The 131,760-nt window shown below is 46.4% G+C and overlaps 1 protein-coding gene across 5 annotated transcripts; it reads right to left on the minus strand.

The window, feature by feature from the left end:
* Nucleotides 1–5,908: 5,908 nt before the first annotated feature.
* CCDC57 (coiled-coil domain containing 57) lies at nucleotides 5,909–93,928 on the minus strand. 5 transcript variants are annotated; one of them, XM_044300025.1, is made up of 20 exons: nucleotides 93,794–93,928; nucleotides 90,088–90,498; nucleotides 82,814–82,922; nucleotides 66,892–66,993; nucleotides 65,759–65,916; nucleotides 62,887–62,961; nucleotides 50,038–50,238; nucleotides 45,254–45,412; nucleotides 37,650–37,812; nucleotides 32,464–32,583; nucleotides 29,157–29,346; nucleotides 28,895–29,077; nucleotides 23,816–23,916; nucleotides 22,230–22,430; nucleotides 19,934–19,990; nucleotides 19,500–19,710; nucleotides 18,149–18,267; nucleotides 15,634–15,750; nucleotides 14,256–14,442; nucleotides 5,909–6,946 (listed from the first exon to the last, which is right to left on the minus strand). In XM_044300025.1, exons 2-20 carry the CDS (start codon nucleotides 90,486–90,488, stop codon nucleotides 6,783–6,785), a joined length of 3,018 nt encoding a protein of 1,005 aa, XP_044155960.1. In that variant the 5' UTR covers nucleotides 90,489–90,498; nucleotides 93,794–93,928; the 3' UTR covers nucleotides 5,909–6,782. The 5 variants fall into 5 exon arrangements, with proteins under 5 accessions (XP_044155960.1, XP_044155959.1, XP_044155958.1 ...); XM_044300024.1 differs by having other exon boundaries at nucleotides 93,770–93,851; XM_044300023.1 differs by lacking the exon at nucleotides 93,794–93,928 and adding an exon at nucleotides 93,620–93,718.
* Between the last annotated feature and the right edge of the window lie 37,832 nt (nucleotides 93,929–131,760).

The following is a 131,760-nucleotide window of genomic DNA, read 5'->3' on the forward strand; positions in this document are numbered from 1 at the left end:
CACGCGCTGCCGTCTGTCCACATTGTCTGCCTGGGTGCGATGGCCACCTCACCCCTATTCTACAGAGTTGGGACCAGCAGTCACGGTTGCTTGTAAGCGGATTTCTGCTCTGGCAGATGGAGGCGTCCCCCCCCCCCCCCCCCCCCCCCCCCCTTCTATGATGCCCAGATGCACTGTTGTGTAGATAGCCCCTTTCATTTTGGGCAGTCACAGAACTTTTTAGACACGGGTCAAATATATTTTGGGCTGTCAACATTATAGAGACTCATGCGACAGCCCTGAGATAGCGTAAGATGGAAAGCGTATCCAATATGCCATGAGTTGCGCCAAATGTCTTACGCAGAGTGTGTCATTAAGATATGCAGCAAGCCACTGAGGAGCCAGTGCAGAGGATGGGAGTGGTAGTTGCCCTTATGAGATGTTGTGTAACAGGTTTCTCCCTCAGGCCATCGCTCCCTGGGGTTTGGGGCAGTAAAACTGTAGAATGAAGAATCAGGCCAAACGTAAACCTATAAGGGCTCATTCACATGAACGTGTGCCAGCCGGGCCTGTGCTGTGGACTGCAAATTGCGGTCCGCAATGCACGGGCACCGACCGTTGGGCCACCGCATGCGGATCGCTGACCCATTCATCTGAATGGGGTCCGCACCGCTAAAAAGTAGTGCATGCACGACCTTCCGGATTGCGGACACATTCAAGTGAATGGGTCTGCATCAGTGATGCGGGGTGCACACGGCCGGTGCCAGTGTATTGCGGACCCCCACGGCCGTGTGCATGAACCCTAACAGTCTCTTACTCTTTACTTAATATAATGTATGGCTCGTCCAGCAGCAACAAATACAAAGTGCAGTTTCTCGGGCACCAGATGAGGAGGTACGGTTGCTGGTTGGATGGCAAAAGTTTGGCACAAGCAAGCACTTGTGGATTTAGGTAGGTGTCCACTGTAATACAGGCTAGGCTTGTTTCACATGGTCAGTATTTTGCGCATCAGTATTTGTAAACCAAAACCAGAAGTGGAACCTACAGATAAAGTCTTATGCACACGGCCTTTGCCCAGCTGTGCCCTTATTGTGGCCCGTAAACAGCGGGCCCGCAATATGTGGGCACTGGCCGTGTGCTCACTGCATCACGGATGCAGACTCATTCACTTGAGTGGGTTAGCAATCTGGAAGGTGCTGTGCGGAACGGAGGCACAGAAGCACCACGAAGTCAAGTTGAATGGGTCTGGATCCATCGCAGCGGCCACTCGCATAGTGCAATATGTGCATGAAGCTTTACAGGTAGAATAGAAATATTTGTGCTTCTTCTGTGTTTTGGACCCACTCCTGGTTTTGGCTTACAAATACTGACCGTGTGAAAGAGGCCTCAATGTGAGTCTGGCCTAGCAATGCTTAGGTAAGGCTACTTTCACATCTATGTTTTCAACGGGTCAGTTTTGTCCCCATTCATTGTCAGTGGGGGCAAAACAGATCAGGATGCATAAGTATGGATCCGTTCTGTTTTTTTTGCATTTTGGTGCCGGACACCAAAACGCTGCGAGCTGCGGTTTTGAGTCTGGTTTACAAAATGGAACAAACTGGATCAGACATGAAAATCAATGTAAGTCAATGGTGCGGATGATTTTTTTTTTATCGAAAAAAAAACCGGATACAGAGCCCATTGACTTACAATGACTTTCATACCGGATCCGGTTTGTTTAGTTTTGATATAATACAACCGGATCCTGACTAAACCGATGCATCCCGATGTATTAAATGGCAGACAGATGTGAAAGTAGCCTAAGTGGTGGTGTCTGAGCTGTTGTCCCTCACCTTGCAGCAGTGTCTGTAAAGATGTATTTCTCTGATCACTCTGCTGTCATGTCTCTCAAGTGGTTTCTTGAGGCAGGATTAAGTTGTTCTCACAGAAGAATAAGATTGGTTCCCGAGTTTCCCTCCCAGGGAAATAAGATACGGTTCCTGGGAGTGGGAGCTCTGACATGTGCTTCCTCCCTCCCCTCTATCAGAACAGGAACTCTCTCCTCATCTCTCCTTTCTCTGTCTGCATAGGAACTCTTGGCAGGAAGGACCAGCGCACTCCCACCAAGAGGCGAGGTACAGGGTGGTTAGCCCTGTTCCTTTCAACCATTACCACCTCTTCTCAAATAAAGGGCATAGCATCCCATTACATTACATATAAAACATGAAGCAACTGCAGATACCCCCAAGTTCTGGGGTACTTCAGATGAATTTTTCCATTTTATGTCATTTTTGCAACATTGATAATGTGATTCACCAGAAATACAAGATCTTTCTTCAGGCTGGGCATGAGAGGGTCACCCTAGGCACAGGACTGGATTTGTCTTACCGATAGATGAAAAGCAGCCAGTGTAGGCAGACCATGATGCCCCCACCGAAACACTGAAATATAGGACCCTCTTTGAGACTGGCATTTACAGTCCATGGGAACACAGAGCGACCTTGGCAGCATTCCCAGATGTCTTCCAGAAGAGAATTACATGCCCGGTGATGCCAACCAGGGAACCATGTCTGTGGTCTTGTTCTCAGATACAACGTCCCTCATATTACAAGTCTGTCTTTCACGAATACAGTAGCTATGTTATACAGTATGAACTCCACTGCTGGAGGTGATCACCAGCAGCACAATGACCGGTATGGGAAAAGAGGGCTCATCATGTAGACTAATTGTAAGCTCTTCTGCACATTGCGCTACTTTTTGTATATAGAGGAGCTATAATAAACTGCACAAGAATCCATCTTAGCAGAGCATCTCTGAGGTTCCTTAAAGGGGTTGCAGGAGAGTAGCAAAAAAAAAGTCTGAGAAATAGCGCCACACCAGTGTATGGACTGACGTGGTATTGCAGTTCAGCTCATATCACGAAATAGGGCTGAGCTGAATACCAGACACAACCCATGAAAAACTGTGTAGTAATTTATCAATTTGTTCAGTATGCACGCCAGTGTAAGGGCTCTTTCACACGAGCGGATGCCGTGCGGGTAATCTGCTGCGTGAAAGGGAGCCAAGCCCCGTTCCGGACAGCAGGGACCAAGGAACATTAACATGACTGATAATGCTCCATGCCTCTCTGTGATCTTTTTACTACAAAATCACAGTGAGATAAAGATGTCACTGTGATTTTGTAGTAAAAAGATCACAGTCAATCATGTTACTGCTCAGTGTCTCTGCTGTCCGGAGCGGGGCTTGGCTCCCTTTCACGCAGCGGATTACCTGCATCCACTCGCGTGAAAGAGCCCTGAGTGTGCCTATGTAATCAGAACCAGGGCAATGTCTATGACACACAGCCGCAGCCGTACCTCGACCGCCGAGATCAGAGGAACCTCTGATCTCCACTGTTTAACCCGCCGACTGATGAGGGATTCAATGTAATCACAACACAGGGAATCTTTGTGAGGGGATCCAGGGCCCATATCTGGTATGGGTAGACAGACCAGGGTATTAAAAGGACCCAAAGGGTTTTCTATGTTTCCTGGTGTTCCTTAGGTATCCAATATTAGTACACTGTCATACAGTATGTCAGTACACGGTCATAAAAATTATTATTTTTATATATACCGTATATGCCGGCGTATAAGACGACCCCCAACTTTTACACTGAAAATATAGAGTTTGGGATATACTCGCCGTATAAAAGACTACCCCTTTTTCAACACACAGCAGTACATTACTGCATCCCACCACCATCCCTGGGTAGCTCTGCCATCCCTGAATCCCACCACCATCCCTGGGTACCACTGCCATCCCTGCATCCCACCACCATCCCTGCATCCCACCACCATCCCTAGATACCACTGCCATCCCTAGGTACCACCGCCATCCTATGGTATCACCACCATCCCTGCATCCCACCACCTTCCTTGTCCTCCCTCCCTGCCTCCCAGACCCTAAACATGTGCCACCTATACCCTGAACATGTTTTTGTTATGTTATTCTTCATATTCACATATGCACATCTGCGCCGCACTTAGATACGCCGCACGGAGATCTCGCACATGCGCAGGAGCGAGATGCGAGCGGCCGTGAGGATCCCGTGTATCTACGCTCGCCGCATGAAATCTCGCACATGGGTAGGAGCGAGATGCGAGCGGCCGGATGGCGGTACAAGGAGCATACAAGGTACAGAGCAGGGGGGAGGCATACAAGGTACAGAGCAGGGGGCGCATATGCCGTGGGTTACATCGCAGCTCTCAGCTGCTGGGGATACAAGGCAATAGCCCGGGCTCTCTCTGTTGATAATTCGGGCGTCCCGGCACTGCAGCGCCCGCCATACCCGGCGTATAAGACGACCCCCGACTTTTGAGAAGATTTTCATGTGTTAAAAAGTAGTCTATATATATATATATATATATATATATATATATCTATACACACACATTTCTCCTACAGGAATAAAAAATTTTTTTTTAAAAAATTAAGATTTTTAATAAATAAAAGTTTATTAAAAACAAAATCACAAACATTGACAAATCAACAAATATTGACAGGCGCTCCTCCACCCAGACACCGCACGCAATCTCTAATAAAATATAAATAGCAGTCGTATAACATTTGGATTGTAAACCCTCCCAGCAGGGCCCTTGCTGAATATAAATATAAAAATATATCAATAAAAAAACATTAATATATATGTAAATCCACAGTCCACAAGTCACTCAGCATGTGTCGGGGAAATGACCAAATAGAAGGTTTACTTCTTAACTGGTTGCCTCAATAATGTTGCCAATATGTATCCTCAATATTTCCTTCTGTCTGATAGGTGCGAGTCCCACCTCTGGTAACCGCACCTACACCGAAAGCAAAGCAGGGAGAGTGGTGGCTGGAGAACCCCACCTTTCCTGGGTTACGGCCACCGCCAAGCGTTCTCCCCATACAAGTGAATAGGAGCGCACTGCGCTTCAGCGGCCACCGCTCCCATTCATTTCTGTGGGCCCGACGGAAATAGCTGAGCCAGCGCTCGGCTATTTTCGGCGGCCCCATAGAAATTAATGGAGGGCCTGCTCTTATTCCTTAAACGGGTTGTGTCACGTCAGACAATAGGGTTTATCATGTAGAGAAAGTGATTATAAAGCCATTTCCTAATGTATTGTCATTGTCCATATTGCTTCCTTTGCTGGCTGGATTCATTTTTCCATCACATTATACACTGGTCGTTTCCATGGTTACAGACAACCCTGCAATCCATCAGCAGTGGCCATGCTTGCACACTATAGGAAAAAAGCACCAGCCTGTGCGTTACCACCGTCCCAGCCACCAGGGAGGCCGGCACTTTTTCCTATAGTATGCAAGCACGACCACCACTGATGGATTGCAGGGTGGTCGTAACCCCTGGAAACGAGCAGTGTATAATGTGATGGAAAAATGAATCCAGCCAGCAAAGGAAGCAATATGGATAATAACAATACATTAGTAAGTGGCTTGTATTCACTTTCTCTACATAATAAATGTCATTTGCTGAAGTAAGACAACCCCTTTAAGTCTTCACTTTAGTGACATCTGTGACTTGCCTGGTTGCTATAGACAACTGCTCCACTTTTCCTTTGCACGAGTTATCTCTAAGGCCTCTTTCACATGAGCGAGTTTTTTCCATGCGGGAGCAATGTGTGACGTGAACGCACCGAATCCTGACCCATTCATTTCAATGGGTCTGTGTACAGGAGCGTTTGTTTTTTTCACGCATCAGTTCTGCGTTGAGTGAAAAACGTGGCACGTTCTATATTCTGCATTTCTCACGCAGCCCTGGCCCCATAGAAGTGAATGGAGCTACAGTGAAAAACGCATTAAATCTGCAAGCAAGTGCGGATACAATGAGTTTTTCACTGATGGTTGCTAGGAGATGTTGTTTGTAAACCTTCCGTTTTTTATCACGCGCTTGAAAAACGCATCAAAACGCATTGCACCCGCACGGAAAAAACTGAACAGACAAAACAGACTGAACTTGCTTGCAAAATGGTGCGCGTTTCACTGAACGCACCCGGAGCCAATCCGTCACGCTCGTGTGAAAGAGGCTTAAGAGGGCGTTCACACGGCAGCCACCAGAATTTTATATGGACCCTGCGCCAAAATTCTGGTGGTGGCCACATGGTGTCTGTATCTCGTTTTCAATGGCAGTCAGCGCTGTTTAGCTCCATTCAATGACAGCATCAAAAATGTAAATGTACCCTTTTGGTATGCCTCCATAAGAGGTCAAAGTACAGTATGGCCACATAGACATCTATGGGCGTCGTATTAGGGTTCCATACAGCAATGAGCTTGTACGGAATTGTAAGGCGGCCATCAAAATCAACGTAAGTAACCAAGGATGCCAGTACACATAGTCGTTTGTGTCATAGAGGTCATCACAAATTGCAGTATGCGGCAGTGTGGCAAGTACGTGGTAAGCACATGGAAATCAGTAGTAAAACGGTTACCAGTTTTGGCAATGTGGCAAAAGCAGCCGAGTGTATCGGCGCATCATGGCTCACAACAGGAAGCACAATGCTCCGTCAGGCGAGTTGTAAAGCAGATACCAGCACCTGATGTGACCACAATGACTTTCAGTGGAGTCTGTTGGGATGTCCTTGGTTTAAGAGCAAGAACAGAAACATTAATCCTATGGTCAAATATGATGCAACTGCCAACAGAAGGTCCAAACCAAATGCTCCAAGCTCCAGTGGAGATCACCATAGTCACCCATCTGCAGAAAGGCTGGTTCATGTATAATGGATGGGCACCACCACTTTTACACCCAGCAATTCTCAAGGTGAAAAGAGATGGTGAGAACTTAATCAGTCTTGTATGTTGTAGTTCCGAATTTTGGGGGTGTTGTGCAATCCTCTGCCTTTTGTCTTTCTGGTATTCAACGGCTGGGCGGGCTTCTCAGAACGATTCCTCAAAGAAGATGGTTTTGTATTTTGATTCCCCGATCCTGGATGACTTCTTGTGGTGGTCACTACAAGTAGAACACAAAGTTATTAGTAAGAGAAACCTCATTATGGTCATCTCCGGGCACAATAAATGCTAGCAGATTACGAATAGACGTATATGCACAGTAAAGGCATCATTTTACGGTTTACATAAAGAGTTATATCGTATTTTTCGGACTATAAGATGCATTTTTTTCCCTAAAAATGGGGGAAAGTGGCACTGCGTCTTAGTGTCCAAATGCTAATGACCTCTTTCCATTATGGAAGCGTTCATTAGCATACGGGAGGCACGGGGAGGTGAGGGCAGTGCCACGCTGGCTGTTCCTCACCTTCCCTGGTCTTCTTCTGGATCCCGCTGTGCACTGTCTCCTGACAATACACAGCCTCAAGACGTAGTGCACACAGGCACGCACTATTACCCGACGCTGTGCGCGATCAGGTCACAGTACACAGCGGGACCCAGAGGAAGCGACGGAGGGGTGTGTCCTGGATCTGCAGCGCCATCCGGACCAGGCGATGTAAGTTTTTGTTTGTTTTTTTGTAATGCCTGATCTGAGGTCTCATGGGAGCTGGGGGTTTGATCTGAGGCCGATAGGTTCTGATTTTGGGGGGGGGGGTCTGATCTGAGGCTGATGGAGGTTGGCGGGGTCTGATCTGAGGCTGATTGAGCTTGGGGGTCTGATGTGGATCTGATCTGAGGTCTGATTAAGAATGGGGATCTGATTTGGGGACCTGCTCTTAGGTCTGATGGAAAATAATTTTTTGCATCTTATAGTCCGAAAAAGATGGTACTTTATAAATATTGTGACAACTCGGGGTCACTTAACTCTCCAGGATCGCCATCTTCTCCACTTATACGGTTGGCATACCTCAAGAAGCCACTCCAACACTGCAGATTTTGGTGCAAACTGGCTACGTCCAGCTTTATTGTCACTTTTACAGCAGTCCAAACAAATCAAACATAAATCCTCGGCCGTCTGGCCACTGACTACACAGTATTTCTCCCTCTGTATTGGGATCTGGGTTTACCACCCAGCTCCCCAAAACACAACACGGTGCTTACCCCAGACAGGGTTAGAGGGTCCCACAGGCCTTGCCGCAGCCTGCTCCTTCCCCAGACAGGGAGCCCTGATTGAGGAGCCAAGCCCACCTTTACCTGAGCTCCTTAGCTGGCTATTTTCCCAGCCTTCCTCTTCTCCCCCAGGTTCCTCTGGGTGAGATACACCATTTCAATGGCCCTCATTTAGCCCTCTGGCAGCTCCACTGCCACGATATATTATATCGTATTGATCTTTACTATAGTCCAGAGCTGTATTCGCAATTCTGTTGGAAACAGTCATCAATGATTAATACAAAATAAGCATTGCAATGCATTTACATGATCTACCCCATGGTGAGCAACTTTGTGAATTGTAAAGTCCTGTTGAAAGTACAGTGACCACTTAAGATGCAGAAGGGATGTGGAGCTGATGCACCGACTGCGCATGTGTCGGTATTATAGCCTACGGCTTGGATGGGATTAGACCCAAGATTGCCGGCCACTTTGCAGTTCCAGATATGTCCAGCAGACACTTCTCCATTCATTTACATATGGGCAGGAGAAGTTAAAACTTCCCTTTCTGCTTAAGCTGTACTATTGGTGTATGTTTAGAAAGATCTCTCTATTACCTCTATGGGATTTGGACTTGTTGACAGTTTCCCTTTCAGTCAACACTCAAATCAGCTTTGTGCATTACATACATAGTTATATCTATGGGTTTTCTAGCCTCTACCTGGTTTTCTTTGAGTTACCCAAGTGATAAATATAACCCTGTAAAGCTGTAATTCCAAATGACGGGTTGTTCTCTTCAGACTCGGGAGAGGATCACACTGGTGAATGATTTACTAACACTCTGCAATGTGTGGCATTTCACCCAGACGGATAGTTCATAATAGCCCAATAGCCTGATGTGAACACTGTTGACATTGTGTCTGATGGGGAAGTGGTGCGATAACCCACTGACAGCTCCAAACCCTATGAGGCAATTATATTGCAGGGCAACGAAACCCAAAGCCTCTGCAATGCTGCTGGGTAGTTACAAAACACCGTCAGCAAGACGAGGTCAGATACCGAGAGTGGGCTCGGATCAGTAGGTTCATGCCACACAAAAGTCACTGTACGCAGGTCTTCTACCTGTTGGCCAGGACTAGAATCCATAGTGTTCCTCTGGACTACTAATACAACGATCTGCACATGACATAAAAGCACTGATGGCACTGGGGGTAATACAGTATAATCTTGCTGGAGGTCCTGCTCTAAAGGAGGTAACTTTTAGTAATGGACACAAAAAACACGCTTCATTCTAAACAAGGTTCCTTGGGTTTTAATGTGACCTGAAATGTGACCTCTGAGCAGAAGAAAGAATAAAGTTATGGGCAATTTCCACAACTTTAGGGTCACTGTAATCACTGTGGCTCTGGACTGCGACAAATAATCCCCATGCACATCTATGGAAGACGTGTATGACCTGAGAGTGGTATGTGGCCTAAAGGCTATGTCCACCTTTGACCCCTTCAGGTCCTCCGCCGTACATTTATGGTCTTTAAACATGACGCCCGCTCGCACGTGCAGCGGGCGGCATGGCCTCCGGGTTTCTGCTGTTTAAAATAGCAGAGACCTGTGGCACATGTATGTGATCAGCTATAAGGCTGATCACATACATTTCTCCCTGCAGATGCCGTGGTCAAATGTGACCATGGCATCTGAGCAGTTCAGAGGCCGCGTGCTCCAGCTCCGGTAACAGCGTTCCCCGGCTGAGATCGGGGAACCTGTTACACTGATCTAATAGCCCGAAGCCTCAAGCAGGCTTCGGAGTCTATTAGAGGAATATACCAATACAGGCCACTAAGTGGCAGCACTGTATAGTTATAGTGAAAATGGAGTGTTTAATGATGACTATATAGCCATCAATGAACACAATGGGCAATCTAATGATTGCCAGTTATAGTCACTTAGGGTGACTTAAATATTTTTTCAAAAGTTTTTCAATTTTTAAAAAAAATATATAAATAAAAAAAATATAAAAAGTTCAAATCACCCCCCCCCCCCTTCATTAAAATAAAAATAAATAAAAATACTTAACCAATAGAAAAATAAACATCTTGGGCATCACCGCATGCGAAAAATGCCCATACAATTAAAATAGAAAAAATTAAAACTGTAAATTTGCCATTGGCTGCCCCCCCACGACACCGGATGTTTTCGTCTGGGCCGGGGGAGAAGCAGTAACGGCGGTGTGGGGACCAGGAGTGGCGCCGGGAGCGGAGTAAGTATATTCAGCATGGGGGGCTTTTTATAGGATTGGATAACCCCTTTAAAGATTAGGCTACTTTCACACTAGCGTTTTTGCTGGATCCAGCAGGGCTAAGCAAAAACACTTCCGTTACTGATAATACAACCATCTGCATCAGTTATAAACGGATCCGGTTGTATTATCTTTAACATGGCCAAGACGGATCAGTTTTCTATTGTGTCAGATTATGTCAGAGTTAAACAGATCTGTCCCCATTGACTTGCATTGTGGGTCATGACGGATCCGTTTTGCTCCGCATTCCATTAAGGAAAGAAAACCACAGCATGCTGCTCTCCGTTATGAGAACGCAACCAAGCGGAACAGAATGCATTTTGCTGCATTCCGTTCTGTTCAGTTACGTTTTGTCCCCATTGACAATGAAGGCGGACAAAATGGAAAAGTTTTTTTTTCTGGTATTGAGACTCTATGACTAGAGATGAGCGAATTTCATATTTTGACATTTGTTCACACATCGTTTGGTGATAAAAGGTGAATTGCGTTATGGATTCCGTTACCACGGACCAAAACGAAGTGTGAAAGAATTTCATAAGCGGAACTTCGCTCATCTCTACCTATGACGGATCTCAATACCGTAAAATACAAACGCTAGTGTGAAAGTAACCTTAGACCATACAGCGCTACTTTTTCATTTTAGATGCACTGGCACAAGAAAAACATAATTTTATAAAGTCTCCAACTACAGCAAGACAATTATTGGGAGGAATACATCATTAGGGTATGAAAAAAGTGTCAAAATTTGTCACAAGTGCCGTTTTGAGCAAAAATTGCGGCTTTTTGCCGTTTTATGCCACACCCTTGCAACGTTTCAAAAAATTGGGTGGGAAAGTGGTTGTAGTTAACTTCTATGTTAATTGGCTTCATGACAGACAGACAGACAGGACAGGGGTATTTCTAGACAAAAGGGTTTATAGGTTTAAAGATGGCCAAATTACTCAAACCACATGCAATATCTGATAAATTTGGCGCAAAGTATGCCAACTTCAAATCTTATCCTCATAATAAAACATCACCGTGGTCAATACTGTGCGACCAAAGTTGCTGTCCAGCCTTCGCCATATACTTGCTTAAAGGGGTTATGCCATGATTTATATAAAAAATGAAAATCAGACATTATATAGGACATGACAACCACTTTCTAACCAAGCTAGAACCAGCCCTGTACCTCACATGGATCCAGAGATCTCCCCATTCATTGTTACAATTGCTCTGCTAGATTATCTTGACCCTGTCAGCTCCGGGGGAGTCTCCTTTCTGCTGCAGCTCTCTTCCTGTAACGGCCACAGCTTCTAACAATACATATGGCTGGTAGCAGATGAAGATTTAAACTGAGCATGTGCGACCAGCTCAGTGAGATGGACAAAAAAAAAAGTAAAAGACCAAACAGCAGGTGGCGCTACACAGATACATTTTATTGAAAAGCTCACGAGTTAAACTAAATTTTTTAATTACCTGCAATTACAAAAGTATTCAGATCCAGAAGTTGGTTTGAAAAATGTAGAATATGTTTCTTGACATACATACATGCCTGTATACTGGACGTCACTGATATGGAGAGCAGTTGGTGCAAATCTGACGCCAGTATGTGGTGGTCAAACAGGGGGACCCTGTGCAAGCCTGGCAACACCTCAATATAATTTGGTCCTTCAAAGTGAGCCCAGTTTTTGCAGTCATGAAAATTAAGTGTCACCAATGTGCGGCCTAACAATGCCCTATTAACACATGTCCATTTAAAGGGATATCCTAAGGTTTAAACACAGGATTGATGGGGGTCTAACCAATAGGCTCCCCACTGATCACGAGGATGGAAGTCCTCCCCGAGTGAAAGGAGTGCACCGACGCTCCAACCAATTCTATGGGACCGATGGAGATAGCAGGGCGCTGTACCCAGCTTCTCTTCAGCAGTAGTGTTGAGCGTGAATATTCAAATCGCTAATTTTAATCGCGAATATCGCCGCTTCGAGAATTCGTGAATATTTAGAATATAGTGCTATGTATTCATGTTCGCTAAATAGTGTTGAATATTCTAATCGCGAGTTTATCTCGAATATATTACATTGCGGATTTTCGCAATCAAGTAAACAATGACTGGAGATCACAAATTCTCGAATTTATGGCGAATATTTGGCCAAAAATTCACAAATCCGAATATTGCCTATGCCGCTCATCACCATAGGGATAAATGAAGCAGCAGTATGCATCCTTGCCCAGCGTCGGATTAAAGTCCCTTGGGACCACCAGAGGAAATGATTCTGAGGCCCACCTTCTTCATTATTGTCAAAGCTTGGGCCCACAGGAGGACCCTCTGGTGAGCCAGTCTGACCCTCTCCTCACCCCTGTTCTTGTAATGAGTGGATGTCCCCCCAGTCAGACACTTGTCACCTCTCCTGTGGATGGGTGACAAGTTTAAATCCTGGGACAGCCCCTTGTGCACTTTCATCTCACATATTACAGAGGACTGGAGCTCAGGACACAGCACTTGGCATCTCCCTTCAGCCTGGACTTGTGTAATACTGAGCCCACACACTACACAACGAGCGCAGCACGTGAACTGCAGGTAATGACCGGCAGTAATGCCTCTGCCCCCGTCAGGGTTATCTGCGGTCACAGCACGGGATCATTTACTAGTCATCAGTATCTGATTGGTGGGTGTCTGACTGCTGGCACCCCTGCCGATCCACAAAGCCGCTGCAGCCTGTAGCGTCGCGTCCTTTGGTCACATGGCCTTCATGCAGCTCAGTCCCATTAAAGTGAAAGGGATTGAGCTGCAGTAACAGGTACGGCCAGTATACAATGAGAGGCGCTGTGCTCGCTATACAATAGTATGAAGAGGCTGCGGCGCTTGTCCTGCAGGGGTGCTGACCACACCATAAGCATAAGCCATCAATACTTAACACCTGGAAAATCCAAGATTTTTTATTTCTTGGGCTACTGTTTCTAATCCCTTTTATTCAGAGTAAAAAAAAAAATCTGTTTAATTTATGGGCAAAGTGTACAAAAAGTAATAAAAATGATAACCCAAAGTATTAGAAAGGGTTCCCTACTGTGTTTCCATACCCTTTATGTGTAGTCTCAGGTGAACCAGGCAGATATGCTGGTGTTTTCCCTTTTATTTTTATTTTACTTCTGCATGTATATAAGTTTTAACATAATATGTCACCAAAAAGACTATCTTATTTTTTTTTTTCATTTTTCACTTGCACCGTTACTGAGACATCTACAGCAGCCCCCATGACAGGGAACGCCAGCCCCTGTGGCACCATTAGTAATCGGCAGGGTTTGGGTTTACTCTGTCATGCTGGATGGGCACAGAGGACACTGGGTCTAGTAAAGGCAGCGACACTACCAGTGATCATAGCATTGGGTGCACTTCAAAAGAGAAGACAGAAGCAATTCTAAGCCGCTTCTATCACCAGCCGGGCACCCGATCTGCTCCTGTTAGATTGCAGCAAACTGAGGACCTGCGCCGCCCGTTATCAAAAGACAGTGGGCAGTCGTTAAGGAGTAAAAACGGTTCACGTATGTTTGCCTTTAATTTCCAGCAAGTGGGATATGTCCCAGCTATCCATTACAAGTATACATTGAGAGATCCTGGCTTCCTTCTAAGGGCTCATTCAGATAACAGTATCCCCTTTTTGTGGTCTGCAAATTGTGGATCCCCAAAACATGGATACTGGCCGTGTGCGTTCCGCATTTTTCAGAACAGCGCGGCCAGCCCTATGACAGATATGCCTACTGTTGTGCACAATTGTGGACAAGAATAGGACATTTTCTATCTTTTTTGTGGGGCCACGGAACGAAAGTCGGGCTGCGGCCTCAAAATGAATGGATCTTCATCCGTTCCACAAAATTACAGAATGGATGTGCACTCAAATATATGGTCGTGTGAATGGACCCTTAGGCCTCCGACGTAGGCTCAAAACGAGAGGTGACTGCAGCCTTACAGAGACAGAAATGCACAAGTTTTGTAACGTCTCATCCTCACCTTGTGGTGCCCCTTCTTGGGAGCTCATCAGTGACGGACTTGACCCCATATCTAGGATTTTCCAGACCTCCTGTATAGATGAATCCCCATCAACCCAAGACGCCCCTGACTGATTGGACCTAGAGCTGAGATGTCCACGTGGTGATGGAGAGACGTTCTCTTTCCGTGTAGGTTCAGAAGTCGAAGGCTGCGTAATATAACAAACAGGATGCACATCAATAATATCATATACAACACAAATGGATCCAAAAACAGGTCTGATCTTTTTGTCCCACTCTTGTCCATGGGCTGCACCTGGTACTGACCTCATCCCTGTTTAACTGAAAGGGGCAATATCAGACACAGGCCACGGACAAAATGGAACTCTTTCTGGAAAAGGAAAAAGACTATGGGGCACATTTACTAAGACTGGCGGTGTAGACGCTGGTCTTAATAAGCCCCTGCACTGGCGGTGGATTTCTGAAGTTATGTCGAGGTGTCGGCCTCTACATAACTTCAGCGTATCCACCGGTGATTCAAAATGCAAGACAGCTTCCTTGCTGTAATGCAGACAAGAACAGCCCTTTGTAAATGGGAGTGAGGGAGTGAGAGAAAACCAAAGTGCATATACTGTAGAAGGTATCTGTATTTTGCGGACTGAAATATCTACGCGGCCGTGGGGATTCACACATCTGTGTCTGTATTTCAGCTGGGATAATGTCTGTGTTGCGACCCTTTTTGTTCCCCATGTATGTTCTTTAGCCTCCAATTTTCAATTTCATTCCGATTGCTTCCATGGGCAGTTCAGGGTTTTCATGAAAGGTGCAGCAGCCATATCACAATTCAGCAAGTAAGATGAAGAAACTGCCTGGACGGACTCCAGAAACAATAAAGCGTTATGGGGCAAAGTGGAGGAGTCACAAGAGTCATGCACAGCAGTTTAGCCAATGTTTTTAGATGCTGGATGTGTAGTCACCAGATGGGTGCAGAGGTAGCAGTCGCTACGGGGCCCAGGAGCCTGAGGGGCCCAAAGACCCTTGTGCTGGATAAGACGACACCGGTATTATAGAAAGTGCATACTGGTCAAGTTACACTTCTGTCTGGAGGGAAGGGGTTAGGTCAAGAATTTGGCATTGGGGGGGGGGGGGGGTGGGTAAATTGTAGGTGCACCCCTGCCCCTGGCCACAAAAGCACTGAGGGAAGGGGGCCCAAGCTGAACCCTTGCACCAGGCCCCTTGAGCTTTTAGCTACACCCATGGTAGTCACCTTCTACATATATCCCATGCCAAGGAGAAGATCAAGCATTAATCTGGCTGTAATTTGAAATAGAGAACTACCAAGACAGGACTATCCCCAGGAGCACATATCTTCTCACCACCCCTTCATATGACCGACCTACCTGCATTGCAGCTAAAGCCTCAGACCCGTCACGGTGCCCTTTGCTTTTGGCTTCTGTAGTGATGCGATCCTTGGCAGGAGGACTGGGCGTTTTCTGGTATTGAGCGAATTGTAGCTCCTTGAGAAGATAAAAAAAAAAAAGAAGTATGGTGAGATGTCAAAAGAGATGTGCGCGCACGCAGCTCTTCTTCCTGACCCTCCTCTACACAAGCATGCTCAGCGCGGTCAAGTGTGTATGTGATCTCAATGGAGAGAGCCTGTGAGAACAAAGGATCAGGCAAGCTGAAATCCAGTATGCCCAATCCTCCTTTCCTCAGACGTCTGCTATTAGAGGACAGTCGGCACACCCTATACACATAAGATAGTAGGCTGCTCCAGCCGAAAACAGTGAGTTCAGTTTACTTTGCTCTCCTGTGTATGGCCACCTGAACGGTAGTTACGCCTGCAAACAGTCAGTGAACAGCTATATTCACAAGAGATCAACCTTTGCAAACACTAAAGGCGATGAGGGATCATCCTGATCTTCCTGGTTTATGAACACAACTGAGTGACAAGCGACACAGGAGGAAGGTTGAAGAAAAGAGAGGGAATGGCCATCAGCTGTAGAATATACCTTAATTAATATAAAAAATAAAAATCAGATATGACTGTCTCTTTCTGACAAACCAGCCCTGTACCTCACATGGGTCCAGAGATCCCCCTATTCATTGCTCCAATACACCTACTCAGGGGCGTTGCTAGGGTCTCAAAAGATCCGGGGCACAAGCCCCAATGCATATGGCCCAATTCTCTAAGTCGACCAACTGCCCCCCGCGCACACTAGCACTGAAGACATTTACTATCCTGAAGAAAATGGAGTGCCATAAAGATAATTTTCTCCATAGTAATACTGCCTCTCGTAGTCCCACAAATAGCAATTCCCTTCTAGAATGCCCTCATTAGTAATACTGCCCCCTACAGTGATAGTGCTCCCCAAGAGTGCCCTCATTAGTAGAAGAGCCCTTCAGTATTAATAATGCCCTCAGAGCCCGCAGTAGAAATAAGGCCCCACTATTGTTCCCCCAGTGGTAATTAAGCTCTCTACAGACCCCTCAGTAGTAATAAGGCCCCCATAGTGCTCTTAGTAGAAATAATGCGGATCTATAAGTCTCTCCTTTAGAGCCCCCAGTAGTAATAAGAATGCCTATAATGTCCCCTGGATTTAAAATGCCCCACACTGCCCCCAGTATTTCTAATGCCCCCTATTGTTATAATGCTCACACTGAAGTGCCCCCAGTATTTATATCGCCCCCTACTGTTATAATGCCCCCACAGTGCCCCCAGTATTTATATTGCCCCCTACTGTCATAATGCTTGCCCTAAAGTGCCCCCAGTATTTATAATGCCCCCTGTAGTTATATTCCTCCGTTTACTGTCCTCAGAAATTATAATTCCTCAGCCCCTCCACCATACAGTCCCATGTAAATAACATTATTTCCCTCCTCTGCCATAGAGTCCCATGTAAATACCATCACACCATCTCTCCAGCCCCCTCCAATATACAGTCCCATGTAAATAACATCACCCCCTCGATATTCAGTCCCATGTAAAAAACATCACTCCATCCCCCAGACACCTTCAACATACAGTCCCATGTAAATAAAATCACCCCCTCCCCAGGCACCTCCAACATGCAGCCCCATGTAAATAACATTACCCCCTCAACATACAGTCCCATGTAAATAACATCACTCCATCTCCCAGACACCTTCAACATACAGTCCCATGTAAATAAAATCACTGCCTCCCCAGGCACCTCCAACATTCAGTCCCATGTAAATAACATCACCTTGCCTCAGCCACCTCCAACATGCATTCCCATGTAAATAACATCACTGCACCCCACTGTCCCATGTAAATAACTTCGCTCCCTTCAGCCCAAACATACAGTCCCAGTTCAATAACCATAACTCCCAGCATTGCTCTGCCTCTCCCTTCACTAACCTCTTCTCATATAGCAGACCTCACCACACTGGTCACATGATGGTGACATCATCCCAGGTCCTTTTCAGCTACTGCATTTAGAACTGATCACATGGACTGTGATGTCATCACAGGTCCATGAGATCTTGTAGGGCATTAGGACGGCAATACAGTTATAGCTAATAGGCAGGCAGGACATTCGGGGCCTGGGACAAAACATCAGGGGCCCAGGCCCCGAATGTCTTAACCTGCACCTAATACATTGATTTCAAGCTGACAGCTCAGGCATTTGTGGAGGACAGCCTATTGATCCATTCATTCCTATGGGGCCATGCACACATCCCTATTTTTTGTGGATCAATGTAGCCGTTATACATGCAAATTACAGAACATGAACACACACGGAGGATATCTTTTTTGGGGGGGACCAAATTACAGACTTGGCCGTGTACATGAGCCACTATAGAGAGGACAATACCGGTACTTAATTATACTAGATAAATGTAATTTTTTTTCGTTTCTGCTAATATTCTAGCAGAAGGCTTATGGCCTACCTGAGAGGTGAGCTGGTACTGTAGACCCTCCAGCGCTGACAGGCGATTCTGCATTTCTGCTGCCTGAAGTTTAGAAGGAGTCTGGACAACAGGAGGAACAGAAGCCTTTGAAGTGTTTCCTGCAGAAAGGAGCATTTAATAAATATACACAGTCTACGTTGACAATATATCTATATGAAAAGTGACCAAGATTACTCATGGGACGGCCAGCAAACAGCATCAATGGAATAACACTGAATTATGTTCCGAATTCAGGAAGCTCGAACCAATGACCTATAAATATATATTTTTTTTTTAAACAAATTAAAGGAATGAATGGATGAGATTTAAAAGGGGTTATCCATTTTCACTAATAAAGCTATCCACTCTGTTAAGAAAAGCTATACTTTCTGTACAATTTCTTTACAGTTTTTAAGCTTTCTGCTTGCAGCCATTGAATGGGAACCCCCATTGTTGGTGCAAGGGAAAGCTCTGAGAACTGTACTGCGACGAGCCGCAGCTGTGTGGTCATCACTAGGGATGAGCAAACTTCTGTTTTCAAGTTCGGCGTACAAGGTTCGGGTTATCTAAGAAGTCCGTTATGGTCCGTGGTTGCGGAATAATCCATAACAGAATTCTTAGATATCCTGAACCTTGTACGCTGAACTTGAAAACAGAAGTTCGCTCAACACTAGTCATCACTTGACCAGGACAGCTTTTCAGCTTCTAGTTGCAATGTATGTTCCCATTCAATGACTACAAGCAGAGATCTCTTCCAGACAAACCCCTGTCATAGGTCTTCTTACAATGGCACCAGATTCATGGGAAATGTGTGGCCACTTCCAGCTGGTGATCGCCAGGGGTTTAGGTATCTGCACCTCCAACAACAAGCTAACTACTCACTGGAAATTTTTCAAGAATATCTTTTCTGAGGATAGCGCCTCTGATTAACGTTGATGGAGGCCCTTTCATCAGGACCCTCATCTTTGTCTAACTGGACACTGGACCAACTACTCTGTAAAGCACTGGTACCCTTAGTGCGTGTCTCTCTACAGCCGCTGCCTCCTCTTCTCTCTCCATAGACTTCGATGGATAGCAGCTGTAACCTGATCTCTCAGTGAAGCTGATAATCCTTTCCCATCTCTGCCTCTCTCATGGATTCTGCCAGTGAACTGAATATGAGTGATCAGTGTGGAGGCAAGGGGACGTGAAGAAGTGGCTGATAAGTGGAGAAAGAGACATTTTTCTGTAACACACATATTACAAAGTTTGGGCTTTTTTTTTAATCACTGCTTACGCTGTAGATTTATGGGAAAAAAATGAAAAGAAGGTTACACTTTAACAACATCTTTTTATAATCCTACTTCTTCACCTTCTGCCCCCGCCAGTCCTGCCCGCAGTCTGTTCCCCATGTCAATCAGCTGCTGTTTCTCCAAACTCAGCTGAGATATTTTCTTCACAGCTTCCTTCAGCTTGTTTCTTAGCATGTAAGGGTTAGTAGGACCACCACCTGGGCATGTGAGGGCCACCAGCTGCTGGCGAAGGGTCAGGTTCTCTTCCCGAAGTTCCTTTACAGTTGCTGTCTAAAAGCAAAAGAATACTTGGGTTACTAACACAAAGAGATAGCAAGGGGTTAAATCTTTTCTAAATATACAAGACTGCCTTTGATGACCTGGTTCCCTGGAGAACTTCATGAATACCATATACACCTGTGGCTGGGCAGTGCCGCCAAGTGCCAGCAGAAAACAAGTGGTCTCCTGTGCAATGGCAGAAGAGTTTCTGTACAGCTACAAGACAAATATATACCTCGCTGAGGACCACTGGGACCCGCTGACTGGCCAGCTCCAGCTTCAGCGCCGAAACCTATATTTGTGAGGGACAAATCAGAGATGTTCACTTGAAATGTTATTATGGGACCTAAGCCAAAGAAAGGTTAAAAGTCGCTATAATGTGCCCCATCACAAGGATCATGGGGGTCCCATATCTGGGGAACCTTACCGACCCAGAGAAGGAGGGAGTTTCCTGGACGGAGGATAACCAGGAGCGCTGCTGTGCATGGAAACACTGAAGGATCCACGGCATTCTCAGTGTTACCCGGCTGTGTGAGGACAGTATGTTCTTGCCAAAAACTATGGCGGCTCCAGTGGAAAGTAATAGAACTTTTCACTGTTGTCCTAACTAAGGGCTCATGCACATGACCGTGATCGGCCCGAGAAACACGCTGAATGTGTTGGCGGCATCTCCTGGGCTGATCAAGGCTCCCCTGACCTGAGCTAACCGCATCATAGTATTTTATGATACAGTCAGTTCATATCAGATGGTGGGGATGATGGATGATGATGGATGATGATGGATGATGATGATGATGATGTGAGCACAGTACAATAGACCCACAATCCGATAGAGACTGAATCACTATGATGCAGTCAGGGGAGCCACGGTTGGCCTGGGAGATGCAGCCAACACATGGACCGTGTTTCCCATGCCGATCTCAGCTTCCATACAGTTCATCACCCAGCCGCCCTGTATGGCAAACTGGCCTGGTAACATTGTGAGTCGTTACCAGGCAGATCGGCCATTCAGGAAAGAGGTGACACCACTATGGAGGCTGCAATTGCAGCAATTTTATGTTCTCTTTCAAAACTGATTATAGGGAATCTGTCAGCAGATTTCTACCCATGAAACTGGCAGACCTGTTACATGTGCGCTTGAAGGCATCCGTGTTGGTCCCATGTTCCTATGTGTCTGCACTGCTTGCATTGCATGGGACCAACACAGATGTCTTCAGCTGCCGAGCACACATGTAACAGGTCAGCCGGTGTCATGGGTACAAAACTGCTGACAGATGCCCTTTAAGTGAAGGAATCTATATAAGCTTAGAATTTGCACACTGTAATTATACATTAGTATACAGTAGGAAATCCCCCAGCAAAACATATGCATCACTTTAGGAGTTGTCTGACTTTCTTTTTTTTTTTTTAAAGGTTCCTAGTGACCGCAGCATTGATCTTTCCCATGCAGGCATGTGAACTATGATGCCTACCTTATAAGAAAACCAAACATAATATATAATAAAAGGAATGGGAATGCATGGAATAGAGTGGTAGCTGTCCCACGATAGCATGCTGTAAGGGTTAAAAACACAGAAAATTGTTCGTAAACCGGGGTCATCAAAAATGATGCATATACAATGATGTCATACAAAAGGGCTTCAGTTATAGGAACTAATGAAGATCCTGGAGAACAATCAGTTTCCAGTAGTAATATTGCTGAGCAAGAACATGGAAGAGTGGCAGCTCTTCACAATGCCTCCACTTATACAATGGCACTAGATCAGCATGGGTGACTATCTGGTGCTGAATGCCCAGAAGTCTCATCAATGTGACCCTGCACATAACTGGCAAAGTGAAGTGAAAAATGAAACCCAGTAGTCATGAAATATGCGTCAACTATTTCTCACTGCCACCTACTGGGTACACAGGGGTATTGCCATTACAAGCTTCATGAAGTTAAAGGAATTGTCCAGTTTCTGATATTGATCAGATAATCTCAGGATAGGTCATTTATATCAGATCAGTGGGTGTCTGACTCCCGGCACCCCCCGCCGATCAGCTGTATGAGGAGACGACAGCACTTGTACCGGGTTCTCTTCACGGTTACCTGCTCACCGTCAAGCAGTGAGCGGCGAGCAGTGTAATTACACCTGTTCTGTCCCACTCACTTGAATGGGACTGAGTGCAAGTAAAACTGCTCTTTCCCATTCAAGTAAATTGGATGGAGGAGATGCAATTACACTGCTCGACGATGCGATGCAGGTAAACAGTGAAGTGATTGCAGTGCTCATACAAGCGCTGGGGTCTCTTCAAACTGCTTATGGGCGGGGGTGCCAAGCTTCGGACCCCCTCCAATCTGATACTGACGGCCTATCCTGAGGACTGGTCATCAATATCAGAAACAGGACAACCCTTTTAAAGTAGGTCCTTATCAGCGGAGACTTTATTCAGGGGGTTCCTACGTGTTAATAAGGTAGGTAATCGCTAGGTCCTAATAGAATATGACCTCAGCAGGCACAATCCAGTAAATGAATGGAGCTTTGTCAAACCTCATTTCCAAGTTCCACTGCTTCCAGGTTTTGCTTTAAGTTCCCTTTAAAAAATTCCTCTGCCTCTTTGCGAGCCTCAGTCAGCTGCATTTCTAGCTCGGCCTGCCTCTGCCGCAGGCTGGAGATGGTGGATTGGTTGTGACGCGTCTCGCTGTTCAACTGGAACTGAAGCTGATCGATTTCTGCCTGTTTCTGCTGGATCTGGAGAATCATATGATAAATTAGACATTTATGTCGCCAATGCTTCAGTTTAGCCCTTGGTTGAAGGGAATCTGTCACCAGGATCTTGTCAGGACTGCTGCGCATGTGCACAGGAGTCCTCTCCGTTGTATTACACAGCACAGCAGACCTGACTCTGTATTTCATTGCAACTAAAGTGAAACTGAGTGATGACAGTAGAGGAACAGGGGGAAGTAGAAAAACCAGAGATCTGGGCTCCTTGTCTACAGTACTACTAGAGTATTACTGTTAGTGTTGAGCGAATCGAGCTTTGGATCCTAGATCTAAATTCAATTCGCACCAAACTTCGTTTCAATTTGTTTTAAAAGCATTAAAATGTGTGGGCACCGGCGAGTTATCACCGGTGAATAACTTGGGTTAATATTGATGTTAAGTTATATATTTACAGCATATATTTTTTATTTTATGACTTGTATTTGTTATACCTTTTATTTATATGTACTGTCATTAAAAATTACAATAAAAAAAATTATAAAAAATAAATAAAAATTCGGCTATGGATTTTTAAACTTTAAAACCACTTTCAAGTAGAAAAATCAAATCCCGAAGTTATTCACCGAAGTCCCACGAGACTTTGGCGATAACGAACTTGCCTCTCCGGAGCCCATCCATTTGAATGCTGTATGGAGACAAATCTCCGCACATCATTCAAACGACAAAGTTTTGAACGAATCGTCTTCGGATCTAGGATCCAGAGCTCGATTCGCTCAACACTAATTACTGTAGATAGTCCAGGATCATGGTAACAGATCCCCTTTAGGCGTACAATCTCTCTGATGACAGCAATGGTGCAGCTGAGAGCCGCTTGGCCATGCAAGCCTCCAAGGTATCCTATAAGCTCATTAGAAACGAGTTCTTGATTTGCGCCGTTTTTTGGGCCATTAATACCAGACACTCAATAGATAATCCGTTTCTAACAAGCTATTAAAATGACACAGAGGTTTGCGAGGCCGCATGGTTCTTGGGCACGTTGTGACTGTGACCCGACTTCCTCACGACCAGCACCTGTGGCCTCACCCACACAGCATTTTACCTCTGTCCCCAAATCACATGTAAATTAAAATCTTTGCTTTGTTTCGGAAACATTTCCACTTAAAGTGTACGTTCACTCCTGCCGGAAAAAATACTGTCATACATGGCCTGCAATATTATACCTGCAACTCTAAATGTAAAGTCTGCAGAATATGAACAAACTTTAATGGCGTAAATGCTGCGGGGAAAACAGATTGTGCTGTGCCTAGTGCATGCTTGACATAGGGACTGAACGACACGTAGTGTTCACCCCCAGGCCCTGTGCTAGGCACAGCAGAGTTTTTCTTAGCGCATTGGTCCATTTATGACTATACCTTCTGAGTGACTTCTGTAACCAGAGACTCGAGGTGAGCGGCTCTCGCTTCCAGTTTCTTAGAAGCCGCAGCTGATGCAACCTTGTCAGCTCTCAACGCGCCTGAAATAAAGCAGAACATAACACAAGTACGTTTCAACTGTCACCAACTTTTCAAAAAAACTTTTGATATGTCATAGAGACACATTAGAAGTTGTGAATGGTGGGGGTCTGAGTGCTGAGACCCCCACCGATCTCTAGAATGAGGAAAGTAAAGCATGTGCATATCTCTCACTCACTCTCTCTCCTCGCTGCTGTGGACGGAATAGAGACGGAGAGTAGACTTATGGAGAGTAGCGATGTGCGTGCTTCCCTCTCCTCGTTCTAGGGATCAGTGGGGGTCTTAGCGCTCAGACCCCCACCGATCAAAACCTTTGATATGTCTCTCGCATATCAAAAGTAAAAAAAAAAAAGTTACACTTTAAATACACTTCATAGATATGCTTTACATTGAGCCAGGTACCTGTACTTCAAAGGGGTTATCTGGTCATCAATATCAGAACGGCGGGGGTCCAACACCCAGGATCCCATGCCCATCGGCTGTTAGAAGATGCTGGCACTCTATGAACCCGCGGCCTCTTCCTAGGCCATGTGACGTCACCGGCCTAGGTCATCTGGTCTAGGGGCAGATCAGCCGCACAGAAGTGAAAGTGGGTGCACTGTAATACCAAACATACCCACTATACAATGTACAGTGCGGAGCTTGGAAAGGACAGACTTAGGGTACTTTCACACTTGCGGCAGAGGATTCCGGCAGGCAGTTCCGCCGGCAATCCGGAGGCAAACTGATGGCATTTGTCAGACTGATCCGGATGTGGATCCGTCTGACAAATGCATTAAAATACCGGATCAGTCTCTTCAGTGTCATCTGGAAAAATGGATCCGGTATTCATTTTTTTTTGCATTTTTAAAAGGTCTGCGCATGCGCAGACGGGAAAGCCGGATCCGTTTTGCCGGAACACTTAATGCCGTAATACACTTCAATATAAATTAATGCCGGATCCGGCATTCCGGCAAGTGATCAGTATTCTTGGCCGGAGATAAAACTGCAGCATGCTGCGGTATTTTGTTCGTCCAAAAAACGTAAGAGGGACTGAAGTGATGCATCGTGATGAATACTGAACGGATTGCTCTCCATTCAAAGTGCATTAGGATAAAACTAATCAGTTTTTTTCCGGTATTGAGCCCCTGTGACGGAACTCAATACCGGAAAACAAAAACGCTAGTGTGAAAGTACCCTTAACAGAGCTCCGGAGAGCACAGCGGCCCCCTGAAACAGCTGAACGGTGGGGGTGCAGGGACTCGGACCCCCGCCGATGTGATAATAGTTGTGAATTTGACTTATTCCATCAGATATTTTATTCTGCATTTTGCCGACTTGGGCAGATTCATCATCTAACATTTGGAGAGTCTGAAATAATGAGTAGAAGAGTGGACTACAACTTACAGTCATAGCTGATTTTTTTAAAGCAGGTTTTGCAAAATATACTTGTAATGTTGGCTTTACTCCCATCATGCCTCAGGGTGAACCACATAGCTCACGTTCTTTCTACAGTGGGATGTTTTCCCCTGTGCTCCCTGGCACCCTCTGACGGGCACTGCCCTTTATACGATTTCTGTCTGCATGCGTATGTCTGATCAGCAAATTATAGAACATGCCCAATTCTGCAGAGGAGAATTGCCATTTCTAGAGATTGGAGTGAGAATCAGAAGGTATGCGTATTTTGTGGATCCGAAATATGGATACGGTTGTGTGCAGGAGGACTTGCCAGAAAGACACTGGGGGAGATTTATAAATGTGTTATTAAATTTATATATTGATTTAATAATGTTTTATTACCACTTTTGTTGCATTTTATGACGCTGGCCATCAGGGGCGGACTGGGAACTTAAAAGGGAGTCTGTCAGCACATTTACCCCTATTTACCAGTTCCCATAGCGCTGTAGCCGCAACACAGATGATTAAAACGGTACCTTTATATGCTTTTGTGGACTTGTAAAACGGACAAAGACGAACTTTGATGCATATGTAAATGAGGGCTTGCAAGTGCCCAGGGGCGGCGTCCACAGCGTTGGTGCCCAGGCAGATCTGCCTCTTCGGCTCTTATCCCCGCCCAGCCTCTTCCTCTGCCCGCCCATCTGTTTTCTCTCCCCCTCAGCGAGATCCCGCGCCTGCGCGCTGACTTCCTTGGCCGGGGCATGCGCACTGCGATGCCCATTGCTGGCACGGCATTGCAGTAGCTTATGCGCATGCGTCGGCAAACGGATCAAACAGATAAATTTAACTCTTAGCTCTCTGTGTCTGCAGTGACAGCTGCTCGCTCGGCTTTCTTCCTCTTCTCCTGCGCCGTTTGACCGCCTCCTTTCTGCAGTTTTCGCGCTGTTAGCCGGCGCATGCGCATAAGCTACTGCGATGCCGTGCCAGCAATGGGCATCACAGTGCGCATGCCCCGTCCAAGGAAGTCAGCGCGTAGGCACGGGATCTCGCTGAGAAGGAGAGAAAACAGATGGGCGGGCAGAGGAAGAGGCTGAGCGGGGATAAGAGCCGAAGAGGCAGAGCTCCCTGGGCACCAACGCGGTGGATGCCGCCCCTGGGCACTTGCGAGCCCTTATTTACATATGCATCAAAGTTCGTTTTTGTCCGTTTTACAAGTCCACAAAAGCATATAAAGGTACCGTTTTAATCATCTGTGTTGCGGCTACAGCGCTATGGGAACTGTTAAAAAGGGGTAAATGTGCTGACAGACTCCCTTTAAAGTGGCTCTGTAAAAAATAAAAATACTAGAAGTGGCCCCGTTTTTTAGTAGTTGGATCCAAATTAATGGAAGGCAGGGCCAGCAGTAGCGGCACATTATACCACGCCAACAGAGCAACAGTCCATCACAAAATACTGCCAGCAGCACAAAATGCATCCCCAAAAACTTCCACTGGCCAGCCGTGAGGAGGACCCAGGTGACCTCCTGGGCATCCGCTCACCGTGAAATTTCCCTGTAAGGTCTATGGCCAATCCGCCCCTGTTCGCCATATTTGTGCTATAATTTGTGCAGGAGTGCTGTACCCGGGGCCCAGTGCTCCTCGTTTCCGCGCGGCCCTCCCCTTTAATATACTTGCCCTTCCCGGCCAGCACTTCACTGTCCTTAGCGCGTATAGCGTCAGGACGTAGTGCGCGCACTATGACCTGACGCTGCAAAAGTCTGGAGATGGTTGAGGCTGGTGACTCGGATGAACTTATCCTCCGCAGCAGAGGTGACTCTTGGTCTTCCTTTCCTGGAGCGGTCCGCATGTGAGCCAGTTTCTTTGTAGCGCTTGATGGTTTTTGCGACTGCACTTGGGGACACTTTCAAAGTTTTCCCAATTTTTCGGACTGTCTGACCTTCATTTCTTAAAGTAAGGATGCCACTTGTTTTTCTTTACTTAGCTGCTTTTTTCTTGCCATAATACAAATTCTAACAGTCTATTCAGTAGGACTATCAGCTGTGTATCCACCTGACTTCTCCACAACGCAACTGATGGTCCCAACCCCATTTATAAGGCAAGAAATCCCACTTATTAAACCTGACAGGGCACACCTGTGAAGTGAAAACCATTTTAGGTGACTACCTCTTAAAGCTCATCAAGAGAATGCCAAGAGTGTGCAAAGCAGTAATCAAAGCAAAAGGTGGCTACTTTGAAGAACCTAGAATATGACATATTTTCAGTTGTTTCACACTTTTTGTTATGTATATAATTCCACATGTGTTAATTCATTACTATACACATTAAAGGGTTGCCTGGTTTAGCCAATGTTCTCCTAATGTTTATGACCATCTTGAGTTGCTGAGGTAAAGGGGGTTTCCAAGATTTTCACACTGGTGACTTCCTCTGGATAGGTCATCAGTGGGGGTCTGACACCCAGGACCCACGCTGATCAGATGTTTGAGCAGACAGCAGTGCTCCTCTAAGCGTCACGGCTTTCTCGCAGCTTTCCTTAGGCCAGTGACAACATGTTCATCGGTCACATGGTATAGGAGCAGCTCAACCCCATTTAAGTGGGGCCGAGTTTGATACCAAGCACAGTCGCTAAACAATGTAAGGCACTGTGCTTGGTAAGCTGCGAGAAGGCCGCGGTGCTCACAGGAGCGCCAGTGCCGTCTCAAAACAGCTGATCGACTGGGCTCCCAGGTGTTGGACCCCTACCAATGAAATACTGATGACCTATCTAGAGAATAGGTCATCAGTAAAAAATCTCAGAAAACCCTTTTAGTTTCCACGTCCGATGAAACAGGCGATTATCAAAAAGGAATCATTACTTCCTGCAAATGCCTACTCGTCAGTGAAGGTGAAGTGCTACCTTTACATGCAGCAATACCCTCCACTGTATGAGGAGGAATGATGGATACTGCTATTGATCATCCCTATACAGATTCATTGTTTCTGGGCAGCAAAGCCCCGTTTACACACGAGGATCTGCTGCCGAGGAACGATGACTGAGGTGTCTTCGTGAACGATGGTTTCACCCAATGAACAAGCGTTTCGCTGGGACCAGATTATCAGGAACATATGAACGTTAGCCCCCTAATAATCTGCCCAACAATCGGACGGTGTAAACCCACCTTAAAGTGTCGTCACCAACGTTTCTTTATTAGTCAGGCAGGAGCCACATGACTCGTCACATTAAAGAAAGTCTCTTGTACTTATTATTAGAAAGATTTCCATAAAGCAGCTCTCTGGAAATATATAATAGGGCTGTGATATTAGAGATGTTTACGTCATTATACAGATTAAGATGCGATGGAAAGCTAGCTTGGCCTCACCAACACAGCTCTGTGTCGTAGGGAGCCAAGACAGGGTCTCCATAGAGGGCCCTACTGCATCTCTGCATGCCTCCAATATCATACAGAGGTTTTTTCTGGTAGCATGATCCATCCAATATACTGGGAGGTATTCTTCCCTTGAAGCATGGCTCCTTAGGGAGAACATCTTCTGGCACCAGACAGAGGACCTGGGGTGGCATAGGTAAAAATATAAACTGACTCATTATCCATTAATTCTCTGTACTTACCAATGGTTTCATTCAAACTCCTAATGTGGCTTTGGATGTAGACATTGTCTGGAGAAACTGGTTTTGCTGTGGAAGGCAGCTGAGGATTGTTCTTCAGTGACAGAGTCTCCTCAAGCTTCTCCTCGGTCAGTCGGTGCTTCTGCTTTAGATCTTTGATCTCCACCTCAAGTGACCTCACATAATCTAAAGACAACGCCAGAGTTACACCATTGAAAGCCATAGAGGCAGGGTTATAATGGGATAGTGACTGGCTGTATCTCACCCGCGGTGACCGCATTCTTTGCAGGCTTACTAGATGGAGGTTCTGTGCCTTCAGGAGGTGGTGGAGTCATCTGCTCACATAAAGACTCCATCTCTTTTCTCATCTGACCTATCACTTCCCGTAGCTCGGAATTTTGCTCTTGCAGCTTCTGAATTTCCTTTGAAGCAAAGTCTGGCACCGTTCCCGGTGTCTGGGAAAAAGTAAATGGTTGTTTGATAATTAGTTGTATTACATGTCGTTATCCTTAGCAATAAATTACACTAAGATAGGCAGCCATGACAGAATACTTATCACCATGTATATCCCACAGGTTCTGCTCGACATCTAATAGATTATTGCCTTTTTACAGATTTTTCAGCTCGCAACCTGGAAACCATGAACAAGCTGGCTCTTTTATGGCTATTTTTCTGGAATCCCTTCCTGAATGAACATTTGAAGGGATTATGCCACAAATCAAGTTGATTTGAAAAGTACCTATAGCTTATTAAACACTATTAAAACCTTGGTCTGTTTCCACCAAATAATTATACATTTTCTTATTTTCTTCTCTGTCCCCCCCCCCCCCATCAGTACCACTACTAATCCGTGCTATTTGGGCGACACATTTCTCTGCTTTCTGCTAACAACTACCAAACCCCGTGCATGCATTCTATATGCCCTTTACTCCTCCCTGCTCCACATCACCACCAGTCTGTCTCCTTCCCCCTCTAGCAGCTGTAACTATAGTTCCCCGAGTAGTCTCCTTCCCCCTATGATAGCTGTAAGTATATTCCCCAGTAAGTTCCGAATTAATCTCCTTTTCCCTCTATCAGCTGTAAATGTCACCCCCAGGAAGATTCCAGTCAATCTGCTTTTACTTCTTGCAACTGTAAAAATAGTCCCCAGCAAGATCACAGTAAGTCAGTCTCCTTCCCCCTCTGGTAGCCATAAGCACTCCTCAGTCAGCTCCCACCCGGGTAGTTATATAATTATAGTGGCCTAGAGTCTGAGGGATTCAAAAGAGATTAGATTTGATTGCTTATAAGTCAGGTGCAACCTTTTCAGCTTTGCTGTGTATCGCCATGCTTCTGCACAGGCGCTGGTCCTTTCCTGACAAGCAGGGTAGAGGCAATTTGTACAAGCTGCAAGGATTGCTATGAATGGAATAGGAATGAGGATCTGGCATGACCAGCAGCCCTCAACTCATGAGGTGGAAGCATTACAATACATTTTAAACACTAGGCGGCGCCTTATTAGGTAAGTAAATGCCATAACTCTTTAGCGGTTAATTTTTTTATGCATGTGAATGGCAGATAGTTTTCAATTTCAAAGATCTGTATAACAAATATACTGTTTAGTGCTGGGACAACATTTAATGACATAACAATAAAAACTGTCCCATCAACAACAGCTTGTTGATGGTTTCCATGTAGCAACAATAATAGTGTCATGAAGATTAGCCTTTTTAAATGGCACATATTTATAAGAGCTAGGAGCGGTGGAGAACAAAAGTTCTCTGCTAGATTAGAATGCAATATTAGACGATATTCGCAGTCGCATTTTGCGTGGAGTAAGACCACTGCCTTATGTTCCGGGCTTGACAGGACCACTATCGGGCCATGAAGCTCCTGTGGAGGAGTTCAGTGGCCGAGGAGCAGGTGGATGGACATTCAAACTGTTCTCACTTACAGTGGACAAAAGAACAGACCACGAACAGATCTTTTTTTGTACACCTGGTCCCAGTGCAGAGGCGGAAGCCGCCAACCTCCTGACACTACGCTAACAATATGACACCTTGACGTTTCCTTCTGATAAGATTTCCCTCACAATCCAGAAGATTGGCTTTGAGAATTGCAGCGGAGAATTGTCTCACTGATTAGATAAGACTAGCAGTCTGAAGGCTCAGGATAAATGGTGCTATACAGACAAATGGCATAAAGTATCGCAGGACCAAGGAAAAGGGAATTGACAAAGGGTTCACATCTGCGTCCTTCATTCTGGCAGTCTGTTCTGTCGGGGGAACAGACTGCTTGAATTCACAGTAACTGGCGTACATGCTGGCGCACACGGCCGGGCAAATAATGCTTCCTGCAGCATTTTTTTGTCCGGCAGAAAGCCAGCCAGATCCTATTACAGTGAATGGGGTTCCGGTGGTACGCGGTGGTATACGGCTGTGCCAGATACAGTGAACTCCAGCAGTCTGTTCCTCTGCCGGAACAGACTGCCAGAGACAAAACCACAGATGTGGACCCAGCCTTATCCAGGTTCAGAGATAATGGCTGCTTTCTTTCCTTTGAAGTACCATAAGTAGGACAACATACCTGCGGTTATGATGTGTCTTCTTCCAGCCAAGAGAAAACACACAGCGGGCTTCAATTACCTTAATGTCATTATTTTTATTTGGGTATAAAAGTACCGGGGTTACACTGTGATCTGTCTGAGCCCCGTGGCACTGCAGATCTCTTTGACGGCACTGTCATTAGACAGCTGTGGTCACAGTAAGTATTCCTGAGACCAGTCAAAGTGGTCTCCCTGCGCGTCTAGAAAACCTACTCCTCCTGGAGTGAGATTGCGACATTATATATTTTTTTTTAAGTCTCAATGATAAATTTGGAGTGAAACTCATTAACATGGCTAACCAAGTCCACATTTCAAAACTGAAGTGAGTGGTGTAAAAATGCAGCAAAAGTTTTGTACGAGTGCCCTACTTTGCAACTTTTTTTGAAGCCAGAATTCTGGAGGGAAGGTGTGATAAATCAGGGCCAATGTTTCTTAAGGCCCAGCTGCCAGCAAGATGGGAAGGGTTAACGTATAGGTTTCTTGAGGCTCTTAAGGTGCGTTCACATGACAGTGTCCATTTTGTGGAACTGCCATTCACAGACACCGGTTGTTTGCACCCTGCATCGTGGTGCGGACCCACTGACTTCAATTGATCCGTGATCCACATGTTGTGGCCAAAGATAGGACATGTCCTAGATTTAGCAGCGCTGCTGCACGGACTCAGAAGCAAAACAGACACGGTTGTGTGAATGCACCCTTAGAAACAAAATTACTGCAAGCACAGACCCGACTAGCCGAGATGGCGGATACCAGGGGACAACAGAGTGCAAGTGGAGGTCAGACAGACTGCAGATTCAAATGTTTCTAAATAGTGAAAAGAATCTGCTTTGAGTGAAGTCGGACCAAGATCAGATACGTCTAGCACCTATAATGATGGGAGTTCTGGTTACTTTTACCACTGAGTGTTGATTGTCTATGCCACCACTTTTTCATACCCTCATGCTACTGACCACTTCTTATGATCATGTGATAGGGGGTAAATTCCCACCTGTTCTCCTGGGGATTTACTTGTCATCTTCAGGGCTTGATCCCGCTCCCAGGACAGGGTGGACACCAGCAGCTGCAGATCATTCAGTCTCCGATCCTTTTCCTTTGTATCCGCCTCTAACTAAAACCAATTTCAATGTTAGTTCTGGTGAAGACGATCCCCTCCATCTGCCCCCCTGTGACTACTTGTTTAATGATCCTATGCATCAAAAATGATATTTTGCAGATCGTCTTGTAAAATGACCTACAGCTCCTTCACAGACCTGTACATCTCCATGGTTACAGGCTACAAACTCCACGTAGTCTGATCCTAATGCCACATTGGCTTCCATCTGTTACCTAGTTGCTAACACACATTTGGCAGACAAGCAAGAAGTTTTACTATCAGATGATATTTATGGCATATCCAGTGAGAAAACCCATTTAACCAGTGGCAGATTATCATAGGGTGTTCGGGTCAGCATCCCCGGGCCCGGCCTCGTTGGGGGGCCCAACGCCGACCCGAACACCCTCATATACTGCGGCGGGGCATAGTTCCCGGACCCGCCGCCGATCACCGCCATAGGCTTCAAGCATAGTAGGCCTGAGGACTGTGGTAGTATAATCCCGGCGTGGGCGTGCGTGATGACATCATCGCGTGCCTGCGCCGGGACGCAGGTCCATGAAGATTGCGTGCCTGCTTCACCATCCTTGACACAGGTAGGTATTAGCTTTAGTTTTTTTTTATTCATTTTTATTATGATTATTTCGTGGGGGGGAATTACTATATGGGGGTAGTGTGGGGGGGAATTACTATATGGGGGTAGTGTGGGGGGAAATTACTAAATGGGGGTAGTGTGGGGGGAAATTACTATATGGGGGTAGTGTGGGGGGAAATTACTATATGGGGGTAGTGTGGGGGGAAATTACTATATGGGGGTAGTGTGGGGGGAAATTACTATATGGGGGTAGTGTGGGGGGAAATTACTATATGGGGGTAGTGTGGGGGGAAATTACTATATGGGGGTAGTGTGGGGGGAAATTACTATATGGGGGTAGTGTGGGGGGAAATTACTATATGGGGGTAGTGTGGGGGGAAATTACTATATGGGGGGTAGTGTGGGGGGAAATTACTATATGGGGGTAGTGTGGGGGGAAATTACTATATGGGGGTAGTGTGGGGGGAAATTACTATATGGGGGTAGTGTGGGGGAAATTACTATATGGGGGTAGTGTGGGGGGAAATTACTATATGGGGGTAGTGTGGGGGGAAATTACTATATGGGGGTAGTGTGGGGGGAAATTACTATATGGGGGTAGTGTGGGGGGAAATTACTATATGGGGGTAGTGTGGGGGGAAATTACTATATGGGGGTAGTGTGGGGGGAAATTACTATATGGGGTAGTGTGGGGGGAAATTACTATATGGGGGTAGTGTGGGGGGAAATTACTATATGGGGGTAGTGTGGGGGGAAATTACTATATGGGGGTAGTGTGGGGGGAAATTACTATATGGGGGTAGTGTGGGGGGAAATTACTATATGGGGGTAGTGTGGGGGGAAATTACTATATGGGGTAGTGTGGGGGGAAATTACTATATGGGGGTAGTGTGGGGGGAAATTACTATATGGGGGTAGTGTGGGGGGAAATTACTATATGGGGGTAGTGTGGGGGGAAATTACTATATGGGGGTAGTGTGGGGGGAAATTACTATATGGGGGTAGTGTGGGGGGAAATTACTATATGGGGTAGTGTGGGGGAAATTACTATATGGGGTAGTCTGGGGGGAAATTACTATATGGGGTAGTCTGGGGGGAAATTACTATATATGGGAGTGTGGGGGGAAATTACTATATGGGGTAGTGTGGGGGAAATTACTATATGGGGTAGTGTGGGGGGAAATTACTATAGGGGGGTAGTGTGGGGGAAATTACTATAGGGGGGTAGTGTGGGGGAAATTACTATATGGGGTAGTGTGGGGGGAAATTACTATAGGGGGGTAGTGTGGGGGGAAATTACTATAGGGGGGTAGTGTGGGGGAAATTACTATATGGGGTAGTGTGGGGGCTTTGCTATTAAGGGACATTATGTTTGGGGACACTATACAGGCATTATTACTTGGAGCAAAATATAGGGTGTTATTATTACTGGGGGCATTCTAGGGGACATTATAGCTGCTATAGACACTATGGGGACAGCTCCTTTGGAAAATAAAAGGTGGAATCTGATTTTAGTGCGCACCTAAGCCAGTTCTACTTTACACCACGGTATAGAAAGGTTACAGCCAGCTCACCTTCACGTCCTGCACGGCGGTGCACGGGGCGGACTCAAGCCAGTCCTCGATGATGACCTGCGTCTCATCTCCTCCAAGTCTTTTTTATCATAATCATATGCATTTTAAATTTGGCAACTAAAATTTTAATTTGTCACCTGCAGTCCTATGTAACAGCCCAGATAACAGTGATACCTTTCTGTGTGCAGATAATGTAGTAGGTGTTCCATGCAGTCCTATGTAACACCCCACATAACACAATAGTTCACTGTGTTACGTGGGGTGTTACATAGGACTGCAGATAACATCTATACTCAAACAGTTATGAGATGGTGGGAGTCAGACTCCTGGCACCCCCGCCAATCAGCTGTTTGAGGCGACCGCGATGTCCCAGTGAGCGCCGCAGCCTCTTTGCTCCTTACCAAGCACAGCGCTGTCCATTTGATAGCACTGCACTTGGAACTGCAAGTCAGCCCCAGTCACTCTGATGGGACAGAGCTGCACCAAGGCCATGTGAACGATGTCATATGGCCAAGGAAGAGAATGTGCCGCTCACAAAGCACCGCAGCCTCTTCATACAGAAAATAAAAAAAATCTAAAACTTAAACTAAAATGGAGGGAGGGGCCCGAGTTGGGTAGACAGCCCCGGGCCTATCATGCACTTAATCCGTCCCTGCATTTAACCCTTTGGTATTCTAAGTTTTTTCGGTTTTATTTTTTTTTCCCCATCATCCTTGAGCCATAACTTTTTTTATATTTCTGTTCACATAGCTGTATGAGGGCTTATTTTTTACGGGACAAATTGTACTTTTCTAATGCCACCATTTAATATGGCATACAATATAGTGGCAAGCAGTAAAAAATTCAATGGGGTGGAATTGGAAAAAAACTCAATTTCTACACTGTTTTACGGTTTATTTCCATGGTGTTCCATTTGCAGCAAAACTGACCCATGCCCTTCATTTTCTGGGTCAGTACGATTATAACTATACCCCATATACCGTATTTTTCGCCCTATAAGACGCACCTAGGTTTTTGAGGAGGAAAATAAGAAGATTTTTTTTTTTTTTTAACCAAAAGGTGTGCTTTTGAACTAATGGTGGTCTGTGCATGACAATACTGGAGGGATCTGTGGATGGCACTGTTATGGGGGGGGGATCTGTGGATGGCACTGTTATGGGGGGTGATCTGTGGATGGCACTGTTATGGGGGGGTGATCTGTGGATGGCACTGTTATGGGGGGGTGATCTGTGGATGGCACTGTTATGGGGGGGTGATCTGTGGATGGCACTGTTATGGGGGGGTGATCTGTGGATGGCACTGTTATGGGGGGTGATCTGTGGATGGCACTGTTATGGGGGGGGGGTGATCTGTGGATGGCACTGTTATGGGGGGGGGTGATCTGTGGATGGCACTGTTATGGGGGGGGGGGTGATCTGTGGATGGCACTGTTATGGGGGGGTGATCTGTGGATGGCACTGTTATGGGGGGGTGATCTGTGGATGGCACTGTTATGGGGGGGTGATCTGTGGATGGCACTGTTATGGGGGGGTGATCTGTGGATGGCACTGTTATAGGGGGGTGATCTGTGGATGGCACTGTTATGGGAGGGTGATCTGTGGATGGCACTGTTATGGGGGGATGATCTGTGGATGGCACTGTTATGGGGGGATGATCTGTGGATGGCACTGTTATGGGGGGGATCTGTGGATGGCATTGTTATGGGGGGGTGATCTGTGGATGGCATTGTTATGGGGGGGTGATCTGTGGATGGCACTGTTATGGGGGAGGGGGAGATCTGTGGATGGCACTGCTATATATGTGTCACCCACAGATCCCCCACCCCATAACAGTGCCATCCAGATATCACCTTCCCCCATAACAGTGCCATCCACATATCCCTCAATCCATAATAGTGGCATCCACAGATGCCCTAATTTACCGAAGCTAAACCTGTGGGAGGGGCCGATGTCATGCAAATGCGGCGGGGATGGTGCGGTCACTGTACTCTGGCCCCGCCGCTCACTCACTGCTTTATTGCCTAAACCTTTTATAATAATAACATTAGTACAGCCCCATCTGTACTACTTACTAAATGTCCTGTAGCAGGCACAGCAGGGCGAGCGGCCGGCCGTAACTCACTGATGTCACGTGCCTGCCCCGCCGCATTTGCATGACACCGGCCCCTCCTCCCTCCCCCCTCTAGCTGATACATCGCAGTCTGTGATGCTGCAGCATCGCAGACTGCGATGTAAAATGGCAGCATTCGCCCCATAAGACGCAGGGGCATTTCCCCCCCACTTTTTTGGGGGGAAAACATACGGTAGTTTTTTTTATATCTAAATAGTGTAAAAATAAATGTAAACATTTTTTTTACATCACCATATTCTGACCCCCGTAACTTTTTTATAGTTATATCTACTGAGCTGTGTGGGAGCTCAAGATGGCTCCTCTGCCAGTTCTCTGAGGCCAAAACTGCCTTGCCTCACTTCCCATATACACTTGCTGTAGCCAGCAGCTCCCTGCCAGCCAATCAGATTGGATTACTGAGAGACACGCCTCCTCCCTCTAAAGCCTAATGCAGGCATGCAGTGTGAAGGACCGCCCCGCTGTCTTCCTAGCCGGAGACAGATGAGCCATAGCAACGGTCTTTTAAGGGAGCCGTGGAAAGGGACAGAGGACATTAATGAAAGTTGTTATTATAAGGTAATTACAGATCTTTTGGCAATAATTGGCAGACTAACTCAGGTATACATGCCTAGCTCTAATAAACTAGCAAATAAATAAATATATATGACCATTACACTTTAATACTCCCGTCACGCACCGCACAGAGGCCAACCTAGAAAATACTGTCATATCTGTGAGGAGAGAACAGCTACGAGAAAAGACATTAACCTTGCTCTATATGTAGCTTTAATTCTCCCGCGATGTACCTGTTCCTTGGCTTTACTGAGGTTTTCTATAAGCTCCTCGGATCTCTGGTACTGGGCTTTCTCTGCCATCTCACAGCGCTTCTGCCAGTCCAATTCAACCTGCACCCTGGCCTGCTCCAAAATCCTCTCACGCTCCAGTGAGCGTGCCAGCTGCTGCTGGTACCTGATGGGAAGTGGAAAAATTCAATCAGACCACAGACCTCCGCCAAGTTGATGACGCCTCTTATTTGGATGTATGGGGGGTAGATCCATGGGCGGTGAACCGCTTTGGTAGAATTTCTTTAATACACAACAGAAATCGGGAAGTTGGGTAATGGAGCAGGGAAGAGGTGGGTCCTTGTCATTGACCTGGGGGTTATCTGCTGCAACTTGCTTTATTTGGAGCACATAAGCCAAAACCAGTAACCTTTCGACATGGTGAGAGATCCTGCGTGCCGAAATGATAGCGCATTGGGATTATTTGCTCCATATACTTCATGTGGCAGTGCCCTAGACTCAGGTGGACCTCACTGAACAAGATGGCAAGCCACAAATTATCCTGGAAATAGCAGTTTGGTTTTAGACCTATATTACACTCTTACGGTTTTCTTGAGCCTAGCTTGGGTACCATGTTCTTATAGGAAGCCAGGTCTAAGTCTCTGCAGCTCCTTCTGCTTCTTCCTCAGATCATCAATGGGATGGAGCACTAGCTTGACGTCCATCAGGACATCTTATACTTGCAATTGTCTTCTTGTGTCCATCTGATGGCTTTCCTGGGATATTACTATTGATGAACTGTCAGAGCGGACTACAGGCAATGGACAGTGCAGACAAGTGACGCAACAACACCTAGGCTACGTTCACACGAAAAACACCCATGTGAATAGCGGCTGTCAAAAAACAGAACGTCCTATTTTTGGCCAGACGGACCCCACTAAAATCAATAGGGCTGTTTTTAGAAGACTGTTGGACAGGAGTGCACCCACCTAACGACCATTACAAAGAGGTACACTAAAGGAAAATTGCCTTTTAGGGGTTAAAATGAAAAAAATAATTACTAAAAACTCCCCTCTACTTGCACGCACAGAGGCAGTCACTCCTCTCGTGGTTCTGAAGGACCTGAGCTCCCAGCGTGATGATGTCTCACCCTGTCACCATCATCACTGGGAGTGCAGGTCTGTCAGCATCAAGAGAGAAGTGACTGCCTCTGTGTGTGGCGGTGGATGAGGGGAGTCCGTGTATATATATTTTTTTATTGGCATTAATATATATATATAAAAAAATAAATACACATTATTACTGCTGGGGGCCACTACGGGGGACATTATCACTGCTGAGGGCCACTATGGGGGACATTATCACTGCTGGGGGCCACTATGGGGGACATTATCACTGCTGGGGGCCACTATGGGGGACATTATCACTGCTGGGGGCCACTATGGGGGACATTATCACTGCTGGGGGCCAACTATGGGGGACATTATCACTGCTGGGGGCCACCATGGGGGACATTACGTATACTGCAGGGGTTGGAAATGAAATAAATAAGGCCAATGAAAATCATCAATTTTTATGGATACAAAATGGTCATTAAAAACAGCCAAAAGGCTGGAAAATGGATGCAAAAATGACAATGAAAAATTGACAGCGAGTCTGTTTTTCATGGCCATTTTCTTTCAGTCGTGTGACTGTAGCCTTAGGTAAAAGCACTGAGCTGCAGGCAACCAGACAAGTCTATGCTCAGGACACAGGCTTCCTCAGGTGTATTCATAGTACAATGGAGGGTTAATCAGATGGAAGAGGTGATGTCGGTGATAGGGCTCTTACTGTACATGACTGGATTCAACATAGGAAAACAGTGACATCCAAAAAACTGAAAAAAGGCATTGGGATCCAATAGAAGAAAATGGTTTAAAATCGGACCCCATTACTATACTTAAAACAATTAAACCACAAAAAAAGGAACAACACAAATCATCTGGGAAAATTATGTCAATACATATCCTATATCTAACAAAATGTATATACACCAATTCGATATATCAAAACAATCTGTCCAGATATCAAATCTTTCCAACTGGGAAAAAAAACCGAATAAAAAAAAAATTAAAGACTTAACCGAGCCAAATAACCAACACAAATGACACTCATTCCCCCATTTAGCTTCCCAATATCATTGACCCAACACACCCGTCTACAAATATTTAGGAATCAGACATTTTTCCCAAATCCAATTTAACGACCTAAATCTGCATTTACATTTTTCTTTACTCAAAATCCTAGAACGAAATGTATTTCTAACTTCTATATTAATAACATCGAAAATAAGCTAATGAATAAATATCTACTACGATTGGAAAGAGACCTAGGAACCACCTGTTCCTCTGAAAATTGGAGATCTGCGTTCAACTGGACTAATGAAATATCCAAAAGGGATGCACCAGTGTGAAAAATACTTCTGAGATGGCATCTAACACCGGTAGAACTAAACCACATTGACCCCAGCAACTCTGACCTATGCTGGAAAAATTGTGGAGCTCAAGGAACCTATCTACATCTATGGTGGTCCGGCCCAAGAATTCAAACATTTTGGAAAACTGTATTTGAAAAACTAAACAAGATGCTCCATATAAAGATTCAACCATCTCCAGAGTTTGCCTTATGTTTTCTACCAAATCAACCAGTGGGATCCCATATAATACTAGCCGCAAGAAGCCTCATAGCACAAAGTCCAGAAATCCCCACCATCTCAGAGGTATGGACATCGGTCTCACACGCATACAGCATGGAAATTACATTTACATCATATTCGATATCTTTGGGAAGAACGAAAAAATATTAGGCTTTATGGAACCCGAACTATTAAGTACCAGACCAAACTGATGTCCATCAGTATGTCCATTCCGGAGCCCCGCAAAGAAAAAAATAAATAAATAGAACATGTCCTATTCTTGTCCATTATTGTGGCATAAGGCTGTCATCCGATTTTTTATTTTGCGGATCCGCAAAGTGGTGGACACATAACTGTCGTGTGCATGTAGCCTTAGTCTGGAAAATTACCTGTTCTATGTAGATCATAAAAATATCTAATAACTAATCCTTAAATATGTAAGATAAATATATATGTGGGTGTGTGCACATAATGTGTATGCATGTACACTAATGTCTTTACAAATATATTGTGCTTATTATATATAGATATATACACTGCCCATCCCAAGATCTTTTGGCCAAGATCTTGCATTGATGATGGTAGAGTCTGACTGCTGCGCAAAGCCTTCTCCAGCACATCCCAAAGGTTCTCAATGGGGTTAAGGTCTGGACTCTGTGGTGGCCAATCCATGTGTGGAAATGATGTCTCATGCTCCCTGAACCAGTCTTTCACAATTTGAGCCCAATGAATCCTGGCATTGTCATCTTGGAATATGCCCGTGCCATCAGGGAAGAATAAATCCATTGATGGAATAACCTGGTCATTCATTATGTTCAGGTAGTCAGCTGACCTCATTCTTGGAGCACATACTGTTGCTGAACCTAGACCTGACCAACTGCAGCAACCCCAGATCATAGCACTGCCCCCACAGGCTTGTACAGTAGGCACTAGGCATGATGGGTGCATCACTTCATCTGCCTCTCCTCTTACCCTGATGCGCCCATTACTCTGGAACAGGGTAAATCTGGACTCATCAGACCACATGACCTTCTTCCATTGCTCCAGAGACCAATCTTTATGCTCCCTAGCAAATTGAAGCCTTTTTTTCTGGTTTGCCTCACTGATTAGTGGTTTTCTTACGGCTACACAGCTGTTCAGTCCCAATCCCTTGAGTTCCCTTCGCATTGTGTGTGTGGGAATGCTCTTACTTTCACTATTAAACATAGCCCTGAGTTCTACTGTTGTTTTTCTTTGATTTGATTTCACCAAATGTTTAAGTGATCGCCGATGACGATCATTCAGGATTTTTTCCCTGTCACATTTCTTCCTTGAATACGATGGGTCCCCACTATCCTTCCAGTTTTTAATAATGCGTTGGACAGTTCTTTACCCAATTTTAGTAGTTTCTGCATTTTCCTTAGATGTTTTCTCTGCTTGATGCATGCCAATGATTTGACCCTTCTCAAACAGACTAACATCTTTTCCACGACCACGAGATGTGTCTTTCGACATGGTTGTTTAGGAAATGAGAAGAAACTCATTGCACCACTTGGGGTTAAATAACTTGTTGCCATCTGAAAGATAATCGCCCATGCAATAATTATCCAATAGGAGGCTCATACCTATTTGCTTAGTTAAATCCAGGTGGCAACTTTTTTGGGGGGCAGGCAGTGTATATATGAATATATATATATGTAGATGTGTGTGTATACGGGCATGTGTACATGTATATATGTGGACAATCTAAGATGGATGTATGAATACACACGTGTGCGGATGTTGGTGCGTGTTTTTACACATATGCACATATATTCCAACTGTTATGTAGTTATGTTATTTAATGCCTGTGCACGTGTTTATATTCATATTTAAAATCAATGTTATTAACTATTCATTACCTCCTATCGGCATGTCCAACCTACCCCCCTATTAATTTTAATATCACTTGCGTTATTGATAACTTATATAATTATTTATAGTTAATGTATGTAGGACTTTTACGAGTGTGTATGTATATATGTGTATGTATATATGCACATATACACGTGTGTCTTTTTGTATGAATATACATGAATTAATAACAACTGAAAACCAGATCAATTATTCTCCACTCACTAATATTATATCAAACACTCTAACAAATAACGATAATACAAAGAAACTGTTGAATCAATTGTTGAATTAAACATATGACATGTAACCTTATAATATATCAAAAACCAATCAAAATTTACTGATTGAAAAGAAAACAGTGACATCTAGTGGCCACAATACAGAATGTACTAAATACTGGAAATAATCAAGAAGTATATGAGAATTATTCTTCACTTTAGCCTTCGTTCCATTGGGTTTTCATGGTTTCCCTCAAGCAGAATCGTGTAGTTCACCATGCCTGGCTGCCCAGTAAAAAAAAAAAAAATGGAAACCTGAAGGCTCCCATACAAGGTCTATATAGTATTGTAACATGCTAGGAGACCATGGCTATGTCTAGTACTAAAAGAGATATTGTGGAATATAGCATTCTTAGGATTGGTCATCAATATGTGATTGCTCGGGATCCATAACACTGCAGTGACTGACACAGCGCCATTCATGCTCTTGTGGCCGTGTTTGGTATTGCAGCTACATTAAATGGGGCTGAGCTGCAGTGCCAGACAAATGGACAAGAGTGACGCTGACATGGTCATAGATTCTCATTACATTCTGCTCAAACTGTACAAGCCCATTTTTCCAGCTCCCGGTGACCTTTTTTATGGGGGTCTTAACTCTAGTGGGCATGGCATTGCACAGGGACCACTGCCACAATACAGCAACTGCGAGGGGAGCGACCAAGCACCTCTGCTGAGAGCAAATAAGTAGATACGTTCAGGGTGGCCGCTGGGTGTTTGCAGGGCCGGATTAACGTAGGGGCTGATGGAGCTGCAGCTCCAGGCCCCTATTATAAAATAGGCCCATCCGCCAGCCAAAAGGCCGTCGGGAGCGGCCAGCACTAAAAGTCCTCTGTTAGTTTGTACACAGCGCAGCGTGCAGGAGGGATAACCGCGGGCGCACTGAGTTCATATCCGGCGGGCAGCGGCATTACAGGAACAGCACCAGCTGCTCTGACGTCCTGCCCCCGGATATACGTCACAGGATATCCGGCGGCAGGACGTCAGAGCAGCTGGTGCGGTTCCTGTAATGCCGGCCCGCCAGATATGAACTCAGTACGCCCGCGGTTATCCCTCCTGCACCACAGCAGTTTCGACCAGGCCAGCACACGGACGGTGACGGCCCACAGCGCTCGGCCACACGGAGACAGGCAGCAGCAGGAGCTTCTGGAGGCTGCAGGTATCAGACAAACTCATCTAGTTGGAAGGGTGGGCAATCATAGTGCTGTTATGATTTATGGACACAGCTCTCAGCATGCTTAGCCAGCCTTCTATCTGGCTTTGCATCTTGAGAGTCACAGTCCACAGGCTCAGAAACAGCCTGTGGACTGTGACTCTCAAGATGCAAAGCCAGATAGAAGGCTGGCTAAGCATGCTGAGAGCTGTGTCCATAAATCATAACAGCACTATGAAAATTACTGACTGGCTAAGCATGCTCAGTCTAAATAACATAACACATAAAGAAATTACTGTTTCTAGCTGCTAGTCCACAGCAGCTAGAAACAGTAATTTCTTTAAAGGGATTCTGTCACCAGGTTTCACCCCTCAGCTAAAAATATGCCGATGTTCAGGGCATCTTCACGATTCCTAATGTGTGCTTATAAATGTCATCTGTGGGCTTATTTAGCTAAAAAAAAAAACAGCTTTTACTAACCTGTCAGTCAAACAAATAAGGTGCCCAAGGGGATGTTGATGGATGCAAGGTGCCGTCTGCACCCGCCGCCGTTCGTGCCCAGCGCCGCCTTTCCGGACTTCTGCGCCGCCTCCTAATCCTCTGTGCCGCCTCTCGCCCTCCTTCTGCTGTAAGATTTTGCGCACAGGGCTCTGCCTGATGTGCCGTGCGGACTTCTCCATTTGGCTTCTTACAGCAAAGTGCTCATGTGCCGGCACTTCGCTCAAACCCTGTATGCGCAAGATCTTACAGCAGGAGGAGGGGGGAGGGAGGGCGAGAGGCGGCACAGAGGATTAGGAGGCGGCGCAGAAGTCTGGAAAGGCGGCGCTGGGCACGAACGGCGGCGGGTGCAGACGGCACCTTGCATCCATTAACATCCCCTTGGGCACCTTATTTGTTTGACTGACAGGATAGTAAAAGCTGTTTTTTAGCGAAATAAGCCCACAGATGACATTTATAAGCCCACATTAGGAATCGTGAAGACGCCTTGAACATCAGCATATTTTTAGCTGACAGGGGTGAAACCTGGTGACAGAATCCCTTTAATGTGTTATGTTATTTAGACACAGCTCTCAGCCTTCTATCTGACTGGCTAAGCATGCTGAGTGCTGTGTCCATAAATCATAACACAGCTCTATGAAAATTACTGTTTCTAGTTGCTGTTGTCCACAGTAGCTAGAAAACAGTAATCTTCATAGTCATGTTAAATGATCACTATAGTGTCAGGAAAACAAAGCGGTTTTCCTGACACTATAGTGCCCTGAGGTTGCCCCCACCCTCGGGGTCCCCCTCCATGTTGCCAAGATAGAAGCCAAATGAAGGGGTAGTTGCAGGAACAAAATACTTTAATGGTATCGATAAAATATATATGTAAATAAGACACTGAGTGCAGTTCCATAAAAAGGCCCAGCAAAATTCTCAGCACCAGGCCCATGATGCTCTTAATCCGGCCCTGGGTGTTTGGTATTGCGGAAACGGGGGTCATCATGCAGTGAGTAAAGACCCACCTGAGAGGACTTAGTGAAGTGGTAACGTGTACAATGAGCCTCATGTTCATTCCTGGACATGAGCTCCATGTCTTCTACAATTGTGAAGCAACTACCTCACGTGCTGCTACCCAAGATCCCAAATATCGTCTTCTGACATCACTCACCTCTCAATGTCTTTCTGGTATCTGGTGATCTCAGCTTTCATCTTCTGCTCCTCTTCTTGTAAGGCCTGAATCTGGAGGTCTTTCGTCACAGTTTCTTTAGATACCTGGGTAACGTACGAATCCCAGCCGTTCTTCAGCGTGGCTACTTCATCTTTCAACCTTCAAGAGAAATCAGATTAGTAACCTTTCCTAAACCCAGATGTAGATGGGCTTCATTTGTCCATAAACAGGAGACCTTTCTAGAGGGGTGAGGGCATAACTGTTAAGTATAAGAACCTAGGAAGCCCCTATCCACTCTCCGCATGGTCCGTTCACTCCAGGACACATCAGACCAAGTCGCAGGTCTAGCACGTGGAGGCCAACAGCTGAGGATGGCCTGCCATCACTTGTAGGCCATTGCTATATGGCAACTTGGCATGCTCATCCCACATGGTTAAAAACGAAGGGGAAAGGCAGTGGTTGGCAGAATGCAGAGCAGGGAGGACCCAACGAAGAAAATGAGGTATAGACTGGAATAATCACAATCTCCCATTTCTTAAACTCAATCCTAATAGTGATCATTTTGAAGGCCAGAAAATCATCATGACGACCCCAGCTTTCAGGTGTGATGTCATCCAGGAGGACAATTTCCATACATGAGCCCCACAATGACTAGCTGCCTCTCTTTTATTACATTCCCTGCTTCCCGTTTGTCTAGAAAAAGATATAACTAAGACCAAGTTGATGAGACAACCCCTTTCTTTCACAATATGGACCCTAGATCGATCTGAATGGCATCCACAGATAACGGTTGATTTTGCTGGGAAAGCGGCAGCCAGCCAAGCATCTCTCCTATAGCAGGAAATGTAGTATTATGTGGCGGCCATTCAGATGACTGGTTCTCCATGTAATAGAAGGAGAGCAGGAGTCAGCCACAACAGGAGCAGCTCTCTGTCCTGGATCACAAAGGGGGTCTGCCCTCTATGAGGTCCACATGTCCTAATAAGGCTACTTTCACACTAGCGTTCGGGCGGATCCGTTCTGAACGGATCCGCTCATAATAATGCAGACGGAGGCTCCGTTCAGAACGGATCCGTCTGCATTATATTAGCAAAAAAAAGCTAAGTGTGAAAATAGCCTGGGACGGATCCGTCCAGACTTTCAATGTAAAGTCAATGGGGGACGGATCCGCTTGAAGATTGAGCCACATTGTGGCATCTTCAAACGGATCCGTCCCCATTGACTTACATTGTAAGTCTGGACGGATCCGCACGCCTCCGCACGGCCAGGCGGACACCCGAACGCTGCAAGCAGCGTTCAGCTGTCCGCCTGTCCGTGCGGAGGCGAGCGGAGCGGAGGCTGAACGCCGCCAGACTGATGCAGTCTGAGCGGATCCGCTCCATTCAGACTGCATCAGGGCTGGACGGCTGCGTTCGGGTCCGCTCGTGAGCCCCTTCAAACGGAGCTCACGAGCGGACACCCGAACGCTAGTGTGAAAGCAGCCTAAAACACATGGACAGGGGCTGCCTTCATGAAACTGGACGAAGGGGACCAAAACCTGTCTAATTTCAAACACAAATTTACAGTTCACACTATAAAGCTGTAATTTACGGAAAAATTTAGTAATTTTGTACATACAGTTCTTGTCTTAAATTGCACTTTGTTCACGAGTTCAGCCTCCAGAGCTGCATTCACAGTTCTTCTGGATGCTAATGGAAACAGTCAACCTGATACATTTTTCCTGCTCTGTGCACTTCTCGGTATAAAGACGTCACTTTTTAGAATATCTATGAACATAGCCAGTTTTCGGTAGACATTTAGCCAGAGAGGAATGCTGGGAGATTTCATCTCTGAAGCCTGTGATTATGAGAAAGGCTCTAATTAACTTAAAGCGGCTGACTTTATTTATATGTTAGAAAAGGCAGGGAAGCTATTCTAAAAAAAAAATGTTATATTAAAGGGGCACTCACACAATCCTATGTATTTAAAATACGGATGATGTCCATGTTGCAGCCCCATTGACTTGAATGGGTCCGCATTTTGCAGTCAAGTATATACAGATGATCTGTGTGCGTTGCACATCCGTATGTTGATTCTGCAAATAATTTAACATGTTCTATGAAAATGTGGACCACGGACCCATTAAAGTCAATGGGTCTGCAAAAAATGCTGATGCAGGACGGACATAATCTGTATTTTGTTGATCAGTGTTTTTTGGACCGCAAAATAGATACGGTCCTGTGAATGTACCCTTACTGTCCCAAACCCTCTTCAATCCAACGCCACCACACCAATCCTCCCTGCCATTGCAGTGACGATGTCATACCGCCCGTATATTGTACGTGACCACTGCAGCCAATCACTGGCCAGTGACTGGCTGAGGCTACTTTCACACTTGCGGCAGGACGGATCCGACAGGCTGTTCACCATGTCGGACCCATCCTTCCGCTATTTTGCTGTGCATCCGCTCCATCCCCATTGACTATAATGGGGACGGGGGCGGAGCTCCGGCGCAGCACAGCAGTGCACGGCGAAAGGCCGTCGGACTAGAAGTCCTACATGTCTGACTTTTTAGTCCGGCGGCCTCTCACCGCAAACTGCCGTGCTGCTCCGCCCCGTCCCCATTATAGTCAATGGGGATGGCGCGGCGGTCCGGCGAAATAGCGGAAGGATGGATCCGACAGGGTCCTGCCGCAAGTGTGAAAGTACCCTGAAGTGGTCACGTGTGGTATACAGGCGCATCACATGCAGTATACAGGCGCATCACACGCTGTATACAGGCGCATCACACGCTGTATACAGGCGCATCACACGCTGTATACAGGCGCATCACACGCTGTATACAGGCGCATCACACGCTGTATACAGGCGCATCACACGCTGTATACAGGCGCATCACACGCTGTATACAGGCGCATCACACGCGGTATACAGGCGCATCACACGCGGTATACAGGCGCATCACACGCGGTATACAGGCGCATCACACGCGGTATACAGGCGCATCACACGCGGTATACAGGCGCATCACACGCGGTATACAGGCGCATCACACGCGGTATACAGGCGCATCACACGCGGTATACAGGCGCATCACACGCGGTATACAGGCGCATCACACGCGGTATACAGGCGCATCACACGCGGTATACAGGCGCATCACATGCCTCTCACCGCGAACTGCCGTGCTGCGCTGGAGCTCCGCCCTGTCCCCATTATAGTCAATGGGGATGGAGCGGCGGGCCGTCGAAATAGCGGAAGGATGGATCCGACAGGGTGAACAGCTTGTCGGATCCGTCCTGCCGCAAGTGTGAAAGTACCCTGAAGTGGTCACATGCGGTATACAGGCCCATCACATGCGGTATACAGGCCCATCACATGCGGTATACAGGCCCATCACATGCGGTATACAGGCCCATCACATGCGGTATACAGGCCCATCACATGCGGTATACAGGCCCATCACATGCTGTATTTCGCTTCTGCAGTCATAAAAACAAAGCCCAGTGAGGAGGGTCGATCAGCGGAACTGGAACAGAAAGAGGTTGGTATAATGAAGTATTTTATTTTTTATTTTTTTTACTATTCTAATAGGTTTCCTGCATTTTTTTTAAGAAGTACAACTTGAAAAATACCATGCAGGAGACGAGCCCATAGGCTTTCGATTGAGTCCGCTGGCTTCAGCCTCCTGCGGTGAGGAGGAGGTGTGCTATGTGAGCTGTTCACTCTCTGGTTCTAGGGATTGGTGGGGATCCGCTCAGACCCCCACAGATCATCAATTTGGATATGTCACTGTATATATGTAAACTGTACAATGGAGTGCAATAGTGGACCACGAATGAAAACTGCAGAAAACTCAGCCCTCCCAGGACCTGATCCGTATAATGTAGTAAGTTCACGGGGTAACCGGCCTCTCGGAAGTGGTCACTTTAGGACATTGGCCCCTGCATATCAGGAATAACTTGGACATGGAGTAAAAATTCCTTCCATTACTAAGACAGAATAAACAGGAGATGAGGATAGAGCTAGAAATCAACGATGCCCTGATACCAGTGATTTATAGGGTGCAGGACACGTTCCAGGAGCTTATCTGAGGGGCTTCTGGAAATGCAGAATCCGACTCATCAGCTGCTGGGACGCGGATCTGTGAATAAAGCAATGACCAAGAGGCTGGACTCTAGGAAACTTTACATCGTACTCTCCATTCCCCAGCATAGAGGCTGGATATTCCTACATAAACTCTCCAGGGCAGAAATCCCTGCTGTCCATATAGAAACTCTGGGGGACATTTATTAAGACCGGCGTTTTAGACGCTGGTCTTAATAAAACCCCATAGCTGGCGGTGGGTCCGCCGAAGTCATGAAGAGGCGCCGGCTCCCTTTCCCAGCACAGATGAATCGCATGTTTCTGCAGCCGCCAACAGGTGCGTATGTGGACGCAAGATCCATTCACTTGAATAGGGTCCGCAATCTGCACCAAAAGAACTAGTGCATGGGCACAGACACAAAACCCGCGGATCCGAATGGGTCTGCAGGTGCCCATATATTGTGGACCCGCTGTTTGCAGGCCGCAATATGGACACAAGTTCCACACATTTGTGTGAGTGAGCCCTTACTACGGGGCCCTATGAGATCCGTGTATGCCTCTGACAACACCTCTTGTCCATGCAGAGAAGCTGCCCGATCCAGATACATTTGACGTCTATGCCGACACTGCTTCCAGAACAGAATGGTCTCCTAAAAGCGTGCCTATGGAAAACCACATGTCAGAAAGGCAGCCGTGAACGCAGATCCATATGTACTCACTTCTCAATGGCGCAGTCTTTTTCCGCCAGCGTTGCTTGCTGGCTGCACTGAGCTCTATGCCGCTCCACCTCTATGGTTTCCACGCACACCCGCAGCTCCGTCATCTGCTGCTCCAGCTGCTGTACCCGGTCAGCGTGCGCTTCCTTCATAGATCCCAGCGCCGACTCCTTCTCGCGAGCCAGCCGGTCTAGCTGCACATGTCTGCAAGGTAAGAGCCTCCTCGGTCAATACTCCTTTACCATTTTACTAAATCCATTCCTAAAACAGTATTGCTCCTACTCCCCAAACCCCGTACAGGCCGCCATCTTTTTATAGGGGGTTTTATGGTGGTGGCCGGGGGTGGGTGTTCATTTTAGTAAATACTTCTATTCTCCATGGAATAACAATTCTGGAGCAGATTTTCAGCATTGAGCCATTTCTCTGTTATTCCGCCTATAAAATTACCAATAAATTGACAACTGGGGGCGGCCATTCCCCTTGTCAAAGGGTAAATCCCTACACAACCTGATCTGATCACCACGGCCTGGACAGCGTGGAAGTTTAGCGGCACACCCCCAACTGGTAACACCCAGCTGTCCATTTATAAACTTCCAGAAGGAGTAACAGAGTACGAAACAGACTTCTAGGAAAAGATGCCCCAGGATTATCAGATATCGGGGAATAGAAGTAATGACTTGTCAGGAGTGGCGACAGCTGCTCCAACTTAATACATTCTAATAGTATAGCTGTCTCCAGCTTCATCATAGAGGTGTTACCGGTCATTGTAATCCTGCCTGTGATGACAATAATGACTGCTGAAAACTGATCTCTACCGAACAGGAAATATCAGCGTATTATGAGGCTCTTGGTGAAAGCTGCAATTTTCTGGATTAAAAGGTCTGTGCCAAGCATTAAAGTTATCCTGTGGATAGGGGATAATGGATTGGTGGGGGTCTGATCACTGGGACCCCTCTCGATCCCCAGAAGAGGGTCCCATGGAGAGAAAAGCCGAGCATGCACCCTGATGATGCTCCATTCATTCTCTATAGGACCGCCAGAAATAGCCGCGATCCCCGACAGTCCTACAGAGAATGAATGGAGCGGCAGGGAAGAAGAGCCTTGCTTTCTATATAGTGGGGGCAGCTGTAACAGGCATGGTACGGATCTACTGATGTAATTCAGTCTATTGTCACAGAGGATGCGTTCTGCAATGTAAGTGCAGGAAGTGCGCGGACGGAAGCGTCTTATCTTCAGTGTTATATATAGGACAAGATGAAACGCCATTTTAATAAAGTGCCATCAACTTTCCACCTTGCGGTTGGTGATCTAGTGATGAATGAAAAGCCCCGCTCGCCCTCCACACTGTTGTCTGCAGCAGGATACGTTTATGGCCGAGACGCAGTAAATGCTCTGCTACATGTCTCCAGGTTGCAGAAAAGTGAAAAAAAAACAAACAAAAAAAACGTGCAACTTGTATGCACGACTATTGTAGAGCTGTGATTTTGCTGTGAAAACGCAGCCAGGTCGCAATCAAGTAGAATGTAGTGCTCAACTTCCGTTGCAGTGCTGGATTTTTTTGCAATTCAGGGGTCACAGTTGCGGCACACGTGCGTATTGTGCTGTGACCTTATTCATTTCTATGATAGCACCACTGCAGTGTGATCCCACCGCACTCCTTGGGTGAAACAGCTGATCGCCATGTAGCCAAACCCTAAAGGCACACGACCGTATGCCCTCCGAGATGTACGGTCCGTGAGCGGAATTGATCGTGCGCACGGGAGTACACAGCATCATAGATTACAATGATGGGGCATATGATCTTATGAGTGCGGGACAATAGCCCCGCGGGCGGCCCGACGAGCACCATATCATTGTAATCTATGATGCTGTGTACTCCCGTGCACACGATCAATGCCACTCATGTCTCGGAGGGCATACGGTCGTGTGCAAGGGCCCTAAAAGCAAGAGGATTATCACTAATTGCAGAGCTGCACCTGTACTGGCCATGGCTCCAGGTATAGGTGCAGCCCTCATTCTCTTATCCCATTATTAACACTTACCTTCCCCCATCTGCACATGTAATTAATTGCCCTGTGACTTTTTGTAGTGCGACTGATTGATTTTAACTATTGTACTACAGCTAGAGCCCAGGCCTTAGTTCTGGAATGTATTGGATAACACTGACATAATGCTGTCAGTGTAAACCCAATACATTCCAGACCTCTAAGGCCCCTTTCACACGGGCGAGTATTCCACGCAGGTGCAATGCGTGATGTGAACGCATTGCACTCGCACTGAATCCTGACCCATTCGCTTCTATGGGGCTGTGCACACGAGCGGTGATTTTCGCGCATCACTTGTGCGTTGAGTGAAAATCGCAGCATGCTCTATATTCTGCGTTTTTCACGCAACGCAGGCCCCATAGAAGTGAATGGGGCTGCGTGAAAATCGCAAGCATCCGCAAGCAAGTGCGGATGCGGTGCGATTTTCACTCATGGTTGCTAGGTGACGATCGGGTTGGGGACCCGATCTGTATTATTTTCCCTTATAACATGGTTATAAGGGAAAATAATAGCATTCTGAATACAGAATACAAAGGAAAATAGTGATGGAGGGGTTAAAAAAATAAAAATAATTTAACTCACCGAGTCCACTTGATCGCGTAGTTGCGGATCTCTGTCTTCTGTAATGTTGAGCTGCCGGCTAAGGACCTGTGGTGACGTCACATCACATGATCCAATGACATGGTCCCTCACCATGGTGATGAACCATGTGATTGGACCATGTGATGAGCACAGTGACGTCATCAAAGGTCCTATTCCTGTGCACAGCAAAGAAGAAGACAGAAGAGAAGCCGGGCTGCGCAATCAAGTGGATTAAGGGGAGTTAAATTATTATTTATTTATTTTTAACCCCTCCAGCCTTATTGTACTATGCATTCTGTATTAAGAATGCTATTATTTTCCCTTATAACCATGTTATAAGGAAAATAATACAATCTACAGAACTCCTAACCCAAACCCGAACTTCTGTGAAGAAGTCTAGGTTTGGGTACCAAACATGCCGATTTTTCTCACGCGCGTGCAAAACACATTACAATGTTTTTCACTCGCGCTGAAAAATCGCACATTTTCCTGCAACGCACCCACATCTTATCCGGGCAAAAAACATGACATGATCCTTACCATTCATTTTTTTTTTCCATTTTATTCAGGTCATTTTAATTTTTTTTTCCTTTACAGTTCTTAGGTTTACTGGTAGAAGATTGGCGGTTGATGGGGTTGGATTCCTAAATATGTAATATATTCGGAGTTCCATAAAGTGAGGCCTGAATCTTTCAGGCTAAGATTAAGGGCTTGTATTTTTGAACAACTGAGATTTACGTGGTTAAACTATCCCAACAAACACTGGATCTCTATTGAGAACTACCTAATGGGTGTGACTGACCCTCAGGTATTCTTCTACTCCAGATCCCTACAGTAACGTGTCCCTCTGTTAACAGGACTCTAAGGCCCCTTTTACACGGGCGAGTTTTCCGTGCGGGTGCGATGCGTGCGGTGAACGTATTGCACCCGCACTGAATCCTGACCCACTCATTTCTATGGGGCTGTGCACATGAGCGGTGATTTTCACGCATGACTTGTGCGTTGAGTGAAAATCGCAGCATGCTCTATATTGTCCGATTTTCACGCGACGCAGGCCCCATAGAAGTGAATGGGAAGCGTGAAAATCGCATAGCATCCGCAAGCAAGTACGGATGCGGTGCGATTTTCACGCACGGTTGCTAGGAGACGATCGGGATGGAGACCCGATCATTATTATTTTCCCTTATAACATGGTTATAAGGGAAAATAATAGCATTCTGAATACAGAATGCATAGTAAAACAGCGCTAGAAGGGTTAAAAAACAAAACAAAAAAAAAAACAAACAAAAAAAACATTTTTTAACTCACCTTAGTCCACTTGATCGCGAAGCCGGCATCTCCTTGTGTCTCCTCTGCGCTGAACAGGACCTGGGGTGAGCTGCTGCTTTAAATACCAGTTAAGGACCTTTGATGACGTCACTCCGGTCATCACATGGTCTTTTACCATGGTGAATCACCATGGTAAAAGATCATGTGACGTACCATGTGATGACCGGAGTGACGTCATCAAAGGTCCTTAACCGGTATTTAAAGCAGCAGCTCACCCCAGGTCCTGTTCAGCGCAGAGGAGACACAAGGAGATGCTGGCTTCGCAAATCAAGTGGACTAAGGTGAGTTAAAAAAAATTTAACCCCTCTAGCGCTGTGTTACTATGCATTCTGTATTCAGAATGCTATTATTTTCCCTTATAACCATGTTATAAGGGAAAATAATACAATCTTCAGAACATCAATCCCAAGCCCGAACTTCTGTGAAGAAGTTCGGGTTTGGATACCAAACATGCGCGATTTTTCTCACACGAGTGCAAAACGCATTACAATTAGTGTTGAGCGAACTTCTGTTTTAAGTTCGGCGTCTAAAGTTCGGCTTCCGGTTAGCGGAGAATCCCGACATGGATTCCGAATACCGTTGTGGTCCGTGGTAGCGGAATCAATAATGGCCGATTATTGATTCCGCTACCACGGACCACAACGGAATTCGGAATCCATATCCGGTTCCAGATCGGGATTCTCCGCTAACTGGAAGCCGAACTTTAGACGCCGAACTTAAAACAGAAGTTCGCTCAACACTAATTACAATGTTTTGCACTCGCGCGGAAAAATCGCGCATTTTCCCGCAACGCACCCGGCTCTTATCCGGGCAAAAAAAATTACGCCCGTGTGAAAGAGGCCTAAGGATCATGCGAGATCAGATTGATGTTTGGAAAAAAAAAAAAGTAACAATGCATAATCTTGTATGCAATAGTTTATGGAGCACGTATGGTGGGAATGCGGGGAAATCAAACCGGTTTGGAACTCATTTAATACAATTTTAACCCAAATTTTCTCCCATTTAATTTGGTCAATTATATTGTAATGTTTCTTCTTTCCTCGTGTCCCTGTTAACGGGGTTATAAGGATCATGCAAGATCAGATTGATGTTTGGAAAAAAAAGTAACACAATGCATAATCTTGTATGTAATAGTTTATTTACAGAAGGTATTATACTCCTCATAGATTATCTAAAATGTACCCTTCATCTTCCCATGTCTGCTGGAGATGTTCATCAGCAGAAGCGGATATGGAGCACGTATGGTGGGAATGCGGGGAAATCAAACCGGTTTGGAACTCAATAACATTTTAACCCAAATATGCAAAACTCCCATTTCCCTATCAATGGCGCAAAGCCTACTTTCTATTAATTTGGATTCCTTCCCAGAATCTTTCCGAACAGTTATCATTCATATGATTATAGCAACCAGAATGAAAATTGCCCACTACTGGAAAAACTCAAACCCTCCTCCGTTAATGGAAATAGTGATCTCTTAACGACAACTGTCTCTATGAGATGATTAACGCCTCAGTCTCCAATAAATTAGCCAGGTTTAAAGGGAACCTGTCACCAGTTTTATGGTGTCCTAACTAAGGGCAACATAAATAAGTGACTGATTCTCTTACCCTGGGTTCAGACCTGAGCGTTTTACAGCGCGTTCCTACGCGCTGTAGAACGCTCAACAAGGAGAAACCAATGATTCCCTATGGGAATGGTTCACACCTGGGCGTTTTACAGCGCGTACAATCGCGCTGTAAAACGCCCGACGCTCAAAAAAGTACATGCGCGACTTTGGGGCGTTTTGACGCGCGTTTGTGGCCATAGGACACTGTAGTCAATCACACAAACGCGCGTCAAACGCGCGTTTACTATTACAAAAAACGCGCATAAAAATGCGCGACAAAAACGCGCGTAAAACGCGCGTTTGCGCAACGCTCAGGTGTGAACCCAGCCTTAGCAAAATGCTGGCTCACTTTCTTTAATTGACCCAGTCAATCTGCCAACATCTTGTATTGAAAAGCTCCAGCTGATAATAATGAGTCATGAATATTCATGAGCTCCTGACTCTCCCCGCCAACCTGCTACTGAATGACAGTTATTTTCCATATGAATCAGCAGCAGGTGGGCAGCGGAGTGGCCATAGCTCTGAATTAAATATACGCTGGACTCAATGACATCACGCTGGACTCAAATCAGCTCATTAGCATGCGGCATCTTTGTGTGTATATTATGAGGTAACCATCTGTCCCACCAGTAAGTGAATACATCTAAGGTACTTTTTAGTAGTTAATGATTGTATTTAATTAGTTAGATTATAATCAAATATCCACATGACAGGTTCCCTTTAAGGTTAAGTGGCATAACTGGCTTCACTCTCAGTTCAACAAAGTTTCACTATTTTCGTGATGTAATGTCGAGCAGACTGTTCCTTGTCACCTTCTTACTTTTATCCCCTTTTCTCTCTTTATTATTTAATTTTGTCAATTTAATTATATTGTAATGTTTCTTTTTTCCTTGTGTCCCTCTATTAACGGGACTATAAGGATCATGCAAGATCAGATTGATGTTTGGAAAAAAAAGTAACACAATGCATAACCTTGTATGTAATAGTTTATTTTATTATTGAAAACAATAAAACATATTGGTTTAACCCCTTAGGGACACAGCCTTTTTACACCTTAGGACCAGGCCATTTTTTGAAAATCTGACCAGTGTCACTTTAAGTGCTGATAACTTTAAAACGCTTTGACTTATCCAGGCCATTCTGAGATTGTTTTTTCGTCACATATTGTACTTCATGACACTGGTAAAATAAAGTTAAAAAAAATATTTTTTTTTTGCATAAAAAAAGTCAAATTTACCAAAAATTGGGAAAAATTAGCAAATTTCAAAGTTTCAGTTTCTCTACTTCTGTAATACATAGTAATACCCCCAAAAATTGTGATGACTTAACATTCCCCATATGTCTACTTCATGTTTGAATTATTTTGGGAATGATATATTTTATTTTTTGGGGATGTTACAAGGCTTAGAAGTTTAGAAGCAAATCTTGAAATTTTTCAGAAATTTACAAAAACCCAATTTTTAGGGACAACTACAGCTCTGAAGTCACTTTGCGAGGCTTACATAATAGAAACCACCCAAAAATGACCCCATTCTATAAACTACACCCCTCAAGGTATTCAAAACTGATTTTACAAACTTTGTTAACCCTTTAGGTGTTGCACAAGAGTTATTGGCAAATGGGGATGAAATTTGAGAATTTCATTTTATTGCCTAATTTTCCATTTTAACCCATTTTTTCCACTAACAAAGCAAGGGTTAACAGCCAAACAAGACTGTATCTTTATTGCCCTGACTCTGCCGTTTACAGAAACACCCCATATGTGGCCGTAAACTACTGTACGGCCACACAGCGGGGCGTAGAGTGAAAGGTGCGCCGTATGGTTTTTGGAAGGCATGTTTTGCTGGACAGTTTTTTTGACACCATGTCCCATTTGAAGCCCCCTGATGCACCCCTAGAGTAGAAACTCCATAAAAGTGACCCCATCTAAGAAACTACACCCCTCAAGGTATTCAAAACTGATTTTACAAACTTTGTTAACCCTTTAGGTGTTGCACAAGATTTAATAGAAAATAGAGATACAATTTCAAAATTTCACTTTTTTGGCAGATTTTCCATTTTAATATTTTTTTTCCAGTTACAAAGCAAGGGTTAACAGCCAAACAAAACTCATTATTTCTGGCCCTGATTCTGTAGTTTACAGAAACACCTCATATGTGGTCGTAAACCGCTGTACGGTCACACGGCAGGGCGCAGAAGGAAAGGAGTGCCATACGGTTTTTGGAAGGCAGATTTTGCTGGACTGGTTTTTTTGACACCATGTCCCATTTGAAGCCCCCCTGATGCACCCCTAGAGTAGAAACTCCATAAAAGTGACCCCATCTAAGAAACTACACCCCTCAAGGTATTCAAAACTGATTTTACAAACTTTGTTAACCCTTTAGGTGTTGCACAAGATTTAATAGAAAATAGAGATACAATTTCAAAATTTCACTTTTTTGGCAGATTTTCCATTTTAATATTTTTTTTCCAGTTACAAAGCAAGGGTTAACAGCCAAACAAAACTCATTATTTCTGGCCCTGATTCTGTAGTTTACAGAAACACCTCATATGTGGTCGTAAACCGCTGTACGGTCACACGGCAGGGCGCAGAAGGAAAGGAATGCCATACGGTTTTTGGAAGGCAGATTTTGCTGGACTGGTTTTTTTGACACCATGTCCCATTTGAAGCCCCCCTGATGCACCCCTAGAGTAGAAACTCCAAAAAAGTGACCCCATTTTAGAAACTACGGGATAGGGTGGCAGTTTTGTTGGTACAAGTTTAGGGTACATATGATTTTTGGTTGCTCTATATTACACTTTTTGTGCGGCAAGGTAACAAGAAATTGCTTTTTTGGCACCGTTTTTTTTTATTTTATTTACACCATTCATCTGACAGGTTAGAGCATGTGGTAATTTTATAGAGCAGGTTGTCACGGACGCGGTGATACCCAATATGTATACAATTTTTTTTATTTATGTACGTTTTACACAATAATTTCATTTTTAAAACAAAAAAAATGTTTTAGTGTCTCCATAGTCTAAGAGCCATAGTTTTTTAAATTTTTGGGCGATTATCTTAAGTAGGGTCTCATTTTTTGTGGGATGAGATGACGGTTTGATTGGCACTATTTTGGGGTGCACATGACTTTTTGATTGCTTGCTATTACACTTTTTGTGACGGAAGATGACAAAAAATGGCTTTTTTTACACCGTTTTTATTTTTATTTTTTTACGGTGGTCATCTGAGGGGTTAGGTCATGTGATATTTTTATAGAGCCGGTGAATACGGACGCGGCGATACCTAATATGTATACTTTTTTTTATTTATGTAAGTTTTACACAATGATTTCATTTTTGAAACAAAAGAAATCATGTTTTAGTGTTTCCATAGTGTAAGAGCCATAACTTTTTCAGTTTTTGGGCGATTATCTTGGGTAGGGTATGATTTTTGCGGGATGAGATAACGGTTTGATTGTTACAATTTTGGCATAGATGCGACTTTTTTGATCACTTTTATTACCTTTTTTGGGAAGTAAGGTGGGCAAAATTCCAATTTCATCATAGTTTTTAATTTTTTATTTTTATGGCGTTCACCGTTCGGGTAAAGTAACATTACCGTTTTATAGATCAGGTCGTTACGGACGCGGCGATACCAAACATGTGTAGGGAATTTTATTTTTTTCATTTTTAATCAGTGATAAATGTGTTTTTTGATTTTTACTTTATTTTTCACTTTTTTCACTTTTTTTTTGACCCAGACCCACTTGGTTCTTGAAGATCCAGTGGGTCTGATGTCTGCATAATACAGTACAGTACAATATATAGTACTATACTGTATTTTACACTTTGTCTGAACAGATCTATGCCTTTCAGCACAGATCTGTTCAGCACCATGGACAGCAGGACGCCTGAGAAGGCGTCCTGTTGCCATGGGAACCTTCCCCGTCTGCTCAGTAGTGGCCAGAACTGCGCAGACGGGGAAGGGTAAGGACGGGGCTTGGGGGGCTGCCTGGAAGCTCTCTCCCTCTCCATTCGGGGGACTGCAAAGGCACAGCAGCCCCCCGATCGGAGAGGGAGGGAGCTCCCTCTTACTGTTAACCTTTTCCATACAGCGGTCCGTACGGACCGCTGTATGGAAAGGGTTAAACGGCTGACATCGCATCACCGATGTCAGCCGTTTATACCAGGGTGCCAGCAATGTGCTGGCACCCTGGTATACCCACTAGACGCCAACGATTACGCAATGGGAGGCGGGCGGGGGATCGCGATCCCGCCTACCGCACCGCCCGCCTCCCGCACCGCCCGCAACCCTCCCCCTGCACCTCCCACCGGGCAAAAATCACTAAGGGGTGCAGGGGGGGGGGATACAGATGCACTTTAGGAATACTAAAGTTTCTGATCCCCGCGGTCAGGGACCGCGGGGATCAGAAACTGCAGAAATCGCAGCAAACCGCAGGTCTGAATTGACCTGCGGTTTGCCCCGATCGCCGACATGGGGGGGGTCACGGGACCCCCCCGCGCATTTAGCCTAGGTGCCTGCTCAATGATTTGAGCAGGCACCGGGTTCCGATCACTGCCAGCCGCACGGCAGTGATCGAAAATGCACAGGGCGTACATGTACGCCCTGTGTCCTTAAGTACCAGGGCACAAGGGCGTACCTGTACGCCCTGTGTCCTTAAGGGGTTAAAAAAAAAATAATCTGTTTTTTGTTTTTTTTGTCTAATTAGTGTGTGCATGAAAATGTGGCGCAAGTGAACTGAAATTAGGTGTACGTCTCCGTGAAAGTAGGTAGAATGTGGCGCAACTCACCACTCCAAATAGAGGCAAAAAAGTACGGCAGTGGAGTAAAAATGAGACTGTTTTTAACGACGAAAGGAGACACAAAATAAGGTGCCCCTACATAAATAGGTCGGAAAACATGTGGCACTTTATGTAGCAATATCTTTGGAACGCTTTTACTTATCCAAGCCATTCTGAGATCGTACTTCATGTTAGTGATAAATTCGAGTCAATATGTTTTACTTTTATTTATAAAAAGATGCCAAATTTACAGAAATTTTTGAAATTTTTTTAATTTTCTAAATTTGAATTTCTCCGGTTTTCTGACAGATAGCGGTACCTCACACAATAGTTATTACTTTACATTTCCCATATGTCTACTTCATATTTGTATCACTTTGTAAATGTTATTTTATTCTTTAAGGACGTTAGAAAGCTTAGAAGTTTAGAAGCAAATTTTTCAGAACATTTCCAAAACCCACTTTTTTAAAGGACCATTTCAGTTATAAAGTCACTTTGTGGGACTCCTAGCAGAAACCACCCATAAATGACCCCATTTTAAAAACTACACCCCCTCAATTTATTCAAAACTGATTTTACAAACTTTGTTAACCCTTTAAGTGTTCCACCAGAATGTCTTCCAATAGATTAATTAAGAAATGAATGAAATGAACTTAATGGATATCAATGGAGGTGTGATAAACTTGAAAGGCCCGGTTTAGAGGGGGAGGTCTGACAGTAGTGAGTGGTGTCTTTGCTAATCCTTCTAACTGAGCAAACGCGACACCTTTTTTGGGGTCGCCTTTTTTTTTTTTCCTGTGGGGGTGAAGTACTCTTTCTTGAGACCCCAGAAGCACTGCTGACTGAAATACTGAACTCTCCGTCCTGAACGCCATAAATCATTTTTTTACTATTTTTTTCCTGAAATTCCAAGAAGGTTCCCCCATGACCAGCTGTTCTATGGATGACAAAGGCATTATATAGTGACACTTGGGTTAGGTACACAGCTAATTTTTTGTACCACACCATAGATTTTCTTAAGGCACTGTAGGGCTGTAGTACCTGGTCTGAAAGATCCACTCCGCCCATGAACTGGTTGTAATCCTGGATGCACACAAGCTTGGTGGTCTGCTCTGTGGTTCCTCGGACTGGGACTGGGGTGGACTGATCTGCATGGATGGTAGGCAACACAAGAACATCCCGTTTGTCCTTGTATTTCAGCAGCATCAAATTTTCTGAGCAAACAGCCCTGCTTTCCCCACGACGCACTGTCTGGTCTGTAAACCATTTAGGGGGCCCTTTGTGATTTCGTCTAATTGTGCCACATGTGGCTATGCACTTTAGGAGAGAGACACTATTGTAAAAGTTGTCCAAATACAGATGGTATCCGTGGTCCAGCAGGTGGTGGACTAAATCCCATACCATCTTCCCACTTATAACAATTATTTTACAGTTATAGGTGGCACAAATCCACATGGGGCACAGGAGACTTATATTTTAAGAAATAGTGCCACTCGGGCACAGGACACGAGTATGTACACACAGGAGGATGGCACAGGTAGTGACAGGGTTCATTTTTATTTTTTTTACGTAACTTTGGAGTGTGTGACAGGTGTCTTGATGGACGGACAGGCTGGAGTGACAGGTGTCTTGATAAGGTGATGATGACAGGACTGGGGCAAATCAAGCACAGAAGAGTGGCAAATCGGCACTGAATGGGTTAATTATGTGTGAGGCAGGGGATGGGGCACAGAACTGATTATGACAGATAACAGGCTGATGACAGATGAGGCAGAGAACTGATCTGTGTCCCTGATTGGGGCACAGAAGAGAGGCGTTTCGGCACTGAAGGGGTTAAAACTCTCTGGTGTGTGGATTCTGACCGTAGCTCCTTCTCGGATCGCTTCCCTGACAGGAATTGGGACGATCAGAGAAGGAGAGTACCCATAGTTCCTCCGTCAATGCGCTATAAATGGTCCATTACGGCAGACAGACCAATCACTGCGATCGCCGGCCGGCGAGTGCTGTGATTTGTTCCCGCCGGCGTCACTGGTTGCCTAGCAACCCCCGCGCGCCGGCTTCACTGAACTGTCAGCGCATCGCTCCCTGAGGTGACAGTGTAACCGCATAACGCACACGCATGTGGGAATGCGGTAAGGCACCACATTCCCCCATGTACATGTACGTGATATTGCGGGAAGGGGTTAAAGGGAATCTGTCCCCAGCAACCTCCCTGGAGGCATGGAACAGACATACAGATGGAATAAATGGGTCCACATCCGATCAAATGTGGATCGGATGCGGACTGATACTTTTTCTTAATATGCAAATTAGGCCTTTGGTGCAATCAGGCCTTCACGATTGCTCCTGTTGCACCAAACTCCGCTTCTTTCTGTGGCCAGCTCGTCAGTGAAAGCAGCTTGGGTGCAGATTCCCTTTAAGCCCTCTAGGCAGTGCCCAAATAAATCCATGTGAAGAGGATGGAATGGGGCACAGGAAAAAGACACGCATTTCTTTCTTTCCACTTACTTTCTCTGAAACGTCTCCTCTTGCTTTTTCATCTGACGCTGCAATGACGTCAGCGTCTCTTCCACTTCTTTTATTCTGCAATACATAAATATAGAGTATATTTAAGAAATGAGGTAGAAGTCCAGAGAACAGCTCCTTGTACAGAGACGGAGAACCAATACTGTAACAGCCCTGAAGAAATCTGCGAATGCCAGTATGAATGGCGGCTGGTTCTGTGCGTACCACTAATGTTTCTTCAGTATGGGACTGAGCTGCGCCCTAGGCCATGTGACTGATTTGCGGTGACGTCACGAGGAAGAGGTCTAAGAGCTCACAGAGCGCCGAGGCCTCTTCGAACAGCTTAGGGAGTCAGACCCCTGCCAATCTGATACTCAGTCACGGACGTGTGCTGTACGTGTTCTCCGTGGACAGCAGACGTCCCCATTCATTTTAATGCGTGTATTCACACATCAGGGTTTTAGGGTGGTAGGTCCGTGGTTTTAGCACAGATGCTTGCTCTATTTTGTCTGTACACACGGATCCATCACGCCCATCATAGTCTATGGGTCCTTGAAAACCACGGATGAAACACAGACGCCATCCGTGCTTCACGGATCATTAGGAGGAGATGCTATGGAAATTAATTTTCAGCTGTGCAGTGCCATTGAAACACGGAGAGCAAAAAACGGACACACGGACCAAACATGGATCCTTCACTGACCTCTCCACGGATGAAGCACTGACAACACAGATTTCATAACGGACACGGGCGTGTGAATGAGGCTTAAATGGTCTGCCAGTCCTGACGGAATCAGTGGCTCCAGCTAATATACGGGTGCTTGACCATGCTAAGAGCTCATTTAGGCTCCATTCACACGTGCGCAATTGTGGTCCGCATCCGTTCTGCTATTGTGTGGAACGGGTGCGGACCCATTCATACTCTATGGGGACGGAATGGATGCAGAGAGCACACTATGTGCTGTACGCATCCGCATTTCCGGAGCGCGCCACCGATCTTCCGGTCTGCGGCTCCGGGAAAGAAATAGAACATGTCCTATTCTTGTCTGCAATTGCGGACAAGAATAGGCATTTCTATGGGGATGCCAGCCGGGTGTATTGCGTATCCGCGATACACTACAGACGTGTGAATGGACCCTTACAGGGGAAGATTATTGGGAACAAACATTCATATGAAGGCTCACGCCCAATAATTGCCCTGTGTAAAAGTGCTACCAATCGCTCAAAAAAGGACTATATCACCCTAAGTCAAGTCTATGGGGATGAACAATCATAGTAATGATCATTCATCCTCACATAGAGGGTGTGATTGCTGCATGTAAATGCATATGAACAAGCAGGCAGTGATGAGGAACAAACAATTCATTCCCAATCTCTGCCCTGTGTATCAGGCCATGTGAATGGGCTCAGAGGCATACTGTCAATGGAGTCAGACCACCCCATGGCAGTAAGGAGTCCCTGCTCTCCTCTATGGAGTCACAGTTCAGCCGCTCCCCATTTCTGAGTGTGCGCTAATGAGTCCCTGCTCTTTTCAGTTCCAGGGTCGGCACTCTGACATGAAGGAAGATGGGCCTTCAAGACACCCCTGTATATTAACTTTTACTACTCTTTTTCCCCCAGATTGTCTCAGGCGGTCTTGTCTCCTGTTGAACAGAGGCAAAAACCTTACCAGTTAGGGTCCATTCACACGTCGCAAAATGGGTCCACATACGTTCCACAATTTTGCGGAACAGGTGCAGACCCATTCATTTTCAACTGGGCCGGAAAGTGCTGTCCGCATATGCGGATCCGCACTTCCGTTCCGCAAATATAATAGAACATGTCCTATTCTTGTCCGGGTAAGAAAAGGCATTTTCTATAAGAGTGTCGGCGATGTGCGGTCCGCAAAACACATACGGACGTGTGAATGGAGCCTTAAGCCGCAGGCAGTAGTTAGCGGAAGGATATTCTGTGACTAAAAATCTTCATGGTATTCTTTGCCAAATAGGGGGGGAAGCAATTCTGACCTTGCCATGGGGCCCCATGATTCCCGTGTACGCCCCTGGCTCTTAGCCATCATCTGAGACATTTAATAGAACAGATAATGTTGGACAGGATTTTCCTATAATGCTTTTCATAATGCAAGATAAGATTTTCAGCGGCTTATGAAGACAATAGATGGCATTGTTATTATCGGCACTACGCTGTGTAAAGTATGATTACAGGCCCGGACCCACCAGTTAAGTGTACCAAGATATGTTGGCAAGTGTACAACACCCACAAGCGACAGCTGCAGGCGCAGGATATCACACATTAATAATACTGGCATGATAGATCCCACGGAGCAGTGACCCCTCTATGAAGAGGGAAAATTATAGTAATTCTGACCAGCGGCGAGAGGTCCTACCCCCCCTTCCACTAAGACCTGCCCATAAAATAAGTCACCAAATTATGGCAAGTGCCATAATTTGCTAATTTTTTAAGATGATTTTATCGGACTACCAATCTTTAAATTTTACGTAAGATCTTTTTAACCACGAATGTTCATTCATTGAATGGCCAATACGGTTATTTTTTACAGACATGTCTATCTGCTGAGGATAGTTCATCAGTATCTGATCAGTCTGACTTGGCACCACCTGCTGGAGAGGCATTTGGGGCGAGCACATCCTCCTCTTCCTCGGCCTGTGACGTCCCATCCATCAGCCACATGGCCTTTGTGTCGTTCAGTTCCAATCAAGTGATTGGGATTGATGCAATACCATGCTCAGCCACTATACAATGTAAGGCGCTGTGCTTGGTTTAGTATGAGAGTGCATCAAAGACATGTCATCTAGCCAACCAGACCCCCTGAGACAGCAGGTTTGGCTGGTATGAGCTAACGTGCAGGACTTACCGTGCGTCTTTTACTGCTGATAGCTCCTTGATTTCAAACTCCTTTAGCTTTAGAGCTTCTCGCAGTCTCTGGTTGGTGGACTCGGCTTCCTGAACTGTTTCTGCGCCGTTCAGTTCCATTTCCCTCATAACTTCCAACTCTTTTGTCAGTAACTTCACCTTAAAAAGAAATAAAATCATTGGAGGTACCATGGTAGCCCTCTTCTTCAGAGCATTGGCAGTCTCATCCACGAGCTGAGCGAGGCTGCTCTCACACTTGCATTTAACTTGTCCGGTATTGAGATCCGGCAGAGGGTCTCAATACCGGAGAAAAACGCTTCCGTTTTGTCCCCATTCATTGTCAATGGGAACAAAACTGCCGGTATATGTCAGTATACCTTGTTAGCTGCTGTTTGGAATAGTACGGCTGACTGCGCTATTCCATACGGAGGTATCCAGTAAAAAAACATATACTGTGCGATACGCTTCTTTTTACAACTGAAGCCTCTGGACAAGATGCCCCTCTATGCCTAAGTAGTGTTATCCGAGATATGTCAGGTAATGTATACCTCCATCATACACTGGAAAACGCAGAGAGAGAAGAGGCATGGGTCGATATTTTGTGATGGTAAGGCCTCACGCACACGACCGTTGTGTGTTTTGCGGTCCGAAAATTGCAGATCTGCAAAAAACGGAAGGCGTCCATGTACGTTCCGCAATTCCGGAAAGGCATTGATATAACCGCATATTTTTGTCTGCAAAACGGACAAGAATAGGAAAGGTCATATTTTTTTGCGGACCACGGAACGAAGCAACGAATGCGGACAGCACATGGAGTGCGGTTTGCATTTTTTGCGGCCCCATTGAAGTGAATGGGTCCGCATCCAAGCCGCAAAAACTGCGGCTCGGATGCGGATCAAAATCAACGGTCGTGTGCACGAGGCCTAACTAGGCGATTTTACTGTGACATGGGGACAGCACCATGTCGCTATGAAGCCCTAGCCTAAAATAATTTTTGGGGTCACACTGAAAAAATTGCATATTTCGAGCCCAGGCCAGCAGTCCACAAGACTCTCTGTTACATGGCTGGATGGATGCTTATGGATACAATAAGTCACCCCAGACCTTCAAACGTCTTCACATGTTCATTCGTACCTTGAGTTCATGGGAAAGAACCACAGTGCTCATCTCATCGAGACGTAGACGAAACTCGTGCTCACGTTTCTTCATTTCACAATCAAACTCCAAAGACAATTCCTGCATGGAAAAAGCAACACCAAAGTGACAAACATGGGTAAAATCATCACGAATGTAGCATGTCATGTCCACTGCATGTCTATGGACACAGTCAGGTCGGACAGCTGGTGGCCTTCACAAACTGTGATGCTGACACATGGACTCTATGACTACCTACCAGAGTGTAAAATGTGTGCCAGGGAAAAGGTGCAATACTGAAATCTGCCTGGTCTCTATGTCCAATCATGGTTTCAGAAGCTAAGAGAGGATATAGACTGGCACCAGACACCACCCTATGCGGAGGTCCCTCACATACGCTGTGGTTTTGGACCACTTGCCGGACAATTCTGGAGCGGTTATTAGGTTTCCAACCATTAACATTAATGTATGGAGACTCATACGAATAGTATATACACACACACACACACACACTAGTATATTATACACTATAATAGCCATTTGAGGCTCCTGCGAAGCTGTCTGTAATGTTCTTCAATGGGATGGGCGACAGGTAGTACAGAAAAATGGCCACACTCCTAATCACTGTGTCCTCCACAGCTGAAATCGCCGTCCCTGCGGTCCTGGGAAACAGCAGCTACTTTGCTCAATCTCTTGCTCCAAACCGGAAATGCTGGAGGCCGCAGCCGTCCCACACAAGAAGTCTGTCTGTATGCCCACAGACCCAGGGATCGGCAATGATTGGCGTCGTACTGCCAGAATACACTACAATTCTTCATCAATGTCCAACTTTGAAACCCCAAGTGTAAAATTACAAACGAAGCAGCTTTCATTAGTTTTCTATCTGTCCACACCATAAAGTGTCAGGATGTCAATTATTATTTTTTCCATAAATGACAAAGTAATCAGGTTCCGGGTATAATGAGACTGGCAGCAGTGGTGGAGGGCCACAGCGGCTGGTGGGGGTCTGTTTTAGTTGTGCTGGTCTCGATACTAAGCCAATAATGTAAGATGTTCTTGGCACTATGCCAGTGAGTGAAGGATTTCAGAGGTCAAGCCAGGAATAGGGACTCTGATCGCTCGTTGTAATGATGTACACGTCAAAATATGATCTGAGTATCACTACACAATGTTCTTATATATATATATATATATATATATATATATATATATATATATATATATATATACACACACACACATACACACACACACACACACAGTCAGGTCCAACACAATTCTAACATTTTGGGCTCTATACACCACCACAATAGAAATGGATTTGAAATGAAACAAACAAGATGTGCTTTAACTGCAGACTGTCAGCTTTAATTTTAGGGTATTTACATCCAAATCAGGTGAACGGTGCAGGAATTACAACAGTTTGCATATGTGCAAGAACGTAAGTTAGGCCCGGGCCGGCGCATGCGCACAGTAAACTGTGATGCCCCGGCCAGACTCCAGCAACTATATTTACCGAAGCCAGTGTCATTCTGGATTTCACCCACCTCAGCCAGTTGAGGAACCTGGGAGAGATATAACCCCCACCGGGACTTTCCCATGCATTTTACAGTTCACATTGCCACATTATATATATAGGGCAGACAAAGAGCCTGTTCAGCTGCACAGGCCCCCCCCCCCCCCATGCACAACCTATGGGTATCTTATATTATACACCTGATTCATCCCAGTTAGTCAATTACAGAGCCTAACTTTACTACCCTAGACCACCAGGGATGTTACAATTAAACACTTTACTGTCCTACACTATCAGGGATGATAGGATTAACCCCTTCACTGTCCTAGACCACCAGGGATGTTACGATTAAGACTACTTTCACACTCGTGTTTTGTGTGGATCCATCATGGACGGATCTGTTCAGATAATACAACCATCTGCATGCGTTCAGAATGGATCCGGTTGTATTATCTTTAACATAGCCAAGACGGATCCGTCTTGAACACCATTTAAAAAGTCAATGGGGGACGGATCAGTTTTCTATTGTGTCAGATTGTGTCATAGAAAACTGATCCGTCCCCATTGGCTTACACTGTGTGTCAGAACGGATCCGTTTGGCTCAGTTTCATCAGCCTCCAGAGCGGAATGGTGACTGATCGGAGGCAAACGGATGCCTTCTGAGAGGATCCTTATCCATTCAGAATGCATTAGGGCAAAAACTGATCCATTTTGGACCGCTTCTGAGAGCCCTGAACGGATCTCACAAACGGAAACCAAAAAACGCCAGTGTGAAAGTAGACCTATCCAGACCACAAGAGATATTACGATTAACCCCTTCACTGTCCTACACCACCAGGGATGAAACAACAAACCCCTTCACTGCCCTAGCTCAGGGATAGTATCATTAACCTCTTAACTATTCAGATATGTTGTCCAAGTCTTCCATGGGTATTTAGAAATCCTTATTTATTTTCAGAGGAGTAAAAAGGTAAGTTAAAGGTAAGTTTCCTAAAAGGGGTCCCATACACTATAAGCCATAAATTCTGTGGACATATTTTGCTGTGAACTTGGAAATAGAATGTTTCCTATAGGGTAATATTAAATCACTGCTCACGCCAAAAAGGGGAGGCCATACCCATTCACTTGTGGTGCTGGGACCTGACCGGTTTCATGCCTGGAGACAGTCATGATGTCTGGTAGGGGATCTACTGTTTACTTCACATGTTCTCGAGTCTCTACATCCCACTTCTGGGGCAGACTCCCTCACTGCCTTCATAAAAGGGGGAGAGTAGCTTTTACAATGCAGGAAAAGTCAATAACTTCATTGAAATCAATGGTTGGCTATATCTCATTTATTTGTGTTTTACATACAAACAGAGAAAATAGAGATGAAAGTATACATCATACATAATCATACATATTCATTATACTTGTATAAGTAAGCATCTCTTACAGAATAAAAGCATTAACCCTTTAAGGACCCATCACATAGCTGTACGTCATAGGTCCAATCCCTAAACATGGCGTCTGCTCGCACGTGCAGCGGGGGCACTTTAGCAGCGGTGTTTCTGCTATTTTACATAGCAGAGACCCGTGGCACATGTATGCGATCCGCCATAAGGCTGATCGCATACATCTTACACTTCAGATGCAGTGGTCAAATGTAACCACGGCATCTGCGCAGACCGGAACGGGAAGTCGCGCGCTTCCGGTCTGGTAATAGTTTACCCCGGCTGAGATGGGGGACCTGTTACCTCAATCTAATTGACCGAAGCCTCAAGCTGGCTTCAGAGTCAATTAGATGTATATATCAATACAGTCTACTAGGTGGCAGCCTTGTATTGATATAGTGCAAAATAGTGGTTTAGTTTACCGGTAAATCCTTTTCCAGGAGTCTGACATGACAGCACCCATGGAGGTTGTCCTATTGGTCTATGTAGGGACAGGAAGCGAGAGAGATTAAAAGGCCCCCACCCCTCCCACTCTCCAGTGTTTTTTCAAATTACTACACCGGATAGGATCCAACTCCTTTATTAATAACAATGTTATATTCACACTGCTTACAAGGCTGGAACCAGAATATCGGGGAGGGTAGTACAGGGTGCTGTCATGTCGGACTCCTGGAAAAGGATTTACCGGTAAACTAAACCAGTACTTCCAGGACGTCCCTCCATGACAGCACCCATGGAGAACTAACAACTGAATCTCCTAGGGTAGGGGGGGGGGGGGGGGACTACTGCCTGAAGGACTTTTCGCCCAAAAGCCAAGTCCTGTCCGGCCAATACATCGAGCCTGTAATGTTTAGCAAAAGTCAGGAAGTTAGACCAGGTTGCTGCCTTGCAAATCTGGTCAATTGTTGCGTCGGCTTTTTCTGCCCAGGAAGTTGCCATCGCTCTCGTAGAATGTGCCTTCAGGTTTAAAGGACAGGTCATTTCCTGCAGCCTGTATGCTTCTCTGATGGGGTCTTTAATCCACCGTGCCAGCGTCTGTTTTGAGGCCTTCAAGCCTCTATTCTTCCCACCGAACTGGATGAACAGGTTACTTGATCTCCTCCAGGAACTTGTTCTGTCAAGATAGGCTAGGATTGTTCTTCTAACATCCAGCCTCTGGAATCCTTCCTCCTGTATATTTTTGGGAAAGGAACAAAATGAAGGGAGTGTTAGCTCTTGCTCTCTATGGAAGGTTGAGACCACTTTAGGTAGAAAGGTTGGATCTGGCTTCAAGATTATGCGGTCATCCAGAATCCTTAGATATGGTTGTTTAATCGATAAAGCTTGAATTTCCCCTATCCTGCAGGCTGTGGTTATAGCCAGAAGAAACACCGCTTTGAGAGACAGAAATTTTTCGGATATCTGATCAATCGGCTCAAACGGAGGGTCACATAACCCTTCTAAAACTACGTTTAGATTCCAGGGGGGGGACCGACTGTCTCAAGGTGGGTCTCAATCTAGAAGCTGCTCTTAGAAAACTTCTAATCCATCTATGATCTGCAAGGGGAGTATCGAGACAACAGCTGAGTGCCGAGATCTGTACTTTAAGTGTGCTGGGTTTCAGTCCTGCATCAAACCCCTCCTGAAGGAATTCTAATATGCAACCCACCGAGGGGGATCTGGTATCTGTATGATTCTGTGACAACCAGGATGAGAATTTCTTCCAAATTTTGTTATATATTGCTCTCGTGATAGGTTTGCGGCAGCTCTGTAGAGTTGAAATTACCTTATCCGAGAGCCCCTTGTTTCTTAAGGTTTGCCTCTCAGGATCCACGCTGTAAGATTCAGCTTGTCCAGGTTGGGGTGAAACAGAGGTCCTTGTGACAATAGATCTTGTCTTTTTGGAAGGGTTATCGGTTCTCTGATGGACATGGTCTTTAGAACCGAAAACCAGGCTCTCTTGGGCCAAGCTGGAGCTACCAAAATCAGCGTGGTTGAGCATCCTCTCAATTTCTTTAGGATTAACGGTATGAGGAGAAGTGGAGGAAAGGCGTAAGCTAGACTCATGTCCCATGGTTGGGAAAGAGCATCCACCGCCAGTGGTCACCCTCTTGGGTCTAGCGAGAAGAAATAGTCCAGCTGAGTATTTCTGCTGGACGCGAATAAATCCACTTGAGGTTTCCCCCACTGCTGGCAAATCATCTGGAATACCTCCTGGTTCAACTTCCATTCCCCTGGCCTGACTAACTGTCGGCTGAGAAAATCCGCTGTGTAATTGAGAGATCCTTTTAGGTGTGTGGCTGAAATGGACAAGATCTTTTTCTCTGACCAGCTGAAGATGAGATTCGCTAGCTCCTGGAGTTGAGGATTCTTTGTCCCTCCTTGCCTCTTTATGTAACAAACTGCTGTTACGTTGTCCGATAGTACTCGGACATGATGGCCTATGAGATGTTCTGCCGCTCTCAGGGACTCCCAAACCGCTTTTAACTCCCTGTAGTTTGAAGATTTTAGGGCGTCTGTGTCGGACCAACTGCCCTGAAAGAACTGATCCTCTAAGTGAGCCCCCCAACCCTGGCTGCTTGCGTCCATGGTTATCGTTTTGAGCGGTATCATGTTCCAGGAAACCCCCCGGGACAGGTTCTCTGTTACTAACCACCAGGAGAGGGAGTTTACTGCTCTGTCTGAAAGAGCTATCCTGGCATTTAATGATCTGTGGTCCTTGTCCCAAAAAGAGAGGACCTCCGCCTGGAGAGTTCTTGTATGGAACTGGGCCCAAGGAACTGTCGTGATGCATGAAGTCATCAGGCCTAGGACCTGGACGGCCTCCCGTAGAGTCCGCCTTTTCTTTAGCTTGAAGGCTCTTATCCTTTCCCTTATGCTGATTTGCTTGTCCTGGGGAAGAAGAGAATACTGAGTCACTGAGTTTAGGAGGGTTCCTAGGAACTTCTTTTGCGTTGCTGGCTGCAAATCCGATTTCTCCAGATTTATTTTCCATCCTAGACGTGTGAGTAAAGATAGAGTCCTTCCTTTGTGAAGCTCTAATTCTTCCTTTGAGTCTGCTACAAGCAGAAAGTCGTCTAGGTAGGGAATTATCGTTACCTGTCTCTGTCTTAGATAGGCAACTATCTCCGCCACTACCTTTGTGAAGATGCGTGGGGCTGATGATATTCCAAACGGGAGACACTGGAACTGGAAATGCACTATCCTGCCGTCCTTCTTGATTGCGAACCTCAAGTATTGCTGAAATTGAGGGTGAATGGGGACGTGATAATAGGAGTCCTTTAGATCTAGGGTGCATAGGAACGCCCCTAGACTTATCAACGGGATTGTAGATTTTATTGACTCCATCTTGAAATGGTAATGTGCTATCCATCTGTTTAAAAATTTCAGATTGATGATGGTTCTCTTGGACCCGTCTGGTTTCGTTATGAGGAAAAGCTTTGAGCAGTGACCCTTGAACTCCTCTGAAGGAGGGACCTGTACTATTGCGCCTAAATTCAAAAGTTTTTGGATATCTGTTAGAAGTTGATCCTGAAGAGAAATCGACTGAAAAACTGTGGTCTGAAATAGATGAGGAGGAGGAAGGCGGAACTCTATTTTGAACCCCTTCTGGATGGATTCCAGAATATATTGATTTTTGGTTATTCGGGTCCATTCTTCCCCAAAAAACTGGAGTCTGCCCCCTACTGGTCTGGCGTCATTGTTTCTCAGGCTTGGAGTTGGGATTAAAGAGGAAACCTCGACCTCTTCCCCCTTTGGGGTAGCTCCACCTTCCCGTCTTCCCTTTACCTCTGGGAGTGCCCTGGAAGCTGCTGGTCGGTTTACGAAAGGACAAAGATTTCTTGCCGTTTTCCTCCGGGAACCCCTTCTTTCTGTCCGTTGTCTTCTCCAGGATCTCATCCAGTACAGGTCCAAAGAGGTGGGAACCTTTAAGGGGTATGGCGCACAATTTATCCTTGGAGGCTATATCCCCTGACCAGGATTTTAGCCACAGTGCTCTCCTCGCCGTATTGGTTAGAGAATCTGTTTTTGCTGCGAACCTTATGGACTCTGCCGAGGCGTCTGCTACAAAGGATGTAGCCATCTTAAAGAGGGGTAGCGATGCCAGGATTTCTTCTTTAGGGGTGTCCTGCTTAAGATGTTCCTCCAGCTGGTTCACCCATAAATACAAGGATCTGGCCACGGAGGTAGCAGCAATATTGGTGTTGATACTATTGGCCGAGACTTCCCATGCTCTTTTGAGCAAACCGTCAATCTTCCGATCCATTGGCTCTTTTAACTGGGCTGAGTCTTCAAAGGGTAGAGTGGTTCTCCTTACCACTTTTGCCACCTGAATATCCACTTTAGGGACTATATCCCACAGCTTTGTATCTTCAGAGTTGAACAGTAGTCTGTTCTTAAATTCCCGTGGTATATATAATTTCTTATCGGCATCTGCCCATTCGTCTATGATTAAATCTTTTAAGTTCTCGTTTACCGGGAACAACTTCCTTTTCTTAGCTTTTAACCCGCCGAACATCTTGTCCTGTATCGAGCGAGTCTGTTCCTCTTCCTCTATATCCATTGTCTGCCTTACGGCTGACAGGAGGGGATCTAGATCTTCTTGTGAGAAGAGATATCTTCTCTGATCGTCGGCTATATAAGACGAACCCTGATCATCATCCCCCTTTGAGGTTTCCCCTTCTGAAAGATATAATCCTTCTTCTTCAGATTCAGACTCCCTTAGTACAGGGTTTCTGAGCCATACTAGAGCTGGCCGCTTGGATCTCCTCTTTCACAATCACTCTCAAGTCTGCCAGCAGGGAGGATTGTTCGTCTCTGAGAATTTTTGCCAGGCAGTCACTACACAGGGCTTTTTTATATGACTCCGCCAGTCTTTTTGAGCATAGAGCACATCTTCTGGGTTTCTTTCTAGGTTCTCCAAGCGATTTAACCGTGGTGTCTTTCTCTCCCTGGCAGGAAGAGAGAGAGACCGTTAGCCAAGTGCATAAAAAAAGAGAGGAACCGGAATACTAGCCTCATAGGCACTTACATGACCCGGGGTAGGGATGTCTGCGCTAGTGTCCTGCATAGCTGACATCTGGACCTCCATACCTCACCTGGACAACAAACTGACATGCAATTTATGTCCTACCTGGTCCACCCGTTGCCGCGCGGCTCCGCCTCCTTGTTTCCTGGTGGGGGGGACTCATTCAAACAAAGAGTCAACCCCCCCTGCATGCACCTCCGTCCGGGCTCAGCGTTCTGTGGGCGCCGCCATCTTCTTCCGCCCATGTGACCTCGACTTCCGGTCACATGGGCTGCACGCCGAACGCAGGAGCCGCAGCCGATCCCAGAGCTCCCATACCGGAAGAAGCGGCCTCGGCTCCCCACGATACCGCGGCCAAGCCATAGAGACTAAAAAGGTATCAGGGACAGCTAGGGGACCTCTACCCCGAGAGGTGCTAGCTTCTTAAGGCCCCAAGAGACTGAAGAAGAGAGGGAGACCCCCCCGACCAGACTCGTCCCCACATGTATTCCCAGAGCAGGGAATGATTCTCTGTGCTCCTATCCCCGTAGGGACAGGAAGAACACTGGAGAGTGGGAGGGGTGGGGGCCTTTTAATCTCTCTCGCTTCCTGTCCCTACAGAGACCAAATAGGACAACCTCCATGGGTGCTGTCATGGAGGGACGTCCTGGAAATGATGGCTATTTAGCCATCACTGAATACTATGGGCAATCGCACGATTGCCAGTTATTGTCACCCAAGGTGACTTAAAAAAAAAAAAAAAAAGTTCAAAGCACCCCCCCTTTCCTTAAAATAAAAATACTCAACCAATAAAAATAAAAAATAAACATAATGGGCATCGCCGTATGTGAAAATGCCCATACTAGTAAAATATAACAATATTAATGGAATACGACAAATGGCGTAGCAGAAAAAAAAAAAAAAAAAAAAAAAAAAACAACTGCTACTCCTATACATCCAAACCTGCATACTGCCGCTGCAATACAGTGATACTGAAGTAACACACTTTCCCTATATTAGTCTGTGTAATGTGACGGCACGTGAATAGGGTATACCAGTTGATTACCAATCTATGTTTTGCCAAAGCTAAAGAATCCCTTTAAGGAGGACAGATCAGAAAACTTGACATGTATGCTTTGGTAAATACACTTTATACAATGCTGCATTGTGCCATTCCTCCATTATTACTTCTGGAAATGTAAAAATACACATTCTAAAAGCTGGTCATACATAATAGATGAGCATCGGCCAAACATGCTGATTTTGTGGCTTCAGCGACCATCTAGTGTATGGTGGCCTCCCATCTCTTCCAAGTGGCTGATGTCAAACCGCGGATCCGCAACAAACGTGTGCCTTCCGCAATTTGCGGAACAGAATGGGCAGCCCATTGTAGAAATGCCTATTCTTGTCCGCAAAACAGACAAGAATAGGACATGCTATATTTTTTTTTGGCAGGGCCACGGAACGGAGAAAAGGATGCGGACAGCACATGGAGTGCTGTCCGCATCTTTTGAGTCCCCATTGAAGTGAATGGGTCTGCACCTGAGCCGCAAAAACTGTGCATGATGCCTATTTGTGGAGACAAAAGTGTGATGACCTAGGAAATCGGGCTTGGAGGAACAGTGTCAGAATCCTGGGCATGCCTGAAAGAGCTGAACATTCCTGGAGAAGTGGTCTAAATCCACATTTCCTGAAGCGGCCTTTTCTATGGCCTATGCTGTGGAGAGGGCTCACCAAGGCTCTACCCGACCACCACCACCGGGAGCTTCTCCAAGACCACTCTTGGCCCACTTACTTAACTGGAAGGACTGAGACCTTATCCTCAGCCAAGCAAGGAATAAACAAACTATATCATTTGAAAATGTGACCATATCGCTATTTCCCGATTTTTCTGCGGAACTTAAGAAGAAGAGCGCCACCTTTGTATCTGTAAAGAGACTCTTAAGATAACCTGTCATCATCTTTATGCAGCCCATACTAACAGCATGGGCGGTCTGTCATTTATAAGTTAAAACTAAGTGGTTGCCGAGAACCAACATCACAACCATTGCAGACTGGGCCTGGAAAAGAGTCACAGCCACCTGAGAAGATCATGGTTATTCATGAATTCCTGCTCTCCTGCTGATGACTGACAGTCTTCTACCGAGTTTTCTCCCTTTCTCTCTAGGAGAGAACTGCCAATCATCAGCAGATGGGTGAGAGTGCAGGAGATTAGGAATAACCAGGACTCTTCTCAGATAGATGTGACTCTTTTCCAGGTCTGGGCTGCTATGATTATGAGGCTGGTTCTCGGCAACCACTTACATTTAGCTGATGAGTGACACACCGCTGAAATCAGCATTTCTAATCACTATTTTATCCTGCCCTCAGTACAGTCAGCAGAAAGTTGATGACAGGTTCCCTTTAGCTTACAATATTCCATGGCGTACCCTGCTCGCTTGCGCGTAGTGCTCTTCTTCACGGACCTCCAGGAAGCAGAGGACTAGGTGACCAGAAGCCCAAGACACTCAGCACCCGCTTGAATGGTATCGTGGTTCTGTGAGTTCTTTCTCCTTGTCCTCCTACAGGAGAATCTCTCTTTTGGACAGAGATGATATTTTTTACAGTCTACACCTTGGACTATAGGTATCGTAATTGCTTATAACTGTACCCAATTGTTACAATCTTAGTTGTACAGAGAAGCTGTCGGGTACCCCCTGACTAACTAAGGGTAGCTTAATGATGTCCACCGACCTGGTTATGGTTTATAGCTCCGGTCAGATACCTGCATAGATATTCCACCACATTACACTATGTAGGTCCCCGACCTTGTAGCCACAAAGATGGTTTCTACGGTTTTGGTTATTAATGCTTTGTTCTATGTTATTTCTTTTTGTTAAGGTATGGCACAGAGGCATTAGACACAGAATATATAGGGTACCTCAATTAAAGGGAGTGGAAAGTAATATTAAGTCGACCATGCTCTTCAGATACGGGATGTCCTGCAGTTGATACAATGACACATCCATGGCCACCTTAAATGTGATGTTCTGGAATGTGAGAAGACTGGGAGGCCCCAGAAAAAGGATAGCAGTCTTCTCTAATATCTGTAAATACAATCCCTATATTCTTGGTCTACAGGAGACACATTCAACATCAGACACGGCAGGGAGGCTTAGGAAACCATGGGTACAATGGGCAGTTCATGCACATGGAAATTCATACTCCAAAGGGGTATCCTTGTTGATACGCTGTACTATTCGCTGGGAAACACAGAAGACAATAGTGGACCCGGATGGGATATATATTTTTGTCTTTGCATACATTAACTGCATCCCATATATAGTGTTAAATATATATAACCCCCCACCCGCCAATGTCTCATCCTACAAGCAGCAGCAGGATTTGCAGAGCAATACCCTGACACTAGAATGACATGCATGGCAGACTTGAACATGATAATGGACAGCCATCCAGACTGATTTCACGCTGAGGCAGATAGGACAAGCCAGCAGTCTCCCCGCACTGCGTTGTCCAGACTAGTTACTCAGGTGGGTTGGGTAGATTTATGGAGGGAACGACATCCTAGGTAAGAAATATACTCTTGTTTTACCCCGTCACAGGGAGCATTGTCGAGGATAGATTATATATTCGGCACAACCTCCACATATCTAGACCTTGTGGATGTTCAATATGGTCCACAGGGGGTGGCGGATCATGCACCCGTAGTGGTGAGGTTGATACTGCCGATACCACGAGTTCTGTGGCGAAGGTTCCTATCCACCCCTTCTGGATGACCCTTATGACAACTAACGATCGTATACCAGATCAACTCCATATGTTCCTGGAGGTACATGATAATTCAACGGATGACCTGTTGCTATGGGAAACGTGGAAAACTTATATATGCGGCTGCTTTAAATCCTCCATATCCTTTTTTTTTTTTTTAATACGCAACGTAATGAGGAGGAACTGAGTCACCAATGTAAAAAGGCAGAGAGCCGATACACTTCTAACCCCACTGAGGACAACAGAGGGAGAGGCAATACATGATACACCTTAGAGGGAGAAGTGATCGTAAGCCTTTTTTCCTTAAACAACAAACGTTTGAACTGGGTAACCAGGCAGGTAGAATACCGGCCCATGTGGTGCGCAGCAACACAGCAGCCCCATCAGTGTTGCGCATACAAACTACAGGGGGTACCTTGGTGGAGGAGGCTGAGGGAATATAGATCTATGGTGAAATACACCTGCCTCGAATTGGATAAATATCTTCAGGAAGTTACTTACCCACAGCTGAGTAACCAGGATAGAGACCTCCTAGATGGAGAGATAACACTAGAGGAAGTTCAGATTACTATAAAAGAATTAACCCCGGGGAAGTCACCTGCCCAGATGGCATCCTGCGATAAGTGTACTCCAAGTATATTGACGTTCCTCCCAGAATCTTTGTTTAATGCTTCGATAGTGGTGCTGACAAAAACCCACTGGGATGCGGCTCTTACAAGACTATTTCCCTGTTAAATATATAGATTACAAAATCCTCACTAAGATATTAGCTGATAGATTGAATAAAGTAATCACTGCTATTGTACATGGGGATCAATCCGGCTTCATTCCAGGACGATCAACATCCAGCAATATTAGAAGGGCACAGGTCATAGCTCAGATGGGAGGACATAAACAATGGGCCTTGGCCTCCTAAGACATGGCCAAAGCATTAGACTCCGTGGAATAGCCATACCTACTTCAGCAGGGATCAGCAACCTTCGGCACTCCAGCTGCTGTGAAACTACAACTCCCATCATGCACACATTCTCTGTTGTTTTTCTAACTCCCTTAGAAGTGAATGATAAATTCTGGGAGTTAAAGTTGCTGAACAGCTGGAGTGCCGGCGGTTGCTGATCCCTGTCCTAGAGGTACTGAAACACTTCGGGTCTGGTCCGGTCTTCATCACATGTATCTCTAGAATATACAAGAATCCCAAAGCCAACATATTAGTCAATGGAACACACTCGGCATTGTTCAATCTAAGTAGAGGCACTCGGTAGGGATGCCCCCTCCCACCCCTCGTTTGCAGTAGCTATAGAACACCTCGCTCTTAGAATCCAACAGGATACTATGTTTAGGGGGATTTCTAGGAGAGAGAGGATAGGTTTATGGATGATGTGGAGTCTTCCTTACCAAGAGCGATAGACCTTATTGACCGCTTTGGACACTTTTCAGATCTCCGCATAAACTGGTCTAAATCAGCCCTCATGCCACCTTGGACAACTGATTGGCCATCAGTATACCACAATCTTGAAAACTTCAGGTCCTGGAAAACCCTTCCCTCATCTATAACGGGTAGACTAAACCTTATTAAATGATCTTGTTGCCCAAGGGTCTCTACTTATTAGAACACGCATGTATGCCTATACCGCACAGTTTCTTTGACCCCTTACGCTCGTTGGCGACTGCCTTTGTATGGGGGACAGCCAGGCGTAAACCTGCTTTACATACCCTGCAAAGACCCAAACAGCAGGGAGGAGCGGCTTGGTCTGATTTTTAGGCTACTTTCACACTAGCGTTATTCTTTTCTGGCTGTGAGTTCCGTTCTAGGGGCTCTATACCGGAAAAGAACTGATCAGGCATATCCCCATGCATTCTGAATGGAGAGCAATCCGTTCAGGATGCATCAGGATGTCTTCAGTTCAGTCATTTTGACTGATCAGGCATAGAGAAAACCGTAGCATGCTACGGTTTTATCTCCGGCAAAAAAAATCTGTTTCGTTTTGCCTGATGACACCGGAAAAACGGATCCGGTATTGCAATGCATTTTTCTGACTGATCAGGATCCTGAGAAATGCCTGATCAGTCAGAAAAAATGACATGTGTTTGCATACAGTTTGCCTGATCAGGCAGGTAGTTCAGGCAACGGAACTGCCTGCCGGAAACAAACAACGCAAGTGTGAAAGTACGCTATTACTTATACTTCCTGACTGGTCAGGCGAGATACACCTTGGGAATCATCAACTGCGTTACCAAATGCAGAATACCATTTACAACATTATTTACAACTATCTACATCGTGGCCAATACTGGAGAGTATTTACTTATTCCCAAGACGTGCCCTCCCCATGCATAAGTTAGCACATCGGGTGTGGAGCGCGGCAAAACTCCAGCAATACAAAGATTTTGCAGATGTCATCCCACTATGGGATAACCCAATGTTTCCTCACTTGCAGAATTATGAAGGGGCGAAAATATGTAATACTTACCTTGAAAGGTTTATATGGCAATAGGGTCTTATGTTCTTTTGTGCAACTGCAGGAAAAATTTGGAATCTTGTGCACTCACTTTTTTAGATATCTACAAGTTCGCCACGCACAGTTTCAGGATAGTAGACGAGCCATATCGACGTATCCACTGATAGGGATACTTAATACACAAGGACCCAGGGGAATTATATCAGCTCTATATACCCACCTACTGAGCAATCCAATGGCTTTACACCCTTTGACGGTTGAAACTAAATGGAGGGAATTCATCCCTAATTTATCTGCAGAAGAGTGGAAGGAGGCATTGGAGTCTCCCTTAAAGGGTTTATCCCATCTTAGACAATGGAGGCATATCGCTAGGACCTCTGGGACCCGCATCTACAAGGAGAACGGAGCCGGGGAGAGTTGTGGCTGGAGGACCCCGGGTTTCCTGGGGTCCGTCCACCACCAGGCGCAGCTCCCCGCCTCTCCCACTGAAGTGAATGGGAGCGCACCACGCATGCGTGGCCACCGCTCCCATTCATTTCTATGGGGCCGACGGAAATAGCCGAGCAATTTTTGGCGGCTTCATAGAAATGAATAGAGGGCGGCTGCGCATCCATTCTCCTTGTAGGTGCGGGTCCCAGAGGTGGGACCCGCACCTATCAGACAATAGGGGCATATCCTAGCGATATGCCCCCATTGTCTAAGATGGGATAACCCCTTTTAAAGGTTTCGCCCTCTATTAATAATAGGCTAATACAACTATTCATTCTACTTGACCCCTACCATTGACGTTATTAAATGAAATTTATGGATGTGCATAATTTTATCACAATTTTGTCTGACGCTGTGTATAAGCAATGGAACGCTGGTATCACTTCTTGTACGCGGTTTGCGTCTATCAATCATTCCTATTGTATGTACTAACGCTATACCTTCTTCTTTATACTTCAATAAAACAAGCTTAAAAAAAATAAAGTGGTCAGATAAAACCTGCTAATCCTTCCATTACACGGCCACTGCGCCTCATTTGATAAGCGTCGCGTCAGGGCAGCTATGAAGGTTACACACGGGTCAAGGCAAAGGTCCGTACAGCTGCCCTGCTCCAAAATACCTACGTGTGACCTTTCTCAAGGTTGCAGGGACCACAGCTCCTGGCCCTGCCCCATCCAGTCTGCATGCTGGTACATCTGCACTCACTACACAGACTGTCACCGGTGGTATCTATAGTTAGGCTGCCAGACTGAGAACAGCAGCTGCCCAGCTCATCCTGACACATGAGTGACTGACCGGACTGTCAAAGAGTAAAAAAAAAAAAAAGGTAGAAGCGCTGGATCATGGAGATGTGAATGTAAAGGAGAGGCACGTCTCTATCCTATGTATGTGGAGCACCATCCCTAACATACAAACCAACAGAGATCACTTCAAACTTCTCTGTGACTCAGAGGTAGTAGGGTACGGCCACACGGGACCGAAACGCTGCGGAGATTGCTGCCGCAGAACTATAAGCCAAATGAATGAGATCTGAACTCTCATCCACATGCTGTGTAAACCGACCTGGGGTGCCGAGAATCCACTGTGTATTACAGCAGCATGTATGTAATTGATACAGGTACCGTGATGTCATGTGACAGCACAGATCATCAGCTCAGACGTGTACACACGCCAGTACACACAGTACAACGCATGCAGAAACGGACCAGAGCTGACGCACAATGCGGTCAGATGACCTACAGGTCCTTCAGGTACCGCTCGCCTCTCATACCTGTCTCTGCAGGCTCAGGTCTCCTTGCACCTCCTCAATTTTCCTTTCCAGCTGACGCTTCACGTTTTCATACTCTTCTCGAAGACGATCAATGTCGCCATTTTTGGAGCTAGAAAGTACAGAGATAAAAGTAGAAGAAAAAATATTAGTCAATGACACAAAAGCAAAGAGAACCGGCAAAAAGCTCCGCATGGTTTTCACACAATGGGGGACATTTACTGACGCTTTTACATCACAATAGCGCGTGGCTTATTAAGCTTCTAACCACTTTTCTAAAAGTTGTGAGAAGAGTGACGGGGCTTTATGCAGCCCACTGGATTTACTATAACTTGCGCCGGTATCTGGCGGACGGCAGGGCAGAGATGCAAATCTCAGGGACATGTCCCTCCTAATACTTTAAGGGACATCTTATTCTGGCGCAGAGGGATCACCAGTCTTGATCAATGTCCCTCATTAGCCCTGATTTATCACGCCTTCACTCCAGAATTCTGGCTCCAAAAAAGTCACAAAATGAGGCTTTTGGAACTTTTTGGACATTTAGCATTTTTCCACCACTCACTCATTTTGAAATATGGGAGTGGTTAGCTATGTTAATGAGCTTCACGCCAGATTTAAAAGGGGTTATCCAACCCCTAAAATGACCGACCCCCTTGAAAAATATTGTACTTACCTCGCTCCCCAGCACCTGCGTCGCTTCTGGCGCCTGCAGAATTTCTCAGAGGAGCGTTGCCTGGTCTATAAGACTCCTTATGCCGTTTAGGGGGTCTCCATAAGGAGATATTGTATGCCCCAAATGCAAACATCATGTGACATTTATCAATGTGGCATAAAGTACGCCAGGCAGACTCAAGCAGAACAGATATTCCCCAATGGTTTCTATATACCATGTCCTGCACCCCGTGTCCCGGCAAAGGCTGAGCTGTAACTCAATAGGCTGGAGACGGCAGATGACAGAGCAGAGCTCTTTACAAGCGGTAGGAATCTCTTCGGGGATAAACATAGATCCTCCAGGGCACATCCAGTTTTGGCAAGATGAAATGTGTGGAAAGGTCAGGTGAAGCGGACACATTACAGGTATCACGGCCCCCCATGAGAGGTCACCGCGCGCTGCCCATTCATATCTAGTCATCTCCTGCTCCTTTTATAGTGACAACAAATTCCTGCCCACTATGGGATCCCATCTGATATCTCAGACACAACACACAGCTGTAATCTGTGGATAAACCGGGCAGGAAGGGTTCGATTTCCCTGCAGCACCTCCACAGGGGAAAGTAGGCATTACACAGTAAGAAAGTTTTTTTTTTTGAGAGTTGGATATTGAGGACCTGTCCTCAGGATAGATCATCAATATCAGATCGGCAAGGGTCCAACTCCAGTGGCCGTGCTTGGTATTGCCACTCAGCCCCATTTACTTGAATAGGACTGAGCCGCTCCTAGGCCATGTGACTGATGAATGTGACGTCACAGGCCTAGGAAGCAGTCGTGGCGCTCACCAAAGCACCATGGTCTCTTCAAACAGCTGATCGGCAGGGGGCAACTCCCAGTACCCCTGCCTATCAGGTATTGGTGACCTATTCTGAGGATAGGCCATCAATATGAAAATCCCAGAAAACCCTTTGAAAATAAACTGATTGAATGCAGAACAGATCTGCCACAGCAACTAAAAAGGAGGAACCGGGGGCGGCCGCTGCAGGAACTAGTATGTATAAAACCAAATGGTTATTTCCTCGTATAACGTATATAAGGGTGTTATACGAGGAAAGAACTATTTGGTTTTATAATTCACTATCTTGTGAGTATAAATAAAAATCCTTGGGAATTTGATCCTTGTGGAACTTTACTATTTTGCGCCAAATTTTAATTACAGCGGTTTGGATGTCCTCTGGTGCATCAACCCCTGAATTCTATTGTGTGGCGGCATTGTGAAGAGCTTGAGAATCCGAAATACCTTTACCTGACGGACCTCTATGTACTTGGCATCGCGACCACCATTATTTATCTTCTTGAACTCTATGTGAACTTGCCCCACATCACGCGGTGGATCTGCAGCGCTAATAAGTACGCTACAACCTTTGAGATACTGCTTATTTTATTGCCCCCATACAGTATAACGTCTCCTTGTGGCCGCCCCCATACAGTATAACGTCTCCATGTGGCTGCCCCCATACCGTATAACGTCTCCATGTGGCTGCCCCCATACCGTATAACGTCTCCATGTGGCTGCCCCCATACCGTATAACGTCTCCATGTGGCTGCCCCCATACCGTATAACGTCTCCATGTGGCTGCCCCCATACCGTATAACGTCTCCATGTGGCTGCCCCCATACCGTATAACGTCTCCTTGTGGCTGCCCCCATACCGTATAACGTCTCCTTGTGGCTGCCCCCATACAGTATAACGTCTCCTTGTGGCTGCCCCCATACAGTATAACGTCTCCTTGTGGCTGCCCCCATACAGTATAACGTCTCCTTGTGGCTGCCCCCATACAGTATAACGTCTCCATGTGGCTGCCCCCATACCGTATAACGTCTCCATGTGGCTGCCCCCATACCGTATAACGTCTCCATGTGGCTGCCCCCATACAGTATAACATCTCCATGTGGCTGCCCCCATACAGTATAACATCTCCATGTGGCTGCCCCCATACAGTATAACGTCTCAATGTGGCTGCCCCCATACAGTATAACATCTCAATGTGGCTGCCCCCATACAGTATAACGTCTCAATGTGGCTGCCCCCATACAGTATAACGTCTCAATGTGGCTGCCCCCATACAGTATAACGTCTCCTTGTGGCTGCCCCCATACAGTATAACCTCTCCTTATGGCTGCCCCCATACAGTATAACGTCTCCATGTGGCTGCCCCCATACAGTATAACGTCTCAATGTGGCTGCCCCCATACAGTATAACGTCTCAATGTGGCTGCCCCCATACAGTATAACGTCTCAATGTGGCTGCCCCCATACAGTATAACGTCTCCTTGTGGCTGCCCCCATACAGTATAACGTCTCCTTGTGGCTGCCCCCATACAGTATAACGTCTCCTTGTGGCTGCCCCCATACAGTATAACGTCTCCTTGTGGCTGCCCCCATACAGTATAACGTTTCCTTGTGGCTGCCCCCATACATTATTACGTCTCCTTGTGGCTGCCCCCATACAGTATAACGTCTCCATGTGGCTGCCCCCATACAGTATAGCGTCTCCTTGTGGCTGCCCCCATACAGTATAGCGTCTCCATGTGGCTGCCCCCATACAGTATAACGTCTCCATGTGGCTGCCCCCATACCGTATAACGTCTTCTTGTGGCTGCCCCCATACCGTATAACGTCTCCATGTGGCTGCCCCCATACCGTATAACGTCTCCATGTGGCTGCCCCCATACCGTATAACATCTCCATGTGGCTGCCCCCATACAGTATAACGTCTCAATGTGGCTGCCCCCATACAGTATAACGTCTCCTTGTGGCCCCCATACAGTATAACGTCTCCTTGTGGCTGCCCCCATACAGTATAACGTCTCCTTGTGGCTGCCCCCATACAGTATAACGTCTCCTTGTGGCTGCCCCATACAGTATAACGTCTCCATGTGGCTGCCCCCATACAGTATAGCGTCTCCTTGTGGCTGCCCCCATACAGTATAGCGTCTCCATGTGGCTGCCCCCATACAGTATAACGTCTCCATGTGGCTGCCCCCATACAGTATAACGTTTCCTTGTGGCCCCAAGTGTTTTTTTCTTCTAAATGGGTATTTATCGCGATATATATAGTTATCGTGATAAATTTCTTAATATTGTTATCATCTGAATATTTTTGTTATCACCAAACCCTAATCAGTACAACGAGTACCTGAGGAAAAGGATAGTGTGAAAATGGAACCACGGGATACTGGGACTACCAGAATACCGCCTTTGACGGGGACGGGGGGTAAGGCGATTGTCTGTGTCCAACAAGGAGACTACCCTTGGAACGGAATGGAATGTGACAAGGGGATAATGCGATAGGGTGAAAGATTCCAGAGGTAGTGGGAATACTCCGCCTATGGAAAGAGGGGAGCCCTACAAGATGTACAGTATCCACTGGTAGAACAAGCATCACTGGTTGTGGAATTACCCAGCCGATGGAAGGAGGGTAAATGCTACAGAATCTTACAGCATGCAGGTGTGGTACCCATCTCCACCTAAGAAAAGGCAGATAATGTAACAGGATTAACAGTTTTCAGTGGTAGTGGAGTTACTCCGCTGACGGAAAGAGGGAAACCCGACAGATGTACAGGGTCCACTGGAAGTGAAGGCACTACGGTTGTGCAACTACTCAGTCAATAGAAGGAGGGTAATGCATCAGGATCTACAGTATGCAATTGTGGTGCAACTAGTCAACCTATAGCAGGTGGAAATCCAACCGGACAGAAGATCACCAGGATTAGTGCAATGCTCCAGAACATATGGTCTTCGGTGGAAGTGCAATTACTCCGCCTGAGGAAGGAGAGTAATGCTACAGTCTGTATAGTATCCAGTGGTAGCGCAATTACTCCATGGAATAACGTCACAGAATGTACAGTACCCAGTGGAAGTGTAAATACACTCACTACGGAAGGAGGGCAATGCTACCGGAATATATGATCCAGTGGTAGTGCCAACGCTCCGCCTATGGAAGGAGGGTAATGGTACAGGACGTACAGTATCCAGTGGTATTGCTAGTACTCCGTCTATAAAAGGAGAGTAATGCAACAGGCTGTACAGTAGTCAGTGGTGAAGTAAATACTCCGCCTATGGAAAGGGGCCTCGCTACCGGATGTATAGGGTTCCATGTGCGAATACCCTGCCTATGAAAAAAGAGCAATGATACAGAATGAATAGGATCCAGCAGGGAAAGGTAGGTAATACCTAGACGGTTTCTGCCCACCCTACTGGAGCCCGCCTATAGTCCGATCGGAAAAAAAAAATCTTTGGCAGACCAGCAGGAAAACATGTCTGCCTCCTACGGACACTACGCTAAAACCGATTAGCTCAGTGTCTGCAGGAGGGGTATAGCTGAGAGGAGGAGCTAACACTTTTTTAGTGTCACCTCCTAGTGGACACAGCTATACCCATGGTCTTCTGTGTCCCCCAATGAATGCTCTTCGTAACCGCTTTTCACTCAGGCCAAGAGCTGAGGGTCATAGCACTGGCTGTTCTCAGCACCACAGCTCCCGTCCTCTGTGCAATGTCTGTGTGTACAAGGCTGACATAGGGGTATATGGCACGTAATCACTGGCCACAGCGGCCATATTCCACTTGATTGGCAGCAGAGGTCACGTGCCATATACTGTACATCTACATCGCTGCTGCAGCCTTGTACACAACCACTGCCAGGAAGACAGGAGCTGCGGTGCTGAGAACAGCCGGGAAGGAACAGGTAAGTCTAGGTTCATTATTTATTTTATGACATTTAGTGGATTTTGGGAAGTTTATAATTCACGGAGATTAAAAGGGTTGTCAAGCGCAAGTCAAGCATGGGTGGCAGGCCTTTCAAAACCGGCTCCATTCCGGGCAATCCTGGTGAACCTGAAGTGATGGGGACCAGTTAGTGGCTGCAGCAGTCTTGGGACCGAGAATGGGTTCCCATCACTTATGGTTCAGTGGGGACAAAGTCGCATAGACATATATATATATATAGGCAATGAAGAACAGTAACTTGGTGCTACACTGTGTGTTAGGGGCGTAGCTAGAACTGACTGGGCCCCACAGCAAATTTTTGTGCAGGGCCCCTCCCCAACTTAATGGACGCACTCGCGCAGGCACTCACCACACACATACAAGCACTCACCACACACATGGACGCACTCGCGCAGGCACTCACCACACACATGGACGCACTCGCGCAGGCACTCACCACACACATGGACGCACTCGCGCAGGCACTCACCATATATATATATATACACACACACACACACACGAACATACAAGTAGTTATACACCTATTTGCTACACACAGACACTTGCCTTTCCTGTAAACAGCTGATGTCTTGTCCTCACAGGCAGCCTGGAGAAGTAGGTGCCATCAGCCCTCTGTGCCCTCCAAGGACAGCAGTTGAGGGGTTAATCAGTAACCTACTATGGGGGGGGGGGGGGGGTCAGAGAACAGGACACATGGGGGGGCAGGCATTCTAGATTTCTGAGTGCTAGAGCAGCCAGCCTGCTCTACAGTAGCTTCACACTGGTGGGTGGGGCTTGATCCCATAAAGCTCTGCTATTGGCTGGCAGCTGATGTCTTAGTAAGCTGCCAGCCAATCGAAAACAGAAAGCAGTACTGGCAAGTGGTGTGCCAGTACTGCGGATCCCAGCCTGAGAACGGCCACAGGAGGAGGAGTAAGGACCTTCAGTGGGAGGAGCTCCAGCGCTGCTGCTGTAAAGTGCAGCAGTTGTGAGTAGGGGCAGCCCTAGATCTAATGAAAACATTCAGTACTGCTCCGGGGCCCCTTCTGAGCTCGGGCCCCGAAGCAGTCACTCCCGTGATAGCTACGCCACTGCTTTGTGTACTGAAAGGGGGCTGTATGGCACTCTCTGGGAAATATATCTGGGCAGCACTATTTTTCCATATTCCTATAAAACATGGCTGTGGTTAGGTTGTGGAAACAGGTTAATAGATTTGCTGCTACGAGTTGCTCTCCCCCTTTCCTCTCTCTGAATTTGGATGGCATGTAAAGGTCATCAGATTACCATCACAGCCTGAGACAGGAGAGAATGACAGGGCACCGCTGCCAGGCTGCCTTCACCCTCTCTGCTGTCAGCACAGTGCCAGCTCAGCACTTCACATATTGGGGGTCATTTACTAACAGTTGGGCTCATGAAGTCGCTGGCCTTTTTCTGCCACTTTTTAATGCCTTTGACATTGGGGAATGGTAGGGCCGGTGTCATCCGGAAACTGGAGTAAATGACGTTGAAATCTACTTCAGGTCGGGGGTTGGAGTAGAGTTCACTCAAGGTGCACGTTAGGGCAGAGGATGAACCTTATTTATGACAAGGTCTGCAAGTCGCCATAAATTAGGCGCACCCTCTGCCGGCGCAGGGGGTATCAAAAACCACTATTGTGTTGGGGCAGGTCCACATGGATTTTGTACAGCTACGGTGCAGGCATGGGGAGAGTTAATCCCCCCCCATGTGCTGCAGACACAGACCTGAGAGATATTCTCATGCTTTTTAATATAGAGGGGTGAAGTCCACATTTGGATTTGCTGTGGGATTTCTACCCTAAAACAGCTATGTGGCGGTAATACGGCCCCGTCGTTACCTGCTTATCCGCTCTAGATCCAGCTGGTGCTCCTTCACCCTGCGCTGGTGATGGCTCTGGAGATCGTCATACTTCTTCTTCTCTCTCAGGACCTCCTGCCGACGTTTCTCGATCTGGATCTTTAAGTCGCTGATCTCATATTGCTTTGCGTTCTCCAGGACCTTCAGTCGGTTGTACATGACTTCATACTGCTCCAGATCCCGGTCCCTCTCGCCCAGCACCTTCAAGTTGTGGGTGAAATCCTTCTTCAACCTGGTGAATTTCTCCTTCTGCTCTTGGAGATCTTTCAGGGCGTCTTTCAGGTTTTGCTGGAGGATGAGGATCTGTCGCTGCTGGAGCTCCTTCCATTCTTGTTCTTTCTTAGCGAGCAGGTCGCTTAGTTCGGCCTCTTCTGGCATCATTGTGCACCGCCTAAAAGAGGAGAATTCGAGGGAAATCTTCAATGGCAAATCGGTGCTACTATGAAATTCCCTATTATGGACAAAGCTGATAAAAACACATTACACCTACCTAACCAACCCCCTGGCACTCCGTGGGCGACACTTGCCTAATCCCCACCAGTCTCTGGGGAGCACTGCAGCCTATGACTGGCCATGTGTGGACAGGACAGAGACCGGCAGGTGCCATGGGAGCACCAGGGGACAGGTAAGGTGACCATACCGCTTTTCCGAACCTGCCGGTATTTGATGGTAAAATTAGGATCTGACTGGCGATTTCTTCTTCCTCATCGAATTCAATCAGCGACAGATCTGCGCTCTCATCACACCAGAAATTGCCATGTTGCCGAATTTTTCTAAAATTCCCATTGCCGGTCAATCTCCGTGCAGATAATTTACGCAGCGTGCGGAGAAGATTTGTTAAAAAGCTCATCCACTGCGCAAATCCGTTCTGAAAATCGGCGGCATTTCTAATACCCGTGAACTCACCCTTAGGGCGTGAATGGGTACGCAATCCGCAAAATATACAAAGCGGAAGGCCTTGGAAGCACTACGGAGCGCCTTTGTGGGATTTTTTTGCATTGCGGACAGAATATTGCAGATCGCGCACTCATTCAAGTGGATGGGTCCGCATTCGCAAACAGCGGCCACATGGCCAGTGCGGAGAGCAGCACGGAGCGGCCCACACACCTTTGTGTGCCTGAGCCCTTTACGAGACAGGGGGTCTGGGTAACAGCCTCTGTAGGAGCTGCAATGCCAAGATCACCCACCTAGTTAGTAGGGCTGTAAGTACCTGACATATGTACTTGAAAAAGTCTTTGATTACAGACCAAGTGGTCCTACTACTGCCCAGCCCTCCCAACAGTCCCATTTGTAAAAGGCCTGTGCTACATATACCCCCAAAGTATGGGGGGGGGGGGTCCTTGTGAGCCTTCCTTCGGTGGATCAGGGACAGGGATGTCCGACAAACGAGGAGGGAAATGTTGGGTGGTGTGCTACGGCCTGTATCTTGTGATGGGTATGAACTCCCTGCAGCCGGTTCATTATGAGGACATGGCCACAGCAGATGTAAACTGCTGCGCTCACCTGGATCAGGAATGGATGCACAGGCGGCACTAATCCAAATTAAGGTCAATAAGCCCAGCTTCCCCCCCAAAAAAATTCAGCCTTCATTGTTCCATGAATGTAAAATCCAAGATGGCAAAAAGTCTACGCGTTTCAGGTTAAACAACAACCCTTAGGCTCCTTTCACACTAGCGCTCGTCGGTCCGCTCGTGAGCTCCGTTTGAAGGGGCTCACGAGCGGACCCGAACGCAGCCGTCCAGCCCTGATGCAGTCTGAATGGAGCGGATCCGCTCAGACTGCATCAGTCTGGCGGCCTTCAGCCTCCGCTCCGCTCGCCTCCGCACGGACAGGCGGACAGCTGAACGCTGCTTGCAGCGTTCGGGTGTCCGCCTGGCCGTGTGGAGGCGTGCGGATCCGTCCAGACTTACAATGTAAGTCAATGGGGACGGATCCGTTTGAAGATGCCACAATGTGGCTCAATCTTCAAGCGGATCCGTCCCCCATTGACTTTACATTGAAAGTCTGGACGGATCCGTACGAGGCTATTTTCACACTTAGCTTTTATATGCTAAAATAATGCAGACGGATCCGTTCTGAACGGAGCCTCCGCCTACATTATTATGAGCGGATCCGTTCAGAACGGATCCGCCCGAACGCTAGTGTGAAAGTAGCCTTAATCATGTTAAACTGAAACGCGTAGACTTTTTGCCATCTTGGATTTTACATTCATGGAACAATGAAGGCTGAATTTTTATTTTTAGAAGCTGGGCTTATTGACCTTTCTTTATGAAAAAATATATGCATTGCAAAGGGCGAATCCTACACCGCTCCATCCTTGTTACTGCAGCGCTGCTCCCACCACCACACAACGGACAGGGCTGTGGAGTCCAGCACCGACTTCCGGTGACTGACCGAAGTGTCGGACCCCCGCCGATCAGATATCCTGAGGCTAGAGGTGCAGACCCAATAGTGTCTGTTAGTACAGTACAATACACTGTACTGCATAAGCAGGACGGTGTACTAGAGAAGCGATCAGAAGATTGGACTAGGAAATTGTCAATTTTTTTTTTAATCTTTTTCCATTGAAAAAAAAATGCTTTTCAAAGGAAAAATGCTAAAATAAAATCTCCTCCACATGTTTGGCATTGCCGCATCCATAACGATCCACACTACACAATTATCACACAATTTATTCCCACACAGTGAACAAGCTGAAAAAAATTAAATAAAAAATATTGCAGAATTGTAGCTTTTTGCATATTCGTCACAAAAAAACTGAATAAAAAGTGATAAAAAAGTTTGTCACGCAAAAATCAAACCCTCACACAGTTCCGCAGAAAGAAAAAAGAAAAAGTAATGGGTCTTGGGATGCGGCGATGGAAAAACATTTTTATCTTACAAAAAGTTTTTATTGTGCAATAGTAGTAAAATGTGGAAAACAAAACTATGTATTTGGTTTGGCTGTCATCGTACTGACCCAGAGAATAAAGATATTGGGGTCATTTATCAAACTGGTGTAAAGTAGAACTGGCGTATTTGCCCCCAGCAACCAATCCGATTCCACCTTTCCTTTCCTGCTGTGAAAAATGAAAAGAATAATCTGATTGGTTGCTAGGGGCAACTACGCCAGTTCTACTTTACACCAGTTTGATAAATGACCCCACTTGTGTTATTTATGACGCAAAGTGAATGTTGCTCAATTTACAACGTAAAAACGGTTGCCGTTTCTTCCCATCTCCCTCCCAGAAAGAGTTAATAAAAGTTAGGGCTCATTCAGACGGCCTAAGTGTTTTGCGGTCAGACACCCGCCCGTGCGCGGTCAGTATTTTGCGTAACGCACACTGCCAGCCCTATGATAGAGAATGTCCTATTCTTGTTGCGGCCGGTCACTAAGGGGTTAAATACACCACCTGGTCTCTGCACTGAAGTATGTCAGCACCTTCTTAAAGGGGGTGTCCAACGTTCACTGTCTGAATGGAGCAGCGGTCGAGCTCCATTCACACTGTGAGGGTCTGCCGGAGATAACTTACCCAGTGGGGGAGGGGGGACTTTGGACCCTTGTTCCTGTCATCAGTGGGGGGTCCCTGAGATTAGACCCCAAACAACAGGTGACAGGTTGTCATCCTAGGACACCACCTTTAAAACATTAAAGGGATTTTCTGCAGACATTTCTGCCTCACCCCATGTCCGCCATGTCTCCTCACCTCGTCGCTCAGATCCCGAACTGCAAACTTTTATAGGAGTTCATTCAGTCACGCGCCGATCGCATCCTCTTCAGCAACCTAGGCCTCGTTTCTATGGCAACCGTGTTCGGCCCGGGCCTCGCGCCGCTCAGCGGCTTCATCGCCATAGCAACAAGCGTTCCACAAGCAGGAAGGTGCGGCTCAAAACACATTCCCCAAGATTGAACAGCTGTGAGTTCCGGAGCAATTCATGACCGCCCTGATTTAGTACAGACCTTAGAACAGGCCCCTTAAAGAAATACAGACCTAGACCAGACCCCATAGAGAAATATAGACCTAGACCAGACCCCATAGAGAAATATAGACCAGACCCCATAGAGAAATACAGACCTAGACCAGACCCCATAGAGAAATACAGACCTAGACCAGACCCCATAGAGAAATATAGACCTAGACCAGACCCCATAGAGAAATATAGACCAGACCCCATAGAGAAATACAGACCTAGACCAGACCCCATAGAGAAATACAGACCTAGACCAGACCCCATAGAGAAATATAGACCTAGACCAGACCCCATAGAGAAATATAGACCTAGACCAGACCCCATAGAGAAACATAGACCTAGACCAGACCCCATAGAGAAATATAGACCTAGACCAGACCCCATAGAGAAATATAGACCTTTACCAGAACCCATAGAGAAATATAGACCAGACCCCATAGAGAAATACAGACCTAGACCAGACCCCATAGAGAAATATAGACCTAGATCAGACCCCATAGAGAAATACAGACCTAGACCAGACCCCATAGAGAAATACAGACCTAGACCAGACCCCATAGAGAAATATAGACCTAGACCAGACCCCATAGAGAAATATAGACCTAGACCAGACCCCATAGAGAAACATAGACCTAGACCAGACCCCATAGAGAAACATAGACCTAGACCAGACCCCATAGAGAAATACAGACCTAGACCAGACCCCATAGAGAAATACAGACCTAGACCAGACCCCATAGAGAAATATAGACCTAGACCAGACCCCATAGAGAAATATAGACCTAGACCAGACCCCATAGAGAAATATAGACCTAGACCAGACCCCATAGAGAAATATAGACCAGACCCCATAGAGAAATACAGACCTAGACCAGACCCCATAAAGAAATACAGACCTAGACCAGACCCCATAGAGAAATATAGACCTAGACCAGACCCCATAAAGAAATACAGACCTAGACCAGACCCCATAGAGAAATATAGACCTAGATCAGACCCCATAGAGAAATATAGACCTAGACCAGACCCCATAGAGAAATATAGACCTAGACCAGACCCCATAGAGAAATATAGACCTAGACCAGACCCCATAGAGAAATATAGACCAGACCCCATAGAGAAATATAGACCTAGATCAGACCCCATAGAGAAATATAGACCTAGATCAGACCCCATAGAGAAATATAGACCTAGACCAGACCCCATAGAGAAATATAGACCTAGACCAGACCCAGACATCCCAACCTGCAAAAACTCATTTCAGGGAGGTGCACTTCTCATTTCAGGGAGGTTTTCTTTTTTTTTTATTTCACGAACTTTCTATTACATTTTCCAAACATATGCAGTATCTGCACACTCTGCTCTATGGTGTGGAGGACTGGGCTCATTACCCTGCCCCAAATTATCATATTTATGTATATGATTAAAGGGATTCTGTCACCACCTATAAGCCCTGTGAGCTAAACATAGGCTCATGTCCAGGGCAGCATTCTGATTTCTAAGGTGACCTTATAAAAGCTATTTGTGGCTTTATTCTGCGGAAAAACAGGTTTTACTAACCTGTCAATCACTGAATTAAGGTGCCCAAGCAGGGGAGGTCTGTGGATGCATGGTGCCCAGCCGCACGCATCGCCGTTCGTGCCCAGCGCCGCCTTCTACTCCTCAGTGCCGCCTCTCCCTCTCGCTTTGAGATCCCGCGCGTGCGCACAGGCTCAGCCTGATGCACCGTTGCGGACTGCTGGCATCGGCTTCTTCTTGCACTGTGCGCAAGACACTGCTACAGGTTGCCGGAAAGGTTTACTGCGAGTAAACTAGAGATGGGAAGTTCGGATCTTTCACATGAATCGGTTCATTTGAATCAGTTCATTCAAATGAACCGATTCATGAATCGAATCTTCGGTTCATTCGCTGAGCTGACAAGAAGCAAGTGAACCCTGTGGGGGGGGATTTAACACTGGGGTAAATAATATATAATTAAAATGGAGGGTTAAATGTGTAAATGTATTTAAAAAAAATACATCTCTCTCAATAGTTATATAGCTACTGAATGAGACAGAAGAAGATGCCTTTAACATATATATCTCCTTGAGAAGCCAATTTGACCCTAAAGGGTTAATTCAACCTGTAATCTAAACTCTGTCCTGTCACTTCTCTTATCTCTCTGCTCTGCTATCAGTAAACCTTTCCGGGATATATTGTCTCACATGCGGGTGTCAGGGAGCCGCTATCTAATAGAGGGAGACTCCCTGAACTTCAGGGAGACTTGAGATCCCTGCAGACCCCATAGAGAAATATAGACCTAGACCAGCTCTTCTAAGAAAATACAGAACCTAGACCAGACCTTCTAAGAAATATAGACTTTAGACCAGACCTTCTAAGAAAATACAGAACCTAGGCAAAACCCCCTAAAGAAATATAAAGCCTAGCCCAGACCTCCTAAAGAAATATATACCCCAGATCAGGTCCCCTAAATAAATAAAAAATACAGAACCTAGACCAGACCCCATAGAGAAATATAGACCTTAGACCAGGCCCCCTCTAATACAGACTATTACAAGACCTCTCCCTGATATAGACCACAGACCCCCTTTCAGGCTGCGATCCCATGGCGCTTTCTGCCGCAGTGGGCTCCAATTAACCAATTCGGACCGCACTGTATAATCGGTCTGCATTGATGCAGACCAGGGCCGGCCTTTGGGGTGTGCGGGCTGTGCGGCCGCACAGGGCGCCATAGCAACAGGGGCGCCGGGCGGCCGACAGCCCGCAATGTAATATGGGCAGGCGAGGCGGCACTTATGTTTTCTCCCCCCCCCCCCCCCTCCTATATTCAGCAGGGGGCGCCCGGCGCCCGTTGCGGTTTAAAAAAAAAAAAGTTACTTATATAAGTTGGGGGCGGCTGGCGGCGCCCCTCATTCTGCGCCGCCTGAGTGGCTGAGGCTGAGCGCTTGCCGCTCTAAAGAATCCTGCGCCTGTTAATGTAGCGTGGCCGAGCTCTGTTAGGTCCGCGGTACAGGAGCTTTTGTTTCCTGTACCCGGCCGGACTGACAGGAAGTGCTCACTTAGTGTGCACTTCCTTTCAGTCCGGCCGGGTACAGGAAACAAATGCTCCTGTACCGCGGACCTAACAGAGCTCGGCCACGCTACACTAGAGGTGGAGGTGGGAGTAGAAAGAGAGTGACAAGGGGGGAGGGGGGAGGAAAGAAAGAGAGTGACAAGGGGGGAGGGGGGAGGAAAGAAAGAGAGTGACATGGGGGGGGGAAAGAAAGAGAGTGACATGGGGGGGGGAAATAATGAGAGTGATGGGGGGGGAATAATGAGAGTGATGGGGGGGGGGGAAATAATGAGTGATGGGGGAAATAATGAGTGATGGGGGGAATAATGAGTGATGGGGGGGGGAATAATGAGTGATGGGGGGGGAATAATGAGTGATGGGGGGGGGAATAATGAGTGATGGGGGGGGAATAATGAGTGATGGGGGGGGGGAATAATGAGTGATGGGGGGGGGAATAATGAGTGATGGGGGGGGAATAATGAGTGATGGGGGGGGGAATAATGAGTGATGGGGGGGGGGAATAATGAGTGATGGGGGGGGGGAATAATGAGTGATGGGGGGGGGAAATAATGAGTGATGGGGGGGGGAATAATGAGTGATGGGGGGGAAATAATGAGTGATGGGGGGGAAATAATGAGTGATGGGGGGGGGAAATAATGAGTGATGGGGGGGGGAAATAATGAGTGATGGGGGGGAAATAATGAGAGTGATGGGGGGGGAAATAATGAGAGTGATGGGGGGGGAATAATGAGAGTGATGGGGGGGGAAATAATGAGAGTGATGGGGGGGGGAATAATGAGCGTGACAAGGGAGGGCGGGTGGAATAATGAGAGTGACAAGGGAGAGGGGGGATAATGAGAGTGACAAGGGAAGGGGGGGGGGGAAAGAGTGACAAGAGAGGGAGGGGGGGGGGGGAAGAGAGTGACAATGGAGTCCCCAGAGCCAGACTGCAGCCAGAGTCCAGATCATCTAATTGTCCTGGCGGTAAGTAGACAATGCAATATGTTTATTATTTAATTGTTTAGTTATTAATACTACATTGGAAACGAATTTTCTCAGCTGGACACCGGCCGACACTGCGCATGCGCTGGGAGCCTCACCAGCGGTTAGGGTAGGGAAAAAGCACTGGCCCGTACGTAATTTTTCCCTTCCCTAACCGCTGGTGAGGCTCCCGATGCATGCGCAGTGTCGGCCGGTGTTCAGCTGAGAACATCCATCCGATCACTGCGCCTGCGCATTGGCCCATAGTTTTTCCCTACCCTAACCGCCGGCGAGGCTCCTGGCGCATGCGCACTCTGCTGTGAAATTTTCCCTAACCTGTCGTTGTGCGCCTGCGCGGCACACCTCCTCACGTCATGTCCGGTGCGACCGGAAGTGACGAGGGTAGGGAAATCTCACGAACTAGGGAAGTATAACATTACACCGGCCTTTGGGGTGTGAGGGCTGGTAACTACTTGGTTGGATAGTCAGCCAGCCTATGCCATGATGCCAGCAACAAGCAGTGTTTTTTTTTTTTTTGGGGGGGGGGGGGGGGCGCCCCACAAGGTTATCTCGCACAGGGCGCCTGAACACCTAAGGCCGGCCCTGATGCAGACCATCTAAGCCAGGGATCAGCAACCTTTGGCACTCCAGCTGCTGTGAAACTACAACTCCCTGCATGCTCCCTTCACTTCTGTGGGAGGTCAGAGAACAAGTGTGCATGATGGGAGATGTCGTTTCACAACACCTGGAGTGCCGGAGGTAGCTGATCCCTGATCTAAACAGTACAGTCCTAATTACTCAAATGGAGCGCACTGCGGCAAATGCATCTCGACTGTACTGTGTGCTTGTACCCTTAAAGGGGTATTGCCACCATTAAAAATTTATCATAAATGAAATCTTACTCCATAAATAAAATATCATTAAATGCATAGGTTATAGAGAAGTAATAGTGGCTCTCCCAGATCACACCCTGGGGTGGTGCTCTTGTCTAAAGTGGTTCACTCAACCACTAAGGCCTAGTTCACACGAACGTATGGCTTTTAGGCTGAGTTCACACAGGCGTGTCCGGATGCGTCCCGGTGTATTGCAGCAAACCCGCGCGATTAGGTACGCAATTGCAGTCAGTTTTGACTGCGATTGCGTTACGATGTTCAATTTTTATCGCGCGGGTGCAAAGTGTTTTGATAAAAAACCGACTGTGGTACCCAGACCCGAACTTCTTCACAGAAGTTCAGGTTTGGGTTCGGTGTTGTGTAGATGTTATTGTTTTCCCTTTTAAGGGAAAATAATAGCATTCTGAATACAGAATGCTTAGTAGGTGATCAATTGAGGGTTGAAAAAAAATGAACTCACCTTCTCCACTTGATCGCGTAGTTCCCGGTCTCTTCTTTACTTCTTTAATGATGAATTACCGGCTAGGACCTGTGGTGATGTAAGATTATATGGTCCATCACCACGGTGATGGACCATGTGATTGGAGCATGTGATCTGACGTCACCACAGGTCCTAGCCGGTAATTCATCATTAAAGAAGTAAAGAAGAGACTGGGAACTACGCGATCAAGTGGAGAAGGTGAGTTAATTTGTAATTTTTTTTTAACCCTCAATTGATCACCTACTAAGCATTCTGTATTCAGAATGCTATTATTTTCCCTTATAACCATGTTATAAGGGAAAATAATACAGTAAATAGACTGTCACCTAGCAACCATGCGTAAAAATCGCACCCCATCCGCACTTGCTAGCGGATGCTTGCGATTTTCACTCAGCCCCATTCACTTCTATGGGGCCTATCCTGCGTTAAAAACGCAGAAAATAGAGCATGCTGCGATTTTCAAGCATTGCAGAAGTGATGCGTAAAAAAAAACGCTCATGTACACAGCCCCATTGAAATGAATAGTGCCGGATTCAGTGCGGGTGCAATGCGTTCATCTCCCGCATTGCACCCGTGCGGAAATCTCGTCTGTGTGAACCTTAGGTCTAGTTCACACAAACGTTTTTTTTGCGAGTGTACGGGCCGTTTTTTTGTGTTCCGTATACGGTCCATATACGGAGCCATTCATTTCAATGGTTCCGCAAGAAAAACGGAATGTGTTCCGTATGCATTCCGTTTCCGTATTTCCGTTCAAAGATAGAGCTTGTCCTATATTTGGCCGTAAATCACGGGTTGTGGCTCCATTCAAGTCAATGGGTCCGCAAAAAAAACGGAACACATACAGAAATGCATCCGTATGTCTTCCATTTCCGTTCCGTTTTTTCTGAACCATCTATTGAAAATGTTATGGCCAGCCCAATTTTTTCTATGTAATTACTGTAACTGTACATGGCATACGGAAAAACGGAACGGAAAGGAAACAAAAACACAGCAGAATTCAAAAACGGAACAACGGATCCGTGAAAAACGGACCGCAAAAAAACAAATAAAAGCCACACGGTTGTGTGAACTAGGCCTTAGGCCTATTGCACACGACCGTATGGCTTTTTCAGTGTTTTGCGGTCCGTTTTTTATGGATCCGTTGTTCCGTTTTTTGTTTCCGTTGTGTTTCCGTTTCTATTCCGTTTTTCCGTATGGCATATACAGTATACAGTAATTACATAGATAAAATTGGGCTGGCCATAACATTTTCAATAGATGGTTCAGGAAAAAACGGAACGGAAACGGAAGACATACGGATGCATTTCCGTATGTGTTCCTTTTTTTGGGCGGATCCATTGACTTGAATGGAGCCACGGACCGTGATTTGCGGGCAATAATAGGACATGTTCTATGTTAAAACGGAATGGAAAAACGGAAATACGGAAACGGAATGCATACGGAGTACATTCCGTTTTTTTGCGGAACCATTGCAATGAAGCGTTCCGTATACGGAACGCAAAAAACGGCCAGTAAACGGGAAAAAAAACGGCCGTGTGCAGGAGGCCTTATAGTTTTTTGCGGTCCGTTTTTAACGGGTTCCGTTGTTCCGTTTTTGAGTTCCATTGTGTTTCCGTTTCTGTTCTGTTTTTCCATTCCGTTTTTCCCTATGGCATATACAGTATACAGTAATTACATAGAACAAATTGGGCTGGGCATAACATTTTCAATAGATGGTTCAGAAAAAATAGGAATAGGAATAGTCAAAAGTAAAGAATAGGCAGGCCCTCTATATCTGTTTTTTATGGGATGTTTATTTATTTGTTGTTGGTTATTATTAAAAGTTTATTAGGGTTATCACGATGGTTGCTTTCTTATTGGTTTAAAATGTGAATTAGGGGATTATAGTGTGAACTAAGTATGTTTAAAAGTATTAGTTCATAGGAAAAAGGGTATGGTGGTTGTGTGTAGTGCTGGAAAAAATGGATGGTGGTGGGGGGGATAGTGAGGTATAGGTGTATTAGATAAAAATATGTAATTTAGATAAAAATATGTAAAATCGATGAAAAAATACAAAAATATAATCGATGAGAGTAAATCGATGAGAATAAATAATCGGTGAAACGATATATAATCAATGAAAAATACAGACAATGAAAATAATCGATGAAACTAATAGTCCAAGAAATACAGTGTTAATCGTCCAAAAAATGGTAAAATATATATAAAAAAATATATAAAGAATATAAAAAATATATAAAGAATATAAAAAACAGAGCAGCGGCCCCAACCGCCGGGCCGTGGCCCAGGACCGGGCCCTGGAGGATGGTTTGCCGGGCTGAGGCTCGGCTATCGGCTGTGCAGGGCTGCGCACAGCGTGAGGTTTCTCTGTGACCTCACACCGTGCGCCGCGATACACAGCCGACAGCGGAATGAATGAAAAGGATCATGATGGTGACTAGGAGGAGGAGAGGTAAGTGTTTTTTTAAATTTTATTTGCACTGGGGGCTGATGGCTGACCTGGGGGACATTGGGCAGACATGAAAGGCTGACATGAGGGGCTAATGGGGCTTATGGCTGACATGAGGGGCTAATGGGGGGCTTATGGCTGACATGAGGGGCTAATGGGGGCTTATGGCTGACATGAGGGGCTAATGGGGGCTTATGGCTGACATGAGGGGCTAATGGGGGGCTTATGGCTGACATGAGGGGCTAATGGGGGGCTTATGGCTGACATGAGGGGGCTAATGGGGGCTTATGGCTGACATGAGGGGCTTATGGCTGACATGAGGGGCTAATGGGGGGCTTATGGCTGACATGAGGGGCTAATGGGGGGCTTATGGCTGACATGAGGGGCTAATGGGGGGCTTATGGCTGACATGAGGGGCTAATAGGGGGCTTATGGCTGACATGAGGGGCTAATGGGGGCTTATGGCTGACATGAGGGGCGAAATGGGGGGCTTATGGCTGACATGAGGGGCTAATGGGGGCTTATGGCTGACATGAGGGCTATGGGGGCTTATGGCTGACATGAGGGGCTAATGGGGGCTTATGGCTGACATGAGGGGCTAATGGGGGCTTATGGCTGACATGAGGGGCTAATGGGGGCTTATGGCTGACATGAGGGGCTAATGGGGGGCTTTATGGCTGACATGAGGGGCTAATGGGGGCTTATGGCTGACATGAGGGGCTAATGGGGGCTTATGGCTGACATAGGGGCTAATGGGGGCTTATGGCTGACATGAGGGGCTAATGGGGCTTATGGCTGACATGAGGGGCTAATGGGGGCTTATGGCTGACATGAGGGGCGAATGGGGGCTTATGGCTGACATGAGGGGCTAATGGGGGGCTTATGGCTGACATGAGGGGCTAATGGGGGGCTTATGGCTGACATGAGGGGCTAATGGGGGCTTATGGCTGACATGAGGGGCTAATGGGGGCTTATGGCTGACATGAGGGGCTAATGGGGGCTTATGGCTGACATGAGGGGCTAATGGGGGGCTTATGGCTGACATGAGGGGCTAATGGGGCTTATGGCTGACATGAGGGGCTAATGGGGGCTTATGGCTGACATGAGGGGCTAATGGGGGCTTATGGCTGACATGAGGGGCTAATGGGGGCTTATGGCTGACATGAGGGGCTAATGGGGGGCTTATGGCTGACATGAGGGGCTAATGGGGGGCTTATGGCTGACATGAGGGGCTAATGGGGGGCTTATGGCTGACATGAGGGGCTAATGGGCTTATGGCTGACATGAGGGGCTAATGGGGGGCTTATGGCTGACATGAGGGCGAATGGGGGCTTATGGCTGACATGAGGGGCTAATGGGGGGCTTATGGCTGACATGAGGGGCTAATGGGGGGCTTATGGCTGACATGAGGGGCTAATGGGGGCTTATGGCTGACATGAGGGGCTAATGGGGGCTTATGGCTGACATGAGGGGCTAATAGGGGCTTATGGCTGACATGAGGGGCTAATGGGGGGCTTATGGCTGACATGAGGGGCTAATGGGGGCTTATGGCTGACATGAGGGGCTAATGGGGGCTTATGGCTGACATGAGGGGCTAATGGGGGGCTTATGGCTGACATGAGGGGCTAATGGGGGGCTTATGGCTGACATGAGGGGCTAATGGGGGGGCTTATGGCTGACATGAGGGGCTAATGGGGGGCTTATGGCTGACATGAGGGGCGAATGGGGGGCTTATGGCTGACATGAGGGGCTAATGGGGGCTTATGGCTGACATGAGGGGCTAATGGGGGCTTATGTCTGACATGAGGGGCTAATGGGGGCTTATGGCTGACATGAGGGGCTAATGGGGGCTTATGGCTGACATGAGGGGCTAATGGGGGGTTTATGGCTGACATGAGGGGCTAATGGGGGCTTATGGCTGACATGAGGGGCTAATGGGGGCTTATGGCTGAAATGAGGGGCTAATGGGGGCTTATGGCTGACATGAGGGGCTAATGGGCTTATGGCTGACATGGGGGCTAATGGGGGGCTTATGGCTGACATGAGGGGCGAATGGGGGCTTATGGCTGACAAGAGGGGCTAATGGGGGGCTTATGGCTGACATGAGGGGCTAATGGGGGGCTTATGGCTGACATGAGGGGCTAATGGGGGCTTATGGCTGACATGAGGGGCTAATGGGGGGCTTATGGCTGACATGAGGGGCTAATGGGGGCTTATGGCTGACATGAGGGGCTAATGGGGGCTTATGGATGACATGAGGGGCTAATGGGGGGCTTATGGCTGTCATGAGCGGCTAATGGGGGGCTTATGGCTGTCATGAGGGGCTAATGGGGGCTTATGGCTGACATGAGGGGCTAATGGGGGGCTTATGGCTGACATGAGGGGCTAATGGGGGCTTATGGCTGACATGAGGGGCTAATGGGGGGCTTATAGCTGACATGAGGGGCTAATAGGGGCTTATGGCTGACATGAGGGGCTAATGGGGGGCTTATGGCTGACATGAGGGGCTAATGGGGGCTTATGGCTGACATGAGGGGCTAATGGGGGGCTTATGGCTGACATTGGGGGGGTTTATGGCTGACATTGGGGGGGTTTATGGCTGACATTGGGGGCTGATAGATGACTAAAGGTTTGGGGGTCTGATCTGAGGTCTGATTAACATTGGGGGTCTGATTGCTGGTCTGACCTGAGGTGTAATGAAAAAAATGTGTTCCGTATGCAATTCCGTTTCCGTATTTCCGTTTTTCCGTTCCGTTGAAAGATAGAGCTTGTCCTATATTTGGCCGTAAATCACGGGTTGTGGCTCCAATGTCAGGTGTAATGAAAAAAATGTTTTTCTTATTGTACTCCTCCTCTAAAACTAGGTGCATCTTATAGGGCGAAAAATACGGTACAGTGCAGCAGAGACCAGTGCAGCAGAGACCAGTACAGCAGAGACCAGTACAGCAGAGACCAGTACAGCAGAGACCAGTACAGCAGAGACCAGTGCAGCAGAGACCAGTGGAGCAGAGACCATAGTCAGTTTATATAGTCGTTATATAGTGTTATATATTTTAATATGCACCTTGTGTTTTGTTATGCGCGTGAATCGGTCAGCCCCCCCCCAAACCCCGCCCCAAACCCCGGCCCCTCCCCCCCCCCCCCCCATCCGATCCCTGGCAAAATTGTCTTGCATGAAACCGGTCCTTGGTGCAAAAAAGGTTGGGGACCACTGAGTTAGAGGATAATAGTCCAGAGGGTAGTGAGTTGGTCCAATATCGCTAGGTAGTCCTGTCAGGTACAGTAGCGCTCATTTATACACGTGGTGTTATATGCCGTCAAAGGGATTATAATACAGTGTCCAATTTAACTATTTGTTTATTGCCGGTGGCGTCCCACACGGCAAAAGGTTTGTACTCACCCTGTGGTCCAAGCTTAATTCGTGTGTTGGTAAAGCAACAGCCGGTGTAATCCTCCGGAGGTTTGCTTGTTCGCGCTGTATATTGCGCGCTCTTTGTTGCTGGGTCGGCGTCTCACGTGATCTAGCACGTGGTGGTTATGTTGCCGATCAGCTGGTACCTTTTATTCGTATCCTATATTTTTAGTCGCATAAGATTTCTTATGTTGTTGCGATGATTCAAGGTCCTTTTAGCAAAGGTCCTATATGCATACCACCAACCACATGAAAAACAAGACAACCAACCTTACTATCCACGAAAAACTGTCGAAATCGCAACTCCCCAAACCCCAATAACAAAACAAAAACATCAGATCGAAACATGGAGCTAAACTACACAAGTAGACAAAAAAATGTGCATACCCCCCAAAAAACGCATCAAAAACGCACCTGTGTGTTTTATATGCCATGGACATCATAACAGTGAAATGTTAAAGTCCTGAACCCTACTTATTGCTAAATAACATCCGCAACAAATATATAATAAATCCCAAGGATAAAACATCATACACTATAATAAAATAAAAGAACAAGCACAACTCAGAAAATCTGCGAAAAAGACACATAACAAACGAATAAAACATCCCGATCCGATTAAAATATCATCGAAACAGCAGCAAATTTTTTTGCACAGTAAACACTTAGATATAAATGACAACACAAATCAAAATGCATAATCCCAATTAGCAACATCCAGGCCGGGTTTTTGGTGGGACAACAAAACAAGTGGGTATAAAATAGGGCAGTCCGAATGAATCCAACATGGCCACTGAGGAAGAGGTAGGAACACCTCGAAACGCGTCTGGCTACCTGGCATCATCCTTGCGACTACCCACCAATACCCACTCCTTCGCTAAAAGGACCTTGGATCATCGCAACAACATAAGAAATCTTATGCGACTAAAAATATAGGATACGAATAAAAGGTACCAGCTGATCGGCAACATAACCACCACGTGCTAGATCACGTGAGACGCCGACCCAGCAACAAAGAGCGCACAATATACAGCGCGAACAAGCAAACCTCCGGAGGATACTTTTAAACATACTTAGTTCACACTATAATCCCCTAATTCACATTTTAAACCAATAGGAAAGCAACCATCGTGATAACCCTAATAAACTTTTAATAATAACAACAAATAAATAAACATCCCATAAAAACCAGATATAGAATGCCTGTCTATTCTTTGCTTTTGACTATCATTAAATGCATGTATTTAAAAAAAAAAAAAGTATATTTTAAAAGTTGTAGATGTTGGTTTCACCCTATGGTAGCCTGGCCATTTCCTATGGTTCCACTGCAGTGGCCGAGACTGCAACGTTTGTTCTGAACTGCTTTGTGAAGGAGATGGCCAGGCTAACCATAAGCGTTTTGTGCATCAGGCGCAGAAGCCCCTTTGCCGCTCCTTCTTCCTGAAGCTCACCATGCTCCTGGCCCTCCCACTACACCCAGGGTTGCCACCTGTCAAGCCAATTGGATCTTCTTTCTGGTGCCGGCAGGCCCGCTTCTGCCATGAGCATCTCGCCTCAGGCAGAGGTTTCTATTGTCATTATGGGGGCGGCATCGGCGCAGCAGTTAACAAGCACTAGCTGGGTGATGCCTCCTCCTCTGTGCCTGTTCCCTGCCTCCACGGGAGAAAGGCGGCACGCAGGGCCGGCTCCAGGTTTATGTGGGCCCCCTTACACAGTGATAACTCTCCGAGTACAGATTATATAGTAGATGTCCCACATATAACACTAGTGCTAATAATGTGTTAGTGTTACCTGCAGTCCTATGTAAAACCACAGATAACACTAATGCTGACAATGTGGTAGTGTTTCCTGCAGTCTTATGTAAAACCACAGATAACACTAGTGTACATCATGTGGTAGTGTTACCTGCAGTCCTATGTAAAACCACAGATAACACTAGTGTAGATCATGTGGTAGTGTTACCTGCAGTCCTATGTAAAACCACAGATAACACTAGTGTAGATCATGTGGTAGTGTTACCTGCAGTCCTATATAAAACCACAGATAACACTAGTGTAGATCATGTGGTAGTGTTACTTGCAGTCCTATGTAAAACAACAGATAACACTAGTGTAGATCATGTGGTAGTCAGAGAATGAGTAGAATAAGCCACGGCACTCCAAATGGATCCAATTGATTTCTTTATTACACCTTGTGCAGCAACGTTTCAACCTAATGGTCTTTGTCAAGCTCCCAATACACAGATAACATAGTGAACATTAAATACAATCCCATGGCCTCGCATTGGTCACTGCTAAGCCGTACCCATTAACCCCCTCATTACTTCCTAAAATCATACACATAATATCATCTCCATTATCAATCCCTGATGACATACTTTTGTCTGCCTCTCCGCCATGCTGTAGGAGACTTCCTCCAACCCTCTTCACTCAGGTGTATACCGATGTTCTCGCGCTGATCCATGAGGCCTCGGCGTCCCTAAGTTCAATCTGCGCATGCGCGACATCATCACTTCCGCCCTTCCATGCGCACTTCCGCCAGGTTATGCCCTAATTTCAAGTCACATGACCCTGTCGCTCCAGTGACGCAATGTCACATGATCATGCATCGATCTATCCAACCTCCTGTTATCATGCCACAGGACGCTAGAGCTCAGTTATATCAGATATTAAGCCAACCTCTAGGTCTCTCGATTAGGTGATGTGGGCTGTCTGGTGCACACCATAAAGGGAAACTGATATTTATAAAACCATTTATCAAATCATTTATCAAATCTCAATATGGTACAAAATCTACTACAGCGAAGATACTGCAACCATAAGGTCCATCATGACATCCTTTTTTAGGGATACTTTCATCACAACTTGATTTTAATAAAGCTACAGAGTGAATAGCATGGTGTTTATTCAAAGGCTGTTCATGCAGGTCCTCCACCATTCATCCAGTGGCTGGTATATAGAGCAAGCGTTCCAGGGGTAATGAGCCCTCAGTCCACTAGCCCATCCAGTCCCATACCGACATTCATTCAACAGGGGAGTTCATACGGGAGTGTGTGGGGTTACCCTCCTTTTAGAAAGGTCTCCATCTGCAGCATACGGGTAGGCTACCCGACACTGCTAGATTTGAGTGTGTAGTTCCCTTTAAGCCAGTCAGGCCGGTTACCGGCAATCCTTATCACAGCCAGCAGAGGGAGCCCCCAGTTCAGTATAAATAGGCTAGGGCCTAGCTCAGGAAGTTTAGAAGTTTCCAGACTCAGTGCAGAGAGGATTCCCTCCTGAGTCCATGCATAGAAGTCAGAAGGGCTTAGCTAATCAGCCGGAAGACACAGAATACCACAGAGGCCGATCAGATAAAGCAAGAGGTACTCAAGATAACAGAGGAGGTACTAGATAAGGACAGCTTCAAGGGTACGCCAGATAAAGGGCATTAGACCTTGAAGAGAAAGTCACATGTAGCAGGACCAGTCAGGAATAGTGAGCAAGCCGCCTGTACTGCATCTCCTGTAATCAACACTCTGTATAATGCCTTGCTAAGACCGGCCATTCTGTACTTTCAAGAACCAGCTGTATTCACTGATATTCAGTAAATGTTCCAGTTTTTGTTGGCTATCCTATGCTTGCTTCATTCTTCTACAATACCATACACGGCGTGTCACCGTTTAATTGACACTGGCGTCACGAACTGTTAAATACCTGCCTGTTCCAGTATTGGCCCAATTGAAGACGACAGTGGATCCCAGGTTAGTGAGTCAAACTGCACTACAAAGCCCAGCATACACCACTGACCCCCTGGGACACTGCATCGCTCTTTTTGGCGTCACGAACAGGATACGCATACTTCGACAGTGCAGAGAAGTGTGAACTGTGTGCTTTAACTATTCCACCACCGTATTGCAAAGACTGTAACCTTTATTTCCAAGCCGGTGGATTGAAATTGTGCCTGGGAGGAATCAGAGACGCTGTACTGTGTTGCGCTACCCCCAGAGAGAAAATCGTATTTGTGGACTGTGATTTATTGGACTTTGCAACACCCTGCTTGCTGTCAGGGAATCGTGATCAAGATGGCCACCGGCCGCCTGGAGTAAAGTTTCCCGCGCTGCTGAGGACCTCCGTGGGCGGATCCCTTCAAAGACACTGAGAATCCCGCCCCTCTTCATCATCGCACCGCCACGGCCCTGCTTTTCCTGCGTCAGCAACGTCACCGCGTACACAGGACGTCCGGAGTCTCACGAGATTTGGCCTGCGCGAACCCGCCGATACCGGTAAGAACTTGTATCCGGAGGGAAGGGGATTGTTCCGGCCCCTTTAGTCACCAGCGGCCACCTCGTAATAAGTTAACATGTCAGATCCGGGAGTTGCCGAGCGGCCGGACCCGGGAGAGCTTGCGGCTCCTAATCATCCTATAGCCCCCAGCATGATGCCCTTTACCATGCCTTACTATTTTGGGGCCCCATGGTTTCCCCGCTATAACGGAGAGGCCCATACTCTAAGAGACTTTAAAGAAAAGTTGCTGGCCTTATTCAAACTGTACCCCATAAATGCCGATCAGCAAATGGAAATCTTGCTAGCGCAACTTGAGGGGGCTGCCCGCAGAGAGGTATTATCCTGGCCTGCTGCTGAAAGGAGTACTCTAGAGCAGATATTCACCCGCCTCAGGGCCACTTTTGAAACGAGGACTGCCTCAGAGATAAAGATGCACTTCTTTGGCAAGAAACAGAAGTCCGGTGAGTCCCTCCGTGACTATGCCCTATCACTTCAGGAGGCTTTGGGGGCTGTAATCCAGATAGATCCCAAGGAAGCTGATAACCAGGATCAGACCCTGAGGGAACAATTTATTACTGGAGTGGCTAGTGAGCAAATAAGGACCCAATTAAAGATGCTGTCCGCCCAACACCCTAACAGTACCTTTCTGGACTTTAAAGAACTGGCTATAAAAATTCTGGGGTCAGCAGTATCTACAGAGTTGAGCACCCCACCTGAGTTATCAGCCTGCAGGTCAAAACCGTTTATCATTAACCGAGCTGAGGCCGGTCAAGCTGTTCAAGCTACAGCTACCGATACTATTGCCATGCTGACAGAGCAAGTAAATCACCTCACTAAAAGCCTAGAGAGAGTGTGCAGAAAAATGGAGGAATGGGAAAAACCTATGATGTCAGAAGAGGAGTTCCTGTCACCCTCTAAGCCGTTCTCACCTCCATACCAAGAGACTCACCCCAGGGATCCTGGGAGGCGCAATAGGGGTCGCCAGCGGGCCGTGTGTACATACTGCAAAAAGATGGGACACACAGAATCCACTTGCTGGCAGTTAAACGGGCAACCCCTGAGGCTGAGGACCACCCCTCGGGAGGTAGAACACTAGGTCCAAAAGATCCAAATTGGATGCCACGGTATGTAGGATCCCATCCTAAAATCAATGTGGAGATTAACGGGGTCCCCTTTGAAGCCCTATTAGATACCGGGTCTCAGGTCACTACTATTCAGCTGCCCGCCTTTGAAAGATTCTGGGACACCAATCAATTGACCCAGCCGCCTGAATCCTGGGTAGAGATTATCGCCAGCAATGGCAAACCGGTAAAGATCCATGGATACTGGGAACACACCCTGCAGGTGGGAGAAGTAACCTTGCCTCAACAGGGGGTGATAGTAGTACAGGCCGGCGACAGAGGAGGACATCCTGTCATTCTAGGCACCAATGTCTTCAAAAACTGTTATGCAGAAATCCTTGCCGTATTACACCAAACTCTGCCCACCGCTTCCTCTGCATCCAAGAGGGTGATTCAAAAGACTATCACTGTGTTAAGTGCCCAGCAGAGGTTTGCTAACGGGAAAGGAGAAATTTGTACTGCCAAGATTCGTGATAATAAGCCTGTGACTTTACCTCCTAATTCCCAAACTCTCTTATGGTGTCGTGCTGTCCTGGGAGTCCAAGGCCAAGATTATCCAGCCCTGGTGGAACCTATCCAGATGGAGAACTACCCTTATGTGAGAGCTGCCAAGTGCCTGGTGAATGTCTCCCAAGGTAAAGTACCTGTCCGTCTGATTAACCTGAGTGACCATCCTGTTGCGCTTACTAAGCATTACCCTGTTGCCCAGCTTTCTCAGGTGTTCTTCCAAGACATCATCCGTCTTCCAGTGACAGGAAAGCCACCAGCTGCAGTCAGCGGATGTCCGCCGGTGCCTCAGTCACAAGTACCCTGGTGGGAAGAGCTACATGTCGGGGACGAGACTACCCCCCAACATCAACAAGAAGGGATACTACGGCTTGTCAAAGAGCACCACCAGGCCTTCAGTAAACATGCTGCTGATTATGGAGAGGTTAGTGCCATACAACACACCATACCTACTGGCTCTCATCCTCCTATCAAGGAGAGATACCGACCCTTACCGCCTACTTCATATCAGACTGTAAAATAAATGATCCAAGAGATGAAAGACTCTAATGTAATCCGGGACAGTCGTAGCCCGTGGGCGGCACCCCTGGTCCTTGTAAAGAAGAAGGATGGTGGTATCCGTTTCTGCGTGGACTATAGGAAGATTAACCAAATAACCCACAAAGACGCGTACCCACTGCCCCGCATTGAAGAGTCACTAACTGCTCTGGGCTCCGCTGCCTATTTCTCCACATTGGACTTGACCAGTGGCTACTGGCAAGTACCCATGGCCCCGGCAGATAGGGAAAAGACTGCTTTCACCACTCCCATGGGCCTGTTTGAATTTAATTGTATGCCGTTCGGGTTATGTAATGCCCCAGGAACTTTCCAGAGACTAATGGAGCGGTGTTTGGGTCACAAAAACTTCGAAACAGTGCTGCTGTATCTAGATGACGTCATTGTGTACTCAAAAACATATGAAGACCACCTGAAACACCTAGCAGAGGTCTTTGAAATCCTTGTCAAATATGGCCTGAAGGTAAAGCCATCTAAATGCCACTTGCTCAAACCTGCGGTAAAATACCTGGGGCATGTGGTAAGCGGAGAGGGCGTACAACCTGACCCTGATAAGTTAGCGGCTGTCCGTAACTGGCCGGTACCCACTACTGTCAAAGAGGTGAGGGGTTTCCTTGGTTTTGCCGGCTACTATAGACGTTTCATCCCCCATTTTGCTCAAATAGCCGATCCTATCCAGGAACTCTTGAGGGGGCAGCCCAAGAAAAGTCCTAGAACTCCAGTGCTCATTGAGTGGAATGAAGAAAGAGAGATAGCGTTCCAGTTGTTAAAAAAGAAACTGACCGAGCCTCCCGTGTTAGGTTATCCAGATTACAGCAAGCCCTTCCATCTGTATACTGATGCTAGCAAACGAGGCCTGGGGGCTGTGTTAGCCCAGATTCAAGAGGGAAAAGAAAGAGTGATAGCTTATGCAAGCCGCTCCCTGAAAGGAGCTGAGAAAAATGACCAGAATTATAGTTCCTTCAAACTAGAGTTCCTGGCATTAGTGTGGGCAGTGACGGAAAAATTCAAAGATTATCTAGCCGCTACCCCATTCATTGCATTCACTGATAATAACCCTCTGGCACATCTAAATACAGCTAAATTGGGGGCTTTGGAGCAAAGATGGGCCTCTCGCCTCGCCAACTATGATTTCTCTGTAAAATATCGTGCTGGACGTACTAATGACAATGCTGATGCTTTATCCAGACTTCCCACAGAGACAGCTCCTGATGATGTGCGAGATGCCTGGGAAGATGTAGAAATGCCGGCCTTCTACCATAAATTTGCTCAACAGGATCAGGCTCGGGCTACCAGTAACAGCGCTGCAGTTCCTTCACCCTCCAGTAGGCCGGAACTCAAAGAAGAAAGGTGGGTGAAACTACAGTCTGAAAGTAGAGTGCTGGGTGAATTGCTGGACTTCATTACCAGTGGCAGAACCCCTGAGAGGATTCGGCGTAAGAGTACAGATCCTGAGCTCATCAAACTGTGGAGACAGCGCCATCAACTCTTCATACAAAAGGGCCTGCTGCTACGGAGAAGCCTAGACCCAGTGTCCAACGAAAGAGTGCATCAAATTCTCATACCCCGACGAGATGCAGGTATGGTGTTGGAGATGTACCACAATCAATCCGGTCACTTTGGGGTCCAAAAGACTGAGGCAAATATCCGCCAGCGGTTTTACTGGGTGGGCATGAGAGAAGACATGGAGAAGTGGTGTCGGGAGTGTGTAGCCTGTGCCTTGAAACGAGGTGAACACCATGATCAGAGGGCACCACTGAGACCCATTGTAAGTACTCGTCCTCTTGAACTTGTCGCCATCGACCATGTGAAACTGGAGCCTAGTCGCTCAGGGTATGTGTACGCTATGACTATTATTGACCATTTCACTAAGTTTGTTGTAGCGGTGCCTGTGAGAGACCAGACGGCCAAGACTACAGCCGAACTGTTCTGGAAACACTTCCTCCTGCCCTACGGTTGTCCAGAGAAGATCCTCACCGATCAAGGTCCTGCTTTTGAGTCCCATCTGTTCCATGAACTGTGCCGCCTGCACAACTGTAAGAAGATCCGGACGACGGCCTACCATCCGCAAGGTAATGGATTATGTGAAAAAATGAATCAGACCTTGATAGAGATGCTGAGGACCGTGCCTCCTGAAACCAGGGGAGATTGGCCTAATCTGTTGCCACAGCTCATGTTCACATACAATCATACCATACACTGTTCCACCGGGTATACCCCCTTTTATTTGATGTTTGGGCGCCAAGGATTATTGCCTGCTGACCACTCCTTGGATGTACTCGTACCTGATTGCATCAACCCATTCCCTAATACCGACTGGGTTGCTGAACACCAAAGGCGATTGAATACGGCCCAAGCTATTGTTCAGGAACGTATGGACTATGCTAGAGACCGGCAGCAGAGAGACTATGACCAAGCAGCCCATGCAGAACCCTTGACAATAGGGGCTGTGGTATGGTTAAAAAATAACCGCCGTACCAGTAAACTGGACAGTAAATGGGAGCAAAGTCCTTATGTTGTCACTGCAATCCCAAATGTTGGAACTCACACTTATGAGATCACCCGGGAGGGCAGGGGATCCCAAATTGTACACCGAAACCGGTTAAAGCTCTGCCTGACACCAGGACCCAGTGCCGAGAGTTCTATATCTGAACCCCCTGTGTCAGAGTCATCGATACAGCCCGAGGATCCTATGCAGGCTGTCCGAAATCTAAGGTATGACGCCGATCCCATGCATTGGCTTCTGACACCATGGTTGAACTTGTTGGTGCCCGCTCCGGCACCTACTGTACCTTTACTTCCAGAAGAGCCGGTTCAAGATGCCCCGGATCCAGTTCCCCCTCCAGTGGATCCTGTTGTTCCTGTTGTTCCTGTTGTTCCCGTTGTTCCCGTTGTTCCTGACCAAGGTCTCACGGATGGAGATCCTCCTGTTGCTACTCCCTCTTCTACCTCGGTGCTAAGGGAAGAGGAAACCCCTGTGTTGAGAAGGTCCACCCGGATGACCAGGGGACGTCCGCCAGTCCATTTAAGAGACTTTGACTATGCTGGTGGTGTCTCCTCCCGAACAGTTACTATCGGAAATAGCCTGCTTGATGTTTGTGCGCAAGAATGGACTCCTCCACGTGAGCCCTTGCCTGTTCTACACCCACGGGGAAACCCTGTGTAGTTCCTTATTATACCTCAGTCAAGAAAAATAGACTAACCTGGTTCACCTTAAGTCCGCTGTGCCAGGTCAGCGGCCGTGCCTAAGAAGAAAGAAGACGCCCCTTTTTCTTGCGTCATTTATTGCAAATGTTATATTTTTATGTGAAATAGTTGTTTATTATATTTATAATGTAATGTTTAAATTATGCATCAGCTTAGGTTGGTTCAGGCATGTGTGTGAGTACGAGGCCTTACTCACGTTAAAGTCTGGGGGTGTGCAGCATACGGGTAGGCTACCCGACACTGCTAGATTTGAGTGTGTAGTTCCCTTTAAGCCAGTCAGGCCGGTTACCGGCAATCCTTATCACAGCCAGCAGAGGGAGCCCCCAGTTCAGTATAAATAGGCTAGGGCCTAGCTCAGGAAGTTTAGAAGTTTCCAGACTCAGTGCAGAGAGGATTCCCTCCTGAGTCCATGCATAGAAGTCAGAAGGGCTTAGCTAATCAGCCGGAAGACACAGAATACCACAGAGGCCGATCAGATAAAGCAAGAGGTACTCAAGATAACAGAGGAGGTACTAGATAAGGACAGCTTCAAGGGTACGCCAGATAAAGGGCATTAGACCTTGAAGAGAAAGTCACATGTAGCAGGACCAGTCAGGAATAGTGAGCAAGCCGCCTGTACTGCATCTCCTGTAATCAACACTCTGTATAATGCCTTGCTAAGACCGGCCATTCTGTACTTTCAAGAACCAGCTGTATTCACTGATATTCAGTAAATGTTCCAGTTTTTGTTGGCTATCCTATGCTTGCTTCATTCTTCTACAATACCATACACGGCGTGTCACCGTTTAATTGACACTGGCGTCACGAACTGTTAAATACCTGCCTGTTCCAGTATTGGCCCAATTGAAGACGACAGTGGATCCCAGGTTAGTGAGTCAAACTGCACTACAAAGCCCAGCATACACCACTGACCCCCTGGGACACTGCACATCACTCTCCCACATCCTCCTAATGTTTGTGGTTAGTCCCGCTATATCATTATTCAGCTCCAACACCATTTCACTCTATTGACGGTGACAGTAGTACCCATAGCAGGTTTATTCCATCTGTTTAGCGTGGATGGGCCGAAGAGGAGGAAGAGGATGAGGAGATTGAGAGTCATCCTCCTGATGAGGACAGTGAAGTCTTGTCTGTTGGGTCTCTGGCACACATGGCTGACTTTATGTTATGCTGCCTTTCCCGTGACCCTCACGTTATACACATTTTGGCAAACACCGATTCCTGGTTGTTTACCCATCTCGACCCCCGCTACAAAGAGAACTTCTCATCTATCATTCCTGTGGTGGAGAGGACTAGCAAAATGGTGCAATACCAGAAGGTCCTTGTGGCAAAATTGCTCCAAAAATTTCCAGCTGACAACGCTGGCGGCAGAGTACGTAGTTCCTTGGGCAACTGAGGAGGGGAGACGAGGGGAACACACAGCAGTTCCAACAGAGGCAAAGCAACACTCTCCAAGGCCTGGGACAATTTCATGACACCCCGCCAGCACCCTCACCCTGATGCGTGGCCTAGTGTCACAAGGAGGGAAAGTTTTAGAATATGGTGAATGAGTATGTAGCAGACCGTGTCAGCGTCCTCAGTGATCCCTCAGTGCTTTACAACTATTGGGTGTCCAAGCTGGACACGTGGCACGAACTTGCGCTCTATGCCTTGGAGGTGCTGACCTGCCCTGCCACCAGCGTTTTGTCTGAGCGGGTATTTAGTGCTGCTGGGGGCATAATAACTGATAAGCGCATCCGCCTGTCAACTGAAAATGCTGACAGGTTGACTCATCAAAATGAACAAGGCCTGGATTGCCCCTGACTTCTCTACTCCACCAGAGTAAGGCGGCTGAACATAAAGGCACTTTAAATGTGGCTTTTATGGTGCATTGAATACACTGTATTCCCATGCACCTCTTCCAGTACAAAAAAGGGTATATGGTTCAATCTTCCTTTTCTCGTCCTCCTCCATCATATCAACATGCTTGGCTGCCCTCGCTCCTAATGCTTTAGAGGGTCACCAGCAGGCCCTTGCCCATAATATTTTAGATGGTCAGATCAGCAGCAGGCCCTCGCCCCTAAGGTTTTAGAGGGTCAGCTCAGCAGCAGACCCTCACCCCTAATGTTTTAGATGGTCAGATCAGCAGCAGTCCCTCGCCCCTAATGTTTTAGAGGGTCAGCTCAGTAGCAGACCCTCACCCCTACTGTTTTATATGGTCAGATCAGCAGCAGGCCCTCGCCCCCTAATGTTTTAGAGGGTCAGCCGGAGGGGCCTTGCTCTTAATGTTTTTGAGGGTCACCAGCAGGCCGTCAATCATAATTTTCAAGGGTGTGTATGATGCCCTCCTTTATGTGTAACAAAGGGTGTATTGGAGTGCCGGTTCCTTGTAGTTTTTGGCAGCCCTTTCACTTAGTGCATAGGCTTTATGAGTGTAAAGGAAGCGCTCACTAGTATTCCCTTTATAAGACGCATGGCCATCCCCACCCCACTTTTCGGGAAAAAGAAGGTGCATCTTCTAAAGCGAAAAATACGGTATGTTGAGGGGGTGATGTTTACATGGGATTGCATGTTGAAGGCGGCTAGGGAGGGGGTGATATTATTTACATGGGACTGTATGTTGAAGGCGGCTGTGGAGGAGATGATGTTATTTACATGGACTGTATTTTGGAGGGGTCTGTAGATGGAGAGGGATGTTATTTATATGGGGCTGTATATTGGAGGGGGCTGGAGAGATGGTGTGATGTTATTTACATGGGACTCTATGGCAGAGGGAGGGAAATAGTGTTATTTACATGGGACTATACGTATATTGGAGGGGCCGAAGGGAGGGGAGTGATGTTATTTACATGGGACTGTATTTTGGAGGGGCAGTAGAGATGGTGTGATGTTATTTACATTAGATTGTATGGTGGAGGGAGGAATATAACTACAGGGGGCACTGCAGGGGGCATTATAAATATTAGGGGCACTTCAGGGTGCATGATGGGCTCCGATATCTTCCTGACAGGAATATATTGGCAAAAGTCTCAGCTTTTAATATCTGCTTGTATGACCAGCTAGTATAGTCAGTGGCATATCCGTTTGGTGCACTTTTTTCAGTGATTTATATAATTGTATGTCATCCGCACAATGCTTCGGTCTGTGTAGGATGCTTTTGTGGTGCATGTGGACCGCGCTGGCGTCCTCCTTTGTATGCATAATTGCTCGGGATGGTCGTTTGCTGCAGTCCACATGCGGTGGGACTGCTCCCCCAATGAGAAACACGCTACAGTGTTTGGGGTTTGAGCAGCTCCCCCATACTTGCCACGGTATTTCTGTGGTTCACATGCGGTGGGACTGATCACCCAATGAGAAACACGCTACAGTGTTTGGGGTTTGAGCAGCTCCCCCATACTTGCCACGGTATTTCTGTGGTTCACATGCGGTGGGACTGCTCGCCCAATGAGAAACACGCTACAGTGTTTGGAGCTTGGGCAGTTCCCCCATATTGGCCACTATATTTCTGTGATTTTGTTTTATAAGTATTGAATGTGCCTTCATCTGGCATTCAAACACTCTCTTTTGCACCTGGTAACCTCCATCACATGGTCTGATATGGGTGAGGCTTACAGTCTTGCTTTGTCCACATTGCATTAGTTGTCCTGCTAGGCGGTTGTGTGGAAGCTTGGCTGTGAGCTGGATTACATCACCTTCAGACCGTGTTCACACCATAGTTAGCGCAGTGGTAGGACCCCTTGCCATGCTGAGAGCCGTGACGTGGTGCATGTGGGCTCCGATATCTTCCTGACAGGAATATATTGGCAAAAGTCTCAGCTTTTAATATCTGCTTGTATGACCAGCTAGTATAGTCAGTGGCATATCCGTTTGGTGCACTTTTTTCAGCACTTCAGGTGAGCATTATAACAGTAGGGGGTAGTATAAATACTGGGGGCACTGTATTATAAATTCAGGGGAGATTAAGCGTTCCTATTACTACTGGGGGTGTAACGTTACATTACCCTACTTCCTAACTTCCTGTTGCACCGGAAATGACGTATGGAGGCGTTCCTTAGTTTTGACGATCTCCACATGCACAAAAGGACAGTTTAGGGAAAATCTCACTGCAGAGTTCAGCAGCACACCGGGACAGTGCGCATGCGCCGGAGAGCCAAAGTAGGGAAATATTACGGCCCATTGCGCAAGCGCGGTTATCTCCTGAAAATCCATCCGATCTCCACGCCTGCGCAGTGTAAGGGTAGGGAAAGTTACGTCCCAGTGCGCAAGCGCCGACGGTAGTATAAATATCCATTTTTGCAAACGCTGCTAACCCTTTGCTGGAGCTATACAAAACTGTCCTTTTGCGCATGCGCAGATCGTCAAAACTAAGGCCTCCACGCGTCATTTCCGGTGCGACAGGAAGTTAGGAAGTAGGGAAATCTCACAAAGTAGGGTAATGTAACATTACAGGGGCTCTATAGGAGGGACTTATAGATCTGCCTTATTTCTACTAAGAGCATTATGGGGGCTTATTACTACTGAGGGGTTTGTAGAGAGCTTTATCACTACTGGGGGGCCTTATTTTTACTGGGGGCTCTGTGAGGGTATTATTAATACTGGAGGGCTCTTCTACTAATGGGGGCACTTTTGTAGAGCGTTATCACAGTTGGGGACACTGTAGAGGGCAGTATTACTAATGGGGGCATTATTGTGGAGCATTACCACTGCTGGGGGCACAGTAGGGGGTAGTATTACTAATGATGGCATTCTAGACATTCGACTTAGAGAACTGGGCCATATTCATTGCGGCTTGGGAACCGGATCTTTTGAGACCCTTGCAATGCCCCCGCCCTGTACCTCTGCTAATGAAGTTGCATCAGCAGAAATGACTTCATTATTCGCTGCAGTACTGGAATTGAACCTCTGCTGATGGGCAAAGGGTTGCCTTTTCTTATAAGTCACATTTTCCATTGCTGGAAGAATACAAGCTGGTGATGGCAGCGTTATGGTCCTGGGAAGGTTTTGTGGCATTCTCAGATCCCACTCATCCATGTGGAAGGCACTCTCAACCGATTTGGGTATGAATCTATCCTTGCAGGTGACGTACACCCATACATGCTGATTATCTTCCCTGGGGCGGATGGGTTTCTCCAGCAAGACAATGCAACATGTCACATGGCTAGAAATGTCCGACATTGGTTGGAAGACCATGACCAAGACTTCCAAGTACTACCCTGGCCTCCCAATTCCCCAGACTTGAACCCAATTAAGCATCTATGGGACCACCCCAATGCACAGCAGTCAGCATGGCTCCAGATACCTGTGTCAACCTACCAGGACCTTACTAAGTCACTCCCAGCCCATCTAGCTGCTGTCCGTGCTGCACTTGGACATTAGCTGTGTAGTAGCCAGTAGAAATGCCTATTCAGAAATATTAGTTCTACTTGTTTCTATGTGTGGTTCAGTGTTGTGGACACAATTCGATGTTGGTGAATGTAACAGTGGCTGCGGCGCGCCGCTGTTCCCCCGATTGCTGCTGGAGTCCGGAACACTCTGTTTGTATAAGTGATATTGCTTCTGAGGATTCTGCTCCACAGCTTCTATTCAGCCCTGTCAAAGTCCTAGTGTTTGCTAAAGAGCCCACTGGTGCTTCCAGGGCCGATCCTAGGGTCACAGGTGCCTGGGTGCAGAAATATTTCTGGCGCCCCCACATGGGCGTGGTTATCTTACTAACTCCTCCCCTTTACAATGTTTCTATGGCAACAACTTCAGCCCCACGAATCGGCGGCTCGGCTTAAAAAAAAAAAAAAGTAAAAAAAAAAAAAGTAAAAAAAAAAAAAGTCCCGGCGGCTCGCTCGGCCAGGGCCGGACTGGGGATAAAAACCAGCCCTGGAAAAAGTTGCACACCAGCCCCACAGCATTGCGTCATTATTTACTTGTTTATAATAGGAGAAAGCATTCATTTTAAAACACGTGTGTAAACACGAATATGAACTTTGCCCCACGATAGCTCTTTTGTAGAACCCCCATAAAAACTTACAGTTACTTGACTTGGCCCTTGGGGATCTCGGACGCCACTTCAACACTTTGGCCGGGGGCTCGGCGGAGCTGATGTTGTGCTTTAACCTAATGAGAAAGATTTCATAATAAGGATTTGGAGAAGGGGCAGAGGGATAGCAGAGCAGGGAGAGGCTGGTGCTGCTACTAGGGGGTCATACCATGGGGGAGTAATAAAGCCCACCATAATGCCCCCCCAGTAGTAATAATTCTCCTTATAATATTCAAAACATTTGTAATGCCCCCAGTTGAGCTAATGTTCCCATAATGTGCCAATATAAAATACCCCTTCTCAGTGCCCCCGTAGATGACCCCCATAGTGCCCCCCCCTTCCCCATAGTACCCACCATAATGTGTCCCAGTATAAAATGCCCCTATACAGAGCCCCCATATAAAATATCTTCTTTTTTAGCCTCAGTAGATGCCCCTATAGTGCCCCCCAATAATCTGCAGTAAGATGTGCCCCCATAGATGCCCCCAATCATGTGCCAGTAATAAGAGCCCCCCCACCATCATGTGCCAGTAGCCAGAGCCCCCCCATATCATGTGTCAGTAGCCAGAGCCCCCCCATATCATGTGTCAGTAGCCAGAGCCCCCCATATCATGTGCCAGTAGCCAGAGTGCCCCCAATCATGTGCCAGAAATAAGAGCCCCCCCACCATCATGTGCCAGTAGCCAGAGCCCCCCATATCATATGCCAGTAGCCAGAGCCCCCCCATATCATGTGCCAGTAGCCCCCCTTATCATGTGCCAGCCCAGTAGTCCCCCCTTATCATGTGCCAGCCCAGTAGTCCCCCCTTATCATGTGCCAGCCCAGTAGCCCCCCTTATCATGTGCCAGCCCAGCCCAGTAGTCCCCCCTTATGTGCCAGCCCAGTAGCCCCCCTTATGTGCCAGCCCAGTAGCCCCCCTTATCATGTGCCAGCCCAGTATTGTACCTATATAAAAAAATAAAATAAAAATAATACACTTATACTTACCTCCAGCAATGCGATGCGATGCAGGCCGCCTCTTCCGTCTGTGTCCCTCGCTATACGGCTCAGGCGACGCGATGACGTCATCGCGCCGCCTTCACCGGCCTGAGCTCTGATAGGCTGCCAGCACTAAGCCGGCAGCCTATCAGAGGAACAGGAGGGGACACACCTCTCCCTCCTCTGCCGCAGCACAGGCATCTGTATTGCCGTCCTGAGGACGGCAATACAGATGACTATGGAGATGAGCGCTTCCGCAATGGAGGCGCTCATCTCCTGCTCTGCCCTGCCGCCGGCCGCGGCCGCCCCCACTTGTCACCAGGGCCGCGGCCTTGCGGCACTCAGGCTTGCCGGCCCACCGGGAAATTTCCCGCTATCCCGGCAGGCCAGTCCGGCCCTGCGCTCAGCGCCTTTCCTGTGACAGCGCTGGGGTGCGGGGCACCCACTGCACCCCGTGTAGGATCGGCCCTGGGTGCTTCTGATCTTTTACTTCGTTCCTGGACTCTGCTTGTTATCTCATCCCTGCCTGCCTGCTTTGATTCTCCGGTTGCCGATCCGGATTGCCTGACCTGTACCTGTGCCACCTGCCCCGACCTCCTGCCTGTCTGACAATGCCTCTGCCTCATCCTTCGGTCTTGCATCGTTGGTCCTGGTTACGTCTCTGCTTATACTTCAGGTACCTGCTCAGATACTCCCTGGTCTGCCTGGACCAGCTGCCACTGACTTGGTGGTTGCTCTAGAGTAGCCCCTGGCAACAACCCTAATGGCTCAAGTCCATCCTCACCATCTGAGGCTCTGGTGAATACCAGGTAGTTGGTTAGACATGCCCCTCCAGAGCATAGCCAGTCAGTGGCACAGTGGGTTCACATCCACTGATCCGTGACAGTGAATATGGTCCTCCAGGTTGGCAGAGATGGAGATTCATGTCTGATGAGAGAGCGTCGCTCTCTGATTTTCATTAGAAGGCAGACGGCGTGGCTTCCTCCTTGGATCTCATTTGTCTCATTTGTCTCCAGCACGAAAGCATCATTGCCGTTCAATACAGAATAGATGATGTAAGACAAGTAATGATTTGTTGGCTGCGTCCTTGCAGTTCTTCCATCTTGTGTCTGAGGTCATGTTTGAAAATAGGATTGAGGTCTGTCCTAATGCTTCCATCCTGCCGGCTTGCTTCTTACAATAAAATATCTGTTCTTACAGAGTATAAAAAGGTCAATGTAAAATCAAGTTGTTCATCTAACACTCCCTGCAATAAAGGCCTTCTGAACGCACTGGGGTTTAAAGGGATTCTAAAGAAAAAATAATAATGGACCACCAATATCACATATCACATAGGTGGGAGACTGATTGATTACACCACTACCAATCAACTGAATATTCCTTTAAGGACAAAGCCTATTTACATTTTTTCATTTTCTTTTTTTTTCCCCTGTCCAAGAGCCATGACTTTTCACATTTTTACTCCCATAGCTTCTGAGGGCTTATTTTTTGCACAAGTTGTATTTTTAATAACCCCATTTAATTTACCAAATATTGTATTGCAAAATAGGAAAAAATTGTTCATGGGGTGTTTTGTTTTTACAACATTCACTGTGCACTGAAAATGACATTACCTTAGGAGTATAAACATGCACTGTCATTTTCTTTTTTTTTTGTGCGACGTCAGGTCACAGAGCAGCGCTGCTGGAGAAGCGCACTGGATCTCCATAGTGGCTGCTCTGTCCGGAGCAGAAGGGGTAAGTTATTTTATCTATTTTTTTTTTGTCTTATCTAAAGTCTGATAAAGATTGGGGGTCTGATTTGTGGTCTGATTAAGATTGGGAGTCTGATTTGTGGTCTGATGAAGATTGGGGGTCTGATTTGTGGTCTGATGAAGATTAGGGGTCTGATTTGTGGTCTGATGAAGATTGGGGGTCTGATTTGTGGTCTGATTAAGATTGGGAGTCTAATTTGTGGTCTGATGAAGATTGGGGGTTTGATTTGTGGTCTGATGAAGATTAGGGGTCTGATTTGTGGTCTGATGAAGATTGGGGGTCTGATTTGTGGTCTGATTAAGATTGGGAGTCTGATTTGTGGTCTGATGAAGATTGGGGGTCTGATTTGTGGTGTGATGAAGATTAGGGGTCTGATTTGTGGTCTGATGAAGATTGGAGGTTTGATTTGTGGTCAGATGAAGATTGAGGGTCTGATCTGAGGCCCGATTGAAGGTCTGATTAATATTGGGAGTCTGATCGAAGGTCTGATGTAGATTGAGGGTCTGATCTGAGGCCCGATTGAAGGTCTGATAAAGATTGGGGGTCTGATCTGAGGTCTGAGGGAGATTGGGGGTCTAGTCTGAGGTCTGATGAAGATTGGGGGTCTGATCTGAGGTCTGATGAAGGTTGAGGGTCTGATCTGAGGTCTGATAAAAATAAAAATAAATCTTATTTTCCTCCTCCAGTGATCCTAACGGTTCAGAAAATACAGTATTTTGCTGGTTAGTAGGTTTATATCACTACCAGATACATATAATGTTTTTATTATTTTACTACTTAAAAAAAATAAAACTAATATTTTCTTTGTATAACTTCTCACACACAACTTTTCCATGTTTCCATCTACAGAACTGAGTGAGGGCGCTGTAGATTTCCTTGGCACCATTTTAGGGTATATCCAACTTTTTATTTAATTTGGGGGTGGAGATATGATCAAAAATAGCAAATGGTCCATTTTTATCTTTTTTTTTCCATTACGATGTCCACCAAGCATAATAAATATAGTTATATTTTAATTAGTTATATTCGTATATTTTTGGATACAGTGATATCAATTACGTTTATTTTTTTATTTTTAGATTTAAAAAGGGGGTGATTTTAATTGTTAATATTTTAGTGTTTTTTTTATATTTGTAATTTTTTGTTTTACTTTTTAGGGACTTGGACAGGCGATCTTCTGATCGCTTGTATCATAGACTGCAGTAAAATACTACTGCAGTATATGGGATTTTTACAGGCTTCCTATTAAGTTCTGCTGCCGACAGGGCTTAACTGGTAGCTTACTATGGCAGGCCTAGGAGTCCTTAGACTGCCATATTAACCAATTGGAACCCTATGATTTTTTGTCTAACCCCTCAGATGCCGCTGGTGCTATTGACAGGGGCAACTGAGGGGTACAATGACTGTGTTTGGAGTCTGTCTTTGATCCCCATCATTGGTTTCAGATGTATTACACAGCCAGCATCTGTCGCGTATGGAGCAGGCTCTGCTCGTGAGTCCTCTCCATACTTCCCTTACACGCAAATGACGTACAGTTACATCATTTAGCATTAGGGAGTTAAAGGCTCTGCGGTGCTTTTCCCTTGTTTTCCATGGACAGCGCCATGCTTTTGGTGGTGGCTGTATCTTTTATTGCAGCTCAGACCCATTCACATGAATGCCAGGATTTCTGTATAATATAAAGCAATTATAAAAAAATCACCCTACTCTTCAAACTACCGTACCTTGATTTAGAAAGATCATATTCAAGCTCCTCATATGACTCTCTATTGCTCACAAAGGAAAAAAATCATAAACTGCAATACCAATGATAAAAATTATTATGTGCACTTAAAACTGTCTTGGGGTACTTTCACATATACGGCGACGGAACTGCCTGCCGGATCCAGCAATCTGGACGCAAACAAATGCATTTGTGAGACTGATCCGGATGCGGATCAATCTCACAAATGCATTGCAATACCGGATCCAGTATTTATTATTTTCTCATTTTTAAAGGTCTGTGCATGCGCAGACAGCAAAACCGGATCCATTTTGCTGGAACACTTGGGGCCGGATCTGGCATTAAAGGGGTTATCCCATCATAATGATCACTGTTAAATCTGTTAATGATTTGACAGTGATCATTTTTGTAAATATACTTTATTAACAAATTCCCACCGATAAGGATAAAATTCATCCCCACTTACCTTATTGTTGTGACTCGGTCTCCCCTGGTTACGACCACCGCTCTTCTTTAACCACCTCCGGACCGCCTAACGCGCCGATGCGTCCGGAAGGTGGTTGCTTTTCTCCTCCTGGACGCATCGGCGCGTCATCTCGCGAGACGCGAGATTTCCTGTGAACGCGCGCACACAGGCGCGCGCGCTCACAGGAACGGAAGGTAAGCGAGTGGATCTCCAGCCTGCCAGCGGCGATCGCTCGCTGGCAGGCTGGAGATCCGAATTTTTTAACCCCTAACAGGTATATTAGACGCTGTTTTCATAACAGCGTCTAATATACCTCCTACCTGGTCCTCTGGTGGTCCCTTTTGTTAGGATCGACCACCAGAGGACTCAGGTAGGTCAGTACAGTCCCACCAAACACCACACTACACTACACTACACCCCCCCCCTCCCCCGTCACTTATTAACCCCTGATCACCCCATATAAACTCCCTGATCACCCCCCTGTCATTGATCACCGCCCTGTCATTGATCACCCCCCTGTCAGGCTCCGTTCAGACGTCCGCATGATTTTTACGGATCCGATCCATGTATCCATGGATCCGTAAAAATCATGCGGACGTCTGAATGGAGCCTTACAGGGGGGTGATCAATGACAGGCGGGTGATCACCCATATACACTCCCTGATCACCCCCTGTCATTGATCACCCCCCTGTCAGGCTCCATTCAGACGTCCGCATGATTTTTACGGATCCGATCCATGTATCCATGGATCCGTAAAAATCATGCGGACGTCTGAATGGAGCCTTACAGGGGGGGTGATCAGTGACAGGGGGGTGATCACCCTGATTACCCTGATCACCCCCTGTCATTGATAACCCCCCTGTAAGGCTCCATTCAGACGTCCGCATGCGTTCTGTGGATCCGATCCATGTATCCATGGATCCGTAAAAAATCATGCGGATGTCTGAATGGAGCCTTACAGGGGGGGTGATCAGTGACAGGGGGGTGATCACCCTGATTACCCTGATCACCCCCTGTCATTGATAACCTCCCTGTAAGGCTCCATTCAGACGTCCGCATGCGTTCTGTGGATCCGATCCATGTATCCATGGATCCGTAAAAAATCATGCGGATGTCTGAATGGAGCCTTACAGGGGGGTGATCAGTGACAGGGGGGTGATCACCCTGATTACCCTGATCACCCCCTGTCATTGATAACCCCCCTGTAAGGCTCCATTCAGACGTCCGCATGCGTTCTGTGGATCCGATCCATGTATCCATGGATCCGTAAAAAATCATGCGGATGTCTGAATGGAGCCTTACAGGGGGGGTGATCAGTGACAGGGGGGTGATCACCCTGATTACCCTGATCACCCCCGGTCATTGATAACCCCCCTGTAAGGCTCCATTCAGACGTCCGCATGCGTTCTGTGGATCCGATACATGTATCCATGGATCCGTAAAAAATCATGCGGATGTCTGAATGGAGCCTTACAGGGGGGGTGATCAGTGACAGGGGGGTGATCACCCTGATTACCCTGATCACCCCCTGTCATTGATAACCCCCCTGTAAGGCTCCATTCAGACGTCCGCATGCGTTCTGTGGATCCGATACATGTATCCATGGATCCGTAAGAAATCATGCGGATGTCTGAATGGAGCCTTACAGGGGGGGTGATCAGTGACAGGGGGGTGATCACCCTGATTACCCTGATCACCCCCTGTCATTGATAACCCCCCTGTAAGGCTCCATTCAGACGTCCGCATGCGTTTTGTGGATCCGATCCATGTATCCATGGATCCGTAAAAAATCATGCGGATGTCTGAATGGAGCCTTACAGGGGGGGTGATCAATGACAGGGGGGTGATCAGGGAGTCTATATGGGTGATCACCCCCCTGTCATTGATCACCCCCCTGTCATTGATCACTCCCCCCTGTAAGGCTCCATTCAGACGTCCGCATGCGTTCTGTGGATCCGATCCATGTATCCATGGATCCGTAAAAAATCATGCGGATGTCTGAATGGAGCCTTACAGGGGGGGTGATCAATGACAGGGGGGTGATCAGGGAGTCTATATGGGTTATCACCCCCCTGTCATTGATCACCCCCCTGTCATTGATCACCCCCCTGTCATTGATCACTCCCCCCCTGGTAAGGCTCCATTCAGCCATTTTTTTGGGCACAAGTTAGCGGACATTTTTTGTTTGTTTTTGTTTTTTCTTACTAAGTCTCATATTCTACTAACTTGTGCCAAAAAATAAAATCTCACATGGACGCACCATACCCCTCACGGAATCCAAATGCGTAAACATTTTTAGACATTTATATTCCAGACTTCTTCTCACGCTTTAGGGCCCCTAAAAAGCCAGGGCAGTATAAATACCCCACATGTGACCCCATTTCGGAAAGAAGACACCCCAAGGTATTCGCTGAGGGGCATATTGAGTCCATGAAAGATTGAAATTTTTGTCCTAAGTTAGCGGAAAGTGAGACTTTGTGAGAAAAAAAACAAAAAAAAATCAATATCCGCTAACTTATGCAAAAAAAAAAAAAATTCTAGGAACTCGCCATGCCCCTCATTGAATACCTTGGGGTGTCTTCTTTCCAAAGTGGGGTCACATGTGGGGTATTTATACTGCCCTGGCTTTTTAGGGGCCCGAAAGTGTGAGAAGAAGTCTGGGATCCAAATGTCTAAAAATGCCCTCCTAAAAGGAATTTGGGCACCTTTGCGCATCTAGGCTGCAAAAAAGTGTCACACATGTGGTATCGCCGTACTCAGGAGAAGTTGGGGAATGTGTTTTGGGGTGTCATTTTACATATACCCATGCTGGGTGAGAAAAATATCTTGGTCAAATGCCAACTTTGTATAAAAAAATGGGAAAAGTTGTCTTTTGCCAAGATATTTCTCTCACCCAGCATGGGTATATGTAAAATGACCCCCCAAAACACATTGCCCAACTTCTCCTGAGTACGGCGATACCAGATGTGTCACACTTTTTTGCAGCCAAGGTGGGCAAAGGGGCACCTTTCGGATTTCGCAGGCCATTTTTTACACATTTTGATTTCAAGGTACTTCTTACACATTTGGGCCCCTAAATTGCCAGGGCAGTATAACTACGCCACAAGTGACCCCATTTTGGAAAGAAGACACCCCAAGGTATTCCGTGGGGGGCACGGCGAGTTCCTAGAATTTTTTATTTTTTGTCACAATTTAGCGGAAAATGATGATTTTTCTTTTTTTTTCTTTTTTCCTTACAAAGTCTCATATTCCACTAACTTGCGACAAAAAATAAAAAATTCTAGGAACTCGCCATGCCCCTCACGGAATACCTTGGGGTGTCTTCTTTCCAAAATGGGGTCACTTGTGGGGTAGTTATACTGCCCTGGCAATTTAGGGGCCCAAATGTGTGAGAAGAACTTTGCAATCAAAATGTGTAAAAAATGCCCTGCAAAATCCGAAAGGTGCACTTTGGAATATGTGCCCCTTTGCCCACCTTGGCAGCAAAAAAGTGTGACACATCTGGTATCGCCGTACTCAGGAGAAGTTGGGCAATGTGTTTTGGGGTGTCATTTTACATATACCCATGCTGGGTGAGAAAAATATCTTGGTCAAATGCCAACTTTGTATAAAAAAATGGGAAAAGTTGTCTTTTGCCAAGATATTTCTCTCACCCAGCATGGTTATATGTAAAATGACACCCCAAAACACATTCCCCAACTTCTCCTGAGTACGGCGATACCACATGTGTGACACTTTTTTGATGCCAAGGTGGGCAAAGGGGCACATATTCCAAAGTGCACCTTTCGGATTTCACCGGTCATTTTTTACAGATTTTGATTGCAAAGTACTTCTCACACATATGGGCCCCTAAATTGCCAGGGCAGTATAACTACGCCACAAGTGACCCCATTTTGGAAAGAAGACACCCCAAGGTATTCCGTGAGGGGCATGGCGAGTTCCTAGAATTTTTTTTTTTTGTCGCAAGTTAGTGGAATATGAGACTTTGTAAGGAAAAAAGAGAAAAAAAAAAAAAATCATCATTTTCCGCTAACTTGTGACAAAAAATAAAAAATTCTAGGAACTCGCAGTGCCCCTCACGGAATACCTTAGGGTGTCTTCTTTCCAAAATGGGGTCACTTGTGGCGTAGTTATACTGCCCTGGCAATTTAGGGGCCCAAATGTGTGAGAAGTACCTTGCAATCAAAATGTGTAAAAAATGCCCTGCAAAATCCGAAAGGTGCACTTTGGAATATGTGCCCCTTTGCCCACCTTGGCAGCAAAAAAGTGTGACACATCTGGTATCGCCGTACTCAGGAGAAGTTGGGGAATGTGTTTTGGGGTGTCATTTTACATATACCCATGCTGGGTGAGAAAAATATCTTGGTCAAATGCCAACTTTGTATAAAAAAATGGGAAAAGTTGTCTTTTGCCAAGATATTTCTCTCACCCAGCATGGTTATATGTAAAATGACACCCCAAAACACATTCCCCAACTTCTCCTGAGTACGGCGATACCACATGTGTGACACTTTTTTGCTGCCAAGGTGGGCAAAGGGGCACATATTCCAAAGTGCACCTTTCGGATTTCACCGGTCATTTCTTACACATTTTGATTGCAAAGTTCTTCTCACACATTTGGGCCCCTAAATTGCCAGGGCAGTATAACTACCCCACAAGTGACCCCATTTTGGAAAGAAGACACCCCAAGGTATTCTGTGAGGGGCATGGTGAGTTCCTAGAATTTTTTATTTTTTGTCGCAAGTTAGTGGAATATGAGACTTTGTAAGAAAAAAATAAAAAAATAAAATCATCATCATTTTCCGCTAACTTGTGACAAAAAATAAAAAGTTCTATGAACTCACTATGCCCATCAGCGAATACCTTAGGGTGTCTACTTTCCGAAATGGGGTCATTTGTGGGGTTTTTCTACTGTTTGGGCATTGTAGAACCTCAGGAAACATGACAGGTGCTCAGAAAATCAGAGCCGTTTCAAAAAGCGGAAATTCACATTTTTGTACCATAGTTTGTAAATGCTATAACTTTTACCCAAACCATTTTTTTTTTGCCCAAACATTTTTTTTTTATCAAAGACATGTAGAACTATAAATTTAGCGAAAAATTTATATATGGATGTCGTTTTTTTTGCAAAATTTCACAGCTGAAAGTGAAAAATGTCATTTTTTTGCAAAAAAATCGTTACATTTTGATTAATAACAAAAAAAGTAAAAATGTCAGCAGCAATAAAATACCACCAAATGAAAGCTCCATTAGTGAGAAGAAAAGGAGGTAAAATTCATTTGGGTGGTAAGTTGCATGACCGAGCGATAAACGGTGAAAGGAGTGTAGTGCCGAAGTGTAAAAAGTGGCCTGGTCATGAAGGGGGTTTCACCTAGCGGGGCTGAAGTGGTTAAAATCCCGATGGTCGCGCTTGCCCAGAAGACTCCTTCTTTTCTCCCGGCCGGGCTGCTCGCTGTTCTGAACGCGCACGCTGCCGCGCATGCGCGACGGTGACTTCTTCTCGGCCAGAATAGTACAGAGCTGCGAACGCACACGCCGGCTCTGTACTATATTGGGCAGGAATAAGTCACCATTGCGCATGCGCGGCGGCGTGCGCGTTCAGTCCAGCGCGCGGCACGGCCGGGAGAAGCTTTCAATCAAGATGAAGCCCGCCCCCAGCCAGAATCCAGGAAGTGAACGCGCGGTGGCAGCAGGTAAGTTTAAAAACGCAAAGTGGGATAACCCCTTTAACGATGAAAATGAATGCCGGATCCGGCATTCCGGCAAGTGTTCAGGATTTTTAGCCGGAGAGAAAACTGCAGCATGCCATTCAGAATGCATTATTTTTTTTTCCGGTATTGAGCTCATGTGACG

This window comes from Bufo gargarizans, chromosome 6 (genome assembly GCF_014858855.1).
Source record: "Bufo gargarizans isolate SCDJY-AF-19 chromosome 6, ASM1485885v1, whole genome shotgun sequence".
NCBI lineage: Eukaryota > Metazoa > Chordata > Amphibia > Anura > Bufonidae > Bufo > Bufo gargarizans.

Excerpts from the sequence above, each read along its gene's own strand:
- CCDC57 (XM_044300023.1), bottom strand. The coding sequence starts at position 93,660 with ATGACAGGAACAAGGGTCCAAAGTCCCCCCTCCCCCACTGG. Across the intron at positions 32,584-37,649 it reads TCAGTAAAGCCAAGGAACAG|TTAGAGGCGGATACAAAGGA; the intron begins GTACATCGCGGG and ends AATTGGTTTTAG. Across the intron at positions 19,711-19,933 it reads TCCCAGTGGTCCTCAGCGAG|ACAGCAACTGTAAAGGAACT; the intron begins GTATATATTTGT and ends TTTTGCTTTTAG.